This window comes from Pelophylax lessonae (assembly GCF_965119305.1).
Source record: "Pelophylax lessonae genome assembly, chromosome: 12".
Taxonomy (NCBI): domain Eukaryota; kingdom Metazoa; phylum Chordata; class Amphibia; order Anura; family Ranidae; genus Pelophylax; species Pelophylax lessonae.
Window position 1 is genome coordinate 60,552,504 of NC_138779.1, and position 144,179 is coordinate 60,696,682.

Consider the following 144,179-nt stretch of genomic DNA (forward strand, 5'->3'; position numbering starts at 1 on the left):
ACCGAATCAACCTGTCTAACAATGTTGGTTAAAAACAGGGGTTTAGTTAACACGCATGGGTAAGCTGCAAGGCCCCTTTGCGGCACCCTGTGGAACTTGCAGTCCTAACACTAGCAATTTATAAGTGTCTCCACAGTGGGAGCACATGCTAGCTAATGGATAGATGAGGGACAGGTGGGTATGGAGGTAACCCGGGCCTCCCCCAACCTGCCCCATCTATGACTGGCCTTCAAAGTGTATAACAAGATCACAAGTAAATAACAATCCAATAGCTAGTTTCAACCCTGTGGCTATCATTTAGTCATTGGATTGTTATTTACTTGTGATCTTGTTATACACTTTAAAGGCCAGTCATAGATGGGGGCAGGTTGCAGGAGGCCTGCAAGTTACACAGGGTGCCGTGAAGGGGCTTTGCAGCTTACACATGCGTTTGCAAATGCGTGTTAACTAAACCCCTGTTTTTAACCAACATTGTTAGACAGGTTGATTTGGTTTGTTAGCAGAATGGTCGGTGAGTATGGTTTTCTTAGGGCTGGCTGTTCTCACGCACCTCATTGAAAGTCCCAACTTTTTTTTTTCTTTAATTTTCATCTCAGGGATGGAGATGCACGGCCTTACCCAGCTGGTGTCTCATCTAAAGTCCCAAAACTGCCCATACTTAACATACTATCAGGGATGGAGGTGTGTGCTCCTCAGCCGGTCATTTTTAGTTTCAACCCTGTGGCTATCATTTAGCCATTGGATTGTTATTTAATTGTGATCTTGTTATACACTTTGAAGGCCAGTCATAGATGGGGGGCATTTTGGGGGAGGCCCGGGCTACCTCCATACCCACCTGTCCCTCATCTATCCATTAGCTAGCATGTGCTCCCACTGTGGAGACACTTATAAATTGGTAGTGTTAGGACTGCAAGTTACATAGGGGGCCGTGAAGGGGCCTTGCAGCTTACACATGTGTTTTCAAATGTGTGTTAACTAAACCCCTGTTTTTAACCAACATTGTTAGACAGGTTGATTCGGTTTGTTAGCAGACTGGTCGGTGAGTATGGTTTTTTTTAGGGCCAGCTGTTCTCACGCACCTCATTCAAAATCCAAACTTTTTTTTTTTTTTCTTTAAGGTTGAATATGTCCTGGCTCACAAATGCTCTTAAAGCACAAAAATGCAAGAGATATTATATAAAATCCTAACACATTGGTACGCCACACCAGCCAAGCTTAAGAGATGGTTCCCTCAAACAGCGAGGAATGTTGGAGATGCGTATGAGAGAGCGAGAGCGATAACATTAAATTTAACACACCTGCTCCCCATTCACACCTGAGACCTTATAACACTAACAAGTCAAATGACAGCAGGGGGGGGGGTGGCTAATTGGGCCTGAATTGGACATTTTCCCTTAGGGGTATGTTGAGTTATTTTGAGGGGACAGCAAATTTACACAGTTATACAAGTTGTACACTCACTACTTTACATTGTAGCAAAGTCTCATTTGTTCACTGTTGTCACATGAAAAGATAGGATAAAATACTTACAAAAATGTGACGGGTATACACACTTATGTTAGATATTGTATGTATTCATTACAATATTCATGAAATTTAATTTAGATATATATACCTTATTGGTGATTTGCAAATTTTAAAAGCATTGATATAGTATTGGTTATCAAGATCAGTTTGGTATAGCTATATGGGTTTTGGCCCCAGTGCAGACCTTTACTGTACCTAAACCCCCCAGCCCACGCTATACCACCACTACAATTATATAAAGAAAGAGTTCTGCCCTTTGATCTGGCTACAAATTACAGCTGCAAAAATAGTTTTTAACAAATGGGGAGAAATAGCAAGAAGGCTGTGTACCGATTCCGCTAAATCATATGTCTTCCAGGTGACCAAACAAAGAACCAATTATACAAAAATCAGGGCATAGACACCCCAAAAAAAGTAGTCACCATATACTGGACCATGTGTTATTCAACCAGCCAAACATCTTTAAATACTTTTAAAGATGTTTGGCTGGTTGAATACCATATAGTTCAGCATATTCCTTGATATTCATACTGTAAATGCTTACTAATATTAATAGCAAAAAAATATTTTTCATTTTAATTTGGCTTAGGATTTAATCGACCATTGCAGTTTCCCTAGCTTTGTTAAATATATTAACAATTTGGAAAGCCACAGGAGAAATTACTGATTAGGACCTGGGTAGAAAAAATTCATATGTCATTTGCCCTATGAACATGGTTTACGGGCATGGACAAAGTAATAGCTATGATGATCAGAGGTGTCCATTCCTGTTTTTGCAGTCACTGGAATGACCTTAAGTTTCACTATTTCATAGCCACCATCCTTAAATGCCATCTTTAGTTCTTCTTTTGTAATGGTCAGAGCAGAGAATCTCTTTTGACCAACATAATAGTATGAAGCGTTAAGCGCACTCTGAATTACAATGTGACCCCCTGGTTTAATGAGGCCCTTAAGATTCCTCAATGCATTGGTGAAAGATTCTACATCTTTGCAGGCTGCTTCTAAACAGAGGAAACTAATCAGGCAATCAGCTTGTGGCATCTCCACTGGGTCATATGGGTTCTTCTTCAGAGCATCACATTTCAGAACTTTTGTCACTGTTCTTCTCAGTTTTTCCTCCTTCTTCTTACAGCTTTCATTGTCACTAAAAGAGGACACCGTAGAGTATTATAATTGCACACATTCATAACAATCTCTAAAGTAAAAAGGCTCTATACCAGTGATGGCGAACCTTAACACCCCAGATGTTTTGGAACTACATTTACCATGATGCTCAACTACACTGCAAAGTGCATGATGAGCATCATGGCAAATGCAGTTCCAAAACATCTGGGGTTCCAAGGTTCGCCATCACTGCTCTATACTGATTGAAAGAAACCAGGGTGCCTGGCTCCAAATTAAGTAAGAATCTTTGTCTCGTTTGGCACCCTCTACTATCACTGAATGGGAAGAGTAGGTTCCATCAATTCCATTAAAGTGGTTCTAAAGGTGGTTATGCCACTTGCTGTGCCCTTCCCCACTCCTAAATACTTACCTGAGGCTTGTATCCATCCAGCGCTGTACCCATCTGTTGGTCTTCTCTCCTCTCTCCCCACCCTCACAAGCTTGGCTGAGATCAGCAGGAGCCATTGGCTTCTGTTGCTGTCAGTCAAATCCTGTGAGTGGGAGATGGGGCCGAGCCACACTGTATGTGTCAAAGGATGCAAACCAGCTCGGGATTCAAGGCTGCACATCTGCCCTTGCTTTTTCTATGGGGGCAGACACATAAGAGTAGGAGCCAATATCACTTGCAGAGGACTCGAGAAGAAGTTTGGGGATGCTCTGTGCAATAACAATGCTTATGATTTATTATTTAAATAAAAATAGCTTTAAAATCATTTTAAGTTATGATTTAGTACCATACGTTACAATTTACATTTATGAATTTATAAATTGTTTTCTATATTTTACTTGTGTGAACATTTTGTAGGTATTCCTTACGGTATCCCACTAAAGTGAGTACACTCTTTACATTTTTGTAAATATTTTATTATATCTTTTCATACACAGCTTTTCAAACACTGAAGAAATTACACTTTGCTACAATGTAAAGTAGTGACTGTACAGCCTGTATAACAGTGTACATTTTCTGTCCCCTCAAAATACCTCAACACACAACCATTAGTGTCTAAACAGCTGGCAACAAAAGTGAGTACAGCCCTAAGTAAAACATGTCAGGAACTTCCGGTTCCGGCGCCGCATGGAGTAGTTGAGCACTACTCAGCTCCCGCGGCGTGGCTCCTAAAATCGGCATAAAAAGCCGGCCCGACACCTCCAGCCTGCCAAATCGGCACTCCATCTGCCTTCTGAACCCCCCGGACCCGGCCCAGCCCTACATCTTGCTCCGCCATGGAGCGCTTCCTAGAAAAAGCGGCGACGCGACCTCCGCCGGGCACGGCCTAAATCGAGGCCGCGGTCGTGGCCTGCTCCGCAAGATCGCCTGCTCCTGCTGCCATGGACACCTCCCAGCAGCCCGAGGAGAGCTCGCAGCCGGCCTCTGCCACATCCCCCACAGCTGCGGACCCCTCCACGGATCGGATCGCCCAGGCAGTGGTCGCCCTGCTCACACCCACCATCAAAGCTTCAGTGGAACAAGCGGTGGCTGCAGGCATGGCCTGCATCAGGAAAGAGCTGGAGTCTCACTCCCGTCGCTTAAATGAAGCTGAAGGTAGAATCTCCAGCATAGAGGACAAAATCTAACAGATGCAGGGTACAGAACAATCCCAGGATAAGCTCAATAGGGTGATAATGGACAAGCTTGAGGATTTGGAGAACCGATCCAGGCGGAGCAACCTTCGGTTCATAGGGATCCCGGAATCTGTTGCCCCCTCGGCTATCCCTGAACTGTGTGCACGCAAAATACCGGCTGCCCTGGGCCTGCAAGGGATATGCGTGGTGGAACGGGCGCACAGGATGGGACTCTATTCTGAGGAACGAAAGACCCCTCGCCCCATAATCGCTAAATACCTCAACTATGCGGACAAATCAGCCATCTTGCAGAAATTCCGACAAACTCCACACTTCCAAATAGAAGGTATGAAAATACTGATCTTCGCTGACTATTCAGTCGACGTCGCAAAAAGACGTAAAGCTTTCCAGAACGTTTGCTCGCAACTACACAACGAACGTTTAAAATTTACCTTGGCCTACCCGGCGACGCTACGCCTTCGTGCCCCGAATGGCGAACAACTGTCCTTCCAGGACCCCTCGGATGCAGAAAAATTTGTTCGATCCCTTCATCATGGCGACTCGGGTCAGTCCTCAGCATACAAATCGTCCTCCCTTTCCAGACCGGATCCACAGCACAGCCCACGGAAAGAATCTCCGAAAAGGCAGCGATATGCGGATGTGGTTAGCTCTGGCCGCTCTGGACCCCCTCATTGACCTTTCTCATGGCTCCTTGGTGCCACCTTATGTCTCCTGGGACCTCAGTACTTTTCTTCAGTGACCTGTCCCTGGATGACACCTGTCGTCATACGGCATTATCCGTAAGCATACCCTCCACAAGCTGGAGCTGATTAACCTGCTTATCTCATGTTGCATTTACCTATTCCAGCCTTTAATGTTTACTGATCTCCTCTCAATGCTCCGCATCTTTGTGCCGTGGTAGCGCCTAGCTCTGTTCGTGCATCGCGACCCAGGTCTCACTCCAGATACGTTCGCTTGTAGGGCTTGATATGCCCCAGTTGTTTTTGGAGTCACGCTTGGGGAGCTGCGCTCTATCGCACACACATGCGGAAAAAAGTGAAGTTGATGCTATTGTTTTGCTATGTTTCTTTGTTTTGTAGATGTTGCTCCTTCCAGTTATCCCTTGCCTTCTCCCCTTGGCATGCTCCCCCCCATGGTCGTCACCCCTCGTACTCTAGACTACACTTGGAACCTCTTTCTTTTACCTCTGTAGCTTCCCCCACAGTGCCCTGGCATACCTATATCCTATTGTTGGGCATGGTTTACCAACTCTGTCTAGCATATCGACCATTTTTGTATGACAAATGACGCTGATATCCTGGAACGTTAAGGGACTCAGATCCCCGGTGAAGAGGATGAAAGTCCTGCGGCATCTAAAGCGCCTCCGGGCGGACATAGCTCTTCTCCAGGAATCACACCTTCCGGCGGCGGATATGCACCGCATGGAAAAGCTGTGGGTGGGTAAGGTGATAGGATCAGCGGCGGTGGGCCACAAGGCTGGCGTCCTCATTCTTTTCCACAAGAAGCTCTCAGTGGAAATTCTGGCTGTGGATACGGATTAGGAAGGCCGATATGTCTCTGCCCATGTTCGCATTAACAATAAAGAATTAATCATATCCAACGTATATGCTCCTAATGTACTTGACCAGTCCTTTTACTCATCGCTATCGTCACGGGTCCTGACATTACCACAGACCCCGCGACTGCTGGGGGGCGATTTCAATGTGGTTATGGATGTAGTCATGGATAAATCCTTGCACCCTCAATCATCCCGCTCCCGCACACTGGAAACTCCTACTCCCCTGACCACTCTTGTAGACTCACTATCACTGACTGACGTGTGGCGGCATTTCCACCCGACAGACCGTGAGTACACCTTTTACTCTCACCCTCACAAGACTTTCACTAGGATCGACTATTTCTTCTGTTCCGACTCTCTCCTCCCCCTGATACAAGACGCAATTATTCATGATATGGCTATTTCTGACCACTCTCCCCTAGCCCTGTCCATCGACCTCGCGGGATCCCCGACGGTCCCACCCATTTGGCGATTCCCCTCCTTTTTGGGAAAAAATCATGACTTCCAGTCTTATCTCGAGCGTGAACGGCTCAACTACTCGGCGGCTAACGCGGCGCACTCTTCCTCCCCACATCTTTTCTGGGAAGCGGGAAAAGCCTTTCTAAGGGGCCGCATAATTTCGTATGCGGCAGCGTACAAGAGACATGCCAAAAGCGGTTACAAAGTGGCGAGCGAACGTTTACACGCGGCGCACAGACACCTACTTCTCACGAACACCCCCAAGGCCACAGAAGCTTGGCTTCTGGCTAAGAGAGCTTTTGATGACTGGGCAGAAAAGGTAGAACGCATACACACAAATCCTTGCACAGATTCGGCAACAAAGCGGGCAAGATGTTGGCGAGCATGTGCAAGGGACGGCCTTCTCCCACACACATCGGCTCTCTTCGGGATCCCTCTGGCTTTATAGACTCCTTACCACAAGGCGTGCAACGCATCATGAGGGATTTCTACTCTTCGTTATACGGGCGGGAAGACGTAGAGGAATCGGCGGGTGATATGTTTCTGTCGGACAAGGAGCTTCCTCTTATTGACCCTGCACAACTGCGTATGCTTAACGCTCCGATATCGGCCGAAGAAATCACACAAACGATACGTCACTTAGCGGCTAATAAATCTCCTGGTCCCGACGGTCTCACAGGGGAATTTTACAAATCGGCCATGACATGCTTGGTCCCTACATTGGTTGCCGTCTACTCCCATATTTGGGATGGGGGGCCTTACCTACCGACGGGTAACCAGGCTATTATTAAATTGCTTGCGAAAAAAGGAAAAGACCCTCTAGAACCTGGATCATACCGCCCTATATCTCTACTCAACCTCGACGTCAAAATTCTATCAAAAATTGTTGCCTCACGCCTGGCGCTTATTATGCCTACTCTAATTCACCCAGCCCAATCCGGTTTCACCAAAGGACGTTCGGCTACTGCGAACATTCGGAAGGTGTTACTGGTGCTAGAACAAGCCCGCATTTATCCCGACAAAGACCTGGCCATAGTAACGCTAGACGCCGAAAAAACGTTCGACAACGTGAACTTTAACTGGCTACGGCGGGTCCTGGACACTATGGGTTTTAAGGGCCCATTCGTGCACCTGGTTACCTCTATGTACGCCTCTCCGACTGCTAGACTGTGTGTGGGTGGATCCATGACGGACGATTTTAGACTGTACAAAGGAACGCGTCAAGGGTGCCCCCTATCCCCGCTGCTCTTTAACCTGGCGATGGAACCCTTGTCGCGTTACTTTTCCACCAAGGCGCCCTTACACAGTGTTAGTGTAGGGGACCGAGAACTCCGGATCTCCCTATTCGCTGACGATGTCCTTCTCTTCACTTCTCGACCCGCTGATGACATACCTACGATAGTTTCTACCTTTGACGCCTTCAGGAAATGCTCGAGCCTTAAAATAAATTACTCTAAGAGCGAAATTCTCCCCTTGGGGTCTGCCGTACGCAGGTATCAATTTTCCTGACATACGGCTGTATAATCTGTCATGTTTGTTGAGGGTGGCCTTGGACTGGATATCTCGGACGTCACAATTCTCGAACTATGAGTTGGAGTCCCAGATGTCCAAGCCGTTTGACCTAGCAGCCCTCCTCCATGTCAGATGGGCTCAATTCCCTCCTGACCTGCGACATAGCCTGCTCCTAAGGGACACGGTTGTAGCGTGGAGGGAGATATGCAAGCTGCTGAAGCTACCACTGTATTTCTCCAAATATATGCCGATCCGGGGCAACCCGGCCTTTCCCCCTGGTCTTGATCACGCAGTTTATGATCGTTGGAACTTGAAAGGACTGGTCACCTTCGCCCACCTCTGCAACACCCAAACTGGTCTTTTACTCCCTATCCCGGACATTTCCAAAGAATATGACTTGTCTGTTTCAGACCATTTATACTTGGCACAATGTCGTCATTTTATCCGCACCACCGCATCCGAACCTGATCAGCGTTTTCGGCCGTCACTTATAGACTCTCTTATAGCCTCGGGCAAATACACCATCTCTGCAGTTTATAAACCCCTCTTACACTCGTGCCCGCCGGCTATCTTTACATCATCTGCAAAGAACTGGACCAAAGACATTCCTGGAGAAGACACCCTACCTAAGATCATAAGTGGTCTTCGAACAACTCTTGGACTCACCCCTAACTCTATCTGGAAGGAAACGCAACTCAAGATCTTTCATAGAGCACATATTCCGTTCCTCTCAGATAATACGATCCCAGATGCCCACAAATGTCCGCTCTGCCTTATTGTACACCCATCCCTCTATCACAAGTTTTGGGACTGTCCCTCTATTTCGTTATTTTGGGATAGGGTGCTCGCCTACATTAAATCCGTTACCAAATTGACTGTCCCGAAAGACCCTCTTCTCCTGCTGTTTGGCTACTGGGACAAACGCCTGCAAAAATGGTCAAGCACGTCAGACGACTCCCCTCGTCTTTGGATCCTTACCGCTCTACTAGTTGCCAGGCGACTGATCCTGAAACATTGGATTGCAAATACCCCCCCCCCCCTCGTATCCATGCTACAGCCAGAGCTAACCACACTCCTCTCCATTGACCGCATCAACTTGGACACTGTGTCCCCCTCTGCCACAGGACTTTTCCAAGCCAAGTGGAACGTCTTCCTCAAGCACTTGTCAGAAACTTCAGACGACCCCCCCTCCCCTGTTGAGTTTACATTCACTATGAGTGGTTCCACAATCCCCGTCACCTATGCCAACTTGGGACTCATGTAAGGTCTGGCCATTGAGTTCTGGCCGTCCCTCCCTCCCCACTCTCCCCCTCCCCCCCTACTCGGACTCTCCAATCACTGTTGCATATTGTTTTGTTCGATTCTTTTGTACACCTGTTGTATTTTCTGACTTGTTAAATTGTCAAAAAATTTTAAATAAAAAAAAAAAAAAAAAAAAAACATGTCAGAATTGGGACAAAAGTGTCAATATTTTGCAGCACTGACTTAACCCTCTTGGGCATGAAGTTCTCCAGAGCTTCACAGGTTGCTATTGGACTCCTCTTCCACTCCTCCATGATGACATCACGGAGCTGGTGGATGTTAGAGACTTTGTGCTCCTCCACCTTCCATTTGAGGATGCCCCACAGATACTCAATAGGGTTAAGGTCTGGAGACATGCTTGGCCAGTCCATCACCTTTACCCTCAGCTTCTTTAGCAAGGCAGTGGTCATCTTGGAGGTGTGTTTGGGGTTGTTAACATGGTGGAATGTTGCCCTGTGGCCCAGTCTCCTAAGGGCGAAGGGAGGGGATCATGCTACTGTCACAGTACATGTTGGCATTCATGGTTCCCTCAATGAAGTGTAGCTCCCCAGTGCCGGCAGCACTCATGAAGCCCCAGACCATGACACTCCCACCACAAATGCTTGACTGTAGGCAAGACAAACTTGTCTTTGTACTCCTCACCTGGTTGGCACGACACACGCTTGACACCATCTGAACCAAATAAAATTATCTTGGTCTCATCAGACCACAGGACATGGTTCCAGTAATCCATGTCCTTAATCTGCTTGTCTTCAGCAAACTGTTTGCGGGCTTTCTTGTGCATCATCTTTAAAAGAGGCTTTCTTCTGGGATGACAGCCATGCAGACCAATTTGATGCAGTGTGGGGCGCATGGTCTGAGCACTGACAGGCTTACGCCACACCCCTTCAACCTCTGCAACAATGCTGGCAGCACTCATATGTCTATTTACCAAAGACAACCTCTGCATATGACACTGAGCACGTGCACTCAACAGCTTTGGCCGACCATGACGAGGCCTGTTCTGAGTGAAACCTGTCCTGTTAAACCGCTGCATGGTCTTCGCCACTGTGCTGCAGCTCAGTTTCAGGGTCTTGGCAATCTTCTTATAGCCTAGGCCATTTTTATGTAGAGCTACAATTCTTTTTTTCAGTCCCCCAAAGAGTTCTTTGCCATGAGGTGCTGTGTTGAAATTCCAGTGACCAGTATGACAGCGATAACACCCAATTTAACCCACCTGCTCCACATTCACTCCTGAGACCTTGTAACACTAATGAGTCACATAAAATTGTGGAGGAAAAATGGCTAATTGGGCCCAATTTGGACATGTTTTTTTTAACTAAGGGGTGTACTTACTTTTGTTGTCAGTGGTTTAGATATTATTAGCTGTGTGTTGAGTTATTTCGAGGGGACAGAAAATGTACACTGTTATTCAAGCTGTACACTCACTACTTTACATTGTAGCAAAGTGTAATTTCTTCAGTGTTGTTACATGAAAAGATATTATAAAATATTTACAAAAATGTGAAGGGGTGTACTCACTTCTGTGAGATACTGTAGGTGTAAGCCCCCATAAATGATTATGCAGGTCAGTTGCTTTTACAGCATTGCCATTAGAACATTATGTGACACTTACCTCCAAATGAAGCCCTCATCATCCTTGCTGGAGGCTGCACTCATCTTTTCCCATCTTCCTTCCGTGTCTGCTATTGGCCAGAGCCACGCAATGTCACTCCCACGCATGCACGTGGAAGCCGCCGGTCACGGCACAGGCGGACAGGCGGACGTTCCTTCAGAGTGCATGCGCCGGTGACGTCATCGAGGCAGTATACAGTAAATATCTTTGAGGAGCTGACGGTGGGATCTCCGCATAAGGGATTTGTTCTGGAGAAGGATTTTCTCCCTCACTTCACAGGTCCGGAGGAAGCTGGAAGGTGTGCAGCTGTCTGTGGGACTTGTGAATAATGACCCTGAATTGTGATACTTGGGGACTGCATTGCATTTGGATGTAAGTGCCAGAGGTAGCTATAGACTGAGACAATTCTCATAGGGTCTCAGAGTACTGGCCATTCCCCTGTGTCCCCAAGTGGAACCTGTGTATGGAAGCCTAGAGAAGAAAGTCCTTATAATATTGTGCAAACATTTTGGAATATCCCATGCCCTAACCACTCTCCTGTTTCAATTTCTTTAACCCTTTCGCTACCAGGTCATACGTCATACAGACCTAACAGTGGGGGGTTTTACACTACAGCCACCAGGAGCGTGTGTGTGTGTATCCAAAAAGCCCACTACTGGCTGTCAGATTGAAGCATTCTGGTGGCTGCGCTACCGCCTGATTGCTTCCACACAACCTCCGATAATGTGTGCCCCCGCTGTGTATTCTGGGCTCTGCTTGCCCGTCTGTGTACCCATGACCAGCATAAAAGGTGCCACCCCGTAGAGGGGGAGGGAGCTGAGCGGAAATAGGTCTGCTTTCCTCCCCTTCTTGTTGAACTTAAAGCAATGTTTAAAACGTCACTTCCTGACTGGCAGTTTTCTGCCCATTATCGCTGGGAAAGAACGTAATGCAGAGTGATTTGGAGCACAGGGGAGACATCTGGGGTCTTTTAGACATGCATACTAATGTAAACGCATGTGTTGGGGGCGCCTTTGCATGAAAACGTTAAAGGCGATACACATTACACACATTGCTACGCATGCAGGAGTGACAACAATATTTCTAGGGAGCTTATAAAAATATAAAAAAAATATAGGGTACTGAAGTTTGTCACCATTTCACAGGAGCACACAAATGTAAGATATGACATATTTGGTATCTATTTACTCAGCGCAACCAGATCTTTTATATTTTACAAACTTTTAGTAATTTATTGCATTTGTGTGCTCTAAAATTAACTTTAGTGTATTTTTTGGTAATATCGTGTGACTTAAAAAATTGGAGCTACCACTACTTTATTCTCTAGGGTGTCTGCTTTTAGAAAATATATAATGTTTTGGGGTTTTTAATATTTAGGCCTAAAATGCTTTTTTAAACATGTATGCAAAAACTGCTCTGGCAGCGAAATAGTCAGGCAATTCATTTCAAACCACCTAGACCAGTGGTCTACAAACTGAGGCCCAGGGGCCAGATACGCCCCTTTGCTTGCGGTTGTCTGGCCCTTGAAGCATTATTTCCACCCCTGTCAGCAACAGTGGGGCAAAGTTCCTGCCACTGACACTGACATTGGGACACTATTCCTCCCACTGATACCAATGATGGTGCACTATTACACCCCCCCAATACTATTCATAGGGGAATTTTTTACTCCCTCTGACCCCAGGACATTTTCTACTCACACTGGCCACAGTGCAGCCTCCACAAAGTTTAAAGGACAGTGAACTGGCCCTACAGTATGTTTAGAAAGTTGGAGACCCCTGTTAGGCTAAGTTAGTGGACTGGGGCTGGGGCTTGTGAGGACGGGCAACCTCTGTGCTATTTGGGAAGAATCAGCTACAACCAAGGACCCCTACAGGGCTACACCTATTTCCACCATAACTCTGCATGGAGATAGGTGGGGGTGCATTGTGTAAAAAAGCAGACATGCTGCTTTTATTGCAACATACCACATGTCACCTCATGTTAGTGTATTTCACTGCACCACAGCAAAAAAGTGACATTTCAATAAAGTTGAGAAAAAAAAAATATGCACACATTGCTGCAACAAAAAGCCCGGCCCCTACACAATGGACACCAGCCTGCCCCTGTTTTAGTATAGTAAATATTAGGTTAGATACAATATAGTATACTATATACAAACGCATCAGAAAGGGCTGAGCTACTGTTACACAAGCACATTATCCTAAACACACAATTGTGACACACCTGTTACCTTCAAGCTCACACACAAACTTGACAATTTTAGTCCAGTCTAATGCATCAGGATCCTTCCTCAGCCACTTCTGTAGCTGTGTTCGGTTTTGCTCAAGAAAGTCGGAAGTGATGATATTGTTGAAAGCTTCACAAGCAGAGAGAAGCTGATAAATTGTGGGTCCAGCTCCTATGTCAATTAGTAGGTTTCCTTTGACATTCCCTTAGGAAACAAAAAACAAAGAGTGGATCTTTTTGTTTAGAAACATAGAAGAGTCAAGGTGAAATCAGATTTATTCTGATAACACTGTGGTTAATGGATAACATACTTGTATATGCGGTGTAGTCAGTTGGGCCCTGTGTAACAAATTCAAAACCCTAATATCAGCCTACTGGATGGATTTTGTGCTTAGTCTGTTTTAAATGGTATCCTTTAACACTGCATTACCAAAGGACAGATATTTGAAAAGCACAGTAAATTAAGCAGGTTCAAAAAGAGTACATACTATATGTGCCAAAAGTATTTTTTAACAAAATGAAACAAGAACTTAACACTGGCTGGAATTTTTTTTTCAATAACCGTAGTGTCCCTGTGTGACCTTCTTGGTAGATATCTATCTCCCTTTCTATATGTTTGGAATTTGGGTGTATGAATATCATGCATTGTGTCAAATGAAAATGTGACTTGACCTTCTTCCAAGCTGCATCAAACTGCTATAAGGTGCATTCTCCTAGACTTGGTAGAGTGTACCGGACCTTGTGATGCTGCTCAATATTCAATTCAATACTTATAATTTGAGACACTTCCTGGCACATGATCTTCCTTCTTTTGCTGCTTAGATCTGGCTTGCTCCCTATGCCTTTTGGATCTAGGAGCCAGATGTTGAATGAAATTGCCCCTCCTAAGAGATTGTCTAGCCTATAGAAAGCAAATGTTTTCGACAAGAGAGGTGGTGATTAACTGGTTTAGTGAGGAATCGCCACATACACCCTTCTCTGCTATACAGACTTTGAACACCAGAATCAAAATACCACTAGAATCCTAATGCTCCATTGAGCTAGGTCCCTTGTGTGTGAAATACAGCCATCATAACCTGTAAGAGAAGGAATATAGAGTCTAGAAGGATGTGCAGAAGATAGAGTCTCTTGGACAAGAAATCTTCAGATAGTACCAACTCCACGCTATCTCCCTTGGATTTGTGGAGTACTTTATTCCCTCTAGCAACAGGTCACATCTAAAGTCATCCAAGTAGTGGGTCAACCGTTATCTTTAACAATGCCGTTGTGCCTACTATTTGCTACTATTCCTAATGTAACCTTTCAGTGTGAAAGGCTATTTCATACTCTGTATAGTGCAGTTCAACTGGTTATAACCCTGAGCATTCTCAGACAGCCCCATGGTTTTAAGTTATAATGGGAATGGACTCTCTAATGTTAATGTAAAGTATCTTCCACACAATCCAATATTCTTTGTAATCCTAGAATAAGTGGGATTCTTGGTCTTTAAGTAGTATTGTGGTTAATATTAGCTGTTGATTTCTTTGGTCATCCCCCTTCCAAGCCCATAATATGTATACTCTCACTAATAGTGTGAAATTTGAAGAAAATGCGCTAATTCCACTGTATCTCTAGCTGCTCGCACTACAATGGACATGTCATTGCAATAAACAGATAATCAAAGAAAGTGCAGCACTAAACCAAATTGCAAAATAAATATGCCTTAATAAACTGAACAAAAAATGTGAAGAAATATATAGGGAGGAGAGTGTTCCCGGAAGCAGAGGAGCAGGAGAGCGTTCCCGGAAGCAGAGGCAGTGTGCGGAGCAGCAGCAGCAGCTGCAAGCAAGGCGGGGGGAGAGAGCTGTGTGTGGAGGAGGAGCCGGGGGTGACATGTACAGGTGACACGTGCGGGGAAGCTGCACGAGGAAGCCGAGTGTGGGTACAGAGGACTAAAGGGACCAGTGACAGAGGGGCGGTGGCGGCTGCGGAGGACTGAGGGACGTGAGTAGGGGGACTGATCAGCTGATTGGAGGGTAACTAAGTGACTGTGACCTGCGACTTACTGACCTGGGACTGACTGTGCCTGAGACTGACCGTGCTCTGCGACTGACCGTGCTCTGCGACTGACTGTGCTCCTTGACTGACTGTGCTCTACGACTGACTGTGCTCTGCGCCTGACCGTGCTCTGCGACTGACCGTGCTCTGCGACTGACTGTGCTCTGCGACTGACTGTGCTCTGTGACTGACCGTGCTCTGCGACTGACCGTGCTCTGCAACTGACTGTGCTCCTTGACTGACCGTGCTCCTTGACTGACCATGCTCTGCGACCGACCGTGCTCTGCGACTGACCATGCTCTGCGACAAACTGTGCTCTGCGACTGACTGTGCTCTGCGACTGACTGTGCTCTGCGACTGATACTGCTCTGCGACTGACTGACCGTGCTCTGCGACTGACTGTGCTCTGCGACTGTCTGACCGTGCTCTGCGACTGACCATGCTCTGCGACTGACTGTGCTCTATGACTGATAGTGCTCTGCGACTGGCTGAAACTGACTGTGCTCTGCGACTGACTGCACTCTGCGACTGACTGCACTCTGTGACTGACTGTGCTCTGCGACTGACTGCGCTCTGCGACTGACGTTCTCTGTGACCAACATGCTCTGTGACCCACGTGCTCTGCGACTGACTGTGCTCCTTGACTGACTGTGCTCCTTGACTGACCGTGCTCTGCCACCGACCGTGCTCTGCGACTAACTGTGCTCCTTGACTGACTGTGCTCCTTGACTAACTGTACTCCTTGACTGACCGTGCTCCTTGACTGACCGTGCTCTGCGACCGACCATGCCCTGCGACTCACCATGCTCTGCGACCAACTGAGCTCCTTGACTGACTGTGCTCCTTGACTGACTGTGTTCTGCGACTGATAGTGCTCTGCGACTGACTGTGCTCTTCGACTGTCTGACCGTGCTCTGCGACTGACCGTGCTCTGTGACTGATTGTGCTCTGCGTCTGATAGTGCTCTGCGACTGGCTGCAACTGACTGTGCTCTGCGGCTGACTGCGCTCTGCGACTGACTGCACTCTGCGACTGACGTGCTCTGTGACCGACATGCTCTGCGACCGACGTGCTCTGTGACTGACTGTGCTCTGCGACTTACTGTGATCCTTTACTGACCGTGCTCCTTGACCGACCGTGCTTTTCGACCGACCGTGCTCTGCGACTGACTGTGCTCCTTGACTGACTGTACTCCTTGACTGACCGTGCACCTTGACTGACCGTGCTCCTTGACTGACCGTGCTCTTTGACTGAATGTGCTCTGCGACTGACTGTGCTCTACGACTGACCGAGCTTTGCGACCGACCAAACTCTGCTACTGACCGAGCTCTGCGACTGACTGACCGTGCTCTGCGACTGAGTACCTGGGAGGACTGGTAATTATCTTAGCGACTGGTGAGTATCTTAGCGACTGGTGGTGAGTACCCCAGGTTTAGTACCAGGGGAGATAGAGGTAGTGTAGGTAAGGAATAGCAGGTCGTTACTAATTATCCCCATAGAGTAGAGGGTAATAATGTCCGACAGGATTGGGGATGCCACTCAGTGCACTTCTTGCTCCATGTATGCGTTCCTTGATGAACCAATCGAGGGAGAATACTGCTGTGCAAGATATGTGCGACCTGTTTCTCTGGAAGCTGGCAACACTGCATAGCATCAACAACCTGGAAAGGAGCTTGGACATTACCCACCAGGAGCTGGCAGGGGCCAGCATAGAGGTGGGAGGAATAGAGGAGACGCAGGCATCAGAGGTAGGCAGTTGGGTGACCGTTAGGAAGGGTAGAGGGAAGAGTGCCAGGGAGGCCAGTCCTGAGTTGGTATACCCTAACAAATTTGCCAAGTTGCAGGTTGATGGGGATATCAGCTCAGGGGTGGCAGTGCTGGAGCAGGTGCCCTCCCCCAGCTGCCAGGGGAGTGGCGGCTCCAGGAAGAAGGGGGCCGAGACTCAGGAAAGGTTAGACAGGTTGTGGTAGTTGGGGACTCAATCATCAAGAGGACAGAGAGGGCAATCTGTCGAAAAGATTGCGTTAGCCGGACAGTATGTTGTTTACCGGGCGCTCGAGTTCGGCACATGGTGGATTGGGTAGACAGATTATTGGGTGGGGCTGGGGATGACCCAGCGGTCATGGTGCATGTGGGCACTAATGACCAAGTAAGAGGAAGGTGGAGGATCCTAAAGAACGATTTCAGGGACTTCGGGAATAGCTTGAGGAATAGGACCTCCAAGGTGGTTTACTCTGAAATACTACCTGTACCTCGAGCCACACCAGAGAGGCAGAAGGAGATTAGGGAACTTAACAAGTGGCTGAGGAACTGGTGTAGGAAGGAAGGGTTTGGGTTCCTGGAGAACTGGGCTGACTTCTCAGTCGGCTACCGGCTCTTTAGTAAGGATGGGCTGCACCTTCATCGGGATGGTACAGCTCTTTTGGGGAGAAAGATGGCCACCAAGTTGGAGGGGCTTTTAAACTAGGAGAGGGGGGGGGCTCAGAAGTAGAGTCAGGAGGGAGGGAGGGAGCAAAGGACAGAAGGCAGTATTAGAGTCAGCAGCGACAATAGTTCCATAACGTCAATTGGGGGGTCTGTGCGGGAAAACCTCAGACCAAACAGGAATAAAAATAATCACCTTTCACTATCAACTTCCACAAAACTAAGAGGGGTATATGCAAATGCCAGGAGTCTGGCTACTAAAATGGATGAGTTGGAAATGTTAGTACATGAGGAGCACATAGACCTTGTGGGAATAACGGAAACTTGGTTCGACCCCTCACATGACTGGCTGGCCAATACCCAAGGGTATTCGGTGTACCGGAAGGACAGGGTAGGAAAAAGAGGGGGAGGGGTATGTCTCTATATCAAGAATAATGTAAGGGTGATAGAGAGGAGTGATATTATGGAAGGGATGAGTATGGAGTTAGAATCAGTGTGGGTAGAACTCCATAGGGAAGAAGAAAAGGGAAAAGTAATTGTGGGGGTTTGCTATAGGCCACCCAACCAAAGGGAAAAGGTAGAGCTGGAATTTATATCACTGTTGGATAAAGTGGCAAAACTGGGATCAGTCATCATATTGGGGGACTTTAATTATCCCGACATTGACAGGGAAGAGGGGACTACACACTCACAGAAGGCCCGTCTATTCATGGAAACCTTACAGGACAACTACATTTCTCAGTTGGTGGATTCTCCTACTAGAGAAAATGCAGTGCTGAATCTATTGATCACTAATGACCCAGACCTAATCTCAGAGGTAGGAGTCCAGGACAACCTGGGCTCTATCGATCACAGGATGATCACATTTAGTGTAAATAACAATATAACAAGGCAAGTGGGGAACATAAGAACCCTAAGCTTCAGAAGGGCAAACTTTCCCAAATTGTGCTCAATGATGGAAAGGGTAAACTAGGACCAAACCCTAGGAACACTGACCACAGAGGAAAAATGGGAATGCTTTACATATTAAACAAATGCATCTCGCAGTGCATTCCTATGGGAAATACATTTAGAAGAGACAAAGCCAAACCTGGCTGGCTAAACCGTAATGTTAAAAAACTTATTAGGGGAAAAAAATGGCCTTCAAGAAATATAAATCAGAGGGCACAGTATCGGCTTTCGAGCAATACAAGGAGGCAAATAAGAAAAGTAAATACGAAATCAAAATGGCTAAAATAAACTTTGAGAGACAAATAGCGGAGGATAGTAAAAAGAACCCAAAGAAATTCTTTAAATATATCAACAGCAAAAAAACTAGGGCAGAGCATATTGCACACATATTTAACAATGATGGGAGGATGGTTACAGAGAACACTGAAAAAGCAACCGTGCTTAACGCTTTTTTCTCGTCAGTCTTTACACAGGAAAAGGAGGGGTACACTGACCATGACTATATGGTTAATAGTAATACACAGGACTTGCCGCTATGGCTATCAGAGGGTGAAATCAGGGAAAGGCTGGATAAAATTAACACAAATAAATCACCAGGCCCGTATGGCGTACATAGTACTCAAAGAACTTAGTAAGACTAGACCACTGTTCCTGATCTTTGCTGACAGTATTATGACAGGAAATGTACCAGGGGATTGGAGGAAAGCTAACATGATACCGATATTCAAAAAAGAGCAGAGGCATGTCCCGGGAAATTATAGGCCTGTCAGTCTGCCATCGATAGTATGTAAACTTCTGGAGGGGATGATAAGGGACTATATCGTAGAGTTTGCTAAAGACAACAACATCATCAGCAGTAATCAGCACGGGTTTACAAATGGGCGTTCTTGTCAAACCAATCTCTTAACATTCTACGAGGAGGTGAGCTGTGAGCTAGATAGGGGCAGACCAGTGGATGTGGTGTACCTGGATTTCACTAAGGCGTTTGATACAGTTCCCCACAAGTGCTTAATTTATAAAATAAGGTCTGCAGGCATTGACCGCAACGTTTGCTCTTGGATACGGAACTGGCTAAAAGGGCATGTCCAAAGGGTGCAAATTAAAAGCGCATACTCAGACTGGTCTGAGGTGGTAAGTGGGGTCCCCCAAGGCTCAGTCCTGAGACCAACCTTGTTCAATTTATTCATAAATAGCATTGAGGATGGGATCAGTAGTTCTATATCAGTTTTTGCAGATGACACATAATTGGGCAGGGCAATAACTGCACAGCATGAAGCAGATATCCTACAGAATGACCTGGACAAAATAACAGAGTTGGAAACGACATGGCAAATGAGGTTTAATGTGGAGAAGTGTAAGGTTTGCACTTGGGGACTAAAAACATAAAAGCACAATACACTTTAGGGGGGGAACCTTTGGGGGAATCAAAAATGGAGAAAGATCTGGGAGTCTTGGTAGAGGATAGACTGGGCAATAGCATACAATGTCAAGCGGCAGCTGCCAAGGCCGGCAGAATATTAGCATGCATAAAGAAAGGGATGTATTCCAGAGATAAAACTATAATCCTTCCACTTTATAAAACTCTGGTCCGACCACATCTGGAGTATTCTGTCCAGTTCTGGTCGCCAGTCCTCGGGAGGGATGTGTTGGAGCTGGAGAGAGTCCAGAGAAGGGCAACTAAACTTATTAGGGGATTGGAGGACCTTAATTATGAAGAGCGTCTGCAATCGCTTGATTTATTCTCCCTGGAGAAGAGACGCCTGAGAGGGAACATGATAGCAATTTATAAATATCTCAATGGTGATCTCAGCATAGAAAAAAAACCTATTCAGTCGAAAGGATTGCATGAGGACTCGAGGGCATACAATGCGATTAGAGGAGAAGCGTTTTAACCTCAGGCAACATGGGGGGGTTCTTTACTGTTAGGGCTACAAGATTGTGGAATTCTCTACCACAAGATGTGGTTTCTGCGATATGTGTGGTTGCTTTCAAAAGACTCTTGGAAGTACATCTCAAGGGTCAGAACATTCAGGGGTATGAGAGATGATTACGGCCACACACACCTACACAGGTTGAACTGGATGGACTATTGTCTTTATTCAACCTCAACTACTATGTAACTATGTAACTATGTAACTATATATATATAATAACAACAATAATAAAATGACAGTGCAGTTCAAGGGAATAAAGTCCACAGAATAGAAAACATATATCCCAGTGCAGTGAAAAATTGCAGAACAGGGTCATGCCACCTTCTATGCTCAAAGGGAACTTGTAAAACTGACTTCTTACCAGAACATATGGACTCAGTTACCCATACAGGTACTGGGTCAATCACGTTTTGAATGTGTCCAGGAGTGGTACTAGAAGATTCCAAACGTTTCCACATGTAACAACACGATTAATCTGCTCCACATAGATTGGGGTCAAGACGTGCGTCGGACCATAGAGATAAAGAAAGACTCCACATAGTGTAAAACTGTATCTCCAAAATGTATTAAAAAGGTAGAAAACTTACATCATTCATAATCATAATAGCCTCCCATGGCTTCCACTATCATTTCTATGCTGATGACACCCAAATCAACCTCTCTACCCCTCAGCTCACCCCATCAGTCTCCTCCTGCATCACTGATCTACTAACAGACATATCAGCCTGGATGTCACACCACTTCCTCAAACTGAATCTATCTAAAACTGAGCTCATAATATTTCCTCCCCCACGTGCCCCTTCCCCTGAATTCTCTGTCAAGATCAATGGAACAACTATCAGTCCTTGCACACATGCCAGGGTGCTAGGGGTAACCCTGGACTCTGTCCTTTCAGGCTCACATCCAATCCCTGTCCAAATCATGCCGCCTTAACCTCCGCATCATCGCTAGAATACGGCCCTTTTTAACCAACGACACCACCAAGCTTTTCCTGGTTATCTCTCTCCTCGACTACTGCAACTCCCTCATCATTGGATTACCTTTACATAGATTATCCCCCTTCAATCCATAATGAATGTTGCTGCAAGACTTATCCACCTTACCAACCATTCAGTGTCCTTCACCCCTCTCTGCCAATCCCTTCACTGGCTTCCACTCACCCAACGAATAAAATTCAAAGTGCTAACAATAGTTTACAATGCCATCCACAACTCTGCCCCCAGCTACATCACTAACCTGATCTCAAAATATCAACCAAGCCGCTCTCTTCGGTCCTCCCAAGACCTCCTGCTCTCTAGCTCCCTTGTCACCTCTTCCCATGCTCGCCTCCAGGATTTCTCCAGAGCTTCTCCCATTCTTTGGAACTCTCTACCCCAGTCTGTCTGACTGTCCCCTAATCCATCCATCTTTAGACGATCTCTGAAAACCCTTCTCTTTAAAGAAGCCTATCCGGCTACTAACTAATACACTGTTTCACTTTCTCCATCAGCTCACCCCCCACAGCTATTACCTTTTGTATCAATTGACCCTCCCTTTTAGATTGTAAGCTCTAACGAGCAGGGCCCTCTGATTCCTTTTGTTCCAAATTGTATTGTAACTGTAATGTCTGCCTTCATTTTGTTAAGCGCTGCGCAAACTGTTGGCGCTATATAAATCCTGTATAATAATAATTATTCCCAATAAACGAACACTTGTAACATCATCCAGTATACAAGATCATAGTGCAATTGCCTGAATGATAAGAGAACCATCACGTTTCGTCTTCAATGGTTTGGTTTCTTACTATTCAGGACATTGCACTATGATCTTGTATACTGGATGATGTTACAACCACCTGTTTATTGGGAATGATGTAAGCTTTCTATCTTTTTAAATACATTTTGGAGATCCAGTTTTACACTATGTGGAGCCTTTCTTTATCTCTATGGTCCAACGCACTGTTTTGACACCAATCTAAGTGGAGTGAATTCATCTCATTGTTACGTGTGGAAACATTTGGAATCTTCTAGTACCACTCCTGGACACATTCAAAACGCGGTTGACACAGTACCTGTATGGGTAACTTAATCCAAATGTTCTGGTAAGCAGTCAGTTTTACAAGTGGTGGAAGGTTTTCCCATTGAGCACAGAAGGTGGCACGACCCTGTTCTGCGATTATTTACTGCACTGGGATATACTGTATGTTTTCTATTCTTATATCTAGCACTGCCAACTAGAGGACTGCTGAGTATTACACTTTCTGGATTCCCCTGGGTTACCCTTAGCAACTGACATCAGACAAACAGCACTGAAAGTCCTTGGCTCGGTCAATAATCAATTGAGGGGATGTTGGTTTTTGTGTTTTATTTTAGAACTGGGATAGGAGAAGGGATGGGTGGGATACTCCAACTATGCACAATCTTGAGGACAACTATCTGTAGAATGCGGCAAGGCCGCTGCTTCACCTTGCCACTGAAGTGAAGATAAGATTACTGTTCCCGCTTGAATATTCTCTTCAGGGTTAACAACTTGGCACCCCCTTTACTCTCACTGCCTGTGTGCTGACACCCATCCACTAACTCTAGCCACTGGAGTGGTCCCCTTCCTGGGCAGACACTTTGGCAAGCTCATCTGTACTCACGGACACTGTTTTTCCAGAGTTGCTCTGCCTTCACCTCCACAGTCAGCTTCCACTGGACCTCTGGGTTCAGCCACACTTTCCTGGTCCACTAGGCCCACCGCCTGTGACCACCATCCACAGCAACAGGAAGAGAGACAGCCATCACCCTCCTCCTGGGACCTGGCTTCCCGCCCAAAGACCCCTGTCAAATGTGCCCTTGGCTATTATAATGTATCCCAGGATGCACCACTGTCTGTGCCAACCCACTGGGACAGTTACAAAGTCTGTGTGTCACTGGCTGGGTTTCCTCCACTGTCCAACAGGCTCCCCTTTTGGACACAGTGGGGACACTCCTTCAGACCAAGTGAATCACACATGGACACAAGCAACAGGCCTGACTAGAAATTCTGCTCCCCTGATAAGCAGACAGAGCATCTAAGTTTTACCTGCCACTCTCCTGATAAACAGGCAGAGCTAATTACACTACCTATCTAGCACCTATCTAGGAGGGTGGTACATATATATATATATATATATATATATATATGTGTATATATATAATTTATTCACATTTTCTGTTCAGTTTAATATGGGATATTTATTTTGCAATTTGGTTTAGTGCTGCACTTTCTTCGATTATCTATACTCTCACTAATAATTGGAATCTGTATTACTCCTCTCCTACATTATCCATCTGGACCAGTGTTTCTCAAACTTTTTTAGTCAAGGCACCCTTTAAAACTATGGACAACCTCGAGGCACCCTCCAAAATTATGGACAATCATGAGGCGCCCCATTCTAAAATGTAAAAACGACTCTGGTAGTTTTACATAACGCAGCAACATCAATACATGTAGGACACCTAACGTTAAAGGTGATCTATTCTTCCAAATCAAATACACTTTTGCAAACTGGTACTGACTAGTATTCCAATGTTCTTCGTCTCCCTCAGTTTTTTTCAAGCAAGGAGGATATGCAGGCAACTGACATCCTCCTTATCAACTGATGATGTCATTGGTAGTTAAGAGGTTGGCAGCTAGAAGGTTGTAATGGTGCACAATGAAAACCTGTGGCTTTGTGTAACTAAAAGGCAGGTTTCATCCACCCACTGGCTTGTATACACTTTTTAGGCATTTTACTAAGGCACCCCTGAAGAAACCTCAAGACCCCCCCAGGATGCCTGAGCGCCCTGGTTGAAGAAGGCTAATCTGGACACATGCCTTACATCAATTCCTTTTATATTATGGTACTTTATGTTATTTCAGTTACAATGAAAGATGTTTGAGAGTCATATACCTAACCTACCACTTACTCAATTTGACTTGGTCCTCTCTGTATAATGTATGTTTGTAGCCTGGAACTTTAATGGCAGAAATAAGGTAGTTACACCCCCCACTCCCCTTTATTAGTTGCAGTCTGTGTGTCTACACAGGCACACTCCTAGCAGAGACTTTTACTGTGGAGCTGAATCAGGCAGTGCACTCTTGCCCCCATCCACTAATGAGCACCCTCACTTGGATTACAAGAAACTCTGTAATTCTATGTATTTGTGTATAGAACATGGAAACAAGATTAAGCGACTCAACTATGCATGGAATATAGGAACTGGGATGCAGCAAAATGGCAGCAGGTGCTCTGGACTGATGAGTCAAAATATGAAATATTTGGCTATAGCAAAAGACAGATTGTTGGCGAAGGGCTGGAGAGCAGTACAATGAGTTTCTGCAGGCAACAGAGAAGCATGGTGGAGGTTCCTTGCCAGTTTAACCACTTAAGCCCCGGAAGATTTTACCCCCTTCCTGACCAGGGTTTTTTTTTTGCGATTTTTTACTGCGTGATTTTAACGGACAATTGCGTGGTCATGTGGCGCTGTACCTAAACTAATTTCACGTCATTTTTTTCCCACAAACAGAGCTTTCTTTTGGTGGTATTTGATCACCTGTGCGATTATTTGATCATGCGCTATAAACAAAAAAGCGCGTAAATTTTGCAAAAATAAAAATATTTTTCACTTTTTTTTATATGAAATTCCCCTCAAAAAAAATGTAAAATTCAAAATTTTTTAACATTTTCAGCCAATTTGTTTTATGCTACATATGTTTGGTAAAAAAAATTGCAAAAAGCGTATTTTGATTGGTTTGCCCAAAAGTTATCGCGTTTACTAACAAAGGGAAAGATTTTTGTCATTTTTGGTGTGTTTTTTTTTAACGAGTAATGGCGGCGACCTGCGATTTTTTTTGCGGTACTGCCACATTGCGGCGGACAGATCGGACCCTTGACTGACATTTTTGACACTTTTGGGGGTACCAGTGACATTACTGCAGTAATCAGTGCTATACATATGCACTGTTACTGTAAAAATGACACTGGCAGGGAAGGGGTTAACTGTATTGGAGAGGGAGGGGTTAAGTGTGTCCTAGGGGCGTGTTTCTAACTGTAGTGGGACAGGTCTCCTATTGTAAAAACAGAGATCAACGGTTCTACTTAGTAGAACCGTCTGATCTCCATTTTTACACAGGGGAGAATGACAGGCGGCTTGTTTACATAAGCCGCCCGCCTTTCTCCCGCTCTACCGACGATCGTAGTGTGACCGGCGGACATCGGGTCCGTTGGTCACACGCCCGGACTCCTCTGTGAACGTGCCGAGGCGGGCGCGCACCTCAGCGGGCGAGCGCTCGCACGCTATTGGCTCAAAACCCGGTGACAGGCTAGCGACGTAGATCTACGTCACTCTGCCTGGCCGGGGCTGACTACCGCAGTAAATATACTGTGCGCAGTCGGCAAGCGGTTAAGGCTGCATTTCTATAAATGCAGTTGGATATTTGGTCAGGCTCAATTGTGTCCTCAATGCTGAGAAATACAGGCAGATACTTATCCATCATGCCATACCATCAGGGAGGCATGTCATTGGCCCCAACTTTATTCTGCAGCAGGACAATGACCCCAAATCTATAGCCAATGTCCTTAGGAACTGTCCTCAGCGTTAAGAAGAACAAGGAGTCCTGGAAGTGATGGGTTGGCTCCCATAGAGCCCTGATCTCACCATCATGAAGATATGTGGTTAGTTCTCCAAGATGTTTGGAACAACCTACCTGCCAGTTGACATCAAAAACTGTGTGCTAGTCTACCTAGAAGAATTAATGCTGTTTTGAAGGCAAAGGGGGGGGGGGGGGGTCACACCACATATTGATTTCAATTGGGTTTCTCTACTGTTCATTACTATTGTACCAAAGGGACAATATCTCCGTATTAGGAGAAATTGTTCAAATTCTCAAGATTTTTTGACTCAAGCAAAAAATTTGACCGATAGATTTCTCGATAAAGGGTATGATTATGAGTTTCTCCAACAGACGCTCATGGAAGTATATCAACTGGATAGGGTCCAACTGTTGAGACCCCAAAATACAGATACTATCAGATCTTCCTCTTCTTCAGTCACACCCTTTGTTACCACCTTCTCTAGCCAACATATGAATATTAAAAACCTGATTCGCCGTCACTGGCATATTCTTAATAATGATCCGGTCCTACGTAGATCTTTACCTGATAGGCCTAGGGTTGTCTTTAAAGGAGCCACGTCCTTGAGGAATCGCCTAGCCCCCAATGTTTTAGAACCGCCGAAGCCTCAGCCCACATTTTTGAATCAACTGACGGGCTTCTATAGATGTAATAGGTGTCAGATTTGTTCCCTTAACTCCATTAAACAACATAACACCAAGGTTTTTGTTTCTCACAGCACGGGGAAATCCTATGATATTCAACCCTTTATTTCATGTACTAGAATGGGGGTGGTATATTTGCTCCAGTGTTCATGTGGCTACCAGTACGTTAGTAGAACCAAGCGTCCCTTAAACGTTAGACTTAACGAACACGTAGCCAATATCAGAAAGGGATTCCCCAAACACTCTGTTTCCAAGCATTATGCGTTAGTCCATAATAGGCACCCTAAGAACACTCTCTTTTTGGGAATAGATAAGTTTACACCCCATTGGAGGGGTGAACCCCTTATTAGAGGCCTTTCCCGATTAGAAATGTCCTGGATTTATAGATTGAAAACGTATATACGCCATTCGGGTTAAATGTAGACACAGAGGTAAACGCCTTTATTGATAATGCATAGCTTTACCCGTATTTAACAACAATTATGAACTAATTGGTTATTGTTGTGCATACATTTATGATTTATGCATAGGTTTATTCATACTATGTATTTATATGTCCAGACTCATTGGTTTATTATTCAGGATTGATTTGGATATATTGTCATTATTTTTATGTAATTTTATATGTATATTTTTTTTGGGATGTTCCTATACTGTCCTGATTTGATCACCGGACTGTCCAATGTATCCATATCCTAAATATTAATTTTACATTAGTGGCCTTTTTATAGGTATTCTGTCAAATTACTTAATCAAATGAGTCATTGGCTTTTTCTAGTCTTTGTTTGTTTATATCTTGTTTTCCCAATATAATAATGGTCGATCGGGTAGTTCCGGTTCATGCCATATTACTTCCTTTTTCCTGTTTTCATGTACCATCTCAAATATGGCGGATTGGGAACTTCCGGTTATCAATTCAGGGCTTTCCTTGTATATAAATAGGTGGCGTCAGCACGCCGCCCATACCTTTGATAACGTCATCTCTGACGAAACGCGTTGGATCACAGCATGCTGATGTCACCCTCACCAGTGTTCAGGAAGTACGGGCTACCGGAGCCGTCTGGCCGGCGGCTGCTTTTTTCATCTCTCCCTTGCCAATTGTTCATCTATCATTGTAAGTGTGATTCTTTTTATTACAAATAAATTTGTGGGATTTTATGCTATGGCGCCCCTTCTTTTATTCTATGGTTGAATACCTTCCTGCATCGCTCTCAATCCTTGAGCCCCTTTTGGTCGGCATCTGAGATCCGGTCTTCAGCTTTCTGTACACATCCACCATCAATATCTGCCTATATATTATCATCTGGTAAGGATATTTAGTGTTGGCGTTGAAGATACGGCTCCAGTATGTTTGGGATTTTCTGTGGATTTTTACTATGAGCTTCTATACTATTCCTTTCTGGTGAGCTGCATTCCTATCAGTTCACTCATATAATCCTTTTTTTCACAAGCACTTTATTATCACTGAATGTGTTTGGTGTTAGTTCCACACATTAAGTGCATTAGTTTTGTTCTCTATTTGTTATTTTGGTTTTACGCTATGGTGTTTTAATTTTTTCCATGCATAAATCTTCATTGTGTTGGTCGTTTGAGATTCCGGGATTTATTGTGTACAGCCTTTGCCGGATTTCCTTTGGAGTCTATGCTATCATTTGGCACGTTATCTACTGATTTCCGGTAAGCCTTTCATCTACACGGATATCCACAGTCGCGTTCACTAAATTTGTTTTTTCACGGACTTAATGGACAATTCATCAATTTTCAGACTTGTATAAAGTACTCGAAATTTCTACTTGAGTAAAAGTACAAGTGCTCGATCAAAAAATTACTTGAGTAGAAGTGGAAGTGCTCGCAGAAAAAGTTACTTAAGTAGAAGTACTAAAGTATTCAACATTTTTTTTACTTAAGTATTGCAAGTAGTTTTTTCAAAAAATTTGCTACTTAAGTACTAAAAGTAAAAAGTACCAGTAGTTTTGAAAAAAAATTTCTACTCAAGTACTGAAAGTAGAAGTACAAGTACTGTGTTATGTAGTTATTAAAGAAAGAAGTCAAAAGTATGAACATCATATTGTTTTTATTATTTCAAATGATTTATTCAAATGATTAACCTGTGTTTGTTAGTAGTTTCTTGATGCACTTTAAGCGCTGTAGCACCATTTATTTGTTTGTTTCATATTTTCTTTTTATTGGAAAGATTTGGTATAGCAGCTTTTATTATACACAGCCTTTATTTTCGTATGCGCTGATTTACAAATGACATTATACACATTTTTTTGAGCTTTATGCAACCTGCCATCTACTGTTCTGGCAGTGGTAATTTTTTTAAAAGTAACGAGTAACTATGCAGCACAAAAAAAAAATACTTGAGTAGAAGTATCGAAATCATCGAAAAAATGTAGTGAAGTAAAAGTAGAAGTAGGAGAAAAAAATTCTACTCTAGGAAAGTACAGATACCGCATTTCGGTACTTAAGTACAGTACTTAAGTAGTTCTACTTCGTTACTATACATCTCTGTCAATTTTTACTTCACAAATTACATTTTTGATTTAAATGTTTGATTTTTTATAGTGCGACTTGTATTTATTATTGTTCTTTGGGATGTTGGTCACACTTGAAGTCGCTGCTTCACACACGCAATTTGGTTAGATTAGCGCAGTTGTTTTTTTTTATGTTTTATTCTGTTTTTTGGCTTCCAATTGCTGCTTATCGTATTCTGATGGGGTTTTTGAGACATTCTCTGCGGAGGATACTGATATGAGCGGACTCTTCATGAGGTTGAGGAATCTGCTTGTATCAGAAGTACACACCCAATGGGACATAGCTTTTCTTGATACATATGTAAAGAGAACTATGGTCCCAAGGAGTTTAAGATGGGAGGTATGCCCTCAAGTGGGTGAAGTTGAACTGGAGGAATGGTTCAGATATTTTAATGAAGCAGATATTAATTTCTTCAAATTTCTCTCGGCCCGGAAGAGTGCAAAACTCTCCAGGTTGGGTGAAGAAGTGAAATCTGTAAAAGAGAAATTAGCCCCCTATATGGCAAGTGAGGAATACAAGACCGCTTCTGCAGACCTCTTAAAATATCTGGAGAAAGAGGAAAAGGAACAAAAGATCAAAAAATGTAAAAAGTTTAACCGAGATCTACAGGACTACCATTCTAGTACTGTCTTTGAATGGCAAAAAAAACTTTTTGGAGACTCGGAATTATTGGATGATGAGATGGAGGTTTCTACCAATCCCCCTAGGGTTGGATTTAATGGTTCATCCCAAACAAATAACAATGGTCCGAAAACAACTAAGAAAGGGCCTCGACATAACGGACGACGTCCTTCCTTTAAATCACCATTTAGAGGACCTAATCCTGCTAACAATAAGCCACCACCTAATCAATTTAAATCTAATGGTAATTTCCCCTCACAGGGACAACAAGGTGAATGGCAGCGAGGTAGAGACCGTAACCAATACACGACAACAAAATTACCCTCATACTCCACAATGGAGGAGTGGACCCGATAGTTACTCAGAATCTGGCTATTATTACCCTAACCATCAAGGTCCAGAGCCAGGGTATTATCGGTCTCCACACTGGCGTCAACATCATAGTCCCCTTAGATCTAATCCCCAGTGGTTCGATCCATCTTACAATTGCTCAATAGGACCAGAAAGGGATTTTCAGGGATATAAACGTGACTCATTTCCCAGTAGACATGACAACCATCACTATAATGTTTTCCGGTTAATAACCGATTCTATCCTCTTAGGCATAATGAGGTCCCTAGCGATATTGACGTACCCGAGCATCAGACTAATACTCGCCCGATGAGAGAGGTGGCTCCTGAAAATTCTAACCCCCAGCCATTGGCTACGCAAAGCTATCCTGGTTGGGGTTTTCCCAAAGCCAATCAAGGCATCAAACGTCCTGCCGAACCACAAGCGGTTGTAGGGGAGGCAGGCGCAGCAAATCTGAAAAAATCAAAAACTTAGAAGGTGCGGGTATTTTCAATTTAAGCAAAGTGGTGTTGAATAACTCTGAAACACGTATTTTGGACAAAGGTCTTAAATTTGCGCCTCCACAACGTCTCAATAAATTTCAAACATATATGGACGTTCATAAGTTCGTAAGAAAAATGAACGTGAAACGCCATATAATGAGCAATCCCATTAGTGATCAATGCACAGGACCCCGGATATATCAACACTCTGGGTTATCCAATGCATCACTCTTTAACCCGCCAGGTACCCTGGCACCTTCTTTGAAGGTGTTCAGGGATGTAGTACTTAGGGATCTTGACCAAATCCAGGTACACAAAACCTCCTTGCCCAATGATTTGAAAGAAGGGCTAGATTCTTTGTGTAATAACAAAAATCTAGTCATTAGACCAGCGGACAAGGGGGGAGGAATAGTTGTCCTAGATAGGGAGAACTATATGGCGGAGATGCATAGGATACTGGGTGATAAAACTTATATTGTGCTGCCTTCGGATCCTAAGATAAAATATAAAAAAACATTAGAGGAGATTGTGGAAGAAGGTTATAAGTCCAATATACTTACTAAAAAAGAAAGGGCTTTTCTTGTCCCGAAATGTCCGTGGACGCCAGTAATCTATTATCTCCCAAAACTGCATAAGAGTCTGACTTCCCCCCCCCCCCCGGGTTGTCCCATTGTCAGTGGGATAGACTCTGTGACGTCCTGGGTGGGGAAATATATTGACTCTTATCTGCAGCCTTTAGTCCAAAAGACCCCTTCATATGTGAAAGATACGAGACATATTCTCAACTTACTGTCTGATTTAACTCCTACTGCTAACCTTTGGATGGTAACGGCGGATGTTTCTTCGCTGTATACCATCATACCACATAACATCGGTTTAGATGCAGTTAGGATGTACCTTAATAGAGACTCACAGATCCCAAATCGACAGATCTCTTTCATTATGGAACTGCTTGAGTTTGCCACCCATCATAACTATTTTTGGCTTGATGGGAGGTTTTTCCGCCAGGTTACAGGTGTCGCTATGGGGGCTAAATATGCCCCATCCCTGGCTAACCTGTTTATGGCCCAGTGGGAGGAGGATGTCATCTATGCCCATCACAGACCCCAGGTGTTGTTGTGGGCAAGGTATATAGATGATGTCCTCCTCCTCTGGGATGGTCATCATCAAGACCTACTGTCCTTTATGGAGGCACTTAACTCCAATTCAAGAGGTATACAATTCAACTATGAGTGCAGCCAGTCCACTATTAATTTTCTCGATATTGTCATAACCATCAAAGACAATCAGTTTATAACATCTAACTATTTCAAATCAACGGATAGGAATTCCTATATCCCAGTTGACAGCTGCCATCATGCCCCTTGGCTGCGGGCGGTACCAAAGGGACAATATCTCCGTATTAGGAGAAATTGTTCAAATTCTCAAGATTTTTTGACTCAAGCGAACATTTTGACTGATAGATTTCTCGATAAAGGGTATGATTATGAGTTTCTCCAACAGACGCTCATGGAAGTATATCAACTGGATAGGGCCCAACTGTTGAGACCCCAAAATACAGATACTATCAGATCTTCCTCTTCTTCAGTCACACCCTTTGTTACCACCTTCTCTAGCCAACATATGAATATTAAAAACCTGATTCGCCGTCACTGGCATATTCTTAATAATGATCCGGTCCTACGTAAATCTTTACCTGATAGGCCAAGGGTTGTCTTTAAAGGAGCCCCGTCCTTGAGGAATTGCCTAGCCCCCAATGTTTTAGAACCACCGAAGCCTAAGCCCACATTTTTGAATCAACTGACGGGCTTCTATTGATGTAATAGGTGTCAGATTTGTTCCCTTAACTCCATTAAACAACGTAACACCAAGGTTTTTGTTTCTCACAGCACGGGGAAATCCTATGATATTGAACCCTTTATTTCATGTACTAGTATGGGGGTGGTATATTTGCTCCAGTGTTCATGTGGCTACCAGTACGTTGGTAGAACCAAGCGTCCCTTGAACGTTAGACTTAACGAACACGTAGCCAATATCAGAAAGGGATTCCCCAAACACTCTGTTTCCAAGCATTATGCGTTAGTCCATAATAGGGACCCTAAGAACACTAATTCCTAATTCTTGGGAATAGATAAGTTTACACCCCATTGGAGGGGTGAACCCCTTATTAGAGGCCTTTCCCGATTAGAGATGTCCTGGATTTATAGATTGAAAATGTATACGCCATTCGGGTTAAATGTAGACACCGAGGTAAACGCATTTATTGATAATGCATAGCTTTACCCGTATTTAACAACAATTATGAACTAATTGGTTATTGTTGTGCATACATTTATGATTTATGCATAGGTTTATTCATACTATTTATATGTCCAGACTCATTGGTTTATTATTCAGGGTTGATTTGGATATATTGTCATTATTTTTTGTAATTTTATGTAATTTTATATGTATATTTTATTTGGGATGTTCCTATACTGTCCTGAATTGATCACCGGACTATCCAATGTATCCATATCCTAAATATAAATTTTACATTGGTTGCCTTTTTATAGGTATTCTGCCAGTTCTGGACAATAATTCCAACCATCACGGGAACTTGGTGGAGTACCTTAGGTTTCTGACGGTTCTTACAATTAATACATATAGCCAACTTTTTTACCGATTTATTTGTTTTTATTTTGAGCCAAATTACTTAATCAAATGAGTCATTGGCTTTTTCTAGTCTTTGTTTGTTTATATCTTGTTTTCCCAATATCCCAAATTTCCCAATATATGGCCGATCGGGTAGTTCCGGTTCATGCCATATTACTTCCTTTTTCCTGTTTTCATGTACCATCTCAAATATGGCGGATTGGGAACTTCCGGTTATCAATTCAGGGCTTTCCTTGGATATAAATAGGCGGCGTCAGCACGCCGCCCATACCTTTGATAACGTCATCTCTGACTAAACGCGTCAGGTCACGGCGTGCTGACGTCACCCTCACCAGCATTCAGGAAGTACAGGCGAGCGGAGCCGTCTGGCCGGCGGCTGCTTTTTTCGTCTCTCCGTTGCCAGTTGTTCATCTATCATTGTAAGTGTGATTCTTTTTATTACAAATAAATTTGTGGGATTTTATGCTATGGCGCCCCTTCTTTTATTCTATGGTTGAATACCTGCCTGCATCGCTCTCAATCCTTGAGCCCCTTTTGGTCGGCATCTGAGATCCGGTCTTCAGCTTTCTGTACACATCCACCATCAATATCTGCCTATATATTATCATCTGGTAAGGATATTTAGTGTTGGTGTTGAAGATACGGCTCCAGTATGTTTGTGATTTTCTGTGGATTTTTACTATGAGTTCTATACTACTCCTTTCTGGTAAGCTGCATTCCTATCGGTGGAGGTGTCTCGGTTTACTATTTAGCCTGTCACTTTTTTTTTTTTTACATTTGGTAAGGAGTATTTAACTGGTCTGTCTTGGTGGCGGATGCTTCACATACTTCTTACCACAACACTTGGATTTCATGTGAATTTATAAGTTCACTCATATAATCCTTTTTTTCACGAGCACTTTATTATCACTGGAAAAAAACGGAGTGTTGTATAAGTTATGGTAGAACCAATCTCATAAATACACTCACCGTGCGCTCAACAGAACTCAAGATGGCACACTGATATAACAAATATTGACATAAAGTCTAAGCAGCTGCTATAATCATGAAGAAATCGAACAAAGGTGTCTGAGAATATTAAACAGTAAATAAAATATATTCAAACACTAGCAGCGCTATAAGCCGAACTTTGGTGAATTAACACAAGTCCTTAAACATACAGATGGGTATTCCGGTCCTGGAGCCAGTGGGTTATACACAGTCCTTTGAACAAGGTAAGGATGTGAGAGATCCTGACTACATCACCAGATTTCCACCACCACTTTTTGCTCCCCCCCTATACTCAAAACTCACCAGACCAAGGTGAATAAAGATCCTTCAAATTCTCCTCCACTCGGCTGTATGGCTGGACACAGGACCCTCTTTCCTCTTACATTCCCAAAAGTTTTCTCCGTTCAAGAGCGCATGTAAGTGAACAGAGTGGGGGCAACAATAGTGTAATTCCGCCAATGACGTTTATTAAAACACACAGCACACAGCAAACTTAAGCCCCTCTCCCCTCAAGATGTCTACTTACAAGAAGAAGCATCTAGTGAAGGCATTGAGTGAGAATGTATATACGCTGGGTAACTTCAAAACCAATTCCCAAGGTTCAGGGGTCATGGATGAATTCCAGCATGGTGTGGGTGTCATGGGCGACCGCACACATCGGCTCTGACGCGTTTCGTCTTCTGACTTCAACAGAGAGCCCGTGTGTGCAGCGCGGTCGGTTCCTCTTTATGGTAACGCAAATGCACATGTGCCGGCGTTACCATAAAGAGGAACCGACCGCGCCGCACACACGGGCTCTCTGTTGAAGTCAGAAGACGAAACGCGTCAGAGCCGATGTGTGCGGTCGCCCATGACACCTACACCACGCCGGAATTCATCCATGACCCCTGAACCTTGGGAATTGGTTTTGAAGTTACCCAGCGTATATACATTCTCACTCAATGCCTTCACTAGATGCTTCTTCTTGTAAGTAGACATCTTGAGGGGAGAGGGGCTTAAGTTTGCTGTGTGCTGTGTGTTTTAATAAACGTCATTGGCGGAATTACACTATTGTTGCCCCCACTCTGTTCACTTACATGCGCTCTTGAACGGAGAAAACTTTTGGGAATGTAAGAGGAAAGAGGGTCCAGTGTCTAGCCATACAGCCGAGTGGAGGAGATTTTGAAGGATCTTTATTCACCTTGGTCTGGTGAGTTTTGAGTATAGGGGGGGAGCACAAAGTGGTGGTGGAAATCTGGTGATGTAGTCAGGATCTCTCACACCCTTACCTTGTTCAAAGGACTGTGTATAACCCACTGGCTCCAGGACCGGAATACCCATCTGTATGTTTAAGGACTTGTGTTAATTCACCAAAGTTCGGCTTATAGCGCTGCTAGTGTTTGAATATATTTTATTTACTGTTTAATATTCTCAGACACCTTTGTTCGACTTTATTATCACTGAATGTGTTTGGTGTTAGTTCCACACATTGAGTGCATTAGTTTTGTTCTCCATTTGTTATTTTGGTTTTACGCTATGGCGTTTTAATTTTTTCCACGCATAAAACTTCATTGTGGTGGTCGTTCGAGATTCCGGGATTTATTGTGTACAGCCTTTCCCGGATTTCCTTTGGAGTCTATGCTATCATTTGGTACGTTATCTACTGATTTCCGGTAAGCCTTTCATTTACACGGATATCCACAGTCACGTTCACTAGAATTGGTTTTTCACTGACTTTTTGGACAATTCATCAATTTTTACTTCACAAATTACATTTTTGATTTAAATGTTTGATCATTTATAGCGCGACTTGTATTTATTATCATTACTATTGTTAATTGATAAAAAATAAACTGTTAACACTTCTGTTTCTGAAAGTTTTCCTAATTTACAGCATTTTTTTCCTGCCTGCCTTAGACTTTTGTGCAGTTATATACACAGTCTATACCACAGTCTATAGTGATACTAATGCACTCTGCAGTGTAGTTGAGCATCATGGGAAATGTAGTTCCAAAACATCTGGAGTGCCAAGGTTCGCCATCACTGGTCTATACAGTATATATATATTCAGTATCTCACAAAAGTGAGTACACCCCTCACATTTTTGGAAATATTTTATTATATCTTTTCATGCGACAACACTGAGAAAATGACACTTTGCTACAATGTAAAGTAGTGAGTGTACAGCTTGTATAACAGTGTAAATTTGCTGTCGATTCAAAATAACTCAACACACAGCCATTAATGTCTATACCGCTGGCAACAAAAGGGAGTACACCCCTAAGTTAAAATGTCCAAATTGAGCCCAAAGTGTCAATATTATGTGTGGCCACCATTATTTTCCAGCACTGCCTTAACCCTCTTGGGCATGGAGTTCACCAGAGCTTCACAGGATGCCACTTGAGTCCTCTTCCACTCCTCCATGAAGACATCACGGAGCTGGTGGATGTTAGAGACCTTGCGCTCCTCCCCCTTCTGTTTGAAGATGCCCGACAGATGCTCAATAGGGTTTAGGTCTGGAGACATGCTTGGTCAGTCCATCACCTTTACCCTCAGCTTCTTTAGCAAGGCAGTGGTCGTCTTGGAGGTGTGTTTGGGGTCGTTATCATGTTAGAATACTGCCCTGCGGCCCAGTCTCCGAAGGGAGGAGATCATGCTCTGCTTCAGTATGTCACAGTACATGTTGGCATTCATGGTTCCCTCAATGCACTGTAGCTCCCAAGTGTCGGCAGCAGCCGCAGACCATGACACTCCCACTACCATGCTTGACTGTGGGCAAGACACACTTGTCTTTGTACTCTTCATCTGGTTGCCGTCCCACCCGCTTGACACCATCTGAACCAAATGGATTTATCTTGGTCTCATCAGACCACAGGACATTGGTTCCAGTAAGCCATGTACCTAGTCTGCTTGTCTTCAAACTGTTTACGGGCTTTCTTGTGCATCATCTTTAGAAGAGGCTTTCTTCTGGGACCATGAAGACCAATTTGATGCAGTGTGCGGCGTATGGTTTGAGCACTGACAGCAACAATTCTTTTTTCAGATCCTCAGAGAGTTCTTTGCCATGAGGTGCCATGTTGAACTTCTAGTGACCAGGATGAGAGAGTGAGAGCGATAACACATAATTTAACACACCTGCTCCCCATTAACACCTGAGACCTTTAAACACTAAAGAGTTACGTGACACTGGGGAGGGAAAATGGCTAAATGGGCCCAATTTGGACATTTTCACTTAGGGGTGTACTCACTTTTGTTGCCAGCGGTTTAGGCATTAATGGCTGTCTATTGAGTTATTTTGAGGTAAAAGCAAACGTACACTGTTATACAAGCTGTACACTCACTACTTTACATTGTAGCAAAGTGTTATTTCTTCAGTGTTGTCACATGAAAAGATTTAATAAAATATTTACAAAAATGTGAGGTGTGTACTCACTTTTGAGAGATACTGTGTGTGTGTGTATATATATATATATATATATATATATATATATACATACACAGTATATATATATATCAATATATATATATATATATATATATATATATATATATATATATATATATATATACACATACAGTACACGTATACATACACAAAGGTATCTTCAACCACCTCCTTATCCTAGCCAAGTATGTCAGAATACGGGGCTGTTCGCAGAGTCGTGGGCACGAGAACAAAGGAACTGACACATCAAGTGGCTCCTTCGGGTTTAATGACTACGTCTATAACCACAAATAGAACTTTTCAGACAGGAGAAGAGCCTGCTGCACAACTGTGAAAGACTGAAGAGACGAATGGAGGATGTGGGACAATTCTTGCAGCAATAAGGCAAATAAAGCAGTCAGTTTTTACCTGAAGTGAAAGTTTCATGAAGATTCCGCAATGCAAAATCAAGCCATTCTCCAGTCATAGCTCCTTCTTCAGGGTGATAGTGTGTTTTGTAGTAATCTACAGGGTCAAACTCATCAATGTAGGTTTGAGATGATGTGAACGGAGTCTCCATGCTGATCTATCTTTACTCTAGGAGAGTAAAGGAAGCTTGATTCAGGTAATTGCAGTGCACTGCAACTGAAACAGGGAATGCAAGTTATATTAGGGAGGAGGGATAAAAGGTACTGGCTCAACCTCAAATAATGTCTCAGTGGGGGAGGAATTACTTCAGATTAACCCCCACTGACCCAACAATCACTCACAAGTGTATTAACTAGTGAGAGTGTCCTCTAGACTAATTGTAACATATAGTACTAAAAAGGGAAAGACCCTTAAGAGGTTAATCACAGAGGAATCTTTTTAATTAAAAAGACTATTTTATTGAAAAATCAAAAAAAATGAACAATATACAAATATAGTAACTATCACCTTCACCAACAAAGTTAAAAACTGACAACGTTGTTATAAAGGGAATGCAATACTTATAGTTAGAAAGGACTTTGCTCATTATGAAATGTTAAGCAGGTCAAACATCATTCACAGTTTTAATGTTGTCACTAATTAAATATTCCGTGTAAAATGTGTGTGTTCTCCACGAAGGATTAAAATATATTTGCAACTTTATGAAACTTTATGAACTTTATGAAAATAAATCACAAACTGGCATAAATGTTGTATTGGCGTAAAAAAGAGTTGTAAAGTCAGAAGGTTTTTCATCCTATTCCTAATGCATTCTATGCATTAGGATAAAAAACCTTCTGGGTGTAGCAGCCTCCCCAGCACCCCTAATACTTACCTGTGCCCCATCTCACTCCAGCGATGTCCACGAGTCCCTCAGTGGCCCCTCTCCCTCCTGATTGGCTGAGACACAGCAGCAGCGCCATTGGCTCCTGCTGCTGTCAATCAAAGTCGGTTAGTCTATCAGGAGAGAGAGGGTGCGGTGCCGCAGAGCAGCCCTGTGTCTGAATGGATACACGGAGCTGCAGCTCAGCTCGGGTGCCCCCATAGCAAGCTGCTTGCTGTGGGGGCACTCGGCAAGAGGGAGGTGCCAGGAGCAGCGAAGAGGGACCTGAGAAGAGGAGGATCCAGGCCACTCTTTGCAAAATAAACTGCACAGAGGAGGGAAGTATAACATGTTCGTTATTTTTTATTTTTAAAAAGACGAGACTTTACAATCACTTTAATTAGGAGAAGTAAGTGGCCTGTATCTGAAATGCTAAAGATGTTCTGCTACTTATGTTAGCAGCTTCTTCAGTTCTAATAAATGTCAAACATACTCTGATATTCAAAGCCCCAACACCTAAACACAGACAAAGTAACCTGGTATTTGCATTCCAGTGTATCGAGGAACTGGGGAGCCAAAACAACCTCCCAGTATATAGAAGGGTGAACTGTGTAGGTCAGGGCTCAGCAGTCTTCTACACCTTAACGCTAAACATTAAAAAACAAAAAAAAGAGGCTTCGTTTGGGAATACTCCAGCACTACAATGAATCATCTAGGGGCAACGGAAAAAACAGCTATACTTATCTTGCCCCTTGCTTGCCCAGCAGCTGACAGGCATCTCTCCCTGACACCAAAATGTAGTTGAAAAAGTAAAAGTCCAGCACCGACCCACAAAAAATGTCAGTGGCCTTCACCTTTAAACCATTCACCATTCCTGTTTTGTAGGTTATATACTGCTAGTACATAGGGCCTAATTCACTAAAAGGAAGGAGTAGAAATGCTCACTCCCCATTTAATTACTCCCATCTAGAGCAATTAAGACCTCAACTAGGTGGACCTGCAAATGTAAAATTACGGCTAGATGCAATAGTGAATTCCGATTAGAGTACATGGATTCGCGGTTGCGGTTTCATAACCGGTTAAGTCCGATATTCCGAATGAATATTACAGAGTTATGTCAGCTATTATGGTTACATTCCTTTTTTAGGTATAGTTATGTATCTGTTATGCGTTTTAACTTTTAGATTTCCTATTAGCAGACTATAGAGCTCTCTAATTATCAACATTCATTCTTTATGTATCCTAAACTTTCAAACATATCTAATTTTACTCAGCACATTGGTGTAGTGGTCTCTATGCTCATGGACAAAGACTGCTAGATGATGAGTTCTAGTCCCAACCATGCTAACACCCTGCGTGTTTGCTGGTGTGTGATTATTGTTTTGCCACATAGTATTAACTTGGCTACATCACATACAAAATGGGCATGTACATTCCGGCAACATATAAAGTAGAAGTTCAGCCTATTTGTAAGTTGCTGTGATTGGAATCCTTTCCCCATGCTATACAGGGTGAGAGTTTGGAGTCACTGCTGGTAAAACACAAGGGGAGTCAGTGATAGAGTATCACACTGAAAGTGAAGCACAATAAATAACACAAAAGAACTGTTGATAATATATTAACTTTTATCTGTAGATTATAATCACTGTGTTTGCACGCATAGACTGCTGTTAGCATGGCGCTTATTGTCTATCACTATTATTTTGAAAGTTACGTTATAGTTGGTATATATTAGTATTATCACAGTGTTACAATTTTTGATAAAAACATAATAGCAGTGGGTTTTTTTCCTATTCAAAAAGAAGCGGGACTGGAGCTTGAGCAAGCTGGCACTAACAGTTGGCCAATCAGAAGCAACTTTATACCAAGTCCTGGGAAAGGGAGTCGAGGGGGAAGGTGAAGATTGTCTAGAAGGTGGTCAAGGTTCAAGGAATACAGACAGGTTAAAGATATGGACTGTTCCCAACCAGTACAATCTTGTGACTTCTGTTAAAGGGGAACCTAGTTCAGATCTGGATGGTATAGCTGACCACAGAAGAGCTTGAAAATCTATGTGGAGATTATAAATGTAATAGTCACTCATTGTTTGTGGGATTTCTGGTAGAACCAATCCAATGTCCTCACTAGTCCCTGCATAGAAGGATTAGCATAAAGTGCAGAAAGGAAAGGGTTAATACTTGATGTGCCACATTGGTAATGGGAAAGCTTGAGAATAGGGAACCATTGATTCTGACTCTCACATGGGGAAGTGTGTATAGTCACCTAGTCCTATATTTTCCAATGCTAGTTTTAGGAAGTCCCAGTTGTCTCTAACAAATGCTTTTTCAATATCTTTTGATAGTAAAAAGGGATGAGCTTAGCATTTGAACATTTAGGTCATTCAGTGTGGATAAACGTGACAACTTTCAGCTTTCAATGGTTGTGAAGGAAGCGGTGGGTACTTGCAGCCGCTGCACCCTTACTGACCCCCAACATCGCCATGTCAAATCACTAACATGGCCAAGGATCCCCAGCCATATAAGAAATTGGGCAGGAAATGAAGTGGGTTATATTATTGCCTAAATATGGCTACACATCCACATTTTGGCAATGACATCACTACTAGTGATGGACGAACATCGGCCGGGGTGGTTCGCGAAAGGCCGCCGCAAATTTTCTCAAAAGTCCGCGACTTTAATAGGAGGCGAACTTTAAAAACCTTTAGGTCATATTTGCAGCCACAAAAGACTTACTAGCTGAGCACAAATAGTCCCAGCACATGGACAATGTCATAACAGAAGTATTGCAATTGGAAAAGTTGCCCTAAAAATTATTATTTTTTTTTCTTAAATCAGCCAGAACTGACAGCAGCCGGTAAATACATGTCAAATACATATAGGGTCCATTCACACATCTGTAAAATGGGTCCGCATCCATTCCACAATTTGGCGGAACGTTTACAGACCCATTGATTTTAAATTCCAGTCTGAAAAATGAGGCCTTCACAGGATAAAGAAGTAAGTGTCGGCCATTCCAGGCCCCAAAAATTAGCCCACATGCGTTTACCTGACAGCTAAGAACGTTGTATTCTGTGGCTGAAGGTACATTAGGCATTCACAGGTAACAGAAGTAAGTGTCGGCCAGTATTGGCCCCAAAAATTAGCTCACATGGGTTTACCTGACAGCTAAGAACGTTGTATTCTGTGGCTGAAGGTAAATTAGGCATTCACAGGATACAGAAGTAAGTGTCGGCCAGTATTGGCCCCAAAAATTAGCCCACATGGGTCTACCTGACAGCTAAGAACATTGTATTCTGTGGCTGAAGGTACATTAGGCAATCACAGGATAAATAAGTAAGTGTCGGCCATAAAAGGCCCAAAAAATTAGCCTAGATGGGTTTACCTGACAGCTAAGAATGTTGTATTCTGTGGCTGAAGGTACATTAGGCATTCACAGGATACAGAAGTAAGTGTCGGCCAGTATTGGCCCCAGAAATTAGCCCACATGCGTTTACCTGACAGCTAAGAACGTAGTATTTGATGGCTGGAGGTACATTAGGCATTCACAGGATACAGAAGTAAGTTTCGGCCAGTATAGGCCCCAAAAATTAGGCCACATGGGTTTACCTGACAGCTAAGAACGTAGTATTTGGTGGCTGGAGGTACAATAGGCATTCACAGGATAAAGAAGTAAGTGTCGGCCAGTATAGGCCCCAATAATTAGACCACATGGGTTTACCTGACAGCTAAGAACGTAGTATTTGGTGGCTGGAGGGAGGTACATTAGGCATTCACAGGATACAGAAGTAAGTGTCGGCCAGTATTGGCCCCAAAAATTAGCCCACATGGGTTTACCTGACAGCTAAGAACGTAGTATTCTGTGGCTGAAGGTTCATTAGGCATTCGCAGGATACAGAAGTAAGTGTCGGCCTGTATAGGCCCCAAAAATTAGCCCACATGGGTTTACCTGACAGCAAAGAAAGTTGTATTCTGTGGCTGGAGGTACATTAGGCATTAACAGAAAAAATAATTGTCGGCCCTGAAAGGCCGCAAAAATTTGACTTTCAATGGACATGAAATGCCTTTTATGCTGCTGTATTTAGCGAAGACAAGGACCAGGAATTGTTGTGAGTGGGTGGGGGTTTGGCGGATATTTGTGGCCTGGCATGAGGAATTTCGATGAAACCTTGTCTACTGGTCACATGTGTTGAATTCCTCAGAGATCCATGCCTCATTCATTTTTATAAATGTGAGGTAGTGTCAGAGAAACCTTCAGCTGCAGACTGGTCATCACATGACAAGCACCACATGACTTCCACATGACTTCCTGGCTGCCTATAAAAGCTGAGCAAGTGCTCAGAGGAATTGCTGGTTTGTCTTTCAGCTTCCTGTACCTGAGTTCCTGTTTCCTGTTTGATCATTTACCTGCTGTGACCCGGATTGACCCTGACCTACTCTGCTCTTCTCCTGGACCCGACCTTGGCTTGTTTTACGGACTTTGCTTTTGCTTACCTGTGTTTGACCCTCTGCCTGCGACCTGGATTTACCTTCAGTTTCCTGTGCCTTGACCTTCTGCTTGTGACCTAGTCTTGTCTCCTATCTCCAGTGCCTTGACCCTCAGCCTGTGACCTGGATCGTCTGCTTACCTGTGTTTGACCCTCAGCCTGCTCCGGACTTCTTCTGCTGGATCCTGATCAGTCTCTTCTTCAGTTCTACAGGACCTCCACACAAGCTCTACCTGCCTGCTGGTAGCTTGTGCCTCTTTGTGCCATCCACCCTCTGTATCACCTCCAGAGGGGCGGAGTGCGCTTAGTCGCAACAGCGAACCGTTTTCGGCATCTCGGCCTCGGTGAGTACCTCTATTCTGATAGTACAAACCAGCCATGTCAGAGGCCGACAGAGCGCGTTCTCCTCTTGAGATCCTGTGCCAGCAGGTCACAACCCTCACTGATGCAGTCCAGAAACTGCAGGAAGGCTATGCCCAGATTGACGGTCGTCTCCAGCAACTGTCAGGGTCACCTGCATCAACAGCCGCAGCCCCTGCGCCCACCAGCGGAGCCTCCTCTTCTCAAGCTGCATCAAGCCCCACAGTGATCATGGCTACCCCTGAGCCCAGGGTTCCCACACCTGAGCGTTTTTCAGGCGATCGCAAAAAGTTCCGGGCCTTCAAAAATGCCTGCTCCTTGTACTTAGCCCTTCAGACCAGGACTTTTTCGTCCGAAGTAGTTAAGGTGGGATTTGTCATCTCCCTGTTGACCGAAGAGCCGCAGGCCTGGGCCCACAGCCTGATGGAACAGAGGAGCTCTCTTCTGAATTCTTTGGACCTTTTCTTTGAAAGTATGTCTCAACTATATGACGACCCCCAACGCACCGCTACTGCAGAAGCCGTGCTACACTCCCTGTCTCAAGGAAAGAGACCAGTGGAGGACTACACTGCTGAATTTCGAAAATGGTCAGCTGACACAGGGTGGAACGAACCCGCTCTTAAATACCAGTACCGCCAGGGGCTGTCAGAAGCTTTGAAAGATGAGTTGGCCAGGATTGAAACCCCTGCCACTTTGGAGGATTTAATCCAATCCGCTACCAAGCTAGACAGGCACATGCGCGAGCGGCGCTCTGAGCGCTCCCAGGGTCCCCGACCTAGTTGGATGCTCCCTAAACCTTCTCCCGTTCACCCATCCTTTCCAGTGACTCCTGTCACCTCTGCTCCAGAGGCTGAGCCCCTGCAGCTTGGATTGGTCCGTGCTCCTCTTACCCCTGAAGAGAAGCAACGACGGCGACAGGCCAATCTCTGTCTGTACTGTGGGGGAACTGGACATTTTCTCCGTACCTGCCCCGTGAGACCCAGTAAGTCACGCTCGCAGTTTTTCATGAACTTTCAAAACCCTGGTTTATCCCAGACTTATGTCACCCTCTCTGTCTCCTTACAGCTAATGGAAAAGGAAGTTCATCTACCAGCAATTATTGATTCCGGAGCCTGTAGTTGTTTTCTAGACACTTCACTGGCCCAAAAACTACACATTCCACTGCAAACCAAAGAACAAGGCCTCCAAGACTACCTGGCTGATGGGTCTCTCCCTCGCTCTGGATTTGTCACACAACAGACAAGGCCCATCCTTGTCACCACGGACTCCGGCCACCAGGAGCTTCTAAGCTTTGACATCATCTTCTCCCCCATGTTCCTCATCATTTTGGGGCTCCCCTGGCTACAGGCACATGAACCTGACATCAATTGGAACAAGAAGAAAGTCTCCTTCTCCTCTCCCTACTGTTCCCAGCATTGCCTTCCTCCAGCTCCAGCCGCCTGTTTAACCGTAGCACCTACACCTGACAATCTCCAGCACGTCCCTCCGGTATATCTTGAATTTCGAGATGTCTTCGATAAACAAAAAGCTGATTGCCTACCACCTCGTCGGTCTTACGACTGCCCCGTTGATTTGCTACCTGGTTCCGAAATACCCTTTGGCCGCATCTTTCCACTATCAGAGACTGAACTAGCGGCTCTTAAGACGTATATTGATGAGAACTTGGATAAGGGTTTCATTCGTCCATCATCTTCACCGGCCGGAGCCGGCATCTTCTTTGTGGAAAAGAAAGATGGTTCCCTAAGACCATGCATAGACTATAGAGAACTGAACAAAATAACGATAAAAAAATCGCTATCCTTTTCCACTTATCCCAGAGTTGTTTCAGCGTTTCCAGTCTGCCCGAATTTTCTCTAAGTTGGATCTGCGAGGTGCCTATAATCTCATCCGAATCAGGCCTGGAGACGAATGGAAGACTGCCTTCAGGTCCAGGTTTGGACATTATGAATATTTGGTAATGCCCTTTGGGTTGTGTAACGCCCCGGCCACATTTCAGCACCTGGTAAACGACATTTTTCGAGAATATCTGGACAATTTCCTAGTTGTTTACCTGGACGACATTCTTATTTTTTCTGCCACCATTGAGCTACACCGGGTTCATGTAAAGACAGTCCTTGCAATTCTCAGGAGACACAAATTGTACCTTAAAGCAGAGAAATGCGAATTCGAAAAATCTGTTGTGCAATTCCTAGGCTTTATCATTTCTACCAACGGGGTCGCAATGGATCCACAGAAGGTCAAGGCAATTCAGGAGTGGCCGGCTCCAGTAGACAAAAAGGGGGTACAGCGGTTTATCGGATTCGCTAATTTTTACCGGAGGTTTATCATTGGCTTCTCATCCATTGTTGCACCCATCACCCAACTAACCCGCCAACACAGTCGTTTTCAGTGGTCCCAAGAGGCCCAGGAAGCTTTTACCAAGCTCAAAGCCCTGTTCACCTCTGCACCAATCCTACGGCATCCGGATCCAGCCCTGCCATTTGTGTTGGAGGTAGACGCCTCGGAAACTGCCACTGGAGCCATTCTCTCCCAGAGACAGGGCCCCAAGGCTCTCCTCCATCCTGTAGCTTTCGCATCTCGGAAACTAAGTTCCCCGGAAAGGAATTATGATGTGGGAGACCGGGAGCTGTTGGCCATCAAGTTCGCTCTGGAGGAGTAGAGATATCTGTTGGAGGGTGCTTCCCATTCCATCATGATCTTCACCGATCATAAAAACCTAGAATACCTCAGGACAGCCAAACGCTTAAGACCCAGGCAAGCCCGGTGGGCCCTCTTCTTTTCTAGGTTCAACTTTCATATCTCTTATAGACCTGGCCTCAAGAATGGGAAAGCAGACGCACTCTCCCGGATGTTCCCTGAATCTCCCCAGTCAACGGAACCTAGCACCATCTTATCTCCACAAAACTTCCTTCTGCTCACAGACACTGATCTTATGACCACCATCAAGTTGGCATCCAGCCATTGTACGGACCCAGAAATATCCTCCTTGGAGAAACGAGATGACTTGTTCTGGTCCCAAGGAAGAATTTTTGTCCCACCGGAGGCTAGACCCATGACGTTAAAGTTGCTTCATGACCATAAACTGGCTGGTCACTTTGGGACTCAAAAGACTTTAGAATTGTTTGCCCGTTCTTTTTGGTGGCCTGGTTGGAGGCAGGACTGTAAAAAGTATGTCCTCTCTTGTATTTCTTGCCAGCGCAGTAAAGTGGCTAACACCAAATCTTGGGGATTACTTAGACCTTTACCCATTCCAGAACGCCCATGGGCTGAAGTTTCTATGGACTTCATTGTTTATCTTCCTCCCTCGGAAGGTTTCACCTCCATTCTGGTTGTTGTCGACCGCCTTTCCAAAATGGCACACTTCTTGCCCATGGTGGGCACCCCCTCTGCTTTGGAGACAGCTAACATTTTTATCAAAGAAATAATAAGGCTACATGGAGTACCCGACAGTGTTGTTTCTGACAGAGGGGTTCAATTCACCTCCAAATTTTGGAAAGAACTTTGTAAAGCACTATAAATAATGGTCTGGCTCTCCTCTGCGTATCACCCTCAAAGCAATGGCCAGACAGAGAGAATATACCAAACTCTGGAGCAGTATCTCCGCTGTTTCTCTTCTGGCTCCCAGGATGACTGGTCCTCTCTGCTACCCTACGCGGAGTTCGCGTATAATAATTCAGTTCATTCAGCCACCAACCAAACGCCCTTCTGGTCTAACTTTGGGTTTCACCCTTCTTTCCTTCCAAACGCTACCCCTGAATTATCGGTTCCTGCTGTCCAAGATCGCATAGCCTCCATCCAACAGAACTTTCAAAGGATTCAGGAAACCATGCAAAAGGCCCAGGATGACTATAAGAAGTACTACAACAGGGGAAGGAAGGAGAACCCGATTTTCAAGGTCGGTGAGGAAGTTTGGTTATCTTCAGCTAACCTCAGATTACCTTTTCCCTCACGGAAGTTGGGCCCAAAGTTCATAGGGCCGTTCAAAATCAAGAGGATGGTTAACCCTGTGGCCTTTGAATTGGCCTTACCCAGCTCTTACAGGATTCATTCTGTTTTTCATGCATCCTTACTAAAACCAGTGATTCCTAGCCCCTTCCCGGGAAGAGAGGAGCCGCCTCCTCCACCGGTCCAGGTGGATGGAGAAAATGAATTTGAGGTTGAAGCCATACTGAACTGCAGGAAGAGGGGTAGACTTCTCCAATACCTAATCAAGTGGAAGGGGTACCCACCTGAAAACAACTCTTGGGAACCCTCAAGAAACATACACGCCCCTCGCTTGATCCGAGCTTTTCATGTGAATCACCCGGAGTTGATGTCCAGTTTGGGCGTCCAGAGGCCGCCCCTCGGGGGGGGGGGGGGGCACTGTCAGAGAAACCTTCAGCTGCAGACTGGTCATCACATGACAAGCACCACATGACTTCCACATGACTTCCTGGCTGCCTATAAAAGCTGAGCAAGTGCTCAGAGGAAATGCTGGTTTGTCTTTCAGCTTCCTGTACCTGAGTTCCTGTTTCCTGTTTGATCATTTACCTGCTGTGACCCGGATTGACCCTGACCTACTCTGCTCTTCTCCTGGACCCGACCTTGGCTTGTTTTACGGACTTTGCTTTTGCTTACCTGTGTTTGACCCTCAGCCTGTGACCTGGATCGTCTGCTTACCTGTGTTTGACCCTCAGCCTGCTCCGGACTTCTTCTGCTGGATCCTGATCAGTCTCTGCTTCAGTTCTACAGGACCTCCACACAAGCTCTACCTGCCTGCTGGTAGCTTGTGCCTCTTTGTGCCATCCACCCTCTGTATCACCTCCAGAGGGGCGGAGTGCGCTTAGTCACAACAGCGAACCGCTCTCGGCATCTCGGCCTCGGTGAGTACCTCTATTCTGATAGGTAGTCTACACTGTCATGAGCTAGGTGAGTGCGCTTATCGGTCACGATCCCCCCTGCTGCGCTGAACGTCCTTTCGGACAGGACACTGGATGGGGGGCAAGCCAACAGTTCCAATGCAAATTGTGCAAGCTCTGGCCAGAGGTCAAGCCTGCCCACCCAGTAGTCCAGGGGTTCGTCACTCCTCAGAGCGTCCACATCGGCCGTTAACCCGATGTAGTCAGACACCTGTCGGTCTTGGCATTCCCTGATGCTGGATCCGGAGTACAGCTGTCGATGGGTTGGCTGAAAGAAGGATCTCATATCTGAAGTGTCCAAGACATCTTCAAACTGCCTTCTTCTTGCAGGCGCTGTTGGATTGCTACCCGCAACTGTCTCTCTGTGACTGGAAATTCCTCTGCCAGCGCACGCAAAAGCAGAATGCAGCATTTCCTGCAGCAAGGCCTGGAAGTGCTGCATTCTGACCGCCCTCTGTGATTGCGGTAACATTTTAGCCATTTTTTGTTTGTAACGGGGGTCTAAGTACGTTGCCACCCAGTACTGGTCCTTGGCCTTTATGCTCTTTATACGGGGGTCCCCCTAAGACACTGGAGCATGAAGGCCCCCATTCACACTAAACTGGAAGCGGTGTAGTGGCCTGCTTCCAGCTCATCATCCAGGATAATGTCGTCCTCGTTCTCCTCCCCCCATCCACGGATAACACCAGGGATCCCAGAAAGGTTTAAAGCATGCTCTTCTTGCTCCTCCTCATCCCCCCGGCACCATCCTCCTCTGACTCCTCTTCAGACTCCTGTTGTTGACTTGTCTCAGATGGAGTAGCACCCACTGGGAATTCGTGCAACATTGCGACTTCCTCATCTTCCTGCTCCTGCTCCTCGACGGCTTGATCAATGACACAACGCAATGCACGCTCCAGAAAGAAGGCGTAAGGTATGATGTCACTGATGGCACCATGGCCGTGACTGACCAGTTTGGTGATCTCATCGAATGGCCACAGAAGTCTGCATGCGTTCCGCATGAGCAGGCACTGGCGAGGTGAAAAAAACCCAAGCTCCCCAGAACCTGTCCTACCACAGAGTTTGTACAGGTTATCATTAACTGCACGTTTCTGCTGGAGCAGCCTATCAAGCAACGTTGTGTTCCATCGCGTCGGACAGTCACAAATAAGACGCCTGATGGGCAGGTTGTGTCGCCGTTGAATGTCAGCAAGGGGAGCCATGGCTGTGTAAGATCTTCTGAAATGGCCCGAGATTTTCCTGGCCTGCCGCAAGACGTCCTGGACCCAGGGTATTTGGCAACGAATTGCTGCACGACCAAGTTTAGGACGTGTGCCATGCATGGCACGTGTGTTATTTTGCCCTGTATCAGCGCGCTCAGCAGATTGGCACCGCTGTCGCACACCACTTTACCAACTGTCAAATTCAGCGGTGTCAGCCACTGATCTGCCTGTGAACGCAAAGCTGAAAGGAGTGCAGGACCAGTGTGGCTCTTGGCTTCCAGGCACAACAGACGCAGCACAGCATGGCAACGTCTCACCTGGCATGTGAAAAAGGTTCTGGGGATCTTGGGCAGCGCAGCGGAAGAGACGGTAGCAGCGGAAGAGGAAGAGTCAGCCGAGGAGGAGAGGGAGGATGGAGGAGGAGGAGGATTAGAAGAGGCAGGCCTGCATGCAATCCGTGGCGGTAAAACCAAATATACACGGGTGCCACGGGTTACATGCTTGACGGCCTTTAGAAGGTTCTCCCAGTGGGCAGTAAAAGTGATATACCTTCCCTGCCAGTGTTTGCTAGACCATGTGTCTGTGGTCAGATGTATCTTGGCACCAACACTGTGTGCCAGAGATATATTCACTTGCCGCTGAACATGGCCATACAGCTCTGGAATGCCCTTCTGCGAGAAATATTTCCTGCCTGGGACCTTCCATTGTGGTTTTCCACTGGCCACAAATTTATGAACGGCCTCCGAGTCCACCAGTTAAAATGGCAGTAGTTGGCGGGCTATCAGTTCCGACAAGCCAGCAGTCAAACGTTGGGCAAGAGGGTTATTCAGCGTCATCATTTTTTTTCGCTCCAACATTTGGGCCACAGAAGCCTGCCTTTTTCCAGAACAACATGACGACGGCATGATGGAAGGTGGAGTCAAGGACAATTGTGAGGAGAGAGGAGAAGGAGAAGAGGCTGGACGGTGAAAGCCTGGAGTGTGGCTTTGTGGGTTCTGACGGTGTTGATCCCACTGGGCTCGGTAATGGGAGTTCAGGTGCCTTCTTAAGGTGGTTGTCCCTAGGTGAGTGTTGGGCTTACCGCAACTTATGCGTTGACTGCAAAGGCTGCAGATGACAACACTGTTGTCAGCAACGGACACATTGAAAAAAGCCCACACTGTGGAGCCATGTGCCGGCGTCCTAGGAGCGCCAGATGTGACTGTACATGGTTGATGGCTCGCTCTTGATACATGCTTTGTACCTCTTGTGCAATGCAAGTTCTGCCTGCCTCTCCTCCTTTTCTGCCGGTCCGTCTCTCTCTCTGAACTTCCCTCCTCTTCCTCTCTTGTGGCCACCCACGTGACGTAGACATAGACATAGACACGTCATCATCCACGTCACCTTCTCCACCACTAACATTCGAGATCTCGGAGTAAACAGCAACAGCGGGGACCAACCTCCTTGGGCTGATCTGGGTATTGTCGTCAGACTGCTGAGTGGCAGCTGTTGCTATCTCCTCTTCCTGATCCGATGCCAAGAATGGCTGCGCATCGCAAATGTCTTGTGATGGATCGGAAAATAATTCCAGTGTCTCAAGCAGGGGGTATGTGGTGGTGGTGTTTGTGGTGGTGTCTTTGGGGGTGCACACAGCAGAGAGTGAAGAGGGTGTAGATAGAGAGGATGAGGAGGGTGCAGAAGAGGAAAGCTGAGTGAGCCACTCAACCAAGTCTGGTGCGTCCTTTGACGTAATCGAACGCACCTTCTGTAACTTCACACTTTGGCTCCGGACTACTGCTCCTGCCCTACCCCTACCACCCCTGCGGAAGGGCCTGCCTCTTCCTCTGCCTGTCATTTTTTAAATTATCCTGTGACAAACGTCTTTAGAGAATCGCAGTATATCTGGAAAAAGGTATATAACACCTCGCTTCAATCTGTGGTACTGGGGGGCGACAGGTTTATCACACCAGTTCTACAAATAATTGGCCAGTAACTGTTGTCACTGTGTGTAGCACAGTTAACACAGCAAAAGAGGCCAAAATTTTGCAGGACTAAAATACAATCTAAGAAAAGTATACTGTTAAATAACACCCCACTTCAATATGTGATATTGTGGGGCCACAGTTTTATCACACCAGTTCTACAAATAATTGGCCAGTAACTGTTGTCACAGTGTGTAGTACAGTTAACACAGCAAAAGAGGCCACATTTTTGCAGGACTAAAATACACTCTTAGAAAAGTATAATGTTAAATAACTCCCCACTTCAATGTGTTGTATTGGGGGGCCACTGGTTTATCGCACCAGTTGTTCAAAAAATTGGCCAGGGAGTTTAGCACTGTGTGTATCAAACTTAACGCAGCAAAAGAGGCAATATTGTTGCAGGACACAAATACACTTATGAAAGTATACTCAGATAACACCACACTTCAATATGTGGTATTGGGGGGCCACTGGTTTATCACACCAGTTGTTCAAGAAATTGGCCAAGGAGTTTGGCACTGTGTGTATCAGGGTTAACACAGCAAAAGAGGCAATATTGTTGCAGGACACTAATACACTTGTAAAAGTATACTCAGATAACACCCCACTTCAATATGTGGTTTTGGGGGGCCACTGGTCTATCACACCAGTTGTTCAAAAAATTGGCCAGGGAGTTTGACATTGTGTGTATCAGAGTTAACGCAGAAAAAGAGGCAATATTGTTGCAGGACACAAATACACTTAGGAAAGTATACTCAGATAACACCCCGCTTCAATCTGTGGTATTGGGGGGCCACAGGTTTATTACACCAGTTCTACAAATAATTGGCCAGTAACTGTTGTCACAGTGTGTAGCACAGTTAACACAGCAAAAGAGGCCACATTTTTGCAGGACTAAAATACACTCTTAGAAAAGTATAATGTTAAATAACACCCCACTTCAATGTGTTGTATTGGGGGGCCACTGGTTTATCACACCAGTTGTTCAAAAAATTGGCCAGGGAGTTTAGCAAATAATTGGCCAGTAACTGCTGTCACTGTGTGTAGCAGAGTAAACACAGCAAAAGAGGCCAAATGTTTGCAGGACTTCAATACACTCTTAGAAAAGTATACTGTTAAATAACACCCCACTTCAATATGTGGTATTGGGGGGGGGGACTGGTCTATCAGACCAGTTGTTCAAAAAATTGGCCAGTGAGTTTGGCACTGTGTGTAGCAGAGTTAACACAGCAAAAGAGGCAATATTGTTGCAGGACACAAATACACTTGTAAAAGTATACTCAAATAACATCCCAATTCAATATGTGGTATTGGTATTGGGGGGGGGGGGGCCTGTTCTATCACACCAGTTGTTCAAAAAATTGGCCAGGGAGTTTGGCACTGTGTGTATCAGAGTGAACGCAGCAAAAGAGACAATATTGTTGCAGGACATAAATACACTTGTAAAAGAATACTCAGATAACACCCCACTTCAATATGTGGTATTGGGGGGCCACTGGTCTATCACACCAGTTGTTCAAAAAATTGGCCAGTGAGCTTGGCACTGTGTGTAGCAGAGTTAACACAGCAAAAGAGGCAATACTGTTGCAGGACACAAATACACTTGTAAAAGTATACTCAAATAACATCCCACTTCAATATGTGGTATTGAGGTGCCACTGGTCTATCACACCAGTTGTTCAAAAAATTGGCCAGGGAGTTTGGCACTGTGTGTAGCAGAGTTAACACAGCAAAAGAGGCAATATTGTTGCAGGACACTAATACACTTGTAAAAGTATACTTAAATAACACCCCACTACAATATGTGGTATCGGGGGGCCACTGGTCTATCACACCAGTTGTTCCAAAAATTGGCCAGGGAGTTTGGCACTGTGTGTATCAGAGTTAATGCAGCAAAAGAGGCAATATTGTTGCAGGACATAAATACACTTGTAAAAGTATACTCAAATAACACCCCACTTCAATATGTGGTATTGAGGGGCCACTGGTCTATCACACCAGTTGTTCAAAAAAATTGGCCAGGGAGTTTGGCACTGTGTGTATCAGAGTTAACGCAGCAAAAGAGGCAATATTGTTGCAGGACGCAAATACACTTAGGAAAGTATACTCAGATAACACCCCGCTTCAATCTGTGGTATTGGGGGGGGGGGGGCACATCTTTATTACACCAGTTCTACAAATAATTGGCCAGTAACTGTTGTCACTGTGTGTAGCAGAGTTAACACAGAAAAAGAGGCCACATTTTTGCAGGACAAAAATACACTCTTAGAAAAGTATACTGTTAAATAACACCCCACTTCAATATGTGGTATTGGGGGGCCACTGGTCTATCACACTAGGTGTTCAAAAAATTGGCCAGTGAGTTTGGCACTGTGTGTAGCAGAGTTAACACAGCAAAAGAGGCAATATTGTTGCAGGACACAAATACACTTGTAAAAGTATACTCAAATAACACCCCACTTCAATATGTGGTATTGGGGACCACTGGTTTATCACACCAGTTATAATACATTAAAAGTGCTTTTGTCACTGTTTGTAGTATTGCTGCAGCAACGCTCAGTCACCACACCAGTCACAATGCTGCACAGTGCACAATACAAATCCACTATAATATGCTTTCTATATTACAAAGTATATTATACCATGGATTACACCCCTATATAGTGCACTGCACACCTATACCAAATAAATAGCAGCCCTTGAAATTACTTTTGTGGACATTAACAGAGCGATTTGTGTCACTGCCGATCTTTATCTGTCCCTGGAGCACAATGGATACCTGTCCCTAAACTGAACAGAAACTGTACACCTATGCCAAATAAATTGCAGCCCTTTAAATGACTTTTGTGGACATTAACAGAGCGATTTGTGTCACTGTCGATCTCTATCTGTCCCTGGAGCACAGACTGGATACCTGTCCCTAAACTGAAAAGAGACTGTAGTAGACCTATACCAAATACTATACCAGCCCTGAAAAGGACTTTTGTGGATCTTAACAGAGCTATTTGTGTCTGGTAATCTCTCCCTGATGAACACAGCAGACCTCTCCCTATGCTGACAAAAAGCAGAATGTGAAATGGCCGCCTGCTCTGGTCTATTTATAAGGTAGGGAGCATGTCCACGTGCTGAAATGTTTCAATTGGCTGTCCCGTTCCACCTGACGGCTTTGTCATGGGTCAAAATTCTCCCCAATGTAAACTAATATGGCCACCGCGAAAAACTCCATGTGTTCGCAAAATTGGCGAACAAGCAAAATTTGCCGCAAACTGACTGCCGGGCAAACCGCAAGGCCATTCCTAGTCACTACTATCTCCGCTGTCAATGGTTGCTTGTACTTGCTGCATTCTTACCAACCACTGATGTAATTCGGCCCATTCCCTTACATGGCATGGAATCCCCAGCCACGTAAGGAAATGGGCAAAGAATGGAGTGCCTGTATATGGCCACATGGCTGCATTTGGGCAGTAACTTTGACTTAATATGGCCATGGCCATATTTGGGCAGTGATGTCACTACTATCCCTGCCCCTTTTGTTATATAGCTGATGATAGGCTGGGGAGCAATCAGTTAGTGTTATAGTTGGGGGTCTGTAATGTGCAGCAAGTCACCATGACTGACAATCAATTTACAACAAGGGACATTTTTTTTCGATTTAGAACAAGGGGCATTTCTTGGGATATTTGTCTATTTTAACAAAGAACTCAAACGTTTGGGTGTCTTTATTAGTAGGGTACTTTTTTATGAATAAGTACCCCAGGCTCATTCATGTAGGGTGAGGCTGGTATCTGGGTGGCTCCCTTATAACTAAAGGGGACTTCCAGATTCTGATAACCCCCCCCCCTTCCCCCACAGGCCCCCAAAACCAATGGGCAAGGGTTGTGGAGATGAAGTCCTTGACCACCCCATGTTAGTGCCACATGCCCTTGTATCAATTTGGCATGCCCCCTTCCTAGCCATTTAGGCTGCATGCTTGGATTAAGGGGGTAGCATGGATTGTTAGAGAGACCTCATGCTTTTTCTTTTTTTTTTTGTGGAGTGCCCATTCAAATCTGTACAGACCTGAAGTGTCTGATGTGGATTTTCTGCGGGACCTCACACATTTTTTCTTTGTTTTTTGCATGAGGCACACCTTTAACCGCTTCCATACAGAGCAGTTAGACACCCTTCCTGCCCAGACCAATTTTCAGCTTTCAGCACTCTCACACTTTGAATGACAATTGCTCAGTCATGCTACACTATAACCAAACAAAATTTTTATCATTTTTTTCACACAAATAGAGCTTTCTTTTGGTGGTATTTGATCACAACTGGGGTTTTTTTTTCGTGATATATGCAAAAAAAGAGCAAAAATTTTGAAAAAAAAACACTTTTTTTTAGTTTCAATTATGAAATTTTGCAAAAAATAAATTTTTCTTCATACATTTGGGCCAAAATGTATACTGCTACATGTCTCTGGTAAAATTAACCCAAATTAGTGTATATTATTTAGTCTGTGTGAAAGTTATTGAGTCTAGAAGCTATGGTACCAATTACTGAAAATTGATCACACCAGATGTACTGACTGCCTATCTCCTTTCTTGAGGCCCTGAAATGTCAGGACAGTACAAATACCGACCAAATGACCCCTTTTTGTAAAGTAGACAGTCCAAGGTATTTAGTAAGAGGCATGGTGAGTTTTTTGAAGTTGTAATTTTTTCCCACAATTCTTGGGAAAATGAAGAAAAAAATTTTTTTTTCTTTTTTTTCCCACAAAGTTGTCAATTTATAAGCTATTTCTAACACATAGCATGTACACAGCAAAAATTACACCCAAAAATACATTCTGCTACTCCTTCCGAGTATGGCGATACCACATGTGTGAGACTTTTACACAGCCTGGCCACAAAAAGAGACTCCACGTCCAAGAAGCACATTCAGGCGTTCTAGGAGCATAAATACACATAAAACTTTCTTACTACCTATCACACTTTTCAAGGCCCTAGAGCACCAATACAATGGAAAAGTCCACAAAATGACCCCATTTTGGAAAGCAAACACTCCAACGTATATTCTATGAGGCATTATGGGTCCTTTGAACATATCATTTTTTTCCACAGGTTTTTGGAAAATGTGGGAAAAAAATGAAAACTTTTTTTTTTTACACAAAGTTGTCAATTTATAGGATATTCCTAACACATAGCATGTACACAGCAAAAATGACACCCCAAAATACATTCTGCCACTCCTCCTGAGTATGGCAATACCACATGTGTGAGACTTTTTCACAGCCTAGCCATATAGAGGGGCCGAACATCCAAGGAGCATCATCATGCATCCTAGCCACTTGCCTAGGCCTATTTTTGACATTTGGTGTTTACAAGCTAAAATCAGTTGTTTTGCTAGAAAACTGCTTAGAACCCCCAAACATTATATATTTTTTTTTAGCAGAGACCCTAGAGAATAAAATGGAGATTATTGCACTATTTTTTATCACACCGTATTTGCGTAGCGGTCTTCCAAACGCAGTTTTTTTGGAAAAAATTCACTTTTTTTAATTAAAAAATAAGAAACCAGTAAAGTTAGCCCAATTTTTTTCCATAATGTGAAAGATAATGTTACGCCGAGTAAATAGATACCCAACATGTCATGTTTCAAAATTACGCACGCTCACGGAATGGTGACAAACTTTGGTACTTAAAAATCCCCATAGGCGACAATTTAAAAATTTCTACAGGTTGCCATCTTTGAGTTACAGAGGAGGTCTAGGGCTCAAATTATTCCCCTTGCTCTAACGATCGCGGCGATACCTCACATGTGTGGTTTGAACACCGTTTACATATGTGGGCGGGGTTTCTGTATGCATTCGCTTCTGCGCGCGAGCTAACGGGGACAGGGCGCTTTAATTTTTTTTTTTTTACTATTTATTTTATTTATTATTTTTTATTTTTACACCGTTTAAAAAAAAAAAAAAAAAATTGATCATTTTTATTTCTATTAAAAGAAATGTAAATATTCCTCGTAATAGAAATAGGCACGACAGGACCTCTTTTTTGTGAGATCTGGGGTCAAAAAGTCCTCAGATCTCACAAGTACACTAAAAGATAGAAAAAAAAAAAATAAATAATAATTATAATATAAAATGAAAAAAAAAAAAAAAAGGACCTTTAAACCGGTTGCTAGGCAACAACATTTTCCGTAGCTCCGGTCCTCCAAGACCATAGAGTCAAGTGAGGGCAAGCTTGCCCTCACTCGACATCCTGTCTGTGAGGATTCGGGACCGGATCGTTTTCCCCGCTGCCGGCGGGTCCGGTAAGCGGGGAAAAGGACCGGAACGCGTCGGGAGGGGGGGGGGCGCCTCTTCCGCCATCCCGGAAGGGTGATCCCACGGCGAATCCGCCGCTGGGACCACCCTTATCGGAAAGCCAACCGTCCACCGTTTAAAAAAATACCAGGGTTATGGCAGCTATCTGCTACCATAACACCGGTATTTAGGTTTAAACGGAGGACGTATATAAACCTTTTTTGGACTTGGACATGGTGGCTGTATGAAGGGTGACAGGTACTCGGGTACTTTGTTGGGCAGGTGACAGGTACTCTGGTACTGATGAGCAGGTGGCAGGTACTCGGGTACTCCGATAGGCAGGTGACAGGTACTCGGGTACTCTGATGGGCAGGTGACAGGCAGGTGATAGGTACTGATGAGTAGTACTCACTGACTGATAGGTGATAGGTGATACTGTACTGATGGGTACTGATGATCAGTACTGATACGTGATAGGTACTGATGAGTAGTGATGGGTACTGATGAGCAGGCGGCAAGTACTTGGGTACTTCAGGCGTCAGGTACTCTGATGAGCAGGTGGAAGGTACTCGGGTACTCTGATGGGTAGGTGACAGGTACTCAGGTACTCTGATGACGGGTACTCAGAGTACCCGTCATCAGAGTACCCGAGTACCTGTCATCAGAGTACCCGAGTACCCGTCATCAGAGTACCCGAGTACCCGTCATCAGAGTACCCGAGTACCTGTCATCAGAGTACCCGAGTACCCGTCATCAGAGTACCCGAGTACCTGTCATCAGAGTACCAGAGTACCTGTCAGAGTACCCGAGTACACGTCATCAGAGTACCCGAGTACCCGTCATCAGAGTACTCGAGTACCTGTCATCAGAGTACCCGAGTACCTGTCATCAGAGTACCCGAGTACCTGTCATCAGAGTACCCGAGTACCCGTCATCAGAGTACCCGAGTACCCGTCAGAGTACCCGAGTACCTGTCATCAGAGTACCCGAATACCTGTCACCAGCCCATCAGAGTACCCGAGTACCTGTCATCTGAGTACCTGATGACAGGTACTCGGGTACTTTGATGGGCTAGTGACAGGTGCTCTTTATTGGGGGGGGGGCAATCAGTGTGGTTGGGGTGCACTGTAGTTGGTAACTAGCTGTTACCACAATCTCCTCCTCACACAGGATCAGTGTGTGAGGAGGAGAACACGGTGACAGCTAGTTACCGTGTTCTCTGTTGACATTTGTGACCGGCTGTGATTGGACACAGCCGGTCACGTGGTAAAGAGCCAATTTCATTGGCTCTTTACCTAGATCGGGGATCGACTCTGTCCGAGGGACGAGCCTCGTCCCCGATCGCTGCTCTGCGCGCCCCCGGGGGCGCGCATTGCAGAGAGAACGAGCGGCTCGTGCTGGAGCCGCTCATGTGATCGGCTGTGATTGACACAGCCGATCACGTGGTAAACAGCCAATTTCTATTGGCTGTTTACCTTGATCAGTGATGGGCTATGTCCGAGGGACGAGCCTCATCCCTGATCGCGCCGCTGTGCGCCGCCGGGGGCGCGCAGTAGCAGCTAGAACGGGCCAACGTCATATGACGGCGGCCCGGATCTAGACAACCACTTTGCCGACGTCATTTTACATGACTCGGTAAGGAAGTGGTTAAATTAATACCAGACTCAAAGGACCTTGTATGCATTTGTTTTAGGGGGGGGGGGCTCTATGCAAATTATTTACCTATTCTTGCTGTGGGTTTTGCTACAGCAAAAATTACATTTACAAAGGAAAAAAAAAACAGTTTAATTTGTTTTAATTCAAAACCCTGAAATGCATTCTGGTCGCACCGATTTCAGATACTCCCTGATATGGATGGTATAATAGACTTTTAAAATGTTCTCTGCACAGCAACCATTTCTTGTCTGGACAGAACAGAAGCATGCATATAGCTGTCTAGTGAGCTTGCCAAGACAATATTTGTTATGCAAGCATATAAACTGTTGTGCAATATTTTATACAGAAAAACATAGGTCTACATGTTCTTAGCCTTGTAGATAAAAATTATATTCATAACAATTTTGTTTAATTATTTCATAATAATGAAAAAAAAATCCCAGGGAAACACAAAACAAACTTATAGTTTTATAGTAGTTTCAAAGTAGGTAAGGGTGAATATGTCCTGGCTCACAAATGCTCTATAACCACAAAAATGCAAGAGACATCATATAAAATTCTAACACACTGGTACGCCACACACATCAAGCTTAAGAGATGGTTCCCTCAAAACAGCAAGGAATGTTGGAGATGCGGACAGGGGAGAGGTACAATGCTCCTTATTTAGTGGCAATGCCCAAAACTAACCAATTTCTGGAGCCAAGTATGTGATCTGATATACATAATCACGGAAACCAAAACTTAACTGAACTCTACCTGCTGCCTCCTTAACATTTCCTTGTAAACCATTAAACAATATAAACAAACCCTGACCAGACATTTGCTAAACGCAAACAAGGTCCTAATCCTGAGACGTTGGAAAACAACAGGAGTTCCAATAAAGGATCGGTTTTTGGAAATAGAAAAAATACATGAAATGGAAAGAACTTTAACCATGACAGATGATAAAATTTCCAGATATCACAAAACCTGGAGCAGCTGGTACAGCTTTACCCACTCAAACCTTTACAGGGAAGTAATGCTATCTTAATACTATTTGCCATGAATGCAATTGACTTGAGGAGTACTCTGAGGAGACCACTCATTACCTGGATAAACCTAAGAATGTGAACTGTAAATTAAATGTATATTGTAAACAATATGCTACATTTTACCTACCCCCCCCCCCTCTTCCCTCCCCCCCCCTCTTTTTTTTCTTCCCCTCCTTCCTCCAGCTTAAAACAAGACTGAAAATATAAGTTCAACTGAATTTGTTCAATAATCTTTTTTTTTATTTTTATTTTTTCATTTATATGATACCATTTCTAAAATGTTGAATTCTGCAATGTTACTCGCCTAAAAGGTGTATATGTACCATTTATGTAGATTTGTCTACCTCTGTTTTGTAAAACTACTTACACTCAATAAAACTGAATTGTTTGAAATAAAAAAAGGTTGAATAAAGACAATAGTCCATCCAGTTCAACTTGTGTAGGTGTACGTGTAACTTGAGATATATTAGGTGTCTGCACCATTTGGAATAAAAAAAAAAACATTTAGATAGTTTAGGCCTGGTTCCATACTTTAAAACACTCTGCTGTCTCCTTTAAAACTTCATTGAGATCTAGGGTAGCTGTGGATCTATGATTATATGAATGAGAGCAAGCTTGAATGAAATTGGTAGAAAAACTACCAATCCAAGGAAAAATAATGCCTTGATAAGGGGGGTTAAATAAATATTCCATATCAACCTAAAACCAAGTGTAATATGACCGCTACCAGCAGGTTTGTCTGACTCCATTACTACAGCGCACTTAAAGAGGAACTGTAGTCTGCTCGCATAATGTGTAATAAAAATATATTTGCCATTCTGAAGCTTCCCTCCAACTACTTTGCATATTATTTTATATATACCGTGATTCTGTACTTGCCAAAAATGCTGCAGAAATCTCCCTCCCCTAAGTCTGGCTGCAGCCATTTTAACTGTGGGCAGCTAAAGGTGCTGTCTGTTCACTTCCTGGATTTACACAGACACCCAAAGGCACACACACACACACACATATATACTGTATATATACATATACATATATACGGTGCCTTGCGAAAGTATTTGGCCCCCTTGAACTTTGCGACCTTTTGCCACATTTCAGGCTTCAAACATAAAGATATAAAACTGTATTTTTTTGTGCAGAATCAACAACAAATGGGACACAATCATGAAGTGGAACGAAATTTATTGGATATTTCAAACTTTTTTAACAAATAAAAAACGGAAAAATCGGGCGTGCAAAATTATTCAGCCCCCTTAAGTTAGAACTTTGTAGCGCCACCTTTTGCTGCGATTACAGCTGTAAGTCGCTTGGGGTATGTTTTGCACATTGAGAGACTGAAATTTTTGCCCATTCCTCCTTGCAAAACAGCTCAAGCTCAGTGAGGTTGGATGGAGAGCGTTTGTGAACAGCAGTTTTCAGTTCTTTCCACAGATTCTCGATTGGATTCAGGTCTGGACTTTGACTTGGCCATTCTAACACCTGGATATGCTTATTTGTGAACCATTCCATTGTACATTTTGCTTTAAGTTTTGGATCATTGTCTTGTTGGAAGACAAATCTCCGTCCCAGTCTCGCAAAAGCAGGCCCAAACCATGATGCTGCCACCACCATGTTTGACAGTGGGGATGGTGTGTTCAGGGTGATGAGATGTGTTGCTTTTACGCCAAACATAACGTTTTGCATTGTTGCCAAAAAGTTTGATTTTGGTTTCATCTGACCAGAGCACCTTCTTCCACATGTTTGGTGTGTCTCCCAGGTGGCTTGTGGCAAACTTTAAATGACACTTTTTATGGATATCTTTAAGAAATGGCTTTCTTCTTGCCACTCTTCCATAAAGGCCAGATTTGTGCAGTATACGACTGATTGTTGTCCTATGGACAGAGTCTCCCACCTCAGCTGTAGATCTCTGCAGTTCATCCAGAGTGATCATGGGCCTCTTGGCTGCATCTCTGATCAGTCTTCTCCTTGAATGAGCTGAAAGTTTAGAGGGACGGCCAGGTCTTCGTAGATTTGCAGTGGTCTGATACTCCTTCCATTTCAATATTATCGCTTGCACAGTGCTCCTTAGGATGTTTAAAGCTTGGGAAATCTTTTTGTATCCAAATCCGGCTTTAAACTTCTCCACAACAGTATCTCGGACCTGCTTGGTGTGTTCCTTGTTCTTCATGATGCTCTCTGCGCTTTAAACGGACCTCTGAGACTATCACAGTGCAGCTGCATTTATACGGAGACTTGATTACACACAGGTGGATTCTATTTATCATCATTAGTCATTTAGGTCAACATTGGATCATTCAGAGATCCTCACTGAACTTCTGAAGAGAGTTTGCTGCACTGAAAGTAAAGGGGCTGAATAATTTTGCACGCCCAATTTTTCAGTTTTTTATTTGTTAACAAATTTTTAAATATCCAATAAATTTCATTCCACTTCATGATTGTGTCCCACTTGTTGTTGATTCTTCACAAAAAATTACAGTTTTATATATTTATGTTTGAAGCCTGAAATGTGGCAAAAGGTCGCAAAGTTCAAGGGGGCCGAATAGTTTTGCAAGGCACTGTGTATATATATATATATATATATATATATATATATATATATACATACAGACACACACACAGACATACACACTCATACCACTGCTTGCCTGCACATTTCTCCTCTCTTCATGAAGTGATCTCTGCAGTCTCTCCTATGACTCGCCCTTGCAGGCAAACTCTCACAAGAGTGAGAGAGAGAGCTGCGCATGATGTCATTAGCCTAGGCTTTTTACCAGACAAGAAAGAGGAAGTGGGCTGTATAAGGTATTTACTGGCAGACAAAAAAAAAATGTTTTACTATCCAAAGTTAAAACAACAAGGACAAAGGATTTAATAGATGGAAAAATGAAAAAATGACTGAAGTTCTGCTTTAAACTTCATTTACAACGGGGGTCAGCAACCAGTAAATTGCAGACAGGTGACTGGTAGATCACGGTCTACGCTTGCTGACCCGCCATTCCAGAGCATCAAACAAAGTGCAATATAGAGGTACTACTTGTAAAGTTGGAGTTGTTGTAGGGAGTAAGAGCCACATAAGCCGATACCTCCCCTGTAGTGCTGGCTCCTGTCCCATGCGGAGTGATACCAACTGCACTCCACCTCTTATCCTGGCCAGCGGTCTCCAGAGTAGTGCCAGCAGCAGGAAAGAAGAGATCTTCAGGTCAGTGTGAAGCAGTACACTGGGCATAATAGTATAAGGCTGCTTTCACACTCATGTGCTGTGGTTTACCCACACAGTGGGTGTAGTGCACTATACCTGCAGCTTTCCTGCGGGTTAGCTGCATCATAGCCATAGACTTTGTAACGGAACAGGGCACCCCTGAGCGGGTACCTCCATTGACAGATGCTCCTAGTGCTTCCTGAGGGCTTCAAGCACTCCACCAGACACCGTAAGCACTTCAGACTCCACAAACCGCTGCAGCTTGGTTAGGGTCTTGGCATCTCCTACCCACCCTGGACCTACGACAAGGCTCCAGGTTCCTGTGGGTGAACCTCTCTTTCCCCAGAGAGTGCAGAACGAACAAGCTCTTACTCAAGCTCTTACAAGAGCTCAGTGATTATCCAAGAGAGTATGGAGGACATAGCAATCCCTTGCAGCAGATTCTCCCAATAAGAGACAGAACTCTAGATTGAGGTGAAGGAACTCTAGAACAACTTTATTGAACAAGACTTATATACAGAATTTGGAACATCCAGCCCCCAACAATCGCTTTCCTATTGGTCAATTGTAAAGTACCTGTGGTCCTCCTTCAGGTCCTCCTTAGCCATGCAAATGAGGACTTGAAAATGAGTCAGCAGGGATTGGTCTGTTAGCTTGACCAGAAGGACTGCCATGTGCAATGAGACAGAAGCCCCCAGGGGGCAATCAATGTACACAATAACCAGACACAGAACAATGGGAGGTCATTAGCACTTACAATGAGACAGGGCAATCCACATTCCCTCCTAATACACAAACAAAAGGGAAAACCTTGCTGACATTGAAAGATATGTAATATACACAGCATTTAGGAATTACAGATTTCATGGCAAATGGGAATAAATCTTAATATTTCTATATGGAGATATTGCTGGCAAATATGAAGCAATCCAAACCATTACTTATCTGTCTTTAAATTCCAGTGACGGTGAATACTGTCACATATCTTCCCCCCAAAGGTAGACTAATCCAGGTACCAGACCTCCAATCAGTCTGTGCCTGAGTTAGTCGGGTAACAAGTCCCAAAGAGTCCATCCATCATGGCAGCTTCCTTGACAAAGTTCCACATAGTTTGTAAGTCTGTCTTGGCAAGGCGCATGGAGCTCTCATAGCCAATTAGTCTGTGAAAGTCTGGTTTGGGCAGGCCAGACTGGGCTTCTTGGGCACCCTGTGTCCCTAAAAGACACAGGGTGATTTAGACATAAGAGGAGCCTATTAGGCTGAGAGAAGAACTTTCCAACCTCTCTAAGGTAGGCTGTGTTCCACGGGCCCTCCCAATGTCTGCACCCACCCAGTACCCCAAACAAATTGTCGGGAAAACAGTGTTACTCACCCAGCCAACCTCTGCCTCTCCCGCAGAACATACCCGCTGCTGTGGATAAGTGTGGACTGGCCCTTCTCCTGGGAGACCTTTCAGCCACTGAAGAGAAGACAGGGTGGTGGGGCTCACTTTGTCTGACTGTTGGGGATCTGGGCCGACTGTCCAGCATCCCTGGGGTGTACAAATGAGGACTGTAGCTTTTGCAGGTGCTGGGCAGAGGTTGGTAGCACTCTGCCCTGTTGCCAGCTCTTCTGCTGGGTTGGGGTTGGCGAATACTACCCCCAGAACCTGGTTTGGGGTCTGCTGTAGAGAGGAGGGATCACTTACCTCCTCCCCCTGGTATTCCTGCGGGGTAGGTTGGGGATCTGGACCGGCCGTCCAGCATCCCTGTAGGTCTGGTGCAGAGACCGCGGTCCCACCAGGTCAGGGCTGTTGTCTCCCTGTGGTTGGGGAGAAGGAATAGTTGTCTCCTCTCCCTGGAAGGTACACTGCTGCTTGGAAGGAAGGACGACTCCCAGTTGTGGAGCCAGAGGGTTAGCTGGGGTGGCAATTGCCACCCCAGAAAAAGTCCCTGCCACCCCTGATGCCACCCCGATCCTGGACAGGTGCATGGCTGGCAGCGGAGGAATCACAGGCAGTGGTGGGATCAGCCGGTTCGCAGAACCGGCTGATCCCTCTAAGCTGGCGGCCAGGTTCAGGGAGCAGCAGAGCAGTGCGTCCCGAGGCCGAGCCCGCTCATTCTGTGACAATAGCGAATGAAAATTCGCTATTGTCACATGGATCCTCCTCCAGCCAATCAGGGAGCGGGTCCTCCTGCTTCCTGATTGGCCGAATGGCAAACGCCGTGCCATTGGTCGAGGAGGCGCCGGCGGGAGGACTGACAAGACGCAGGGAGCCGCGGACAGACTGATGAGAAGCTGCTGTGATGACCGTCCGTAAGGTAAGTAAACCGGTCTCGCGGGGGGGGGGGGGCGCTGGCACTCTGCAATGATTGCAGGCAAATGCTGTGGCACTCTGCAATAATCATTGGGGGCAAGGCTGTGGCACTCTGCAATAATAATTCGGGGCATTACTGTGGCACTCTGCAATAATCATTGGGGGCATTACTGTGGCACTCTGCAATAATCATTGGGGGCATTACTGTGGCACTCTGCAATAATCATTGGGGGCATTACTGTGGCACTCTGCAATAATCATTGAGGGCATTACTGTGGCACTCTGCAATAATCATTGGGGGCATTACTGTGGCACTCTGCAATAATAATTGGGGGCATTACTGTGGCACTCTGCAATAATCATTGGGGGCATTGCTGGCCTGCAACATGCATCCATTGCTTGGCTGGCTGCTATCGATGTGATGTCCACTGGCAGGCACAGGCAGCAGTTATCATACAAGAATGGCAGTGGTGAGATTGTACAGAATCACAGATGTGATTCCTGTCTGTATCCTCTGACCACCACTACCTGTATCCTGTCTGTATCCTCTGATCGCCACCTGTATCCTGTCTGTATCCTCTGACCACCACCACCTGTATCCTGTCTGTATCCTCTGACCACCACCACCTGTATCCTGTCTGTATCCTCTGACCACCACCACCTGTATCCTGTCTGTATCCTCTGATCGCCACCTGTATCCTGCCTGTATCCTCTGATCGCCACCTGTATCCTGTCTGTATCCTCTGATCACCACCACCTGTATCCTGTCTGTATCCTCTGATCACCACCACCTGTATCCTGTCTGTATCCTCTGACCACGACCACCTGTATCCTGTCTGTATCCTCTGACCACCACCACCTGTATCCTGTCTGTATCCTCTGACCACCACCACCTGTATCCTGTCTGTATCCTCTGACCACCACCACCTGTATCCTGTCTGTATCCTCTGACCACCACCACCTGTATCCTGTTTGTATCCTCTGACCACCACCACCTGTATCCTGTCTGTATCCTCTGACCACCACCACCTGTATCCTGTCTGTATCCTCTGACCACCACCACCTGTATCCTGCCTGTATCCTCTGATCGCCACCTGTATCCTGTCTGTATCCTCTGATCACCACCACCTGTATCCTGTCTGTATCCTCTGATCACCACCACCTGTATCCTGTCTGTATCCTCTGACCACGACCACCTGTATCCTGTCTGTATCCTCTGACCACCACCACCTGTATCCTGTCTGTATCCTCTGACCACCACCACCTGTATCCTGTCTGTATCCTCTGACAACCACCACCTGTATCCTGTCTGTATCCTCTGACCACCACCACCTGTATCCTGTCTGTATCCTCTGATCACCACCACCTGTATCCTGTCTGTATCCTATGACCACCACCACCTGTATCCTGTCTGTATCCTCTGACCACCACCACCTGTATCCTGTCTGTATCCTCTGACCACCACCACCTGTATCCTGTCTGTATCCTCTGATCGCCACCTGTATCCTGTCCGCATGCTCTGATCGCTACCTGTATCCTGTCCGCATGCTCTGACCGCCACCTGTAAGGCTAATATGTATTCTGCCACATATTTTTTGTAAAAAATCCTAAGTGTATTTTGATTGGTTTGCAAAAAAAGTTATTACATCTACAAACTATGGAACTTTTTTTTTATTAATTGTTTTTACTAGTAATGGCAGCGATCAGCGATTATTAGAGGGACTGCGACATTGCCGTGGACGAATCTGACACTAAATGACACTTTGTATATTGACCCCCCAAAATAATACCTAGCCACCCCTTTTTTAAAAGTCTAGCTCCACCACTGACGACTCCTTTGGCTCCCTGTAACTCCTGCTGTAGCTGGGGACCTGGGCCGGCTGCCCAGCCTCCCTGTAGGGCCGGTAGAGAGACCTCGGTCCCATCTCCACCTGCCATCGGTGGGTCTTCCAAGTACCACCAGTCTGTACTGTCTCTCCAACTGAAGGGTTGTGGGTCTGGATCTGCCACCCAGGACTCTGCTTGCAGGGTGGATTGGGGTGGAACGGAGCAGAGCATGCGTTGGTAGTCCTGCTCCAGTTCCCACTCCATTCAGACCAGATGAATCAGGTCTGACCCCAGGTCATCCGCTTTGGGGAGACCCAGTGGGGCTTCCCTGGTGTCCTGGATTTCCCAGCGCCGAAACTCTGCTGGACATGCAAAGTCCCTCTCCTCAAAGGCCTCCCACAGCAAGCCCGGGCCACTATAGTCCTCACCTTCCGGCATATTGTAATCAGCCATCCAGTACCGGGCGGCGTACCACTTTAGTGCCCGGTAAGCTTCATCCAGCCACAACTCCTTCCAAATCAGATTCCACAGCTCCGTCACCCACTCATCCAGGGGTTGCTCTCCTTGGAAAGGTAACCGCAGGGCAACGTATACCTGGAACCGCTGTTCTTCGCTGGGAAGGTTCTCTCTCCGCCTCCACTGCACATCCTCTAAGGCCTCATACCACATTTCCTTTCGAGTGAAATCTCTCCAGCCCAGTATGGCTTCCTCTGATACAGGCCCTTCCTGTTGGACCAAGTGTTGCTGCAACCTCCAGAGAAACTGTTCCTCATATGGGGACACTGCACGGGTGTTAGCTCACTCCATAACGTTACCGGTGTCTCCGAGCTGCTTCTCCTCACACTAGGACGCTATCCCACCGCTTGCCACCAATGTAACGGAACAGGGCACCCCTGAGCGGGTACCTCCATTGACAGATGCTCCTAGTGCTTCCTGAGGGCTCCAAGCACTCCACCAGGCACCGTAAGCACTTCAGACTCCACAAACCGCCGCAGCTTGGTTAGGGTCTTGGCATCTCCTACCCACCCTGGACCTACGACAAGGCTCCAGGTTCCTGTGGGTGAACATCTCTTTCCCCAGAGAGTGCAGCACGAACAAGCTCTTACACAAGCTCTTACAAGAGCTCAGTGATTATCCAAGGGAGTATGGAGGACATAGCACTCCCTTGCAGCAGATTCCCCCAATAAGAGACAGAACTCTAGATTGAGGTGAAGGAACTCTGGAACAACTTTATTGAACAAGACTTATATACAGAATTTGGAACATCCCACCCCCAACAACCACTTTCCTATTGGTCAATTGTAAAGTACCTGTGGTCCTCCTTCAGGTCCTCCTTAGCCATGCAAATGAGGACTTGAAAATGAGTCAGCAGGGATTGGTCTGATAGCTTGACCAGAAGGACTGCCATGTGCAATGAGACAGAAGCCCCCAGGGGGCAATCAATGTACACAATAGCCAGACACAGAACAATGAGAGGTCATTAGCACTTACAATGAGACAGGGCAATCCACATTCCCTCCCAATACACAAACAAAAGGGAAAACCTTGCTGACATTGAAAGATATGTAATATACACAGCATTTAGGAATTACAGATTTCATGGCAAATGGGAATAAATCTTAATATTTCTACATGGAGATATTGCTGGCAAATATGAAGTAATCCAAACCATTACTTATCTGTCTTTAAATTCCAGTGACGGTGAATACTGTCACAGACTTCTATTATATTCTGTGGGTTTGCTGTGCTTAGGCATAGACTTCTATTATATTCTGCGGGTTTGCTGCATCATAGCCATTGACTTCTATTACAGTATATCCTGCTGGTTTGCTGTGCTTAGCCATGGACTTCTATTATATCCTGTGGGTTTGCTGTGCTTAGAAATAGGCTTCTATTACATCCTGCGGGTTTGCTGTGCTTAACCACTTAAGCCCCAGAGGATTTGGCTGCTCAAAGACCAGGGCCTATTTTGCGATTCGGCACGGCGTGAATGTAACGGACAATTGCGCGGTTGTGCGACGCTGTACCCAAATGAAATTGACGTCCTTTTTTTCCCACAAACATAGCTTTCTTTTGGTGGTATTTGATCACCTGTGGGATTTTTTACTTTTTTGCGCTATAAACAAAAAAAGAGCGACAATGTTGAAAAAATAACAATATTTTTCCCCGTTTTTTATATGAAATTCCCCAAAAAAATGTAAAAATCCAAATTTTCTAACATTTTAGGCCAATTTGTTTTCTGCTACAAATGTTTGGTAAAAAAAAAATTGCAATAAGTGTATTTTGTTTGGTTTGCGCAAAAGTTATTGCTTTTACTAACTACGGGAAAGATTTATGTCATTTTTATTGTTTTTTGGTTTACTAGTAATGGCGGCGATCTGCGATTTTTTTTTGCGGGACTGCGACATTGTGGCGGACAGATTGGACCCTTGACTGACATTTTTTTACACTTTTGGGGGTACCAGTGACATTACTACAGTAATCAGTGCTATAAATATGCACTGTTACTGTAAAAATGACACTGGCAGGGAAGGGGTTAACTTTATTGGTGATCAGTGGGTTAAATGTATCCCTAGGGGCGGTATTCTTACTGTGGGGGGGGCGTGGCTTGTGATGTAACCACAGAGACATACGATCCTACATAGAAGGATCGTATGATCTCTGCTGTTACATCAGGGAGAATGACAGGCGGCTTTGTTTACATTAGCCGCCTGCCTTTCTCCCTCTCCAGCGGGAGATCACGAGTGACCGGCGGACATTGGAACTGGTGATGGTGATGAAATACCACCAAAAGAAAGCTCTATTTGTGGGGAAAAAAAGAACATCAATTTTATTTGGGTACAGCTTCGCACGCCCGCGCAATTTTCCGTTAAAGTAACGCAGTGTCGAATCACAAAATATGGGCTGGTCGTTAATGGGGCAAATCCTTCCGGTCCAGAAGTGGTTAAGCAGTAGCAGACAGGACAATTATTGTGCTGATACTAGTGTGAGATTACTGCTTAATTTTGGGTTTATTAAGGTGAAATTTCTGGTAGGATCCTCTTCAGTGAGAAGGAGAAACATAAAGGGTATCTGAAAAAGATGCCTCACTACTAGAGTGGTGACAAAAGCAATCATCAAATAATTGGAAAGCACCATCAACCAATGAAACAACAAAACAGGAAAAGTCCATGTAAATGTAAATGTAGTGGTCCTATACGACTGCTGAAATACCTCACTACCAAGGGGACCTGAGCCACTCTTCTGAGCACAGAGAGAGAGAGAGAGAGAGAGAGAGAGAGAGAGAGAGAGAGAGAAAAAAAAAAAGCAGTAGTACCATTACCTTCCCGCAGCGGCCACACACAGAACATGAATGGAGGAGGTGGGTGGAGCCATTCTAGGCACGGAGTAGGACGAGGAGGACCCTCCTCCGCTGTGCATGCTGGGTACTCTCCTCCAGACGTCACTGGTTGCTAGATGCCAGTCGGCTGGCCATCCTAGCAACCAGTGTAGCGCAGAGCCAGAAACAAAAGTAGCCGGCGCCCGCAGAGGAACAAACTGGTCTGGGGGAGGGGCTAGACCACCAGGTAAATTAAACTGGGGGGACAGATCAGGGTAAATTGCCACCCTGCGTGGGGCCCCTTGGCAAGTGGGGCCCCCGGACAACTGCCCGGCGTACCCATTTGGAAAGACGGCCCTGCTTAGCCATAGACTTCTATTATATCCTGTGGGTTTGCTGTGCTTAGCCATAGACTTCTATTATATCCTGTGGGTTTGCTGTGCTTAGCAATAGACTTCTATTATATCCTGCGGGTTTGCTGTGCTTAGCAATAGACTTCTATTATATCCTGCGGTTTTGGTGCACTTTCTGAATGCAGGAGTTTTGGTGTCTATGGCAAAGTACAGCAAACCAGGAAAGTTACAGATGCACTGCACTGCACTTGCGTTGCAGGTAAACCGTTAAGGGGTGGTAAAACCTAATAGTTAACACGTGTTTTTATCACTGCCACCCTAACTGCACCCCCTTTGGCTGCAGTGTCCAGGGATGTACACATGTTGCAGCCATAGCAGGAGTTATACACTCTGTCATGATTGGTGGATGTAGCACCTGCCAAACATTACCCCTTCAAGTGAATGAAGCCACTTTGCAAGGGCCCTGCAAACTTGTGCAGTACGGCAAACAAGGGGTTAAATCAGGCAGCATTGTGTTGCTTTCTCACCACTTGCTTTAATCACTTGGACCCCGCAGAAGCATGCACTTGCTGAGTGGCCCCATTTACTTGAATGGGTCACGAGTGGCAGGTGGTAGCACCCACCAAAAGCAACAGGGAGTTTATTAATTCCTGCTGCAGCATGTGTACACCTTTGGCTGCTGCCTCAGAAACGAAAGGGGGGTAGGGATTGGGGGCAGTTAAACCTTGACTCAACCGCAGGGTTTTACCACCTCCCAACTTTACATGTGAACAATCACTGTCTCAAGGGGGAACCCCTTCCTATGACAGGTCACACATACTCAAAGGTAGACCACAGAATTTTTAGATCTAAAATGATGCTTAAGCCTGAGCTTGCCAACAGTTGAACAGGGCATAGGAGACCCATACTCTCAACGCAAGCCCAGAGGACATACAGTAGCAGGAAATGACCTTCAATTCTTCCAGAGTCCAACTCTCTTCCTTCTTCAGCCCAATACATAGCACACTTGTATTCTTCACAGGAAGAAGGTTGATATCTAGGCCAAATTGCTTTATATCAAACAGATTTAATTGAAATGAATGCAAATAGTGCATTCAACAGAACAGCTTCACAAGATGCATTTTGTATTACACAGTCTAATTTTTGTTCACTGGAAATTCGGTGCCCATATTGGAATCTAGCTCCACAAAGTGAGTACGCCACATTTACTAATCATGGGGAAAAAAACGTGCATTCGATAACTGTACATGGAGAAGCCACCTCTATTACTCATAGGCACATGCCTATTGGTAAATCTGGCCCTGGCTATAGTAAATTATTTGGAACAGTGACAGGGTAAGCTTAATTGATGGAACAAATTAATTTCAGTCATCTGGCTATTAATTTGAGGATAAATTGCTCCACAGTACCTGCAGCTATAGAGGTCATTGAGGACTTGATTAAAGCTGATTTCAGTTTGTTGATAGCAGGCAATTACTTTAATGACCACAGCCTATTCCACAGGTTCAGATTAGTGTAAACTCCAGGAAGATTAAAAAAACAAACAAAAAATAAACACACGCTCCAGATATAGCATTGCTAAATAAACCCATCGAGCATGTTTCTTGAGCCATTCAGAGATTGGCATTCTTTATTCTCTTAGCAGGCAAACTTACCATTGCTAAGCACCGGAAGAAGGCTTCAGTCCCGGTGTCCCAGGTACTGCAAAAGGTTTCACGGATTATGACTCATGAAAAGCTAGCTAGCATAATCCAAGATTCACAAACGAGATTTGAAAAAGTTTGGAGTTCCTGGGCACGTATTGCCTTTGGGATCCTTACTATTTTTGATCTATCCTTTTCTTTTTCTGTCCTTTCGCTTTTATTTTCTTCCTTTTATTTGGACTTGCCAACTCTGTCTGGCAATATGGCTACATTAGCATATCTCCAATATAAAGATGGGCTTAGGTGTGTTCGGGATCATAGTCTCAACCCATCTGCCCGATCCTGCCAAGAAGCTGATACTGCACACTGCTAATCACAGGCAGTGAGACCGGGAAGGTCCACAGACAAGGAAATGTCTCACTGCCTGTGATTGGCGGTGTGCAGTATGGTCTTCCAGGCAGGATCGGGCAGGTAGGTTGGGACTACGATCCCGAACATGCCAGAGCCCATCTCTACTCCATGATAAATCTCCGAGGGTGGGGTAAAACACGTTGGAGTTGTGTTCTGGATGAATCAAGCTGAGGCTGCGTTTACCTGCTTTCACCTGCTAACCACTCAGGCCGGGTGAGGTCTGCGGCAGCCGGGCCATTTCTTTCCTTTTTGGCAGTATACTTTGGGTCTGGACAGACCTTTCCTCAGCCTGCACCCTCACTAGCCAGCGGCATTCAACTCATCAGACCTTGACAACCTGAGAGGGGACCCTTAAGCATTTATCATGGGTTACATAAACCACTTCAGCTCCAGAAAGTTTTACCCCCTTAATGACCAGGCCATTTTTTGCGATTCGGTATGGCGTTACTTTAATGAAAAATTGCATGGTTGTGCCACGCAGTACTCAAATACAATTAATGTCCTTTTTTCCCCACAAACAGAGCTTTCTTTTGGTGGTATTTGATCACCTCTGCGGTTTTTAGATTTTGCGCTATAAACAAAAAAAGAGCGCCAATTTTGAAAAAAACGCCATATTTTTTTCTTTCTGCTGTAAAACATTCCCAATATAAAAATTGAAAAAATCTATTTTTTTTTTTTATCAGTTTAAGCCAATTTGTATTCTGCTACATATTTTTGGTAAAAAAAATCCCAAAAAGCATATTTTAATTGGTTTGCGCAAAAGTTATAGCGTTTACAAACTACGGGATAGATTTTTGGAATTCTTATTTATTTTTTTGTTTTTATCAGTAATGGCGGCAATCAGCGCTGCAGTGGACAGATTGGGCCCCAAACTGAAATTTTTGACACTTTTTGGGGACCAGTGACATTAATACAGTATTCAGTGTTGAATATTATGCACTGTTACTGTATAAATGACACTGGCAGGGAAGGGGTTATCACTGGGGGTGATCAAAGGGGTTAATGTGTACCTAAATGTGATTACTAACTGTGTATGGAAAGGGTTCTGTGACAGGCACAGAGAGATCGAAGTTTCAGCTTAGCTGAAACTCCTGATCTCTCCCTGCCTGTCTGACAGAAGACTCATCTGCTTTGTTTACATAAGCAGGCAAATCTTTTTTCAGTTTATCTGATGATCGCAGGAGGAAGGCGGCGATCACTGCTGCTCCTCCTGCAGCCCTCTCCCGCTGTGTCTAAACACAGCGGGAGTGCGGCGCCAAAACCTCATGCACGAGATCATGTAGTACTAAGTGATTTTGCGCAGCCGAGCTGCCCTGCCGCAGTAGTACTATGGTGGGCGGTCGGCAAGAGGTTAACATAGTCTTTTCAAGTTTACAATTGATGATCATTAATATATGTATAATGCAATATTCTGGAATGCTGGAATGTCATTTGAGATTCGGATGCAAGCATTTCATAAAACCTCTTTGTTTTGTTTTTTTTTTCAAAAGGCTTTAACATTGTTTAATTGTTGGTAATCGACGTTGTACGATAATTCTTTCTCCTGTTTTGCACACTATCTACAAACTTTAATAAACAATATTGAAAGGAAAAAAAACACACATACACACACACATTATGAATGCAGTTATAGTATCTCACAAGGGTGAGCACACCCCTCATATTTTTGTAAATGTTTTATTATATTTTTTCGTGTGACAGCACCGAAGAAATGACACTTTGCTACAATGTAAAGTAGTGAGTGTACAGCTTGTATAACAGTGTAAATTTGTGGTGCCCTGAAAATAACTCAACACACAGATATTAATGTCTAAACTGCTAGCAACAAAAGTGAGTTGTCTAAATTGGGCCAAAAGTGACAATATTTTTTGTGGCCACCATTATTTCCAAGCACTTCCTTAACCCTCTTGGGCATGGAGTTCACCAGAGCTTCACAGGTTGCCACTGGAGTCCTCTTCCACTCCTCCATGACGACATCACAAAGCTGGTGGATGTTAGAGACCTTGCGCTCCTCCACCTTCTATTTGAGGATTCCCCACAGATGCTCAATAGGGTTTAGGTATTGAGACATGCTTGGCCAGTCCATCACCTTTACACTCAGCTTCTTTAGCAAGGCAATGGTCATCTTGGAGGTGTGTTTGGGGTCGTTATCATGTTGGAATACTGCTCTGCGGCCCAATCTCCAAAGCGAGGAGATCATGCTCTGCTTCAGTATGTCACAGTACATGTTGGCATTCATAGTTCTCTCAATTAACTGTAGCTCCCCAGTGGTGGCAGCACTCATACAGCCGCAGACCATGACACTAACACCACCATGCTTGACTGGAGGCAAGACACTCTTGTCTTTGTACTCCTCACCTGGTTGCCACCACACACGCTTGACACCATCTGAACCAAAAAAGTTTATCTTAGTTTCATCAGACCACAGGACATGGTTCCAGTAATCCATGTCCTTGCAGGCTGTGTCCTGTTTGCAGGCTTTCTTGTTTATCATCTTTAGAAGAGGCTTCCTTCTGGGGTGACAGCCATGCAGACCAATTTGATGCAGTGTGCGGCGTATGGTCTGAGCACTGAGAGGCTGACCCCCCCACCTCATTCAACCTCTGCAGCAATGCCGGCAGCACTCATACATCTATTTCCCAAAGACAACCTCTGGATATGATGCTGAGCACATGCACTCACCTTCTTTGGTCGACCATGGCGAGGCCTGTTCTGAGAGGAACCTGTCCTTTTAAACCGCTTTATGGTCTTGGCCACCGTGCTGCAGCTCAGTTTCAGGGTCTTGGTAATCTTCTTATAGCCTAGGCCACCTTTATGTAGAGCAACTATTCTTTTTTCAGATTCTCAGAGAGTTCTTTTCCATGAGGTGACATGTTGAACTTCCAGTGACCAGTATGAGAGAGCAAGAGCGATAACACTAAATTTAACACACCTGTGCCCCATTCACACCTGAGACCTTGTAACACTAATGAGTCACATGACACCAGGGCTAATTGGGCCCAATTTGGACATTTTCACTTAGGGGTGTACTCACTTTTGTTGCCAGCGGCTTAGACAATAATGGCTGTTTTGAGTTATTTTGAGGGGACAGCAAATTTACACAGTTATACAAGCTGTACACTCACTACTTTACATTGTAGCAAAGTCTAATTTCTTAATTTTTTTTTACATGAAAAGAGAAAAATAAAAAACCTACTTATGTAAGATACTGTATGTATTCATTACAACAATCATGCAATTTAATTTAGATATATATACTTTATTGGTGATTTGCAAATTTTAAAAGCATTGATATAGTATTGGCTATCAAGATCAGTTTGGTGTAGCTATATGGGTTTTGGCCCCAGTGCAGACCTTTACTGTACCTAAATCCCCCAGCCCACGCTATACCACCACTACAATTATACAGAAGAAAAAGTTCTGCCTTTTGATCTGGCTACAAATTACAGCTACAAAAATTATTTTTAACAAATGGGGAGAAATAGCAAGAAGGTTGTGTACCGTCTCCGCTAAATCATGTGTCGTCCAGGTGACCAAACAAACTACCAATTATACAAAAATCAAGGCATAGACCCCCCCAAAAAAGTAGTCACCATATACTGGACCATGTGTTATTCAACCAGCCAAACATCTTTAACCACTGTAAGACTGGAAGTATTTGCCCCCTTCCTGACCAGGCCCTATTTTGCGATTGGGCATTGCGTTATTTTAATGTGCGGTCGTGCAGCGCTGTACCCAAATGAAATGTATGTCCTTTTTTCCCCATAAATAGAGCTTTCTTTTGGTGGTATTTAATCACCTGTGCGATTTTTAATTTTTGCGCTTTACAACAAAAAATAGCGACAATTTTGAAAAAAAAAACAATATTTTTCACATTCTGCTATATGATATTCCCAAAAAAAAATGTAAAAATCAAAATTTTTTAACATTTTAGGCCAATTTCTGTTCTGCTACATATTTTTGGTAAACGAAAACCACAATAAGCGTATTTGATTGGTTTGCGCAAAAGTTATCACATCTACTAACTACGGGAAAGATTTATGTCATTTTTATTGTTTTTTTTTTGTTTTTTTTACTAGTAATGGCGGTGATCTGCGATTTTTTCCGGGACTGCTACATTGCGGCGGACAGATCGGACCCCTGACTGACATTTTTGACACTTTTGGGAGGATCAGTGACATTACTACTGTAATCAGTGCTAAAAATATGCACTGTTACTGTAATAATGCCATTGGCAGGGAAGGGGTTAACCCTGTGGGTGATCAAGGGGTTAAATGTGAGCCTGGGGGAGTGATTGTAACTGTGGGGGGCGTGGCTTCTGAAATGATTACAGAGACATGTGATCTTATATAGCAGGATCACATGAGCTCTGTGATCATCCCAGGGAGAAGGAAAGTCCCATCCTTCTCTCGCAGCGGGGAACGATCATGGGTATCAGGTGGCAATCGGAGCCGCCTGACACGCACATCGGCTTCCCCACTGACAAACGGGGACCAGAGCGCGCCACCGGTGGCGCGCGCTTGCCCCCTAGCCTCCTAAAAGCGAGCGACGTATACCTATGTCACTTTGCCCAGGAGCAGCTGCCTGCCACAGTAAATCTGCGGTAGGTGGATCTGTAACTGGTTAAATACGTTTAAAGATGTTTGGCTGGTTGAATACCACACGGTTCAGCATATTCCTTGATATTCATAAATGCTTCTAATATTAATGGCAAAAAAATATTTTTCATTTCAATTTGACATAGGATTTAATCGATCATTGCTGTTTCCCTAGCTTTGTTAAATATATTAACAATTTGGAAAGCAACAGGAGAAATTACTGATCAGGACCTGGGTAGAAAAAAATGTCATTTGCCCTATGAACATGGTTTACGGGCATGGACAAAGTAATAGCCATCGTGATCAGAGGTGTCCATTGCTGGTTTTTCAGTCACTGGAATGACCTTTAGTTTCACTATTTCATAGCCAGCATCCTTAAATGCCATCTTTAGTTCTTCTTTTTTAATGGCCAGAGCAGAGAATCTCTTTTGACCAACATAATAGTATGAACCATTAAGCGCACTCTGAATTAATATGTGACCCCCTGGTTTAATGAGGCTCTTAAGACTCCTCAAAGCATTGGTGAAGGATTCTACGTCTTTGCAGGCTACTTCTAAACAGAGGCAACTAATCAGGCAATCGGCTTGTGGCATCTCCACTGGGTCATATGGGTTCTTCTTCAGAGCATCACATTTCAGAACTTTTGTCACTGTTCTTCTCAGTTTTTCCTCCTTCTTCTTACAGCTCTCATTGTCACTAAAAGAGGACACCATAGCATATTATAATTGCACACATTCATAACAATCACTATAGTAAATAGGCTCTATACCAGTGATGGCAAACCTTGACACCCCAGATGTTTTGGAACTACATTTAACATGATGCTCAACTACACTGCAAAGTGCATTAGCCTCATGGGAAATGTAGTTCCAAAACATCTAGGTTCGCCATCACTGCTCTATACTGATTGAAAGAAACCAGGATGCCTAGCTCCAAACTAAGTTAGAATCTGTGTCTGGTTTTGCACCCTCTATTAGCACTGAATGGGAAGAGTAGGTTCCATCAATTCCATTAAAGTGGTCCTAAAGTGGTTATGCCACTTGCTGTGCCCTTCCCCACTCCTAAATACTTACCAGAGGCCTGTATTAATCCAGCGCGGTACCCATCTATCGGTCTTCTCTCCTCTCTCCCCACCCTCACAAGCTTGGCTGAGATCAGCAGGAGCCATTGGCTTCTGTTGCTGTCAGTCAAATCCTGTGAGCGGGAGATGGGGCTGAGCCACACTGTATGTGTCAAAGGATGCACACCAGCTCTGGGTCAAGGCTGCACATCACATCTGCCCTTGCTTTTTCTATGGGGGCAGACACAGAAGAGAAGGAGCCAATATCGCTTGCAGAGGACCCGAGAAGAAGTTTGGGGCTGCTCTGTGCAATAACAATGCTTATGATTTTAATAAAAATAGCTTTAAAATCATTTTAAGTTATGATTTAGTTCCATACATTACAATTTACCTGTTCTTTAAGGTCTCAGCTGCGGCAGATCTGAGAGTCTGAGGTGACCTTTTTGAAGAGCTGACTGTGGGATCTCCGCATAAGGGATCTGTCCTGGAGAAGGATTTTCTCCCTCACTTGACAGGTCCGGAGGAAGCTGGAAGGTGTGCAGCTATCCGCGGAACTTGTGAATAATGACCCTGAATTGTGATACTTTGGGACTGCGTTGCATTGCAATGTAAGTGCCAGAGGTAGCTATAGACTGAGAAAATTCCCATAGGGTCTCAGAGTACTGGCCATTCCCCTGTGTCCCCAAGTGGAACCTATGTGTTGAAGCCTAGAGAAGAAAGTCCTTATAAAACTGTAATGCCTAATAAATGTAGGAATAAATATTAATATTGAATACAAAAGTGCACGGTGCTGATTTCATAAATAAATAAATAAATACATAAATAAGATTTACCCATCTTATGTGTATGATCATACTATATGATGACAACACACACATATCTTAAATTAAATGTGCAAACTATGCTAATAATTGTGTTCTAATATGTACTAACAAGTTAAAAAAATACTGTGTACACCGGTGTTTTCCTCTGGTATCGGATAAATGCTGGCGCTGTAATGATGCCACGGGGACGATGTTTCATATTTTTTGGGAATGCCCGCTGGTCAAACCGTTTTGGCAAGCGGTGGCTGGCGTTATCAAACAGCTTACTAACGTGGGGGATGATCCTGCGGCGTGCTTACTGCACCTCACCTGACGGCCAGTTAATAAATACAAGTCCTCTCTGACTATTCAGCTTTTAAATGCTGCCAAAGCCTGCATACCCCTCTGTTGGAGGTCACCTGATACACCCCCGAGGTCTGTGTGGTTTTCCAAGGTTAAGGAGCTTCCGGACATGGAAGACTTGTCGGCTACCTTGTATAATCAAGAACAAGCTTTTTGGGACAAATGGAGACCATGGGGACTACTTCACATGTACAGACGCTTACCTGCGGGAGCTCTCTGTCTCCGACTAGGGCGCTGGGGGGGTACGGGCCTGGGGACCCGGGTACCGCCGGCCTCTTCAGCTTCCTTCCTCTTCCCTTCCTTCCCCCTTTCTTCTCTCTCCCATCTGTACTACTACTCGCACTTTCTCCCCGAGACTGGGATCTTCTATAGCTTTTATCCCTGCTACCTGTTCATTCCCTGACTGACTCCATGGTTTGGAGTTACCGTTTCCTGCTCCTGCTCTGTACTACCCTGGTACCCGACACCCATAAGTTTGTTATAAATTGAGGTTGTTTCCTTGTTATCCAATCTGCCATCCTTTGTAAAATTTGGCATGTCTGCTCTCTTGCACATCCAGGGGGGCCTGATCCCACCTTTCTGTTCCAGTGGACTATATTCTTTTTACATCTATGGTAACCTTGGTGAAGCACTGTTTATGATGCTGTTGTCAGATTGTACTGTTTCATCTTTACCTGATGTGCCTTCACTCTGTTTGTATTGCAACTAACTTACTAAACAAAATAAAAAAAAAAAAATACTGTGTGACAGTGTATGAATACACTTAATAAAATTAATTAACAATCCATAAAAGCTAATGTAAGCTTGTTGAAACAAATTAATAACAGTGCATGGATGCTTAATCATACAGATAAAACCATAAATATATAATTAGAGATCATTAGTAAAAAAAAGTCCCAAGAAAAATGTCCAATAAGGTGCAACAGGAAAAATGTGCAGAAAATATCAGCTGTGATCACTCTTCAAAACCAATGTGCACTGTGAAGCACCCTTTGTGCGGCTTCCACCGGTCTCCCCAAACTAACTCACCAGATGGAATGGCTGGTAAGGTTATAAACCAGCAGTGAAGCTATTAGAGTGTATGAGTTGATGTCCTACTTCACTGAATCCTCCTCAGACAGACATCCATATGACCTCAGACAGGGGTATATCATATGTGCAGGAGAAATTGGGCGTGACTAGGGCGTTGAGAGACATTGCGCATGTCAATCTCTGTCTGACGGCTGAGGACGCAGCCGCCGGGGACAGAGATGGAGACAGATTACTTACATAAGTTTACCTACATTGTTTCTATGCAATTGTACCTATGCCAGATTCCTTAGTGTCGGGATGACACTTACCAAATGTGAGTGATCATTTATTTAATAAAAACCTTTTATATCATACGGAATCACGCTATGTGGGCTTTTTACTTTCTCCTGCACGTATGATATACCCCTGTCTGAGGTCATATGGATGTCTGTCTGAGGAGGATTCAGTGAAGTAGGACCTCAACTCATACATTCTAATAGCTTCACTGCTGGTTTATAACCTTACCAGCCATTCCATCCAGTGAGTAAAGCCCCGTGCACATTTTCAGATTCTCGAGCGATCTGCCGTCCATTTTTTGTGGCATGCTAGTCTGATGTGGAAAGTGAAGAGGTTATTTTCATACAAATTTTCCCGTACGACAGACTTCTACTTCAGAAGTGATGTCATGTGTTGGATTGCTTTGTATGTGTTCTTTCTCTCTGAGCATGCCTAGTCTTGCTCATAAGATTTTTTTTCCGTCGAAATCTGTACTAATGAGACGAAAATGGGACGTTGTGTTGACGGACGATAAAAATTTTATAGCCTGCACATCAGGTTTTTTCCGGCTGAAAAGTCGGAGTCGGCTGTCGAAAGCACCATACTAACAATCCGAAAATTGGCAGATCGGTCGTCGGACGAATTTTCCCTTCAGATTTTATTATCGAGTGTATGGCCTTTAGTTTGTGGAGACTGGTGGAAGCCGCACAAAGGGTGCTTCACAGTGCACATTGGTTTTGAAAAGTGATCACAGCTGCCATTTTTTGCACATTTTTCCTGTTGCACCTTATTAGACTTTTTTCTTGGGACTTTTTTTTACTAATGATCTCTTATTAGCATAATTTGCACATTTAATTTAATATATGTGTGTGTTGTCACCATATAGGATGATCACACACACATAAGATGGGTAAATCTTATTTATTTATGAAATCAGCACCATGCACTTTTGTATTCAATATTATTATTTATTCCTACATTGATTAGGCACGTTCACTTTATGATATTGAAGTTTTTCACTTTTGCGCCAATTTTTTTTGTTTCCTATCCTGCTGCTGCATTTATTGTGTAGTCAAGTGTATACTTCTTTACTTTTTAGACAGTCTCAGATCTCCCTGGCGCTAGATCCATTATAATACTGTGGAAACATTTTGGAATATCCCATGCCCTGACCACTCTCCTGTTTCAAGTTCTTTAACCCTTTCGCTACCAGGTCATACGTCATACAGACCAGACAGCGAGAGGTTTTACACTACAGCCACCGGGAGCGTGTGTGTGTATCCAACAAGCCGACTCCTGGCTGTCAGATTGAAGCATTCTGGTGGCTGTGCTACCGCCTTATTGCTTCCACACACCCCCTGATAACGTGTGCCCCCACTGTGTATTCTGTGCTCTGCTTACCCATCTGTGGGCCCATGACCGGCATAATAGGTGCTACCCAGTAAGGGGGATGGAGCTGAGCGGACATACGTCTGCTCTCCTCCCCTTCTTGTTGACCTTAAAGCGATGTTTAAAACGTCACTTCTTGACTGTCAGTTTTCTGCCCATTATCGCTGGGAAAGAATGTAATGCAGAGTGATTTGGAGCACAGGGGAAACATTCGGGGTCTTATAGACATGCATACAAATGTAAACACATGTGTTTGGGGCGCCTATGCATGAAAACATTAAATGCGATACACATTACACACATTGCTACGCATGCCGGAGTGACAACAATATTTCTAGCACCAGACCTCCTCCAAAACTAAACTGATGACCTATAGGGAGCTTATAAAAATATATAGGGTTCTGAAGTTTGTCACCATTTCACAGGAGCGCAAAAATGAAAGATATGACATATTGGGTATCTATTTACAACCATATCTTTATTATTTTGCAAACTTTTAGTAATTTTTTGCATTTGTGTGCTCTAAAATTACCTTTATTGTATTTTTTGGTAATATCCTGTGACATAAAAAATTGGAGCTACCACTACTTTATCCTAGGGTGTCTGTTTTTAGAAAATATATAATGTTTTGGGGTTTTTAATCTTTAGGCCTAAAATGCTTTTTTTAAACATGTATGCAAAAACTGCTCTGGCAGCAAAAGAGTCAAGCAATTTATTTCAAACCGCCTAGACCAGTGATCTCCAAACTGTGGCCCAAGGGCCAGATATGCCCCATTTGCTTGCTGTTGTCTGGCCCTTGAGGCATTCTTTTCCCCCCTGTCAGCAACAGTGGGGCAAAGATCCTGCCACTGACATTGGGACACTATTCCTCCTACTGATACCAATGATGGCGCACTATTACACCCCCCCCCCAATACTAATCATAGGGGAATTTTTTACTCCCTCTGACGCCAGGACATTTTCCAATCACACTGGCCACAGTGCAGCCTCCCCAAAGTTTGAAGGACAGTAAACTGGCCCTATGTTTAGAAATTTGGAGACCCCTGTTAGACTAAGTTAGTGGAGCCGATATGTATGGACTGGGGCTTGTGAGGACGGGCAACCTCTGTGCTATTTGGGAAGAATCAGTTACAACCAAGGACCCCTACAGGGCTACACCTATTTCCACCATAACTCTTCATGGAGATAGATGGGGGTGCATTGTGTAAAAAAGCAGACATGCTGCTTTTATTGCAACATACCACATCTCACCTCATGTTAGTGTATTTCACGGCACCACAGCAAAGAAGTGACATTTCAATAAAGTTGAGAAAAAAAAATCTAAAAAAAATATGCACACATTGCTGCAACAAAAAGCCTGACCCCTACACAATGGACACCAGCCTGCCCCTGTTTTAGTAAAGTAAATATTAGGTTAGATACAATATAGTATACTATATACAAACTCATCAGAAAGGGCTGAGCTACTGTTACACAAGCACATTATCCTAAACACACAATTGTGACACACCTGTTACCTTCAAGCTCACACACAAACTTGACTATTTTAGTCCAGTCTAATGCATCAGGATCCTTCCTCAGCCACTTCTGTAGCTGTGTTCGGTTTTGCTCAAGAAAGTCGGAAGTGATGATATTGTTGAAAGCTTCGCAAGCAGAGAGAATCTGATAAATTGTGGGTCCAGCTCCAAAGTCAATTAGTAGGTCTCCTTTGACATTCCCTTAGAAAACAAAAAACCGAGAGTGCATCTTTTTGTTTAGAAACATAGAAGAGTCAAGGTGAAATCAGATTTATTCTGATAATACTGTGGTTAATGGATCACATACTTGTATATGCGGTGTAGTCAGTTGGGCCCTGTGTAACAAATTCAAAACCTTAATATCACCCTACTGGATGGATTTTGTGCTTAGTCTGTTTTAAATGATAATCTTTAACACTGCATTACCAAAGGACGGATATTTGAATAGCACAGTAAATTAAGCAGGTTCAAAAAGAGTACGTACTATATGTGCCAAAATAATTTTTAACATAATGAAACAAGAACTTAACACTGGCTGGAATTCTTTTTTATTAGCCGTAGTGTCCCTGTGTAACCTTTTGGTAGATATCTATCTCCCTTTCTATATGTTTGGAATTTGGGTATATGAATATCATGCATTGTGTCAAATGGAAGCGTGACTTGACCTTCTTTCAAGCTGCATCAAACTGCTATAAGCTGCTTTCCCCTAGACTTGGTAGAGTGTACCGGACCTTGTAAAGCTGCTCAATATTCAATTCAATACTTATAGTTTGAGACACTTCCTGGCACATTATCTTCCTTCTTTTGCAGCTGAGATATGTCTTGCTCCCTATGCCTTTGGGACATAGGAGCCAGATTTTGAAGGAATTGCCCTTCCTAAGAGATTGTCTAGCCTATAGAAAGCAAATGTTTTTGACAAGAGAGGTGGTGATTAACTGGTTGAGTGAGGAATCCACACACATACCCTTCTCTGCTATACAGACTTTGAACACCAGAATCAAAATACCCCTAGAATCCTAATGCTCCATTGAGCTAGGTCCCTTGTGTGTGTGTAATACAGCTATCATAACCTGTAAGAGAAGGAACATAGAGTCTAGAAGGATGTGCAGAAGATAGAGTCTCTTGGACAAGAAATCTTCAGATAGTACCGACTCCTCAGAGACTCCACGCTATCTCCCATGGATTTGTGGAGTACTTTATCCCCTCTAGCAACAAGTCACATCTAAAGTCATCCAAGTAGTGGGTCAACCGTTATCTTTAACAATGCCGTTGTGAATACTATTTGCTACTATTCCTAATGAAACCTTTCAGTGTGAAAGGCTATTACATACTCTGTATAGTGCAGTTCAATTGGTTATAACCCTGAGCATTCTCAGACAGCCCCATGGTCTCAAGTTCTAATGGGAATGGACTCTCTAAGTTTAATGGAAAGGATCTTCTACACAATCCAATATTCTTTGCAGTCCTAGAATAAGTGGGATTCTTGGTCTTGAAGTAGTATTGAGAATAATATTAGCTGTTGGCTTCTTTGGTCCTCCCCCTCCCAAGCACATAATCTGCATACTCTCACTAATAGTGTGAAATTTGCAGAAAATGCACTAATTCCAGTGTATCTCTAGCTGCTCGCACTACAATGGACATGTCATTGCAATAAACAGATAATCAAAGAAAGTGCAGCGCTAAACCAAATCGCAAAATAAATATGCCTTAATAAACTGAGCAAAAATGTGAAGAAATATACAAACCCGATTCCAAAAAAGTGTGGACACTGTACAAATTGTGAATAAAAACAGAATGCAAGGATGTAGAAGTTTCAAATTTCAATATTTTATTTAGAATACAACACAGATGACATATCAAATGTTTAAACTTAGAAAATGTATAATTTTAAGGGAAAAATAAGTTGATTTTAAATTTCATGGCATCAACACATCTCAAAAAAGTTGGGACAAGGCCATGTTTACCACTGTGTGGCATCCCCTCTTCTTTTTATAACAGTCTGCAAACGCCTGGGGACTGAGGAGACAAGTTGCTCAAGTTTAGGAATAGGAATGTTGCCCCATTCTTGCCCAATACAGGCTTCTAGTTGCTTAATCTTAGATCTTCTTTATCGCATCTTTCTCTTTATGATGCGCCAAATGTTTTCTATGGTGAAAGATCTGGACTGCAGGCTGACCATTTCAGTACCCGGATCTTTCTTCTACGCAGCCATGATGTTGTAATTTATGCAGTATGTGGTCTGGCATTGTCATGTTGGAAAATGAAAGATCTTTCCTGAAAGAGACAATATCTGGATGGGAGCATATGTTTTTCTAGAACTTGGATATACCTTTCAGCATTGATGGTGCCTTTCCAGATGTGTAAGCTGCCCATGCCACACGTACTCATGCAACCCCATACCATCAGAGATGCAGGCTTCTGAACTGAGCGCTGATAAAAACTTGGGTTGTCCTTGTCCTCTTTGGTCTGGATGACATGGAGTCCCAGATTTCCAAAAAGAACTTCAAATTTTGATTCCTCTGACCACAGAACAATTTTTCACTTTGCCACAGTCCATTTTAAAGGAGCCTTGGCCCAGAGAAAATGCCTGCGCTTCTGAATCATGTTTAGATATGGCTTCTTTTTTGGCCTATAGAGTTTTAGCCGGCAATGGCGAATGGCACGGTGGATTGTGTTCACCGACAATGTTTTCTGGAAGTATTCCTGAGCCCATGTTGTGATTTCCATTACAATGGCATTCCTGTATGTGATGCAGTGCCATCTAAGGGCCCGAAGATCACGGGCGTCCAGTATGGTTTTCTGGCCTTGACCCTTATGCACAGAGATTGTTCCAGATTCTCTGAATCTTTGTGTAGCACTACTCCCATGGGAGCTGCTGGTTATGGGTTCCCCTGGGTTACCCATAGAAACGACTTGACAATATTCTAAGTGCTTGGCTCAGTCAGAAAACAGTCCAGGGGTTTTGGTTTTTGTTGTTTTATTTGAGAACTGGGATGGGAGAAGGGATGATTGGGATACTCCAACTGAATAACTATGCACAATTGCAGGGACTTCTGGTTAACAATGGATACGGCAAGGCCGCTGCTTCACCTTGCCACTATAGTGAAGAAGAATTAAATGAACTGTACTGCACTGTGAATCACTCTTCAGGGTCCTATTTGGCACCTCCTTTGTCCCTATTCTTCAGGATTTTACACAGCACCCCCTTAACTCTTACACTCTGTGTGAACTGACCCCTTGATCCTCTGACTTCACTGGAGTGGTCCCCTTTCTTGGCAGACCCTTTGGCAAGTCCCCTGGTACTCACGAACACTGTTTTTTACCAGAAGACTCTGCCAGCAGCTCCACTGTCAGCTTCACTGGATCCTCTGCAACTCAGTTTCACACATGGTTCACTAGGCCGACCGCCTATGACCACCTTCCTCATGCAACAGGAGGAGAGACAGCCGTCCACCTCCTCCTGGGACTCTGCTTCCCGCCAAAGCCCCCCTGTCACATGTCCCCCTGGCTTTTATTAGCAATCCCAGGATGCACTGCAATAGTGCCGTCCCACTGGGTTTCCTCCACTGTCCAAAGTGCCCCAATTGGATACCCAGTGAATCACACATGGGAACATGAAACAGGCAAAACTAGAAGATCAGGCTCCCCTGATAAGCAGATGGAGCATATTATGCTTTTTTCCTAGCACCTATCTAGGGGGGTGCTACATTTGGATGATATTATGCACTGTAGATGATGATAACTTCAAACTCTTTGCAATTTTTCTCTGAGAAACTCCTTTCTGATATTGCTCCACTATTTTTCGCTGCAGCATTGGGGGAATTGGTGATCCTTTGCCCATCTTGACTTCTGAGAGACAATGCCACTCTGAGAGGCTCTTTGTATACCCAATCATGTTGCCAATTAACCTAATAAGTTGCAAATTGGTCCTCCATCTGTTCCTTATACGTACATTTAACTTTTCCAGCCTCTTATTGCTACCTGTCCCAACTTTTTTTGAATGTGTAGCTCTCATGAAATCCAAAATGAGCCAATATTTGGCATGACATTTCAAAATGTCTCACTTTCAACATTTGATATGTTATCTATATTATATTGTACAAAGAATATAAAAATTGGATTTTAAGGGCAACTCGAGAAACACAATATATGAGAATATATAAAAACAATTAATGTTTATTAGTTTGAAAAAAGTTTTTACAAATACAACTAGGACCTCCAAAGTGTCCTCATAACATATAAAAAAACAACAGGACCATATATGATAATACATTCAATAAATCACCCATGGTAGCACTAGGCCCCCTTGGACAATTACGAATTTTCTATGACCAAAGCAATCCTCATAAAGAGGGGGTATCCTCTTTCAAACAATTTTCAAACAAGTAGATAAACTTTCAGTTCTGTTCTTCCTGCAATGGCTTGAATGGTAAGAAAGTCAACGCGTTTCATCTTCAATGGTTTGATTTCTTACTATTCAAGGCATTGCACTATGATCTTGTATACTGGATGATGTTACATGCGCCTGTTTTTTGGGAATAATGTAAGCTTTCTACCTTTTTAAATACATTTTGGAGATCCAGTTTTACACTATGTGGAGCCTTTCTTTATCTCTATGGTCCAACGCACTGTTTTGACACCAATCTATGTGGAGTGGATTAATCGCGTTGTTACGTGTGGAAACATTTGGAATCTTCTAGTACCACTCCTGGACACATTCAAAACGTGGTTACCTGTATGGGTAACTCAGTCCATATGTTCTGGTAAGCAGTCAGTTTTACAAGTGGTGGAAGGTTTTCCCATTGAGCACAGAAGGTGGCACGACCCTGTTCTGCGATTAATTACTGCACTGGGATATACTGTATGTTTTCTATTATTTGAACTTTATTCCCGTGGACTGCACTGTCATTTTATTATTGTTGTTATTATATATATATTTCTTCACATTTTTTGTTCAGTTTATTATGGGATATTTATTAATTATTTGGTTATTTGGTTTAGTGCTGCACTTTCTTTGATTATCTATACTCTCACTGATAATTGGAATCTGTATCACTCTTCCCCTACATTATCCATCTAGACCACCCGAGAGACACCCTCCAAAATTATGGACAATCATGAGGCGCCCCATTCTAAAATGTAAAAATGACTCTGATAGTTTTACATAATGCAGCAACATCAATACATGTAGGACACCCAATGTTAAAGGTGATCTATTCTTCCAAAGTAAATACACTTGTACTGACTAATATTTCAATGTTCTTCGTCTCCCTCAGTTTTTTTCAAGCAAGGATGATATGCAGGCAACTGACATCCTCCTTATCAACTGATGATGTCTTTGGCAGTTAGGAGGTTGGCAGCGAGAAGGTTGTAATGGTGCACAATGAAAACCTGTGGCTTTGTGTAACTAAAAGGCAGGTTTCATCCACCCACCGGCTTGTATACAATTTTTAGGCGTTTTACTAAGACACCCCTTAAGACGCCCCAGGATGCCTGGGCACACTGATTGAAGATTCTTCTCTTACCGAGAGAATTCTCAGCCATTGTTGTGACTGCAGTGTACATTCCACCAGATGCTAATGCTAAACTAGCTATGGAGGAACTGCATGTAGCTATCAGCAAACAGCAGTCTGCACATCCCGAAGGAGCTATCATTGTTGCTGGAGATTTCAACCACTCCAACCTGAAATCTGTTCTACCAAAATTTCACCGCAATGTCTCCTGCTCTACCAGAGGGGACAAAACACTGGACCAGGTGTACACAAACATACCTGGGGCATACACAGCCATTACCCTCCCCCACTTGGGTAAGTCTGATCATCTCTCTTTGTTCATGCTACCCAAATACACACCATTGATCAAACGTGTGAAACCAGCTCTGCGGACAGTAAAGGTATGGCCAGAGGGGGCCATTTCTTCTCTACAACAACAGTTTCAGGATACTGACTGGAACATGTTTGCCTCACAGGCCACACTGGACTCTCACACAGACATGGACACTTACACATCATCTGTTTTGGACCATATTAACATGTGTATTGACAATGTCACTACCGTCAAACACGTGAAATGGTTTCCCAACCAGAAGCCATGGATGAATTCTGAAGTCCGTCTCCTGTTGAAAGCAAGAGATGCTGCCTTTAAATATGGCAGTGTAGAGGACTATAACAGAGCCAGGTCCAACCTGAAAAGGGGCATCAGGAGAGCAAAGCTCACATTCAAACTACACATAGAAGAGCACTTCCACAACTCTGACCCCAGACGCATGTGGAAAGGCATCCAGTCAATCACAGACTACAAACCTACAGCTCAACCAATCAGCAGTGCCTTCCAACCGAACAAACTTAATCACTTTTTTGCTCGTTTTGACCAATGCACAGGACATTTTACACCAACCACGGACTCTGCTACTGTTTATAGCTCACTTTCACTCTCAACAACGGACGTCTATTCAGTGTTTAGCAGAGTGGATGCACGTAAGGCAGCTGGCCCGGATGGCATACCGGGACGTGTTCTCAGAGCATGCGCTGGACAACTGGCACATGTTTTTACTGACATTTTCAACCTGTCACTGGCCCAAGCCACAGTACCAACATGCCTGAAGACCACTACTATCATACCAGTGCCCAAGCACTCAGCTGCTGAATACCTAAATGACTTTCGCCCAGTTGCACTCACCCCCATTGCTATGAAATGCTTTGAGAAGCTGGTCCTGAATCACCTGACTGCGGGTCTACCACCTACACTGGACCCACACCAGTATGCCTATCGCCCGAACAGGTCAACTGAGGATGCAGTTTCTACAGCTCTTCATTCTGCTCTCACCCACCTGGATAAGAGTAACACATACGTCAGAATGCTGTTCATTGACTTTAGCTCTGCATTCAATACAGTCCTCCCCACTCTATTGATCACTAAGCTCAGGGAACTGGGTATCTGCACCCCTATTTGCAGATGGATTCTGGACTTTCTCACCAACAGACCTCAATCTGTTAGGTTGGGAAACCAGGTATCCTCAACCCTCATTCTGAACACTGGCATACCACAGGGCTGTGTTCTGAGCCCACTGCTCTACTCCCTGTTCACCCACGATTGTGCTCCTCTGTATAAATCCAACATCTTTATCAAGTATGCAGATGACACCACCGTGGTCGGCCAGATCGAAAACAATGACGAATCGGCCTACAGGGAAGAGATTCGTAATCTGGCAGTATGGTGTGCCACCAATAACCTGACTCTCAACGCCACAAAGACCAAAGAGCTCATTGTGGACTTCCGGAAATCCAACAGCGGGAGACATCTACCAGTCAACATCAATGGAACCGAGGTAGAGCGAGTCTCCAGCTTTAAGTTCCTGGGAGTTCACATCTCTGAGGATCTGTCCTGGCAGCAGAACACGTCAGCTCTGGTAAAAAAAGCACAACAACGCCTGTACTTCTTGAGACTTCTGTCCCCGGGGATTTTAACGAGCTTCTACCGCTGCATCATTGAGAGCATCCTGACCTACTCCATCACTGTATGGTACGGAAGCTCCACTGTGTGTGAACGTAAAGCATTGCAAAGGGTGGTCAAAACCGCTCAACGCATCACTGGCACTCAACTACCTGCCATTGAGCACCTTCACCACAGTAGATGTCTGCGCAGAGCTCACAACATCATCAAGGACCCTTCGCATCCCAGTCATAAACTGTTTAACCTCCTTCCATCACGAAGGAGATACAGAAACTTGCGCACCAGAACCAGCAGGTTCAGGGACAGCTTTTTTCCATCCACCATCATACTACTGAACTCAACACTACACCGTTAATCCCTACAAAACAAACACAAACAAAAGACTGTGTATGCCCTCTGTACTATACGTGTACATACTACATAGTATATCTTTTCACTTCTCAGTACATCTGCACTATTTATATTTGTATGTATCTTTATCATTTCGGTACATTCTGCCCAACATTTCACACTCATCTGTGTATGTAGTGTATGCGTATGTGTATATGTGTATGTGTATATATATATATGTATATGTATGTATGTATATATATATGTATATATGTGTGTATATGATGTGTATATATATTTTTTAATTTGTAAATATGCTAGATGGTTATCTGCACTCTTGTACGACTGCTACATTTTGCATTTCTGGTAGATGCTAAACGGCATTTCGTTGCTGTGTACCTGTACTATGCAATGACAATAAAGTTGTATCTATCTATCTATCTAGAAGGCTGATCTGGACACATGCCTTAATCAATACCTTTTATTTCATGGTACTTTGTGTTATCTCTTTTTCAGTTACAATGAAAGATGTTTGAGGGTCATATACCTAACCTACGACTTACTCAATTTGACTTGGTCCTCTCTGTATAATGTATGTTTGTAGCATGGTACTTTAATGGCAGAAATAAGGTAGTTACACCCCCACCCCCCTTTATTTGTTGTGGTCTGTGTGTCTACACAGGCACAGTCCTATCAGAGACTTTTACTGTGGAGCTGTATCAGGCAGTGCACTCTTGCCCCCATCCACTATCGAGCACCGACACTTGGATTACAAGAGACTCTGTAATCCTATGTTTTTGTGTATAGAACATGGAAATAAGATTGAGTGACTCAACTATGCATGGAATATAGGAAATGAGATGCAGCAAAATGCCAGCAGGTGCTCTGGACTGACAGATTGTTGGCGAAGGGCTGGAGAACAGTACAATGAGTTTCCTTGCAAGTTTAGGGCTGCATTTCTATAAATGCAGTTGGAGATTTTGTCAGGCTCAATTGTGTCCTCAATGCTGAGAAATACAGGCAGATACTTATCCATCATGCCATACCATCAGGGAGGCATGTCATTGGCCCCAACTTTATTCTGCAGCAGGACAATGACCCCAAACACACAGCCAATGTCCTTAAGAACTGTCTTCAGTGTTAAGAAGAACAAGGAGTCCTAGAAGTGATGGGTTGGCTCCCACAGAGCCCTGATCTCACCATCATGGAGTCTGTCTGGGATTACATAAAGAGACAGAGGGATTTGAGTGAGTCTACATCCACAGAAGATATGTGGTTAGTTCTCCAAGATGTTTGGAACAACCTGCCTGCCGGGTTACATAAAAAACTGCATGTAAGTCTACCTAGAAGAATTGATGCTGTTTTGAAGGCAAAGGGGGTCACACCACATATTGATTTCAATTGGGTTTCTCTACTGTTCATTACTATTGTTAATTGATAAAAAATAAACTGTTAACACTTCTGTTTCTGAAAGTTTTCCTAATTTACAGCATTTTTTCCTGCCTACCTTAGACTTTTGTGCAGTTATATACACAGTCTATACAGTATATATACATTCAGTATCTCACAAAAGTGAGTACACCCCTCACATTTTTGTAAATATTTAATTATATCTTTTCATGTGAAAACACTGAGAAAATGACCCTTTGCTACAATGTAAATTAGTGGTTGTACAGCTTGTATAAGGGCTCTTTCACACGGAGCGGACCGCATTGCGATCCGCTCCGGCACTTTTTTTTTTTTTCGCGGAGCGGATGACATTTGTGTCATCCGCTCCGTATGTCCGCATAGCATCCCATCCGTTTGCGGATGATATACGGATATAATGTATGTCTATGGGCATTGTGGATGTCAGCGGATGTCAGCGGATGACACCGCTGACATCCGATTTTGCGTTTTTTTACACGGAACAAAAATAGGGTTCTGTTCCGTTCCAAAAAATGGAACAGAACTGAAAGGACGAAAATCGGATGTCAGTGGATGGTCATCCGCTGACATCCGCAATGCCATTGACATACATTATGTACGTATATCATCCACGAAAAAATAGAATGATATACGGGCATGCGGAACGCCCGTGTGAAAGGGCCCAAACAGTGTAAATTTCCTGTCCTCTCAAAATAACTCAACACACAGCCATTAATGTCTAAACTGCTTGCAACAAAAGTGAGTACACCCCTAAGTTAAAATGTCCAAATTGAGCCCAAAGTGTCTTATTATATTATATTATGTGTGGCCACCATTATTTTCCAGCACTGCCTTAACCCTCTTGGGCATGGAGTTCACCAGCGCTTCACAGATTGCCACTGGAGTCCTCTTCCACTCCTCCATGATGACATCACAGAGCTGGTGGATGTTAGAGACCTTGCGCTCCCACCCCCCTTGCATTTGAGGATGCCCCACAGATGCTCAATAGGGTTTAGGTTTGGAGACATGCGTGGTCAGTCCATCACCTTTACCCTCAGCTTCTTTAGCAAGGCAGTGGTCATCTTGGAGGTGTGTTTGGGGTCGTTATCATGTTGGAATACTGTCCTGCGGCCCAGTCTCCGAAGGGAGGGGATCATGCTCTGCGTTTATGGTTCCCTCAATGCACGCACTGTAGCTCCCCAGTGTCGGCAGCACTCATGCAGCCCCTAACCATGACACTTCCACCACCATGCTTGACTGTAGGCAAGACACACTTGTCTTTGTACTCCTCACCTGGTTGCCGCCACACATGCTTGACAACATCTGAACCAAATAGGTTTATCTTGGTCTCATCAGACCACAGGACATGGTTCCAGTAATCCATGTCCTTAGTCTGCTTGTCTTCAGCAAACTGTTTACCGGCTTTCTTGCGCATCATCTTTAGAAGAGGCTTCCTTCTGGGAAGACAGCCATGCAGACCAATTTGATGCAGTGTGCGGCGTATGGTCTGAGCACTGACAGCAACAATTCTTTTTTTCAGATCCTCAGAGAGTTCTTTACCATGAGGTGCCATGTTGAACCAGGATGAGAGAATGATAACACATAATTTAACACACCTGCTCCCCATTAACACCTGAGACCTTGCAACACTAACGAGTCACATGACACTGGCAAATGGCTAATTGGGCCCAATTTGGACATTTTCATTTAGGGGTGTTCCTTGCTTTTGTTGCCAGCGGTTTAGACATTAATGGCTGTGTGTTGAGTTATTTTGAGGGGACAGCAAATATAAACTGTTATACAAGCTGTACACTCACTACTTTACATTATAGCAAAGTGTCATTTCTTCAGTGTTGTCACATTAAAAGATATAATAAAATATTTACAAAAATGTGAGGGGTGTACTCACTTTTTGTGAGATACTGAATATAAAAATGTATGCACCCTCCTAGGTAGGTACTAGGTAACCTATAGAGGAGACCTTGTCTGCTTATCAGCAGGGTGCAATTATTTAGCAGGCTGTCATGTGACCTCAGGTGTGACTGTTGGGCTGGGGAGTCTCCCCACTGCATCCAATGAGGGTTCTTATTGGTCAGTGGAGGAAACCTGGCCAATAGCACATCAGGGATTGTATCTATCCCAGAGAGGGCAGAATATGCCGCAAGGCATCCTGGAAAGGGTTATAAGTCTGAGGACAGCACATGAAAGATTTTCTGCAGAGAGGGATCCAGTGTGCTGAGGACCAAGCGTAGCTGTGGGGGCCGGAGTTTCCAAGAAAGCAGTGTCGTACTGTAAACTGCCCCGGGTCTGTCTAGGATAGGGGACCACTCCAGCTAGCCTGTGTAGAAGATTAGAAAGGGGGTGCCAGAATTTAAACCCTGAAGAGCAAAGGGGGTGCCAGTCTGGGCCCCGAAGAGTTAAGAGTTGCAGCAGTATTCACAGTTAAGCTACCTCAGCCGGGAGCAGTGCAAAGGACTTTTGTATCACTGGAGAGTGTCAGAAGTCAGTTCAAGTTCACAGACAGCAAGTCAGAGCTAAGTAGCGCCAACAGGCGTTGACCAGCATTCAGCCAACGTCAAGTCAGCGTCAAGAGGCATTTTTCTCAGTGTCCCATTCTATTGTGTATAGTTGAGCCAGAGAAGTATTCCACTAATTCTCTTCTCCCATCCAAGTTCCTAAAATAAATACAAAACCAAAGATGCCGGACTGTTTCTTGTCTCAGTGCTCACACTTGGAGAACATGCTTAAGTGCCGGTTCACATTATTGCGGCTGCGGAGATCGCATGTAATTCGGAGCGCACTGCTCCTTCATTACATGCGATCTCATGTGCGAATGCGAGTTCAGCCATACACTATGTATGGCTGAATTCGCACTGTATCCGCACCAAAGACGCACAGGAGGCATTTTTTTAGCCGCCTCAGAATCGGATCGCACAGTGGTTCACACTTGTGCGATCCGATTCTGTGCGTACTGTCAGATCGCACTGCGATATGCGATCAAACTGGGGGTGTCGTTAACTTTTAATTAACACCCCCCTGCGTATCGCATATGGCAGTGTGAACTGCCAGAGGTGCGGATGCCATGCGGGAACACGCTGCATATTCGCAGCGTTCCCGCATCGCAGAAGTGTGAACCGTCACTCAATGTGCTGTTTTTGCTAGCGGTAGCCCTGGCGGACCCACATCCAGCAAAATGGCTGGGAATCCTGCTATATATATATATATATATATATATTATATATATATATATATATATATCATATATATATCATATATATATACACATACATACAGTACACATATACAGTATAACCACCTCCTTATCCTAGCCAGGTATGTCAGAATACGGGGCTGTTCGCAGACTCGTGGGCACAAGAACAAAGGAACTGACACAAGTGGCTCCTTCGGGTTTAATGACTACGTGTATAACCACAAATGTAACAATTTTTTTTTTTCCCTAAACCCTTGTTTTAAAATCATTTTTCTAAGAAGCTCACACTTTTCACTGTAATCGGAGTAATCAATTTCAGACAGGAGAAAAGCATGCACAACTGTGCAAAACTGAAGAGACAGAAGGAGGATGTGTGAAAATTCTTGCAGCAATAAGGCAAAAAAAGCAGTCAGTTGTTTACCTGAAGTGAAAGTTTCATGAAGATTCTGCAATGCAAAATCAAGCCATTCTCCAGTTATAGCTCCTTCTTCAGGGTGATAGTATGTTCTGTAGTAATCCAGAGGGTTAAAGTCATCAATGTAGGTTTGAGATGATGTGTACAGAGTCTCCATGCTGATCTATCTTTACTCTAGTAAAGAAGGCTCGATTCTGGTAACTACAGTGCACTGCAACTAAAACAGGAAATGCAGTACTTAGAATAAAACAAATAGTTAGGAAGGACTTTGCTCATTATGAAATGCTAAGCAGGTCAAACGTCATTCGCAGTCTAAATGTTGTCACTAATTAAATATTCCGTTTAAAATGTGTGTGTTCTCCACCGTGATAGATCATGGGAAGGAATAAAATATATTTGCAACTTTATGAAAATAAATCACAAACTGGCATAAATATTTTATTGGCTTAACCACTTAAGCCCCGGAAGATTTTACCCCCTTCCTGACCAGGGGGTTTTTTGCGATTTTTTACTGCGTGACGGACAATTGCGCGGTCGTGCGACGCTGTACCTAAACGAATTTCATGTCCTTTTTTTCCCACAAACAGAGCTTTCTTTTGGTGGTATTTGATCACCTGTGCGATTTTTTGATCATGCGCTATAAACAAAAAAAAGTGTAAATTTTGCAAAAATAACAATATTTTTCACTTTTTTTTATATGAAATTCCCCCCCAAAAAAATGTAAAAATTAAAATTTTTTAACATTTTCGGCCAATTTGTTTTATGCTACATATGTTTGGTAAAAAAAAAATTGCAAAAAGTGTATTTTGATTGGTTTGCGCAAAAAAATAACGCGTTTACTATCAAAGGAAAAGATTTTTGTCATTTTTGGTGTTTTTTTTTTTTAACGAGTAATGGCGGCGATCTGTGATTTTTTTTTGCGGTACTGCGACATTGCGGCAGACAGATCGGACCCTTGACTGACATTTTTTACACTTTTGGGGGTACCAGTGACATTACTGCAGTAATCAGTGCTATACATATGCACTGTTACTGTAAAAATGACACTGGCAGGGAAGGGGTTAACTGTATTGGAGAGGGAGGGGTTAAGTGTGTCCTAGGGGCGTGTTTCTAACTGTGATGGGACATGTCTCCTATTGTAAAAACAGAGATCAACGGTTCTACATAGTAGAACCGTCTGATCTTCATTTTTACACAGGGGAGAATGACAGGCGGCTTGTTTACATAAGCCGCCCACCTTTCTCCCGCTCTACCGACGATCGTAGTGTGACCTGCGGACATCGGGTCCGCCGGTCACACGCGCGGACTCCTCTGTGAACGAGCCGGGGCGGGCGCGCGCGCGCCCGCCCGCTATTGGCTCAAAAGCCGGTCCCAGGCTAGCGACGTAGACCTACGTCACTCTGCCTGGCCGGGGCTGACTGCCGCAGTAAATATACTGTGCGCAGTCGGCAAGCAGTTAAAGGAGTTGTAAAGTCAGAAGGTGTATCCTAATGCATTCTATGCATTAAGATAAAAAGCCTTCTGGGTGTAGCAGCCTCCCCAGCACCCCCTAAGGCCCCACACATGTCCTTTCCGCCGACGGACTCAGTTTTTCTCAGCGGGGATCGATCCGCCGATCCCTGCTGAGCAGGTGGATGACAGATCCCCGCTGTTCTCTATGGGGGAATCGGATGAGAATGGACCGCCTTTCAGTTCTCATCCGATCCGATCCGCCAGACGGATGGAAAATAGGGTTTCCATCTGTCCGGATTTGACGGACAGGATCGGATCGGATGCCAGCAGACATGTCATCAGCTGCCCCATAGAGATGCATGGGGCATCCGTTCAGATCCGCCTGAAAAACTGACAGGCGGATCTGAACGGACCGTATGTGTGAAAAGGGCCTAATACTTACCTGTGCCCCATCTCACTCCAGCTCCCTCCTGATTGGCTGAGACACAGCAGCAGCGCCATTGGCTCCCGTTGCTGTCAATCAAAGTCAGTTATCCTATCAGGAGAGAGTGGGGGTGGTGCCGAAGAGCAGCCCTGTGTCTGAATGGATACACGGAGCTGCAGCTCAGCTCGGGTGCCCCCATAGCAAGCTGCACAGAGGAGGTAAGTATAATGTAGCCCTGCCCCCGAGGGAGTGGCTTGTTGCATGAGTATCCTCCTCACTTCTTGCGCCTGCTCCAACCCATCTGACACTATAAGTTCTGTCATTATGAATAATGGAGGCCACAAGTATTGCAGTGAATAATCAATTTACTGCTTTTGACTTTTTATGCAAAACAAGAATATGCAGACAGAATCAGAAATAACACAGAGGTTGTTAAAAGGATAGATCCTGAATTCCCAACCAAAGGATTTAGGCCTTTTAGTTCAGCACTCAGAATCCAGAACACAGGACACACATACATATACATTTACACAAACAAATGTGTATGTATGCTAGAGGATTGCGTTCAGCAACAATAAACAATACTTTAATCAAGCTGAAGTAATTAGAGAGCGACCACAGGTAAAAGTGACTACAATTGGTAACTTGAATGTAGAGTAAGCAAGATATCAATATCAGAGTGCACTCTGTGTACCAACGGGGGCCCCCTTTATAATGAATTGCAAGAGTCTCCTGGAGAGTGAGGTCTCACTTGTCTTCACCGGCAAGGAATTCCCAACAATCCGAGGAAGTATTTGTAATCCAAAAAAGGTAGAGATGATGAACTGTATTCCCCAAAGCAATCAATAGTTGTAATCCACAGAGTAGCAAACGTAATAAATCCTAATGCGTCACAACAGGTTAACAGCCTAGTACTTAGCAGAGGGCTTGAGGCCTGGTTCACCCACCTCGCACTATATGTATATCTGCAGTGTCCAGTGGTTTATCAGGATGTCAGTATGCCCTTATGAAAGTACACAGTTTAGTTGTCCTGCCCTGATTCAGTCTAGATCTGTGTTTAACAGAGATGTAGATACTGGATGTCTCTCACCCAAACCAGGAACTCCGCTCTCCTCTGCGACTAGGCCCTGCTCCTCTCAGAGTCTCCGTCCTCCTGTCAGCAACCTTCTGCTCGGTCTTACTACCGAGAATTCCTCCGCTCACTCACACCGCCGGCTTCACTCCGGTGTCCGCCACTAGGCCTCAGCCTAAGTTCCTGCGATCCGGAGCAGCTCTTCCCCTTTTCAGTACGCTGTCCTCGAGGCAAGAGAGCAAAATGGAGTACCGCCCTCCTTTACATAGACACTCCCAGCAAGCTCCGCGTGTCCTATTGCTCCCTGGGAGAAGGGTCTCTCTCTCTCTCTCTCTCTCTCTCTCTCAGCAGTCTATGATCTTGCTCCTCCCGTACTACATCTCCCATAATGCCAAAGTCGCTGTCTTTGCAGAACTTTAACAACAATAACAATTTGAACAACACCAGCCGTGCGACCTGGCTACAATAACATGTTTGTTATTTTTTTTTTTTTAAAAAGATGAGACTTTACAATCACTTTAATTAGGAGAAGTAAGTAGCCTGTATCTGAAATGCTAAAGACGTTCTGCTACTTGTGTTAGCAGCTACTTCAGTTCTAATAAATGTCAAACATACTCTGACACCCAAACACAGACAAAGTAACCTGGTATTTGCATTGCAGTGTACTGAGGAATTGGGGAGCCAATACAACCTCTCAATATATAGAAGGGTGAACTGTGTAGGTCAGGGCTCAGCAGTCTTCTACACCTTAACGTTAAACATAAAAAAAAAAGACTCTTAGTTTGGTGCTACTCCAGCACTACAAGGAATCATCTAGGAATAAGGGAAAAAACAGCTATACTTATCTTGCCCCTTGCTTGCCCAGCAGCAGACAGGTATCTCTCCCTGACACGAAAATGTAGTTGAAAAAGTAAAAGTCCAGCTACGACCAAACTTGAAGTAAAATCATATAGCGCTTATAAGTGATCCATCAGGACATACATGAATCAGTTAAACAGCAAGATTGACACGTTTTAGCCCTAACTATTGGGCCTTAGACTAAGGCCCAAAAGTTAGGGCTAATACATGTTAATCTTGCTGTTTAATGGACTCTTTTATATCTTGATGGATTAATAATAAAATGCTATATGATTTTACTTCAAGTTGGGTCGGTGCTGGACGTTTACTTTTTCTGCTATATAGAATGATATGTACAGCTCTGTCCTGGCATTGACAAGTTAACCTTATCCTTTCAATACTGAGTGAGGGTTGTAGCACCCCATTCTCTTTTTTCTACTGAAATGTAGTTGCCTCCTCAGCATTCTCACTCCTCAGGACTGCTGATTCTACATTATGATGACATGAAAATGCAGATGGAGAGGCTAAAGATGCAGCTGGGAGGGAGCCCGTGGCAGCATGGCATTAGGAAGTATAGTTTTTTTAACCACTTTACCACCGGAGGATTTTGCTGTCTTCCGTCCAGGCCACTTTTTGCGATTCGGCGCTGTGCAACTTCAACTGACAATTGCGCGGTCGTGCGACGCCGTACCCAAACGAAATTTACGTCCTTTTTTTCCCACAAACAGAGCTTTCTTTTGGTGGTATTTGATCACCTGTGCGATTTTTACTTTTTGCGCTATAAACAAAAAAAGAGCGTTTATTTTGAAAAAATAACAATATTTTTAACATTTTTTTATATGAAATTCCCCCCAAAAAAGATGTAAAAACCAATTTTTTAAAAAATTTTTGGCCAATTTGTTTTATGCTACATATGTTTGGTAAAAAAAATCGCAATAAGCGTATTTTGATTGGTTTGCGCAAAAGTTATTGCGTTTACTAACAAAGGGAAAGATTTCTGTCATTTTTGGTGTTTTTTTTTTAACGCGTAATGGCAGCGATCTGCGATTTTTTTTGCGGGACTGCGACATTGCGGCGGACAGATCGGACCCTTGACTGATATTTTTGACACTTTTGGGGGTACCAGTGACATTACTGCAGTAATCAGTGCTATATATATGCACTGTTACTGTAAAAATGACACTGGCAGGGAAGGGGTTAATTTTATTGGAGAGGGAGGGGTTAATGTATGCCTGGTGCTTACTGACGTGTAGGGGGGGAGGTGACTGTGTGAGTCATGGACAGATCGGATGTCCAGCTATGCTGAACAGTCCGATCTGTCACTCCCTGTCACTATGGAGATCCGCCCGCCGTGTTTACACACAGCGGGCGGATCTCCAGACTCGATCCCCGACGATCGGGTAAGAGCAGCGGCGATCGCCGCTGCTCCTCCCCTGGCCCGACTCCCGCTGTGAATGAAAACAGCGAGCGAGCCTCCGGCGGCGCGCAAGCGCCGCCCAGAAGGGGGAGTGTCCAACGACGTTAATACTACGTCGCTGGACGATAACGAACCACTCTGCCGCAGTAGTATTACTGTGAGCGGTTTTAAAGTGGTTAAGTTCCCCCTAGATAAAGCAAGCCTTTACCTTTTGCAGTGCAGGTGAAGCCCCACTGCAAAAGTCCCATATTTCCTCTGAGTTTAGGTTTAAGGAAAAAAATACATTCTTTTGAGGACACTCTTCGTACAGAGGACAGTCTGGTTCACAAAAGGTTTGAAAAGACCATCTACTTCAAAAGAGGAACAACCATTGCTAAAAAGGAAAGAGAGGGAAGGCCTTTGACACCATCTGTCCCTCACATATAATTTCAACATCCCTACTCTTGCGATCTGAGGAAACCTTCACACCTTTAGTGATGTAACTCAAGCTATTAACACATGTTCCAGTTCATTCTTCAGTGCTATTTGCATTATGTAACTAAAACAGAGTCACATTACATTGTGACTAAAAAAAGGTGACTTACCAATTGGGCTATAAATGCTATGGCATGTTCCTGATACTCACTAGAGGAAGCTATTTGTATACAGTGCCTTGCAAAAGTATTCGGCCCCCTTGAACTTTGCGACCTTTTGCCACATTTCAGGCTTCAAACATAAAGATATAAAACTGTATTTTTTTGTGAAGAATCAACAACAAGTGGGACACAATCATGAAGTGGAACGAAATTTATTGGATATTTCAAATTTTTTTAACAAATAAAAAAACTGAAAAATTGGGTGTGCAAAATTATTCAGCCCCCTTAAGGTAATACTTTGTAGCGCCACCTTTTACTGCGATTACAGCTGTAAGTCGCTTGGGGTATGTCTCTATCAGTTTTGCACATCGAGAGACTGAAATGTTTGCCCATTCCTCCTTGCAAAACAGCTCAAGCTCAGTGAGGTTGGATGGAGAGCGTTTGTGGAACAGCAGTTTTCAGTTCTTTCCACAGATTCTCGATTGGATTCAGGTCTGGACTTTGACTTGGCCATTCTAACACCTGGATATGTTTATTTGCGAACCATTCCATTGTAGATTTTGCTTTATGTTTTGGATCATTGTCTTGTTGGAAGACAAATCTCCGTCCCAGTCTCAGGTCTTTTGCAGACTCCATCAGGTTTTCTTCCAGAATGGTCCTGTATTTGGCTCCATCCATCTTCCCATCAATTTTAACCATCTTCCCTGTCCCTGCTGAAGAAAAGCAGGCCCAAACCATGATGCTGCCACCACCATGTTTGACAGTGGGGATGGTGTGTTCAGGGGGATGAGCTATGTTGCTTTTACGCCAAACATAACGTTTTGCATTGTTGCCAAAACGTTCGATTTTGGTTTCATCGGACCAGAGCACCTTCTTCCACATGTTTGGTGTGTCTCCCAGGTGGCTTGTGGCAAACTTTAGACAACACTTTTTATGGATATCTTTAAGAAATGGCTTTCTTCTTGCCACTCTTCCATAAAGGCCAGATTTGTGCAGTATACGACTGATTGTTGTCCTATGGACAGAGTCTCCCACCTCAGCTGTAGATCTCTGCAGTTCATCCAGAGTGATCATGGGCCTCTTGGCTGCATCTCTGATCAGTCTTCTCCTTGTATGAGCTGAAAGTTTAGAGGGATGGCCAGGTCTTCGTAGATTTGCAGTGTCTGATACTCCTTCCATTTCAATATTATCGCTTGCACAGTGCTCCTTGGGATGTTTAAAGCTTGGGAAATCTTTTTGTATCCAAATCCGGCTTTAAACTTCTCCACAACAGTATCTCGGACCTGGCGTGTTCCTTGTTCTTCATGATGCTCTCTGCGCTTTAAATGAACCTCTGAGACTATCACAGTGCAGTTGCATTTATACGGAGACTTGATTACACACAGGTGGATTCTATTTATCATCATTAGTCATTTAGGTCAACATTGGATCATTCAGAGATCCTCACTGAACTTTTGGAGAGAGTTTGCTGCACTGAAAGTAAAGGGGCTAAATAATTTTGCACGCCCAATTTTTCAGTTTTTTATTTGTTAACAAAGTTTAAAATATCCAATAAATTTAGTTCCACTTTATGATTGTGTCTCACTTGTTGTTAATTCTTCACAAAAAATACAGATTTATATCTTTATGTTTGTAGCCTGAAATGTGGCAAAAGGTCGCAAAGTTCAAGGGGGCCGAATACTTTCGCAAGGCGCTGTAAGTAGCAAAATATCTTCAACATTACAGAAGTCCAGTGAATGTGTTTATCTACTAGATATACCAAGACCTGTATAAATGTCAACCTTCACAGACAGGCTATATTGACTAAAAAGTTACCAAGAGGGCCAGAGTCAGCTAAACTTACAAACCATTGACATGTTCAATGAACTTTCCAAGGGAACAAAGAAAGCTTTCTTTAATACTATACACTGCTCAAAAACACTTTACCCCAATATGCCTCCAGCCGCGACACACTGTCTCGGAGACAACACACTCCCCGCAACGCCACCATTTTAAATTCCATTTAAACTGACATTAAGTGGAATGCACCATAGGGACACATAACAAAGATGGGTCCCAAACCATACACTTATCCTAAAATGTTCGCCCCCCCCCCCCCCCCCGCCAGCAAAGACCAACAAAAAACGCCACGTCACGCCAAGAGTAAAACCATACCCTTGAGTGCCCCTCCACACCCTCAAGGCTCGCTGTATCCCATCTTGCAACCCAAGGGACCACAAATCCGTCCCCACAGCATTGAGATGCACGTCGTCACCTCGCAGATACCTCCAGGTATCCACCTCCAATTCCAAGTGACGAACCACCAACCCCCCATTGCGACAAACAAATTTACCCACCTCCTTATTCAACTTTATACAGGCTTGAGCCGCTCAACCAACCTGGCCATCCGCCAGGAAATGCGGGCAACCATATCCGACCAAACTCCGGAAAAGCCGCGCGGAGCCGAAGGAAATCAAATTTGATGTCCCTAATCAAGTCCCGCGTGGATCTAACTCCCAAATCATTACCCCCTACATGCAGCACCAGAATATCCGGATGCCTATCCAGCCAGGAGAAACAATGCACTTCTGGTATCACCCTGCATACCTGACACCCCCAGCCACCTTACACAGGCCTCCTGGTGAGCAAAATCCAGCTGTCTACCATTAGGACAAACGTCTGCTCGCCGGGCACCCCAAAACACATAAGAGTGTCCCATTATCCAGACGAGGCAAGGTTCAACACATGAAAGAAAAAGGAACAAGGCACAACCAAATAACCAACTATTGCAGAAGCAAACACAGAAGAGACACCAACAAACACACCCATCCCGTTAATCCAACAAAAGATGCGGACGAACATACAGTAAAAACCTCCTAGAATCCCACCTACCAATATGCTTGGCCGCTTCCTCATCCAACCCCCATCGAGTGGCCTCCGTGGCTGCCCCAATGCGGAAGGAGTGTGAGGCCTACCATTTTGCATCCAAATCCAATGCACCCAAACATTTTCGGAACACTGAAACGAATTGAAACTGCAATAAAGAAGACCCATCCGCATGTATCAAAAACGACCCTTCCGCTGGCGGGCGCAATGCCAGAAATTCCCTGACCGTGCCCACCAGACATAGCGGAGATGCCGGCACCGCAAACAATCGGACCCGGACCCCCTTACCAGACTGATCCGTTTTTGACTTGCGGAGAAGGATACTAACCCCATCCTCCCCACAAGAAACATCCTGCGCCAGTATGCCCCCCCCCCCCCGAAACTGCTTTGGAAGGGCCTACCAGTTCCCCTATCCGGAAGGCTCCGAAAAAAGCGAGAGAGAATGCCTCTTTAAACAAGGAAACCTCGTAAAAGGAAGCGCACTGCACCCCCCAACATAGTGTAAACTTCTTGCAAGAGGATAAATGACACAGGGCGCCTGGCATCCCTGCGCCGGTATGACCGGCTATACCCCTTCAGTGGCTGGCGAACCAAAAAATCCTTTGTAAAGTCGCAACAACCCAGAAGCTTAAACAAGAACGCCAAGCAGGACAATTTGCGTGATATGGCCAACGCCGACGTGCCCCTCTCGAAATGGTTAGAAATAAAGTAAAGGACCACCAACCTAACGTCCGGGGCCATGGCATCCACCTCAGCCACCCGCAGCACCTCCAGCCACTCCAACTATACCTTGTAAAAGGCCGACCACGTGGACTCACTCACCGACCTCCGGATCCATCCAGCGAGGACCCCAAGGCAATCCCCCACAGCCAGTCGGGACACGGGACCCCGCGTTGCTCCACTGCCGGTGCCAACTCCCGGAATCTGCCCCACTGAATGCGAGACAAGGTGTCAGCTACATTATTATGCACCCCTGGTATATGTACAGCGTAAAGGAAAACATTTAACTGAAGACAACGCAAAACCCAGTACCTAAAAAGCCACACCACCGGCTGAGAGGAAGCTGATGTGTGGTTAAAAACCTGGACTACCCCAAGATTGTCGCAATGCAGACGAACCTTCAAATTTCTGAATTCCTCACCCCAAATCTACATGGCCAGAACCACCGGAAAAAGCTCCAATAGCACCAAATTACGAAGAAGACCTGCCTCCGTCCACGCACACGGCCATGGAGACACGCTCCAACAACCCCAGTGAAACGCCCCGTACCCAGTAGAGACAGCCGTGTCCGTGAAAAGCTCCAGGTCAAAATTGCTGACTGGCCCAGACATCCACAAGGACCTCCCATTATAGGAGTCCAAAAAACTGTGCCACAGCCGCAGGTCTTCCCTATGTTCCCTATTGAGAGGAACAAAGTGCGTGGACGATTTTGCCCCAAAAGTGGCCGCCGACAGCCATCGGCAGAAGACCAGACCCATGGGCATAATGCGGAAAGCAAAATTCAACTTACCCAGCAACGACTGTAAGCTACGAAGCTGAATCTTGCGCAATTCCAGTACCCCTGTGATTTCCGCTTTCAAGGCCAACAGCTTGTCCTCCGGCAGACGACAATCCATGTCCTCAGAATCCACTACAATGCCCAGAATGCTAAGCATAGTCGCCGGGCCTTCAGTCTTATCTGGGGCCAAAGGAATCCCAAAACGCACCGCAACGTGTTGCAAAGTGGTGAGAAGAACCGCACACACGTTGGAGGAGGGCGGTCCCACACAAAGAAAATCATCCAAATAGTGGATGACGGAATTCACCCCAGAGACGTCCCACACCACCCACTAAACGAAGGAGCTGAATGACTCAAACAATGCGCAGGATATGGAACAGCCCATGGGGAGGCAGTGATCCACATAATACGCCCCCTGCCACCAGCAGCCTAAAAACTGTCCAGGTGAACCGGGAGCAACCGGAACGCGGCCTCGATGTCAGATTTCGCCATTATAGCCCCTCGCCCGTAGTGGCGAACCCAAGCCAGCATCGAACGACGTATAAGACACCGCACAGGCCTCCGGATCAATCGCGTCATTCACCGACCCTCCCTTTGGGAAGGAAAGGTGATGGATAAGGCGAAACTTGTTGGGCTCCTTCTTCGGCACCACTCCCAATGGGGAAACCACCAAATCCAACAGGTGCAAAGAAGGGAACGGGCCAGCCATGCGGCCGAGCGCCACCTCCTTGTGTAATTTGTCCGTCACCACCGACGGGTGCCGCAACGCCGAACGCAAATTCCGCACCAACGGGGGAACGGAGGCCATGGAACAAGGAATACGAAATCCCACGAGATACCAACAACCTCCAACAACCAAGCGGCCGCCCGATCAGGGTACCTATTTAGGAAAGGCCGCAGCCTTTCCACTCTCACCGGCGTCATACCCTTTTTGCACAGACTCTCCGGAACGCCCTTTACCTGACTTGAAACAGCGTAACAAAGGATGGGAACCTCCGTAACCGGAGCATTCGTGCTTGAAGCGGCAGGTCCCCCCAAATTTACAGGATCCCTCATTAAACGGCCAGTAGAAACCCCGCCTCTTTGTGGCCGGCTGTCCAGGGGTAGATGAACTGCCGACCCCCTCTGGAAAAAACTGATTAGGAGCCCTCGCCGAAGACATAAGCCTCATCCAGAGGCTGATGTCCTTGTGATCCCAATGCAAGGACGGGGGAATAGCCTTCCGCTGACGGAACTGTTCATCGTACCGCAGCCATGCCGACCCCCCGTATACCCGATAGGCCTCACCGATGGCGTCGAGGTAACAGAAGAGAGCCGAACAATTTTCGGGGGCCCTCTCCCCAATAACGCCTGCCAGAATGGCAAACGCCTGCAACCAATTAAAGAAAGTACGCGGGATAAGCCAATATCGCCGCGTCTCCTCATCCTCCTTCTTGCGTTCCTCCGGTTTAAGCCTGTCCAGATTAAACTTTTCAAGAGGGAAAAGAGTGAAAATCTCCACATACTCACCCTTCCAAATCTTCTCACGGACCTCCTGCTTCAAATGCGCCCCCAGCGGACCTTCAAAACAAACATAAATCTCACCTCTAGCTGAATCGTCCAAGCGGACCGTGTCCGCCTTCCCCACGCCATCATTCGTCGTCGCAGTCTTGTCCCCCGATGACACGACATCCACCGCAGCCGCTGTGGTCGGGGGCGGGGCCCCAGTCGCCACCAGCACAGGCCCAGTGGGAAGCACACCCACACCCACAGGGACGCACACAGGCACCGGGACCTGCCCACCCGACGCCCCCCCAGAACACATGCCGCCTCTGGTGTCGGGCGAATATCGCCCCCCCCCGGCTCCAACCGTCCCACCAGCTCCCGCAAACCCAAAAGGAAATCGCTTAACGCCTTGTCGGACCCCCAGGCGGCAGGACCATTACCCGCCGACTGAGGGGCCCCCGCCACCAGCCCTACTGAAGCACCCCCATCCCCCACACCTAACAGCCCACTTAAATCACTCACAGACAAAGAAGACACATCAACCTCACCTGGCTGCCTGGTGGAGGTCCCACCAGCCTCCGATCCCGAATCCCTCAATGCTGAGCGGACACCAGACTCCTCCTCTTCAGAGATGAAAAGTTCACCCTCCAATCGACACTCCTGGGGCACCTCCATCAGCAGCACTCCAGGGTTCACACTTCTGGAAGCCGTGGAACTGAGCGGCAGACGGTCATGCCCCCTCGCTCCAGCTCCGCCCACTGATGTCCTGTTCTGCCCAGACGAACTCCTGGAGCCATGGGCGCTCGACATGCCCCTCTGAATACTGCTCTTCCGTCTAGCAGCGGTGTCAGTCTGTGGAAAGGAGCCGCCGGCCGCAACTGAGCCAATCCCCCGCCGAGACTCCTCCCTGACAGGAACCTCGTCAGGAGGGGAGCCCGCACCATCCCGCGATCCATGCTGAAAGGGCCGAGGAGAGACTTAAGCCTGCCTGCTCACCCCGCCCCCAGAGCTCTGTCCATGAAGAGGATTCCTCCCAGGGGCACGCCTGGCCAAAGCAGAAGCACGCTTCGCCGGCGGCCCTGGAGGGTCCCTGACAGGGGTCCTGTAGTGACGCTGAGCTCAGGGGGAAGAGTCCGGGGAAAAGCGCTACACTGCCCACTACACTAACCACTACACTGTCCACTACACTACACTAACCACTATACTGTCCACTACACTACCCACTACACTACACTAACCACTATACTGTCCACTACACTGCCCACTACACTACACTGTCCACTACGCTACACTGTCCACTACACTACACTAACCACTAAACAGTCCACTACGCTACACTGTCCACTACACTACACCACACTGTCCACTACACTACAGTAAACTACACTGTCCACTACACTACACTAACCACTACACTGCCCACTACACTACACTAAACTACACTGTCCACTACACTACACTGCCCACTACACTGCCCACTACACTACACTACATTGCCCACTACACTAACCACTACACTGTCCACTACCCTACACTGGCCACTAAACTACACTTCACTACACTGTTAACTGCGCCTCCTCCCCAGACTGTCTAGTCCTGCAGCCAGCAGAATGACTTACCTGTGTTTTGCTTTCATGATCCATCCGCTCTGCCACATGGTGAAGACGCCGACTCAGACAGCGAGGCGGGCTCCAGAAGCGAGGCGGGGATTCAGAAGCGAGGCGGGGCTCTGCCACTGGCCAGCCCAGCTGCCACACATGACAATGTTCGCCAAATCATAGGGCGCCGACCGCCAATCGTTTAGCCTGAAGATGGCGGCGGCTGGAGTGACACACTAGGAAGAATTTTTAAAGTTTGCTAGAGTGACACTGGCGTGGGATGCGCCCCCCAAATGTTGCGCTCGTGCCGCCGGCCCCCCCAGAACCCCCCACGCTACGCCACTGCAGATACCAGTCCTGCTGATGGATTAAGGACCTTCTTCTGGCAATGGCACACATTGATTTGCCATCCTGGAGTTGCTGGACTGCCTGTGCAACTTCTAAAGGGTCCTGGCATCGCTTCATGCTACCAGTAGTGACACTGACCCTAGCCAAATGCAAAACTGGTGAAAAACAGTCAGAAAAGATGAGTAGGGAATAAAAATGTCAGTCGCCTTCACCTTTAAAACCATTTCTGTTTTGGAGGCCTATCTAGTGCAACTGTTGTTAATTTCATTAACACCAAAGAAGCTGAAACTGATTAACAGCCCCCTCTGCTACTTAACTGACCAGATCAAAATGTAGTTTAATTGACTTGATGCTATACGCTGAATAAAAAGTGTTCCTTTACTTTTTTTGAACAGTTTATTTTTTTGTATATTTGTAAGAGTGAGTAAGAAGTCAGTTTATATAAGTATGTTTTTCTTACTAATTACGCGTATTGGCGAGGTTATAAATCAAGGCTACAGACTTGAATTAGGGACTGTCCTCCTCACCACTACAGGTAATAAGATGTGATTACATACTGCTAGTACATAGTCTCAGTTATTTGCTGGGATTTCTTAAGGAGAAAGATTACACATATTTTGAAATTCTGCAAAGAAAGTCGGGATGCAGCTCTCCTTTCCATGCTTTCCTATTGGTCAAAAGACCACCCACCTTCACCTTCTGTAAGTTCTAAGGCTCAGGCAGATTCAATGTAGCTTTGGCTCATCTCCCCTGAAGCAAGAGATCACCTCTGATGTGATCTATTGCTGGCCTATTAGAAACAGCGATAGATTACTGTTAGAAGTGATCTTTTGCTGCAGAGCTACAAGGGCGATCAGATCATTAGAAATCAATAACATTTATTAAAATAATTAAATCTGGAAAGAAAAATCTGGTATTTGGTTGCTAGGATGCAGGGCAGTCCTAGCAACCATTTATGAGCTTGTTCGTATGAAAAATGAAACACGGCAGCTCGCATTACCACCATCCATAAAGTGCTGCTGTGCTTCCCACCCTCCATACATTACTGTACTGCCTCCCATTCTCCGCTCTGTGTAAGTTAAGAGAGTGGAGAGGGGAACGAGGATATGGCTGTGAAAGATGGGGGGGAGGTGATGTGAAGGAGGCGCTGCTTTGTGTGTATGGGTGATTTGAAGGGGTGGAGATGTGAAAGGGGCAGTGCTTTGGGAGGGGGGGGGGGGGTTGATGTGAAGGGAACAGAGCACACTATATATATATTAGTGATCGTCCAATATAATTTTTTTAATGCCGATACCGATATTTTGGTCATCGGATATCGGTATCGGCCGATATCTTTTGGTCTTCTCTTCAGCGGCGGCGGTTGAGGTAGGATGCCCGGGTCTCCCGGTGGGATGGGAGACCCGGGCGAGCGCGGAAGGCAGCGGGAGGGGGAGATGTCCCCTCCTGCTCCTTGTAATGACAGCCGAGCGGCTTCTTAGCCGCATCAGTTGTCATTAGAAGTCAGCCGACCGTCGGCTATGGACACCGGTACCGGGGGGATGCCTCTAGCTGCAGGCATCCCCCCGGTACATGCACTTTCCCTAAATATCGGCAATATCGGTAACCTCAGGGGCTGATTCCGATATATCAGGGAAAGTGCATATCGGCCCCCGATATGTCGGTGTTGCCGATAATCAGTCGATCCCTAATATATATATATATATATATATATATATATATATATATATATATATATATATATATATATATATTATAAAATGCACTATTTATCTATCAAAAAAAGTGTTTTACAGTACAAAACCTTTCTTCCAATTTCTAAATTGTTGCATTTGTAAATGTCAAAAGCAGGTTTAAAGGAATATTAGTAGGAAAAAAAGCACTGTGGGTTTAGCTACATTTTTTTTGTATAATTATCCTTTAACCACTTTAAGATCGGAAGGATTTGCCCCCTTAATGACCAGGCCCTATTTTGCGATTCGGCACTGTGTTCATTTAACGGACAATTGTGCGGTCGTGCGACGTTGTACCCAAACAAAATTTACGTCCTTTTTTCCCACAAATAGAGCTTTCTTTTGATGGTATTTGATCACTTGTGTGATCTTTATTTTTTGTGCTATAAACAAAAAATTTGCGAAAATTTAAAAAAAAAAAAAAAAACAATATTTTTCACATTCTGCTATATGACATTCTGAAAAAAAAAATTAAAAATCAAAATTTAACATTTTAGGCCAATTTGTTTTCTGCTAAATATTTGTGGTAAAAAAAATTGCGATAAGCTTATTTTGATTGGTTTGCTCACAAGTTATCGCATCTACTAACTACGGGAAAGGTTTATGTAATTTTTATTGTTTTTTTGTTTTTTACTAGTAATGGCAGCGATCTGCAATTTTTTTGCGGGACTGCGACATTGCGGCGGACAGATCGGACCCCTGACTGACATTTTTGACACTTTTGGGGGGACCAGTGACATTACTAAAGTATGCTAAACATATGCACTGTTACTGTAATAATGACACTGGCAGGGAAGTGTTTAACACTATGGGTGATCAAGGGGTTAAATGTGAGCCTAGGGGAGTGATTCTAACTGTGGGGGGGGGGGGGTGGGGTGGGCATGGCTTCTGAAATGACCATAGAGACATGTGATCCTATATAGAAGGATCACATGATCTCTATGATCATTTCAGGGAGATTCTGAACTTTTACCGCAAAAAGTTCGGAATTCGGACGAATTTCGAACACCCAATGTTCGGGTCGAACCGATGGTTGACCCGAACCGTTCGATCATCCCTAATTCCCATCTCAAAAGGTTGGGCGGTATGCACATTTGCAGACACGTGCGGAAGCCACTTCCAGGCACCCCTGATAATTGTGGTCACTAACTTTAAAGTGGTTGTAAAGGATTAATGTTTTTTATGCATTATCTGCATTAGGGTAAAAAAAACTTTCACAGTCAGCTTCCCTCCAGCCTCCACTAAATAAATATCTGAGCCCAAGCTCGATCCAGCTCTGTGCCCGAGAGCAGCAGTGCTGTTCTTTCTCTCTCTCCACTGGACATAGTGGCAGTAGCAGGAGCTATTGCCTGTTGCTGCTGTCAATCAAATCCTGTATGGTAATGGGGGGGGGGGGGTGGGTAGGCTGGGCGCTCTTGGCCCGTCTTTCCTGCAGAGTTCCCCCAGAGCTAGCAGTTTGCTTTTGGGGCACCTGAGCTGAGGCTCCATGTGTCCATTCACACACTGAGCTGCAGCTTGGCCCCGCCCTCTCTCTCTCCTCATGGACTCACTGATTGTGATTGACAGCAGCAGGAGACAATGGCGCCCACTGCTCTCTCAGCCAACGAGGAGGGAGAGTCCCTTTGAGATCTGAGGCTCTTGTGCACATTGTTGGATTTAGATGGTGCTCAAGTAAGTATTACCGGGGCTTGCTGCACACAGAAGGTTTTTTACCATCATGCAAAGAATGAGTGAATGTAAAAAACTTTGAGACTTTACAACCATTTTAAATGTGGTAAAAACAAAATTCCAAGATATGGGATGTCAAAACATGGTGTCATTGATGCTTTCCATGAAACTCTTACTGGTTCGTAACACTACGTACAATAAAAAGGAATCTTTCAAGCATGTAAATGTATTATTGTTTTGTTTATGTTACCCTTAAAATTATCTAAAATAATGAGTTCATATTACAAAATAAATAAAATTTGTGTGTTAATAAATAATCAACTGTGTCTATATTACCCACAATACATGATACATGTATGACTTTAAATAGCATATATATATATATATACAGTATAAATAAAACCACAAAATAATATGTATATATCACCACAAATGAACAACAAAACATAAATAAGTGAAAAATGTCTATATGTGATCATCCATCCATCCAGCCATCCAATTGTAATGCTTACAATACATGTAAGGTCCTTTCCACAGAAAAGAACCTCTAATGAACCCCAAAAGGTGTCCGCTTACTTTAATAGTTGACCACTTTTTGGACCCAGAAGTCAACTAGATTCCTCCAGGTGGCAAAAGTATTTAGCACAATTAAATTACCCTCCACTGCTGAGTTTTCAAGAAACTTTTCTGGAACAAACACGATTATTTGGATGCCACAATTATGCTCTGAAATTAAATAAAAAAACGTTTTCATTTGATATTTAATAAAAAGTAAAAACGCACTCACATAGTGTTGCAGATAAAGTCACTTTGTACAGAAAGTCAGCAGTGTTGCAATGAAGATAAGCTGCTCTGCTCACAGCCAAGGTCACACTGAATGTAGTAAACAGCCAGCTCTCTGATGTCTTCAGTGTCCCAATACCTCCCTAACAGTAATGCCAATATTACGAGTGTCATATTATGAGTGTAGTGCCAGTATTATGAGTGTCAGATGAGAGTGTTACTACATCCATCACTGGCGGTGATAAAATAAACAAACTATTTCAAATGACAGCACAGATTGAAACAGGACTAAGTTCCACCTGCACTGGGTTCCTTGGGGGGGATTCACAAATAATTTTAACATTGCAGTTCTTCAAGCAGAACAGACATTATTTTGAGGAAAGTGTGGCGCATCTTTTGGTCATAGATGATAACTGGTTCTCAGGAGGAGTGAAAAAGGCCAAATATGTTAAACTTAAATATCATCCATAAACAGGGTGGGAAGACTTTGACACAAGCCATCACCCATATATTATTATCTCCAAACAAACATCTCTACCTATAGTGTTAGAACTAGCAAAGCCCATGCTCTCTGTTGACTCTAGCTGACTCTATGCACAAAATATAACTGGATATGAACATCTATAGGTAAAAACACCAGGGGTAGTTGATCCAATATCTGATTGCCTCCCGGGGGATCAGAAAGAATCTTCTTCTCCAGCGGGAAGAAATTGGGTCATGGAATGTTGCGGGTTTTATCTGTCTCTGGGTCAACTATACAGTATATGGATTTTGTATATAGAGATGTTCTATTTGTTTGTTTTTTTCTATTGGTTGAACTAGATGGACTTGTGCCTTTTTTCATTTTGAAAAGGGGGGTCCTTAGGGGTGTCTTTATGCTGTAGTGATGGGTAGTCCTGTTCCAGGGTCAGGGATGGAGAAACCCATTGGTATGCTTACATAGGAAATATATACAGTATATCAATCCAGTAAAGCCAAGGCATTCCAAAACTTCTTTCTTAATTTGTTGAATTTATTCCAGGTAACAAACACTCAAAATTGTTGTGCATATGTTATACCAAGAATAAATGCAATATATTGAGCAACATGTTTTGGAACATGGTGATTTTCCTGGATTGATATTTTTGTTTGACAGTTTGGAGTCACACACCTCACCTGATATAGAGATAGCACTATATATACAGTATACACACACACACACACACACTTAGGAGGTAATTCACTGTACCGCTATTCCGCCTTTGCCAGCCTTTTGGCGCTATGGCAAAATTTAATGTTTGAAATCGGAATTCACTGTACCGCCGGCGGAAAATAATGCCTAATGTTAAATTCACTAAGATCCAATAACGTCAGGGCGAGAGTTAAAAACAGGCCAGCTAAAAGCTTGACTGTTTTTTACAAAAACATTGTTTAAGAACCCAAAAAATCCCAAATGACTGTGGGAGCTGGGGGTATATCATTTGGAGATCAATGGCTTTTAAACTGTGTCAAAAAGGGAAATATAAAGAGAGATTCCTTCAAAAGTGTAAATTACAAAAATAGCTCCTGAAGTCCAGAGCTGGGAGAGGACACATGTGTGCATGCTCAACGCCAACTTTGCCTAAAATGTAAATTTTTTAAAAATGTTAGCCCGGGATATAGTGAATTTGCATGTCAAAATTGCGTTTTCGACCATGTAAACTGACGATCACTGGCGAAAGAGATAACGTTGCATGTTGTCACTGCACACAGTTCATACTCCTACACCATACATATATGTATTTGTCTAAAGAGATATGGATTTCTATATATTACCATTTTATAATTTAAACTACAAAGTTCTGGGGTTCACATACATATGCCCAACCCTTTGCATTTTTGCACATTTTGTAGTGCAGCTGCACCCCCTAACTGTATTTATTGGAACATTTTGTCCAATTAGAAATGTATATATAGCTCTCAATATATATATCTATATTTATAGCCAGAAATATATATATATATATATATATATATATATATATATATATCAATATTTCTTTTTTTGTTTATTAATTGGGGGGGGGGGGTGTTTCCATGAATAGTTTGGGGATGCAAATGCCTATGTCCTAAACAATTTCAAAACTATTGATGGTAACATTTTGCGGGATGTAGACCTCAAATTGTTGCCCACAGAGAGAGGTGAGAGAAGTTGAAGGATTCAAACACACAAATGATCGGCTGGAAGGCAGACTCCCTAATCACTGTGCTATTTGTCAGTCATGACATTTCCAATCGTATTAGTGATGTGTATGAGTGATGAGCATGAGTTTGTGCTTGGTCATATGCATTTGCATCACCGAACTCTTCATTGAAACCCCAACCTGAAACCAAAAAGAAATGTCACCTAAAGAAAAAAATATATATATCTCTCTCTATCTATATATATATATATATATATATCTACAGTGCCTTGCGAAAGTATTCGGCCCCCTTGAACTTTGCAACCAAAGCCAGATTTGGTTACAAAAAGATTTACCAAGCTTTAAACATCCCAAGGAGCACTGTGCAAGCGATAATATTGAAATGGAAGGAGTATCAGACCACTGCAAATCTACGAAGACCTGGCCGTCCCTCTAAACTTTCAGCTCATACAAGAAGACTGATCAGAGATGCAGCCAAGAGGCCCATGATTACTCTGGATAACCTGCAGAGATCTACAGCTGAGGTGGGAGACTCTGTCCATAGGACAACAATCAGTCGTATACTGCACAAATCTGGCCTTTATGGAAGAGTGGCAAGAAGAAAGCCATTTCTTAAAGATATCCATAAAAAGTGTCGTTTAAAGTTTGCCACAAGCCACCTGGGAGACACACCAAACATGTGGAAGAAGGTGCTCTGGTAAGATGCAACCAAAATCAAACTTTTTGGCAACAAAGCAAAACGTTATGTTTGGCATAAAAGCAACACAACTCATCACCCTGAACACACCATCCCCACTGTCAAACATGGTGGTGGCAGCATCATGGTTTGGGCCTGCTTTTCTTCAGCAGGGACAGGGAAGATGGTTAAAATTGATGGGAAGATGGATGGAGCTAAATACAGGACCATTCTGGAAGAAAACCTGATGGAGTCTGCAAAAGACCTGAGACTTGGATGGAGATTTGTCTTCCAACAAGACAATGATCCAAAACATAAAGCAAAATCTACAATGGAATGGTTCACAAATAAACATATCCAGGTGTTAGAATGGCCAAGTCAAAGTCCAGACCTGAATCCAATCGAGAATCTGTGGAAAGAACTGAAAACTGCTGTTCACAAACGTTCTCCATCCAACCTCACTGAGCTGTTTTGCAAGGAGGAATGTGCAAAAATTTCAGTCTCTCGATGTGCAAAACTGATAGAGACATACCCAAAGCAACTTACAGCTGTAATTGCAGCAAAAGGTGGCGCTACAAAGTATTACCTTAAGGGGGCTGAATAATTTTGCACGCCCAATTTTTCAGTTTTTTGTTTGTTAAAAAAGTTTGAAATATCCAATAAATTTCGTTCCACTTCATGATTGTGTCCCACTTGTTGTTGATTCTTCACAAAAAATTACAGTTTTATATCTTTATGTTTGAAGCCCGAAATGTGGCAAAAGGTTGCAAAGTTCAAGGGGGCCTAATACTTTCGCAAGGCACTGTATATATATATATATATTATGTTTTTGTTCATATATATATTTATATATAACTCGATATAAACATCAAAAATATGAAGATATAAGTATATATACATATAAATATATCTACATATATATATATATATATATATATATATATATATATACACACACACACATAGTTCAATATATATATATATATTTTGGTATATATAAATATATATGCAACTGTTTTGGAAACCACAATAAAATTCCAGGTGTTCAGATATAGCTCTCTCTCTTGCAAATTGCCATTTCAGATTTACTGAGCATGGTCAAACACTGCCATTTATCGGCAATTTGTAGATAAACCACGCATGCTACAAACCTTTGCAATTTATCCCTGTTAGCACATCTCACTCTAAATTGCAGTTGCACTTGTGTTGCTTTTAGTCCAGGACACACACAGTTAATTGGTCTGCTGGGCATTCCCTTTACTGGGTGTGTGTTGTCTGAGCTATTTTATAAAAAGCTGTGAGACATCATGGATATATTGGGCTGCAAAAAGGTCCAATATATTTTGGTGGGGACATTTATATATATTTTTTTGTATTTGCCCCTAAAGGCTTTGGTCACCTCTGTGGCCAGGAGACTTTGGGAATGGGGCAATGACTCCTTTAACAAGTGTGTTCCCATATCATAGGCCCTCCCTATTTGGAATGCCCCTCCCTCCTGTGAATGAGTATGGATTGTGTTAAGTAACAGATAACTAAAGTAGTTAGTCCACTTTTGTTTGGGGGGGGGGGGGGGCAGGATCTTGGTGACAGCTTGGAAAGTGGGCTTACTTACCATCCCTGAAAAAAACATGTCTCCCCCCCCCCCCCCAAACACTGGCCAGGGTGTTGTGTATAAGCCTTGTCGTGGTTGTTTAAGGGCCAATTGACACAATGGCAACCCCATGTTGAGGTCATCACCACTGTGTGTTAACCTAGGGCATGGAGATAGATGTGTACATAGATGTATGTGTATCACCAGAAATGGTATTCATTGGTCTCCAATCTCTAAAAGTTGTAATAGTATATTTTGAGATTGTTTTACATTTTTAGCCAGAGTTTTAATCAAACATACATTGCTGTTTCCACAGGTCCTCCTCCTCCTGGGATATGACAAAGTCAATACCCACCTTCACACCAAACACACTATGATGTGGCGGGTCCGGATGAAGCTGTGGTGGAGATTTCACTTCCACGCAAATTTAGTGGACCTGCAGCGCTCTTGGAGCGACGTTAAGCGGTGTGCTCCAAGAGTGCTGAAGAAGGCCATGGAGCAAATCTCCGGTAAGTAAATATGTGGATTACATTTGTACAGATATGTGTGTTTTGTTGTGGGTGGGCCTGTATTTAGGTGTGCCACAATACCCCCCCTTCCCCCCATCAACTGGCCAGAATAACACCCCCCCCCCCCATGTGTGTCTCTTCACACCTTTTGAACTACTATTAAAAGTTGTCCTTAAATTGTTTCCTCTTTATCTTCTGGTTCTAGCCACAGCAGACGGACGCCAAACCGTGGTGTGTTTGGTGAAGAAGGGGAGGAGGAGGACTGCAACCTTGCAGTATGTCTGGCCTGGGAGCGGGCCATTGGAGCGACTCCGAATTGTTGACCGTAAGCAGAAGCATTTTAATTCTCGAGATGTTAATTAGAAAGGACTTTGGGGTTAGTGATCAGGCAAAATAATGTTTGGGAATTTTTCACTCAACAATTTTTATGCTTAGCTACCATAACACTTCAGTCTGAACTGTTTTTGAGCAAGATGGTAACAGCCAACTACTCAGGAGTGGAGGTGTATCAGCAATGTTTTGCATTTCTAGGAATTGTATGGTACTGTAAAAGTGTTGAGATTTTTCCATGTAGCATTTGCTATTTGTTCAAAAAAGGCTTTCCTTGGGCAATGTGGAAAATCCAGGCCATATTAACAAGCTTTCTGATCCACTTGGTGTAACTCTGACTAATGTGACTGCATACTGAACACATGATATTGGGGGGGTGTGACCCTTTGGGAATGGATGGTGACCTCCTGTTTCTAAACATGGTCAATGCAGCTCATTGATGCAATTGCTCTTATATGTACAGAATTGTAGGGGCATTGAGTATCGTGCTAGCATGTTGATAGGTTGCTGCCTATTTGTGTCCTCAAATAGTGTGTAACTTGTGATGTTGTCTTTTTAGAAACTAGCGACAAGGAGCTGGAGGCTCAGCCTTCTCAGGCCCACTGTAAGTAATGTGGCTGTGCTGGTGTTTTGTGTGTTTGGTGTAACTTTGAGGAATGCATTTTTTGGGGGGGGGGGGGGTTCTCTTTTTTGGTTGATGTAGCTTCAGCGAGAGGTGAGGAACTGGGTTTGGAGGAGGAGGCAGGCCCCAGTCATGTGGCCCAGGGGCAGGAGGGCCAGGGCCATGTGGCCCATAAGGGGCCAGGATGAGGCAGCATTGGCCGTGAGTGAGGAGGAGGACAGCTGCCCTCAAATGGGAAGTAAGTACACTACATGTTTTTGTGTCTTCAATGGGTCCTTGTAATTATAAGGGCTGGAATGTATATTTTTTTCTTTGGGGTTATGTAGCAGCTAACATTGATGATGTTAGTTGTCGAGGACAGGGGAAGAGGGGCCGCTGCTTACCCAGTCCTCTGTAACTACTACCTTGAATGCTTAGGGACTACTTTCTGCGTGCCTTTAGAAAATAGCTGTTGTTAAATGATTGTATTCTTGTCTTTGTGTTTCTAGGATCTCCAACATCATCTCCCCCATTGTCACCCCCTCCAGGGGTGGAGGAGGATAATCCTCCGGCAGTGTCGGCCGGCTCCCCTGAACCACACTGTAAGTACATTGAATGTGATTCTCACATGTATTGTGTATGCTAGGGTGATGTGTATCTGTGCTAGTCTAAGTTGTAGTCAAATCTAGTGCAGTTTTGCTAGATGTGACAGGAAGGTTGATTTGGAGTTTGACATATAGGAATGATAAGGTCAAGGAGGGGGAATATACCATGAGGGTCAATGTAAGGCTGGCCATCTTCTTTTTTTGGGATCTTCTAAGACTGAGCAATATTTGCAAGGTTATTTTGCACAACATTGTCAGCGTGGAGAGACTAGTGCTTAACTTTCATGTCTGGAAGGTGTTATTGGGGAGCATTACTGGACATTTTAGTATTTCTTTGCTTTATGAAAGCCACCCTCCTCAAATGTTGTGTTATTTTCACTACAAAGGACATTGCATTGTTTGGAATTCTATTTTCTTTGGGGCCATGTTAATTTAATCTTGTCTTGAGATTTTGAACATTTAAAATGTGGGTGGCCTGGCTTGAACATTGTGTGTGTTTTCCAAAATGTCCAAAATGCTCAACCCCCTGCCTGGAATGTCACAAATTGGAGTTCACATTTTGTTTTCGTTTTTTTGCAGCTTCTGATGACCAAAGGCCATCGATTGTGGAGGCGGAAAGCCAAATTGCTCATGGTACGTAATGTGTGCTTTTGCTGCAATGTGTGTAATTTCTTACTGTAGAAATTCAAAATATGTATGGCCCAGATCAGGCTTAAAGTAGTTGTAAAGGCAGCAGGTTCTTTATGTTAATGCATTCTAGGCATTAGGATTACAAGTCTGTGGTGTGCATCTGCCCCCTTATACTTACCAGGGACCTTTCTTACTCCACAAATTTAGCATGAGACACTTGTCTGGTCCTGACTTCCCCTCCTTCTTAGCTGAGATGACGGCATGCCAATATTGCCTCCTGATGCTGTCAGTCCAAATCATTGAGACTATCGGAAGAGAGGGGGGCCAGGCTGGCTCACGGCCTAGTGCCTGAACAGACACAGGGCGCTTGGCTTCCTCTCAGGTACCTCCATAGCAAGCTGCTTGCTGGGGGGCAATCAACAGGAGGGAGTTGCCTAGAGGGGTGTAGAGGGACCATGTGAAGAGGAGGATCAGGACTTCTGTGGTCCAAACCACTAAACAGGCAACAGCGGGTAAGTCTAACCTGATTCTTTTTTCCAGCCATGAAAAAAGGAGATGGTCCAAACACTTTGAAAAGGAAAGGGCTGAGGCAGAAACAACATCTGAGAAACACCTTCATCACAAAAGCATGGAGTACTTATCTTTAAGGCTACAAGCTTCACCTAGAAGCATGAAGCTTGCAGTGTTGAAATCAGCCTCACCACAAAAAAATTCAAAAAGTGCCCTTTCAGGGGAGTGGGGAGGGGGAAGGAGTGGGTGTTTGAGCTTTTTCCTGACTGCCTAACCTACATTTTGTGTGAGTAAATTTATTGATAAACGTTTTACTCTCTCTTAACACAGTTGTGCTGGACCAAAGTGGGTCTGGTGAGGAGAGGGATCAACCCCTAGCACCTTACGCCATCCGTCTTGCAAGAGGTGAATCTCTACAATGTGTCTGTTTCGATCTATAAACAGTAAGAGAGAGAGAGAACTCAATCCAAATTCTGATGGTGATAGAGAGAGATGTGTGCACATGTATCCTGGGAAGCAATTGAACACAACACCTTACATTATTCCAAATGTTTGGTTGGGTTGACATGGAAAGCCTTTTACATTGCTTTGGTGGAACTGCTACTAACATTCAAAGCCATCTTGTGGAACCTTTCAAACAATTAGCTGTGGAAGTTTGTTTAGGTCCTCTTAAAGCTGTAGCGCCTAGGATTTATCTGTTAACAACAACAAAGTGCTTCCTCCACTGTAATCTCTACCATCTTCAGGCTTCAATGCTAAGAGATGAAAGACCACACCTAAGCTTGCTAGGAGCTAGGCCTCCTCCCTTCCCAAACGTGCGATTACTAAAGTCATCAGCCCAATAGAGAAGCTCTGTTCCTGTGTGTATGCAATTGGATAGCATTCCCAAACAAGCTATATCCAAAGAGGTTGAAGTGAAAAATATCTTCTGGTTGACCATGCAATTCACCTTACAGCTGCCCAAAACATGTTGGTGTATTAAGCTTTGGAGTGTAACTATGTAGACCAGCAATCTATCATCTTTGCTCAAGAATGTAGAGAAAAGCAAGCCAATGTACTCCAATACATATTTGTTGATGCACATTTATTACAATCCTTGTGTTCATCTTTATCCTGTATTTTTTACCCAGGGCACACACAGATGACCATAGAGGTGGCCATGTGCTACCTGCGCTGGTGCGGGACCCGTCTAGCCCTCTTGGAGCGGAGGTTTTGGGTTGATCCCGATCCCGAGGACCCCTTTATTTGGGAGCATGTTGCAAAGCAAGTTGTTCACATTTGGACATAAAAGATGTTACGTTTTATTCACACTCATTTTAAAAATATTAAATATTTATATTTTCTAGAAAATGAGTTTGTGTGTTTTTACCCCTAGAATAAACGAAAAAAATACAACACACAACAGATTCAGTGTGGTGTGGTCTGGGATTGTTTGCATGTTGGGTTTGGTTTCTGTTCTCCATGAGAACTGAATTCTGGGTAAATTAAAAGGGACACCTTTTAGTATTTCATTATGTGAAGATTGTGTTTAGCAATTAGAAATTTAACCACATGTTTGGAGATAGAGAAGCACCTGTGTAAAAAAGGCCTACATTAACTAGGCAGGGACATTACTTGTCCAACATCACACATAAAATACAAGAGATCAAACACAAAGAAATCTATTTTAAACAACATTTATTAACTATCAATATCCAAATGATAAACAGAAATGAAAAACAAATATACACCCCCCCCCCCCAAAAAAAAAAAAAATAAATAAAAGGAAAGAAAATGTGTGTCCATTTCCGGAAAATACAAAAGAAATAAAAAAAGAGAACAAAAACGAACAAATACAGATAAAACTAAAAGAAAATAACATGAAATTAAACTTAAGGTGGTGGCTCAGCAGGTGCGGATGACCCTGCTGATGAAGCACCATCAAATTGTTCAAAAGTTATGGATCATCTAGCAGCATATGTAGGAATGCTCAGAGGTCAGTCTGCTGTTGCTGCTGCTGCTGCTGCGGCTGGTGGTGCTGCTGCTGTGGCTGCATCTGTGGCTGCTGTGGCTGCTGCAGCTGCTGCTGCTGTAACTGCATCTGTGGCTGCTGCAGCCTGGGTACATTTTGCTGCTGCTGGGGGTGCAAGGGGAGTGAAGATGAGGTGAGGTGAGGTGTGAGGTGTTGTTTGGAGGTGTGGGGCACGGTGGAGGGTTGACATAGGAGGGGCTGTGTTGGGTAAGAATGGAAAGGGCCTGGGGAGGAGTGGTGAGAGGAAGAGGTGGACTGAATGGGGGTGTTTGGAAGGGGGAGTGTGGAACCTTAAGAATATTGATATGGGATTGTGGGTTGGGAGTAAGTGGTGGGTAGGGAGTCTTGCTGGTTGAGGGGTGAAAGATAAGGGACTGTGAAATGCTGGGAGTGGCTCTAGGAGAAATCGTCACCTCCCCAGCTGGCTGCCCATGTGGGCAACACTGCCGTGGCCCTCCCACTGACACTACCTGCTGGGGCAGGCAATTGTGCTGGTTGGGAGGGCTGTGACAATGTTGCATCTTGAGCTCCAAACAGGCGGTGGCTGATGGCCAGCAGCTGAGTGTCGACATGTTGCCGATCCCATTGCTGCTGGTCTGCCAAGATGATCAGGCTGTCACGCACATCCTGTTGAACCTGTAGCAAAGCGTTGAGGCTAGTAACCAGGATGTTCTGATGACGAATAACTTCCGCCTGATTATTCGCCAACGTTGGTACAGATTCCTGAATGAGCCCCAGTAACCGTACCAACTCACTTGATTCAGCAGGCCTCCTTGTCTCATTTTAGTTCTCATACTGAGCAAGCAGCCTCTCTGCCACATCGTACAGAGATGGACGAGGTGGGAGAGGTGACAATCCAGCTGCATCCAATGCTGGCTGAAAGAATAAGAAAAAAAAAAACATCTTTAGAAAGCTTCATTACAAAAGAGTTAAAGATTAGTTATACAGTGTAAACACCCCAAGCAGACCTTAGAACAGTTGAATGTCCTTCTAATAAGCACTTGCTCATTGTAATGGTAGCCAAGCTAGCAACACTTCTGGTAATGGGTACACATTATGGGATTATAGAAAATATTACAATGGCTGAACAGTTTCTACATTAAACAGTTCAAAAATTGCCCTGGTCTGGTAGCTTCATTCTTCTGATTGAAAGTGTCCTACTAAACCACTGACTTGCAACATTTAACTAACTAGTCTAAAATATGGCCAAACAAATGCTCCATGACACCAAAAAACAAAGCACACATGAAGTTTGACGTCGAAAATCAAAGGCTGCCAAGAATAAAAATGTCCTGGATGTTTTTGAACCTTTTGGGGCCCTAGAAAATATACAATTCTGCCCTGACGTTCAAGCTCAAATTTTTGTGCTGCTGGTGCAGCGTCTGAATGTCCCTGCACAAATTTAAAGCAGACAATGTAGGCCACATCCATCCAAACAACACTGCAACATTTTAATGGAACATTTCCACCTTGATTAACTTAGATCACATACCCCAGCTTCGGATGCAGAATCCTCGCCAGCTCCTGGTCCAGCTCCAGATTCTCCTTCACAAGGGGCCCGATGTTCTTTAAAAAAGAGCAAGAAAAGGCTTAGGAAATAACCTTATGCAGTAAGGATTTGGGGGCAATTTCAATCCTGGCTTCATGGATTAAGCACTGAGGCCAAACATTCTCAAGTGTTTTGCCGGGCTCATAGGACACTTGCTAGCACCCTCCCAAAGGCTAAGAAGGCATGGTCAGAATCAAAAACAGGGCACCCATGAATGACGTCAACTGTGTTTTTAAGGTTAGACATATTAAGGCCAACACTCTTTCCAAAGAAATTACATTTGCTTCATCTGGATTCACAATAAGATTCATAAAAATACACATTAGCAATACATGCCAACACCTTCCTCCAGGCCTTGCTGCAGTGGGGGTGTTCGCTGCTCCCGATGATGTTCTTCTGTAAAGAGGACATAGTAATGTGAGCTCTCATTTGTAAAGAAGAGACTAGTCTTCTACATTGTTTAGCACAGGACGATTTTGGACTTACTAGGAGTAGGCTCAAAATTCACGTCGGCAGTCGTGAGGCCATCCTGGTCGCCGAGCTGCATGGGCTGCGGACGGGCTGAGGCTCCTGCTGTTGATGAACAAATAGGGGGTGGGGGGAAAAACAAAAAAATAAGTTGAAGGGCAAGTAGAAAAGTATATTCATGTCACAGATAGGATAGTAGTTACTAATTTCACAACAACTCACACAAGTAACATCCAAGTTAGTTACCTCTCTGCCAAGCATCAGTATCAACCCGCGGCAGGCCAAGGATGGTGTCAGGGCCGAGGAGTTGCAGGAAGTTTTGCTCATAGTCATGTAAGGAAGTCCTGGCCGATGGGTCCAGCCCACGTTGGGTGGTATAAAGGCCCTCTGCAACCCATGCATGCAGCTTTTTCCAGACGGCCCCACGGATGTCGTTGAGCCTCTTGTTGATATTTTTTTGGGAGCGGCATACACTACCACCCACTGCATTTACAGCATCCCGGATTTCATCCCACAGGCATTGCCTCTCTGTAACAGAGGTTCCCAGGGCCCTGGTCCCTGCTATCCGCTCATACCGAGCCATATAAGCCTGGACCAGGACTCGGTTCTGCCTGTGGGAGAAATGGGGAAGCCGCGAGGCTGTGGACACGCTGCTTCTCATCGAAGGGCCCTCTCAAAGGCTGGGAGGAGAAGCAACATGTCCACTTGGTGTGGTAACACCCCCCTGGGTTCCTCCTCCAGGCTGGAGAAGGTTGACTCCCTTCTGGAGACAGCTGGAGCCTCCCTCACACCCGAGCCAGACAACGCGCCCACCTTACCAAAGCTGACTAGGTGGTGGTGGTGGTAGCCCAACAGGAGGCTGCAAAGAAACAACAAAACATGAGAAAATACACAAGCAAAATACCTGCACATGAGGGAAAATGACACTTACCAAATGACCAAAAAGGGGCCTTTTGTGGCGGGGAAGGGGGGGGCACACAGCCCAAATATAGACTGCAAAAAAACAACAAACATGAGAAAAAGAGAGAGAGAGAGAGATGGAAATAGAGATGTGTGTTCAGGTCCTAAATAGTTTCCATACATACAACACATGAGATACTAAAGAGGTGTAGCCTCTTGATAACCCATTAATAGCAAACTCTTGCTTATATAAAGGGGAATTCATAGTTCACATACTTTATATTGCAATGCATGATCCAGCTGGCCAACTGCCAATTATTTCCCTCTGGGATGAATAAACTATTCTGAACCTGAATCCGATCCCTCTCTGGCCAGTCTCCATTCTATCTTAAAGATTGGGAGCCTCTTTTTTACTAATATAGCATACTGTTAAGAGGTTGGATATACAGTAAACCTCCGTTATATCGCGGTTCAGTTTTTGCGGTCCCGGTATATTGCGTTTTTTTTTCTGTAAGACCTATTAATATTATTTTACTAATTAAATCGTTGTTAATTAAATATTTTTGTGTTTTCCATTGCTTTTGTTCTGTCTCTCAGTATCTTTTATGTGTTTAAATGTGTTTCTATTGTTTTAAAAGTGTGTTTAAAGACCTTAAAATGCTTTTAAAAGTACAGTGAAAGGTATAAAAACATGCCTAGAGTGTATTTAAATAGGGTCTTTCTATTTCGCGGATTATAACTTTTCGCGGGTGGGTCCGGAAACGTACTGTATATATAGTGCCAATATGGGGCAAACAGACACAGCTGGAGATGAAAGGAGCAATAGACTAAAATGTAGTGATGCATGTCCACAATGGGAAAATACACAAGGTCTAGGAGGGGGGGTCAACACCAGAAACCATCTATACATGCAACAAGGTTTGTTCCCAAATAAAACACCCAAATAAATAAAATGCAATGGGTTACAGCCCACTGAGCATATCATATCAAATACTACAATAACACCAGGCAACCCTGTCTTTTTTGATTACATACTTGCACTATGTAGTGGAAATTGAGAGTGTTCATGTCCTAAATAGCTTCCATATAAATAAACAATACATGAGAAACTAAAGAAGTGTAGTCTGTTATTAATCCATTTAAACCAAAATTTTGCTTATAAAAATGGGGTTTCTTAGTTTGTATATATTGCAATACCTGTTCCAGCTGGCCAATTGCAACAAAGTGATATATTATATTTTTCTATTTTCCTTGCCCAGGATTTGGTATTGATAAGTGATCAAGGCTTCATCTTATTTACTAAGCTTAAAGTGATTGTAAAGTCTATTTTTTTTAAGCTAAAAATAACAAACATGTTATACTTACCTGCTCTGTGTAAGGGTTTTATAAACTTTATCACACAGAGATGTTTTTCTTTTAAGATTTTATATAAGGAGACAACACATTTTTTTTCTTTGTTTTATTTGCACTCCTGGGTTACCTGGTATTCAGGTATATTTGACTGCAGCAGCTCCAGCCTATTTGTACTGCCAAGCGAGAGATTCTGCTTTTTTTTATTTAGTCTATTATCTTGTGACTACCTTGTATCTTGCTGCTTGTTATAGGATGGATATTTTTATATGTCATAATTCCTGTAAGATTAATCCAGATAGGGTTTTTCATAAAACCCTTTCAAAAACTACTGAAATGGTTTCATGAGACTTAAGAATGTTTTAGTAGCTGAATTACATGCATCTTGGGATATTGCATTTTTTGGAACAGTATATTGCAGAGAAAATAATACTTCGGTGTCTCCGTTGGAATGTCTACCCAGACAAAGGGGACAAGGAACTCACTGAGTGGCTCCAATATTTTAATGATACAGGGATCAGCTTTTTAGAATTTTTAGTGGTTTAAAAACCAAGAAGGTTTCCAGATTGAGAAAGGAAATTAGTGAGATTAAGAAGAAACTGACAGCATACAGTATATTAAAGTGGAGGCTTATTGACTTTATAGCCAAGAACTGAGGGCTATCTTGACAGCTGAAGAAGAGGAACAGAGAATTAAAAAAATAAAAAAAATATTTTAGAGATGTTGAGGATTACAAATTGCAATGTGTTTTTAAATGGCAAGAGGTCTTAACAGAAGAAAACAATGGTACCCAGGACCCAGGGCAGGCTGGGAGGTCTAGTATGAATAATTCAGAGGAAGGTGCCCTTAACCGAGATAGAGGTGTTGAACCCAGTTACCATCCTGGACCTAATCAAGGGGGCTTGGGAACCCCTAGGCTTAGGCAGTCCCAGAATTATCGCTTCAACCAAGAAAATGCCTTCTCTCACCTATGCAGGGAATGGGGAGGCAGATCTCAATATGTCCATCCAAAGGATACTAGACCATATGTTGCTAGTAGTCAACAAAAAAGTTAAGAATTATCAATATTCCTCTCCAGTACAGGGGAAAACGTTAAACTGTGAGGGTATTTTAAACTTAAGTGTTATTGAATTGAAGGAATTAGAAACATGCTTATGGAATAAAGATCTCACATTTGCACCTATAAGGTCTCTGAATAAGTTTGAGACTTTCTTAGACATACAAACATTCACTAGAAAGCTGAGTATTAAACAAAAAATTTTTTTATCTAACCCTATAGGAAGGAATTCAGTTGGTAATAAAGGTGAAGTTATGCATACCGGACTTAAAAATGCTTCTTTATTTAATACTCCAGGAGGTAATGGCTCCAATATTGCTATTTATAAGAATTTAGTGTTGGAAAATTTAAAAAAGGCTAAATTCAAGGCAAACTCCCACCATCAGGTACAAGAGGTGATTAAATCCCTTTGTGAACGTAAGATTTTTAAACCCGTCGATAATCGGGCAGGGGGAGTGGATTGGGTGTGATCATTTTACCTAAAAGAAATGACTATATGGATGAGATGAACAACCTATTATCAGATAAAAGTACCTATTACCCCAGAAACTATGTTTATTCTGGAATTACTGACATTTGGTATGGAGCAGAACTACTTTTTTTATGGAGGTAATTATTTTCTACAGCACACTGGCATGGCAATGGGTGCAAATTTTGCCCCCCAGCCTCATCAATCTTTTTATGGCCCTGTGGGAAGAGGAGGTAATTTATGCCAATAGAGATAGTAATCTGTTATTTTGGCGTAGGTATATCAAGGATGCCTTCTTTTTATGGAAAGGGGATGAGTGCTCACTACATCTGTTTATGGCCTACCTCAATTCCAATACGTGTGAATCAAATTTTGCTATGAATGCAGTAATACGTTCAACAATATTTCGGATTTGGTGATTTTTTTGTAAAAATGCTCAGCTTTTTACATAGTAACATAGTAGTTAAGGTTGAATAATGACAATAGTTCATCCAGTTCAACCTGTGTAGGTTTGTGTGTTTGTCAGTGATGATAATAATAATTTCCCATATCCCTGTATATTGTGTTCTTTGAGATGCACGTCCAAGAGTCTTGTAAAGTATCAATACTCCCCGTTGACACCACCAATTGTCGAAGAGAGTTCAAAATGCTCACCGCCCTGACAGTGAAAAATCTCCTACGCAGCTTAAAGCGGAGTACCACCCAAATTTTTTTTAACCTAAAAATACCCCCAAAACAGTCAGAGCTAGTGCATTTAAACTACGATAGCCTCTGAACTGTCCCCTGTTTAGTGTACCTGTAAGAAGAATTACTTACCTTGTAAAGTTCTTGTCCAGCGCTGCCATCTGCGATGTGGGCAGCTGAAGCCGCAGTGTCCCTCTTAGTGTCCCTCTTCCTGGATTTTGGAGTCCCAGAATGCCATGCCTCCTCACTTCCGGTGAAGGCACATCATCCCACAGCCGGATTCCTTGTCATTGCGCATGCCCAGAAGCTGTTCTCGTGCCTGCACCGGAAGTGACTAGGGACACCGGTGCAGGCGCATTGACTCCTGGGATTGATGACTCTCATCTCCCAGGAGTCAACGCAAAGCAGGAAATTACGTGGGTTGCCTGGCCGCATAAGGAGGAAGTGGCAGGAAGGTAAGTTAATTTTCGTTAAAAATAAGGTAAGTGAAACAAAAAAAAATAATTATCCAATTGGTTTTTAGAATGTTTTATTGTTATTGATGGTGTAAAGTTCAAAATTAGGGTGGAACTCCGCTTTAAGGTTAAAAGGTTTTTACTAAAACATACTTTAAAGCAACCGATCGGAATGGGTTCATTCCAATGGGAAATTGTCAACACCCCACATGGCTTAAAACCATTCCTAAAGGGCAGTTTTAGCATATTCACCACATTTGTTCCAAGAAAAAAGATTTTTTTAAATAAGTTCAGGTTCAGATAGATTCCTGCAAAAAGTCTATTCAAGTAGGCTATAGGAGCAAGAGATTGCTCAAGTATCTAAAGTAGATAGGGATATTCTTCTGGTTCCAAAGGTTAAGGTGGGCACTAACACTGCCAAACATTCGGCTCAACATCGCTGGATTAATAAATATCATGAGAAAATATTGGAAGATCTTATAAGATAAGATTCTGGGACCAGTACTACCAGAAAGACCACAAGTGATCTTTAGGAAAACTCATTTCCTCAGGGATACCATTGCTCCATCATTAGTGGATAGACCGGTTAAAACAAAAATGTTTGGTAACTTGACTGTATTTTTTCTCTTATAAAAGGTGTAAAGTCTGCAAACATTCTAAGACTGTAAGTACAAAAAAAATGTTTTCCTCAAATGTCACTTCTAAATCCTTTGTGATTTGAGATTTTAGCCAACATCTGGCTAGCATCAGGAAAGGGTTACGGGTTAAAGTCTCTCCCAACACTTTGATCAATGTCACAATAGAGATCCTTCATCCCTACTAGGGATGGGCTAAATGACCCCCTGTTCGGTTCACACCAGAACTTTTGAACATGAACATGAAAGTTCGGAACCCAATAACGAACCCCATTGAAGTCTATAGGACCCGAACTGGAAACCTCAAAAGTACCTATTTTGAAGGCTTAAATGCAAGTAATTGGGCATACAATGGTTATGGGGGTCCAGGTACTGCCCTGGGGGACACGTATCAATGAAAAAAAAGTTTGTAAAAACATCGGTAAAATCTCAACCAACCATAATTTATGGAGGAAGAGAGAGTTAAGTTGGAGATTTTTTAGGTGCCAAAAAAAACCAAAAGGAATTTTTATGTAAAAATACTAATTTTATTACTACATATAAAATACCACAAAAAAAAAGAAAAAAGAAAGACATATATTGCACATATATCGTTAAAATCAATTTGTACGCTGCATGTACACTCAGTTCAGAGGCTTAAAATACTGATATCACGGAGTAGCAATTCCGATATGTTTCACGGGAATGGTTTCTTCAGGGGATTCTTTCTGAGCTACTTCTACAATATAGAACACATATATGAGTAACAGTATTATTTAACATTCTGCCTCATATGTCTTTCATTATAATATACATACAGTGCCTTGCGAAAGTATTCAGCCCCCTTGAACTTTGCGACCTTTTGCCACATTTCAGGCTTCAAACATAAAGATATAAAACTGTAATTTTTTGTGAAGAATAAACAACAAGTGGGACACAATCATGAAGTGGAACGTAATTTATTGGATATTTCAAACTTTGTAAACAAGTAAAAAACTGAAAAATTGAGCCTGCAAAATTATTCAGCCCCTTTACTTTCAGTGCAGCAAACTCTCTCCAGAAGTTCAGTGAAGATCTCTGAATGATCCAATGTTGACCTAAATGACAAATGATGATAAATAGAATCCACCTGTGTGTAATCAAGTCTCCGTATAAATGCACCTGCACTGTGATAGTCTCAGGTATTTTCCTGTTATTTTATTTAGGGACAGAGCCTATAGCGGAGTTTCCATTTTATGCTGGATATATTCTAATTTTCAATTAAGTCTGAATGTCTGTAACAATCCATTATACCAGCTGGTTTCAGTCCTCAGTCTTTTTAAGGAAAGTTTACAACAGAACTTCACAAGCAAGCAAATGTTATCCAGCTCTTTCTAGGGGGGGGGGGGCTATCCCTCTCACCTCCTCTGCTGCGATATCCTCGATGGGCTCTCCTCCCCCTCTCTCTTCTCCTGGCTCAGCTGTGCTTACAACTTGTAACTCCAAACTATGTCTGTCCCCAGCCGCCCCGAGCAAGCTGCTCCCGACTTGCCGATCAACCGACTGGCCAGACTCCACTAGAGTCTGCTACTGCCGGGCCCACGTGACCTTCCGGCATTTCCTCCTACTCCTCTCCATTAGGGATGATCAAACTTTTCAAAAGTTCGGTTCGGCCAGAACATCCGAACTTCCCGAAATTTCGGCCCGGATTTCAGAACCCCATTGAAATCAATGGGACCCGAACTTCTGTAATCAAAAAACACCATTTTGAAGCCCTAAAACCCAATAAATGCCCCTAAAAAGTGCCTAGGGTTCTGGGTCATGCCCCAGGGACTATTAATCACACAAAAAAAAGTTCTTAAAAATTTTCATTTTTGATAGAGAGCCAATTATTGAAAAAATGAAAAAAAAAATTCTTTGGATTTAGTATCTGGGGGGGGGGGGGTCTAAAAAGTGTACCTGTGAAGTTTCAGCTCTGTAGCATGTCCAGAACCATAAAAAAAGATTGTTTGTATTATGTCACTTATAGAACAGGGATATGGCTCCGCTATTTTCACACCTTGCCGGTTTAGTATCAAGTGTTTTTTTGGGCATTTTTTGGGGGTTATTGGAGGCAGGCAAAACATCAGTACTTCTGTGTAGGGGTAAATATACACACACACTTATATGTATATATACCCATACACATATATAGGTGTGAAAGGAACAGAGATCTATACTTGCGCTAATTAAATAATTAACACCAATATGGCTCCGCTCCTATAACACCTATATATGTGTAAGTGTAAAATACATATAAGTGTGAGTATATATATATACCCCTATACAGAAGTTCAGATGTTTTGCCTGCCTCCAAAGAACCCAAAAAAATGCCCAAAAAAACGCCAGCGCCAAAAAAAAACGCCCAGGTGTGTTTTTGCAGCTGGCGTTTTTTTGGCATTTTTTGGGATCTTTGGAGGTAGGCAAAACATCTGAACTTCTGTATAGGGGTATATACATACATACATACACACTTATATGTATTTTACACTTACACATATGTAGGTGTGATAGGAGCGGAGCCATATTGGTGTTAATTATTTCATTAGCGCAAGTATAGTGTTCTGCTACTTTCACACCTATATATGTGTAGGTGTGTATATATACCCATATACAGAAGTTCAGATGTCATGCCTGCCTCCAAAGAACCCAAAAAATGCCCCAAAAAACCCCTGCAATAACACACCTGGGCGGTTTTTTTTTTTTGGCGCAGGTGTTTTTTTGGGCATTTTTTTGGAGGCAGGCAAAACATCAGAACTTCTGTGTAGGGGTAAATATACACACATACTTATATGTATATATACTTATACACATATATAGGTGTGAAAGGAACAGAACACTATACTTGCGCTAATTAAATAATTAACACCAATATGGCTCCGCTCCTATAACACCTATATATGTGTAAGTGTAAAATACATATAAGTGTGTGTATATATATATATATATATATATACCCCTATACACAAGTTCAGATGTTTTGCCTACCTCCAAAGACCCCAAAAAATGCCCAAAAAAACGCCAGCTGCAAAAACACACCTGGGCGTTTTTTTTTGGCGCTGGCGTTTTTTTTGGGCATTTTTTGGGGTTCTTTGGAGGCAGGCAAAACATCTGAACTTCTGTATAGGGGTATATATATATATACACACACACTTATATTTATTTTACACTTACACATATATAGGTGTTATAGGAGCGGAGCCATATTGGTGTTAATTATTTAATTAGCGCAAGTATAGTGTTCTGTTCCTTTCACACCTATATATGTGTATGGGTATATATACATATAAGTATGTGTGTATATTTACCCCTACACAGAAGTTCTGATGTTTTGCCTGCCTCCAAAAAAATGCCCAAAAAAAAGCCTGTATAGGGGTATATATACACACCTACACTTATATAGGTGTGAAAGTAGCAGAACACTATACTTGCGCTAATGAAATAATTAACACCAATATGGCTCCACTCCTATCACACCTATATATGTGTAAGTGTAAAATACATATAAGTATGTGTGTATATATACCCCTATACAGAAGTTCAGATGTTTTGCCTGCCTCCAAAGACCCCAAAAAATGCCAAAAAAACGCCAGCTGCAAAAACACACCTGGGCGTTTTTTTTTTGGCGCTGGCGTTTTTTTGGGCATTTTTTTGGGTTCTTTGGAGGCAGGCAAAACATCTGAACTTCTGTATAGGGTTATATATATACACACACACTTATATGTATTTTACACTTACACATATATAGGTGTTATAGGAGCGGAGCCATATTGGTGTTAATTATTTAATTAGCGCAAGTATAGTATTCTGCTTCTTTCACACCTATATATGTGCAGGTGTATATATACATACATGGGTGTGTATATATACCCCCTATACACATGTTCAGATGTCATGCCTGACTCCAAACATGTCCTCAAAAAATCCCTATAAACGCCTGCAGCCAAAAAGCAGGCTGACAGGCGAGAAGCCATATCAGTGCTCTGAATGTGACCTAAGAGAAACGATCTTTTCTCTATATCGGTCACCCTGATATGGAAGGGTTTGGTCACCCTGCCATAGCAGTCAGAGTCAGTTCACCCTACACTACATTACGGTCACCCTGGCACGTAACACTTTCCCTACAGAAACTAAATTTTTGCATCTAACTAAAGTGTAAAAGAGCACTCTAACTACACTAGATATCCCTTTCCTCACGCTAATAAATGCTAAATGACACTTTTGAAGCAAAATTAACAGAACTGCTTCCACTCTCTTCCATGTCCCTGTATTACAATGCTAGGAATTTGCCGGGGCTATCTTATATACTGGGGGGCGTATTCACTAATGATTGGCCTAGGGACCCCCTAGTCACTCCAATCACATTCCTAGCATTCTCCTGCCCCCTCAATTGGCTTTTACTAATGGTTCTGGTCCAATCACTGGCTTTTAAAGCCCATTTCCTGTCCCATTGCATTTTGGTCGGTTCTGGTTGCCGAATTCCAAACTTTTTCAGCAAAAAGTTCTAAATTCGGCCGAACCTCGAACAGCCAATGTTCGGGTCGAACCGATGGTCGACCCGAACCATTCGATCATCCCTACTCTCCATCTCTCTTTCCAGGAAGGGGGTGCTCCTCTCGTCCTTGTCTACACGGCTAAACTGTGCACGTCTATGTGGGGGTCCTGTGAGTCTGTACACTGTGTCTGGCTTCCGTGCTGTAGCTAGGGGGGAGGTGAGGGTGGAGGGTGGAGGGTACAGGGATCTGGATCAGGCATCCTCGATCGTTGCAGTGGGGAATCTAGGAATCATCTCTCCCAGGTGATCAGCACCTGCTCACGACACACGCCATCACCAGGCCCCTCCCCCTAAAAATTCCTTTCAATATAGTGCCTGGGGTGTCCCCTTAGTCTACCTGTAAAGTGGCACATCTGTACTGTGTATAGAATCTGCTGCAGTAATAATTGCATTTATAAAGCCAAAAAAATTATATCGGCTTGGGGAGCCAGCCAGTCTGTATGATGAGGCAACAATGTAGTGCACTGGGAACAAAACAAGATTAGGGATTTTTTTGGATAATTCTGGTGTCTCTTCCACAGACTTTGGATAGAAGTAACAGGTGTGCATGTGGGTGGCAGTGACAGTATTTTTTTTTCACTGCAGCAGATGGGGCAGAGAAATTTGAGGACTATATTCTACAGCTGGTGGTGTGCTACTGGCAGAAACACAAATCAATTTCATATTCTGTATATTTGATGCCTGAACCATTTGGAAGATTAAATAAAATTCAGAGGGTATATGCACCCTTTGAATAGGTACTGCTGCAAATTTACTATGAGTTAACATAACATTATGCAAGTTAACAGAGATGCATACGCTGACTGTAGTTCTCCTTTAAATTTACATTCGGAACTATGGTACCTAAGGATCTATGATGTAGGTTATAGGAATGAGAATAAGCTAGAAGGAAATTGGTAGAAAAACTACCAATCCAAGGAACTTGAGTGCCTTGATAAAGGGGGGTAAATAAATATTCTGGATCAACCTGAAACCAAGTGTAAAATAACTCCTACCAGCAGATTTGTCTGTCTCTAATAATACAAGGTACTTAAACTTAATTTACATGATGGGAGGCCTGAGGCAAGAACACTGAACTTCTGGGCTCATTTCTTCGGACCTAAAAGAGAAGTATGGCTTTTTAAAATAATAAAGATTTATATTCATTTATTCGATGCCGCATCTGTCCCCCGCTGACTCAATGCTGAGAACTGAGCGATCAAACACAGCTAATTGCTCAGTTCTCCCCTCCGCTCAGAGCAAAGATCTGTGACTGTCAGTCACCAGCTCTCTGCTCTGCCCCTCCAGTGCTCACTGCAGCGCTAGACTGTGGAGGGGGCAAAAGCAGCCGGCTCAGGCTCTCAGAGGCCCATTGAGAGGCTGAGCCGGGAGTCGGTCCAAGCTTCTGGGTCAGGATCTTTCCTGACCCTGGACTAGCTGAGTGATGTCATTCTAATGATGTCACCAGGATGAAGTACACTCCTGTGATCCCCAAGAGGATTAGAGCAAAAATAGCTTTGGCTATACTTCTACTTTCAGGCACTGTCCCAAAAAGGAACCCCTTCCCATGACAGGTCATACAGTACATACTGACAGATAGACTACTGATTCTTAGGTCTAAAATGGCGCCTAGGCTCGAGCTCGATGACAAGGGAACATAGGATAGGAAAACCATACTCTCCACGCAAGCAGAGGGGACATACAGTAGCAAGGCAACTACCTCCAATTTTTCCAGAGTTTAACTATCTTCTTACTTCACTAATATACTCAAAAAGACCATGCTTTTGACCAAAATTCAATTCTAATTAGAAAATAGGGCAAAATGCAGCCAACCTTATGTCCTGGTAAATAGACATATACAATTAAAAAATAAATTCTTTCAAATAAAAAGTAGCGCAGAATCCCCTAACGTTAATATTATGAACAATTATGTATCCTAATTCATGATATACAAAAAGTGATAAAAAAAAATGATTGTTATATCAAATATCCATACAATCCCATGTTATTAATTATTATTTAAGATAAATCCAAAGTAAAGTCCATATATCTAAAAGTAAAGTGAAGTGTAGAAAAGATAATTGAGAAACATAAAACTGTGATAAGGGCCACAACTTCCACAACTGTGATCTACTGTGCCCTTAAAGAAGGGCGCTCACCGGATATCCATGACCCCCCTATTACAGTGGGAGTGGTCACGGTAAGCATGTTTGTAAAGCCCACCTGGTATACAGTCTCCACCAACGCCTTCAGCATTTTTTACCACGCACACAAAGTCTGTTTTAGTTAAATGCAAACTAAAATTACTCACATGAGAAAATATAGAATAGCGCTTTGTATATACTGGCAAAAAGGTGTCCTCCTGGATTGGCCGGACTATCCTGGACCATTGTGCGTTATGATGCCACAGCCCAATACACTGCACACTTGTATACTTCTTAGAAGGGGATGTCTAGGCCAAACTGCTTTGTAACAAACACATTTTACTTGAAGAAAAAGGAATGTCAATAGTCAATAAAACAGAACAAGTTCACAAGTTGCATCTTTATTACACAATCTAATATTACTTCAATGGAAATCCAGTGCCCATATTGAATACTAGCTCCACAAAGCAAGTAAACAATGCTTACCAATTATGGGCAAAAATAATATGTGTCTGATACCTGTACATAGATAAGCCACCATTCTTACTCATAGTCACATTTCTACTGGTAAATCCAGCTCTGGCTATAGTAAATTATACAAACAGACTAAAGTTTGGAGCAGTAACAGAGTGAGCTTAAAGTTTGAGAAAAAAACATTCCCCTCTAGGTGATCTCTGTACATTGCAGGGATTTTAACAAACGTAGTTACAGATTCCTAACTTTTGTTATTCTGAAGTAATCCCTGTGTGTTTTTCTGTGCTCATGTGGAAAGTGAGTCTAATGGGAGTGGTTTCATAATTATCAATCAGCTGTGCAGGACACTAATGAGGAAAGCTGCTCTGCCTGCATCCCTTTAGATGTGTTCCTATTGGGAGTATTTCACCAAAAATGACATTTTTGTTCCAGGGGATGCCTGATTTTTTACTTTTTCTCCTAGTGTAGACTTCTGGGAAAATCAGTGAGCCAATTAAACAAGCTGAAATTATGTTGCTGTGAGGCATTCTGTACACATTCTGTGTACGTAACACCTCCAGGTAGCTATATTGCATTGCATTTTCAGAAAATTACAGCGGCTGCAGACTGAAAAGGAAAGGTCATTTTTAATAACATTCAATTACAATATAATTTGTGTCGCAATTGTATACGTTATATTATTTTTCCCCACAAATGTGCAGTTACTCCTTAACTGATGAAAGATATTGACTTCAGTCACCCGGCTCTTAATTTGAGAATAAATTGCACCACAGTACCTGCAGCTAGAGAGGTCACTGAGGGCTTGTTTAAAGCTGAATTACAATTTGTTGAGAGCATGTACTCTAATTACTTGAATGACCATAGCTTAGGTCACAGGTTCAGATTAATGTGAACTCCAGGAAGATACAAAGGAAGAAACAAAAAACAACACACACACATCATGAATGCAGTTATGTATTTTATTCATCTGGATACATGTACTTTATTGGTCATTTACAAGTTTTAGAAGCAAGGATATAGTAATGGCTATCATGATCTGTCTGGTTTGGCTATATAGGTTTCGGCCCTAGTGCAGATCTCTTTCCAACCCCCACCCTCCTTTACTGTGCCTAAACCCTTCAGCCCATGCTATACTATTATTACTATTGGGTAGAAGAAACAGTTCTGCCCTTTCATCTGGCTACAAATAACAACACCTGGCTTGCATTTTCTATGTGGTCCTAAGTGTAAAACACTGGGGGCTAGGGAAAATCATGACCAGAAAGGGTCCAGTATCAGCTGCAAGTGCAGTTTCTGTGCCACTGCATCTGTTCTTGAATTATCTTGAATTATCTAGAATGCCTTGACGGTCATAAATGTTTACTAATATAATGGAAAAAAAAATCTCTTAAGACCCCGTTCACACTGGGGCGACGCTACTTCCCCGGGCGACCTGTGAAGTCGCGGTGCGCTGCTCGCACCGCGACCTCTGAGCGCCCGGCACGGACTTCATATCATTGAAGTCAATGCAGGTCGCTCCAGGTCGCCCCAAAGAAGCTCCGGACCCTTTTTCTAAGTCGGAGCAACTTGTGTCGCTCCTATTAGAACGGGTCCACAGCTTCTCTATGGAAGGCGACCTACGGCGACCTGTCAGGCGACCAGGTCGCCTGACAGATCGCCCCAGTGTGAACGGGCTCTTATTTCAACTTGGCATAGGATTTAGTTGACCTGTGCTGTTTCACTAGCTCTATTTCACTAGCTTTGTTAAATATATTAACAATTTGGAAAGCAGCAGGAGAAATTACTGATAAAGACCTGGTTAGAAAAAAGTCATGTCTCTTGCCCTATGAACATGATTTACGGGCATGGACAAAGTAATATTTATCCTGATCAAAGATGCCCTCTCCTGGTTTTTCAGTACGTGGAATGATCTTTAGTTTCACTATTTCAAAGCCAGTCTCCTTAAATGCCATCTCCAGTTCTTCCTGGGTAATGGCAAGACAGAAGAATCTCTTTTGAGCAACATAATAGTAAGTACAGTTAAGCACACTCTGAATTACTACGTGACCCCCTGGTTTAATGAGGCCGTTAAGATTCCTCAAAGCATTGGTAAAAGAGTCAAAATCTTTGCAGGCTACTTCTAAACAGAGGCAACTAATCAAGCAATCAGCTTGTGGTATCTCCACCGGGTCAAATGGGTTCTTCTTCAGAACATCACATTTCAGAACTTTTGTCACCATTCTACTCAGTTTTTCCTTCTTCTTCTTACAGCTCTCACTGTCACTGAAAGAGGACACCGTAGAGTGTTAGGATTGCACATATTTATAATATTCTGTATAATACATAAGTTATTATTAAATTATTGAAAGGAACCAGGGTACTTGGTACCAAGCTGAGTAAAAATCTTGCCTCCTTTGCGACCCTCTATTAGCAATGGAATGGGAAGAATAGGTTCCATTAAATTTGCTTTAAAGTTGGTTTTGCCACTTGCTGTGCCCTTCCCCATTCCTAACTACTTACCTGAGTCCTGTATGGATCTAGTGCTGTACCTTTCTGTTAGTCTCCTCTCCTCTCTCCACACTCTCACAGCTTGGCTGAGATAAGCTGGAGCCATTGGCTTTTGCTCCTGTCAGTCAAATCCTGTGAGCAGTAAGTGGGGGATGAGGCCAATAGATGTACACAGCCCAGTTTGGGATTGAGCCTGCATGTCTGCCTCCATGGCAAGCACTTTCTATGAGGGCAGATGCAGAAGAGGAGACGCCAAGATGGCCGACAGGAGATCCAAGAAGACGAGGTTCCAGGCCACTCTGTGCAATAGCATTGCACAGAGCAGGTAAGTATACACTGTTTATTATTTTATTAAAATAAAATAGTATTACTATCACTTTAACCACTTCAATACCGGACACTTTCACTGCCTTCCTGCCCAGGCCAATTTTCAGCACTATCGCACATTGAATGACAACATGCAACACTGAACCCATATGAAATTTGTATTCTTTTTTTTAGACAGATAGAGCTTTCGTTTGGTGATATTTAATCACCACTGGGATTTTTTTTTATTTTTTGCTAAACGAACCAAAAAAGACTAAACATTTTTGAAAAAGAAAATGTTTTTCTTAGTTTCTGTTATAGAATTTTGCAAATAAGTAATTTTTCTTCTACACCGATGTGCGCTGATAAAGCTGCACTGATGGTCACTGATGAGGCAGCACTGATGGGCACTGATGAGGTTGCACTAAAGGGAACTGATAAGCTGCAATGATGGACACTGATGAGGCTGCACCAATAATCAGAGCACTGATTATCAGTGTAAACAGTGTTCTGATGGGCATGCCACTTATTGGCAATCCTTGCCTCAGACAGACACAGCGTGTGAGAAAAAGACTACCAATAGCCGGCAAGTCTGTGATTGGACACAGCTGATCACATGGTAAAGGGCCTCTGTGATTGGCCTTTTACCTATATCTGTGATCAGCTGTGTCCAAAAGACACAGTGATAACAGAGCGAGCCCAATACGCTCCCCAGGGGCCACACAGGGGAATTACCCCCTTACAGATAGCTAAAAGAACAAATTGTCATTGGAAACTTATCTGAGAGGCAGAAATTGCCCATTGCTCAAGGAACCCCTAGCAACCTCAGGAGGAACCCTAGGGTTCCACGGAACCCTGTTTGAGAAACCCTGCTTTAAGGTATTGAAGCCAGTGTGTATGGACTGGTGCTTGTGGGGGCAGGGGCAGTCTCTGTACAATTTGGGAAGAACCAGCTATTACCAGTGGCCCCCTAGCGTTATACCAATTTCCTCCATAACACTGCACTGAGGTGGGTTTTGGTGCATTGTGTAAAAAAGCAGGCATGCTGCTTTTATTGCAACACCTCACCTCATGTTAGTGCATGGCGCTGCACTGCAGCAAAGAAGTGAATGAAATTGAGTGACATTTCAATAAGGTTGAATAAAAACACAGTGCCTTGTGTTGAAACAAAAAGCACTGCCCCTACACAATGGACATCAACCTGCACCTGTTGATGTCAGCTGGTCCGGAACTTTGCAGGTAATACCGGTAATTTCTCCCCGCTGAACAAACAGGCTCACATGGATCACAGGACAGCCTGCCACACCACTTGGGAACTTCTGACATCAAACGGATGACGCGTTTCGTTCGCCCAATCGGCAAACTTCTTCAGATCTGACTACAATTGTCTCAGGCCCTTTCATCCAGGATTTTTGCTAACTGAACCTACTTCCAAATCTACAGCTCTTGGCTTATTACAAAGGAAGCCGGGTGACACTTACCTCCAAGGAGGATCAATGGATGACGATTGAGAAATCAAGGCGTCCGAGCAGTGAGTGAATACTCCCAAATTACATTTCCTTTATATTGGTGAACCCTGCAGGGTTCCTGCATTTTCACCTGCCTCCCTTATCTCCACTTACCATGGATATGATCATTTGTTGATATGGATTTT

General features: G+C 43.9%; 2 protein-coding genes across 2 annotated transcripts in view; both read right to left on the bottom strand.

Annotated features, from left to right (window-relative positions):
* Positions 1-2,232: 2,232 nt before the first annotated feature.
* Positions 2,233-97,816, bottom strand: LOC309568298 (uncharacterized protein; the record flags this gene model as incomplete). The annotated part of the gene is made up of 6 exons (XM_082273966.1): positions 97,646-97,816; positions 84,818-85,025; positions 78,669-79,101; positions 38,027-38,183; positions 12,948-13,155; positions 2,233-2,671 (listed from the first exon to the last, which is right to left on the bottom strand). Exons 1-6 carry the CDS (start codon positions 97,794-97,796, stop codon positions 2,233-2,235), a joined length of 1,596 nt encoding a protein of 531 aa, XP_082130092.1. The 5' UTR covers positions 97,797-97,816.
* A 43,647-nt stretch (positions 97,817-141,463) lies between these two features.
* LOC309568299 (nicotinamide N-methyltransferase-like) overlaps positions 141,464-144,179 on the bottom strand; it is a 54,755-nt gene continuing 52,039 nt past the window's right edge. Inside the window, exon 5 of the mRNA XM_082273967.1 lies at positions 141,464-141,994. Within this exon, the coding sequence (XP_082130093.1) occupies positions 141,556-141,994 (439 nt within the window). The 3' untranslated portion in view covers positions 141,464-141,555. The remainder of the gene's footprint in view (positions 141,995-144,179) is intronic.